This window comes from Gossypium raimondii, chromosome 5 (assembly GCF_025698545.1).
Source record: "Gossypium raimondii isolate GPD5lz chromosome 5, ASM2569854v1, whole genome shotgun sequence".
NCBI lineage: Eukaryota > Viridiplantae > Streptophyta > Magnoliopsida > Malvales > Malvaceae > Gossypium > Gossypium raimondii.
In genome coordinates this window covers 15,624,088-15,765,811 of record NC_068569.1, presented here as the reverse complement: position 1 = coordinate 15,765,811, position 141,724 = coordinate 15,624,088, and the positions used below count along the sequence as shown (strand labels likewise).

Here is a 141,724-nt window from a genome sequence, read left to right as displayed (position 1 = left end):
ACCTTTGTTTCTGATTCTGTTAAAAATTTTAGAAGTTTCCATTTATAAATATTAGATGTTTTTGATGAATAACATGGATTTGGAGCTTTGGTTGTGTCGTGTGATGATTTTGTAAAGTGATTTTTGTTAAATATTGATTTTAGGATTAAATTGTGAAAATGTCAAAATATTAGGGTTTGATAGTGAATTTTAGGTTTATAAGGGGCTATATGAGGGCCTAGAATATTTTGATAGATTATTGATTATTGATTTGAGAAAATTAGTTAATTTGATAGATTAACTAATTAAGGGATTAAATTACAAAATTGTAAAAGTTTGGGGTAATTGCGTAAATTTAAAAAATAAAAGGGTATTAATTGTAAAATGGATTAAAAATGAAATATATGCTAATAAATAGATAATTTTATATTTTAGATCAAGATTCCTTAGATACTCGTGAAAAAGGAAAAATAGCGGAATAGTTATTGAACTTCTACAATTACTACAATTCAGTCCAGGTAAGTTCGTACATTTAAAATTTAACATTTGTATAAATTGATGATTGGTACTATGCATATATTCTATTGTTGTAAATGAATTATTGTTTGAATTATAATATTGAATTGGATATTCGGTTTGAATTGAACGCGGGATTTGAGTACATTCGTGATTTGGTGTATGACGGGGGTTTAGAGTGGAAATGGTATTAGAGGGAGATATCGGCATTTTATGCAAGTAAATCGGGGTTCAGCATTTGTTGCGAACTTTCGTGTTTTACTTTCTGTTTGGTGTGATTGTGTGGATCAATTCTTACGAGCTTCTGTTGATGATGTACTCTTATCTGTAAGTCGTTCTTCGAATGGAAAAATCTCAGCAAGGTGATTTATTTAATGGATTTGAAAGACATGTTATTTATTTTTGTATTGATTTGAATACATATGTATTTATCGATTGAAGTTGTGAATGACAGGGAGTTGTCATGGATGATTTATTATTATTTGATTTATTATAGTTAGTTCGGGAAGATTTTTGTTTATCTCGTCAAACTTACTAAGTTTCATTAAGCTTACTTGTGTTATTTAATGTCATTACAGATTTTTGCAAGATTGGACGATCAGATCGGCACTCAAGTCACACTATCTAGTTTATCTTGGTAGTTTTTGAAATATTAAATTCAGATTGTATGGAATGTATAGGCCCTTGTGCTATTTTGGTTAATGTTTGGTTTATGTAAATGTTATAAATGATATTTTGTGCAAATAACCAATTTGCAAAGGGTGTGAGAATGATGTATAGTTGTTATGCTAGTATGTGTGGCTTATATATATTTGCTTTGTTGTGGTTGTGGTAACTTTATTAAATATTTTGATTTGGTATTGCTTGAATGAGTTGATGAATTGAATTAATGAGTATTTTGAGATTAAATTGTATATAATTGTGGTTATGTTAGGCACATATTAGGTTGGTTTTGATGTGTTTTTTACTCGATTAATGTCATTTTGATTTATATTTTGGTTAGTATTTGAGTTTTTTAAGGTCTAAGTAATTTGATTATGTTTGTATTAATGTATGATTTGAATGATTTACTATTCTGTTGTCCTATAATACTCCGTAATCCTATTTCGGCGACGGATACGAGTTAGAGGCACTACATTTAGTGGTATTAAAGCTACTGTTTAGTCGATTCTTGGACTGAACTTAGCTTGTGAAATGTCTAGAATTACATGTCATATAAATCTACGATAATGTGATGTGTATGATCCGATCTAACCTTCATTTTTCTTATAGACTGTAAAGATGTCAGACGGATCTGATCATGCTGACAATGATGAGGATAACAGTAACGTACAAACTTCTGAACATGGGATGAGTAGTAATGTCTCGATTCTTCCGACTCAAGAACATGAGCTTAAAAATATGTTCTTTGGGTACATGAACCAGTGGTTCAACGAGTTTATGCAAGTGAAAAATTCGGCTCAGCAACACCTCCTATTGTACCACCTGTTGTACCTTTAGTTGCACCTCCACCCCCTCTAGTGATTGTACCTAATAGACGTACTCCGATTGAGAAACTTAGAAAGTGTGGTGCTGAAGAATTTCAGGGCATATTAAAGGATGACCCGCTTAAAGCTGAGTACTGGCTTTAAAATATATTACGAGTTTTTCGAAGAAATGGCTTGCTATCCTGATGACTTTCTTAGATGTGTTGTTTCATTATTAAAAGAGGAAGCGTATAGTTGGTGGTCGACGATAGTAGTTGTGGTACCGAGGGAGAAAATTTATTGGGAATTCTTTCAGACTGAGTTTTAAAAAGAATATGTTAGGAAAATGTATTTGGACAAGAAAAATAGAGAATTTTTTGAGTTACGTCAAGGAAATAGATCGATAGTTGAATATGAGAGAAAATTTGTATATCTCAGTAAATATGCTCAAGAAATTGTACCTATTGAAGAAGAAATGTGTATCTGGTTTGAAGATGGTCTGAATGATAAAATTTGAATGATGATCAGAGGTAATGAAATATGAGAATTTGTTGTCTTGTCTGGTCGTGCACAGAAAATGGAAGAAGTGTACAATCGCAAGATACAACGGGATAGACGGATTCGAGAACTTCACAAGAGAGGTTCTTTCAAATCATTTTTGGCATCATCGGCAAAGAAGACTAAAGATGATTTTAGTCGAGCTACCTCGGTGTCTGAACATCTAAATAAAAACAAGACGATTCAACATGATTTCAGAGTATCTACTAGACTAGCTGATAGTGTGGTAATGTACGAAATGCTATGAAGCCCAATTGTAGATATTGCGGAAAATATCATCTTGGTGAGTGTAGAGGTAAAATAGGATCCTATTATAGATATGGATCAACTGATCATTTTATTCGTAATTGTCCTAAATTGCCAAAAGGGGATGAAGATCAGAAAGAAAAGCAAATGTCTACCTCTTAGAAAAGTAAACATTCAAGCCAAAATAGTGTACTACTGGGACTACTCGTTCGGGAATGAAATACACTATCGTTCAAGAATGAAATACATTGTCGTTCGGTCAAAGGCTAAAGCACCTGCTCACACATATGCCATTTGAGATAGAGAGGAAACTACTGTTCCAGATGTGATTGCTGGTATATTCTATCTCTTTGATGTTACTATGTATCATTGATTGATCCTGGGTCAACTCATTCTTATATTTGCACCGCATTAGTAACCAAAAAAAAGTTACCTGTTGAATCTACTGATTATGATATTCAAGTTACTAATCCACTAGGTCAGAGTGTGATAGTTAATTTAGTTTGTTGTAATTGTCCACTGAAAGTTAGGGGTTGTAAATTCCCTGCTGATTTGATGTTATTACCCTTTCAGGAATTTGATGTTATTCTGGGTATGGATTGATTATCTTTGCATGATGCCGTGGTAAACTGTAGACAGAAACGGATCGATTTGAAATGTCAGGCAGAAGAGATGATTTCAGTTGAGTTTGAGAATATGAAAGATGTCGTTAGAATTATTTCAGCTTTTTCTGCTCAGAGATTAATACGAAAAGGTAGCGAAGCATTTCTAGCATATATCCTTGATACTTGAGATTCAGAATCAAAGTTAGATCAATTACTAGTTATTAGTGAGTTCGTTGATGTATTTCTTGAAGAGTTTTCGAGTTTACCTCCTGATCGTGAAGTTGAGTTTGTGATTGATTTGGTTCCTGGAACTGCTTCGATATCAATATCACCGTACCGTATGGCACCAGCTAAACTAAAAGAATTGAAAGCATAGTTGCAAGAGTTATTAGACCGAGGGTTTATTAGACCGAACATGTCTCCTTTGGGTGCATTGTTTTGTTTGTGAAAAAGAAAGACGACTATTTGAGATTGTATATAGACTACAGACATTTGAACAGAGTCACAATAACCCTTTGCCACGTATCAACGATTTGTTTAATCAATTGAAAGGAGCCACAGTGTTCTTGAAGATAGATCACAAATCCGGGTATTATCAATTGAAGGTTAAAGATTGTGATGTGTCAAAGACTGCTTTCAGAACTCGTTACGAACATTATGAGTTTCTGGTAATGCCATTTGGTTTGACTATGTCCCTGCTATTTTTATGGATGTAATTAATCGGGTTTTTCAACCTCATTTGGATAGACTCGTTGTTGTGTTTATTGACGATTTATTAATCTATTCCAAGGCAGAATCCGAGCAAGCTTAACATCTGAGAATCGTATTACAGATTTTGAGAGAAAAACAATTGTGCACAAAATTTAGTAAATATGAATTCTGGCTTCGTGAGGTTGGATTTTTTGGTCACATAGTATTAGCTAACGGGATTCGAGTTGATCCGAGTAAAGTTTCTGTTGTGATAAATTGGAAAATTCTGAAAAATGTTTTAGAAGTGCGAAGTTTTCTGGGTTTAGCAGGTTACTATCGACATTTTGTTAAAAAAATTTCGATTACTGCTTCGCTGATAACCAGATTATTATAGAAAAATGATGAGTTTCTTTGGTCCGATAAGTGCCAACAGAGTTTTGATCAGCTGAAAGAAATGTCGACGGAAGCCCCAGTTTTGACTCAGCCAGAACCTGGAGTAGCGTATGTTGTTTTATAGTGATGCGTCTCTCAATGGTTTGGGTTGTGTACTGATACAGTCAGGAAAGGTAGTAGCCTATGCTTCTCGACAATTAAAGTCGCATGAGAAGATTTATTCTACATCTGATCTTGAGTTGGCCGCGATTGTATTCGCTTTGAAGATTTGGAGACATTATTTATACGGCGAGAAATGTCACGTGTTTACAGATCACAAAAGCTTAAAGTATTTGATGACTCAGAAAGAATTGAATTTGAGACAGAGACGATGGTTAGAATAACTGAAAGATTACGATCTGATTATTGATTACCATCCAAGAAAAGCTAATGTAGTTGCAGATGCGCTTAGTCGAAAGTCGTCATTGTTTGCATTTCGAGCGTTGAACGCTTATTTAGCTATTAATGAAGATGGTTCTGTATTTACGGAGTTGAGAACGAAACCCCTATTTCTACAACGAATTTTAGAATTGCAAGATGATGATCCGAAGTTGATGTTGAAACGACAGATGGTTTAGAATAATTTAAGTTCAGAGTACAGTGTTGATGATAGTGGTACACTTCGTTATCGTGATAGAATTTGCGTTCTGAGTAATTTAAATTTGAAAAATGAAAAATGAAGCTCACAATAGTACGTACTCTATTCATCTGGGTAGCACGAAGATGTATTGTGATTTAAAACAGATGTATTGGTGGCTAGGTATGAAACGAGAAATTTGTGAATTTGTACCTAAATGTTTGATTTGTCAGCAGGTGAAAGCAGAACATCAGGCATCGTTGAGTTTACTACAACCTGTTATGATTCTTGAATAAAAGTGGGAGCGAGTCACGATGGATTTCGTATCTGGCTTACCTGTAACTCCGAGAAAGAAATGTTCGATCTGGGTGATTGTTGACAGATTGACTAAATCGGCACATTTTATTCCAATTAGAACATGCTTTACACTTGAGAGATTAGCGGAACTATATGTATCTGAGATTTTGAGATTACACGGAGTTCCGACATCCATTATTTCAAATCGAGATCAGAGATCTACATCGAGATTTGGGAGCAAACTTCATGAGGCTCAAAGCGCAAAGCCTAATTTCAGCACAACATTTCATGCTCAGACTGATGGACAATTAGAACGAGTGATTCAGATTCTGAAAGATATGTTGAGATGTTGTATACTCGAATTTGAAGATAACTAGGAAAAGTATCTACCGTTAGCTGAATTCGCATATAATAGCAGTTATCAATCCAGTATAAAAATGGCACCGTTTGAAGCTCTTTATAGGAGGAAGTGTAAAACACCGTTGTATTGGTCTAAATTAAGTGAATCAAAAATGGTGGGAATTGATTTGATCCGAGAAACTGAAGACAAAGTTAGAATTATTCCAGATTGTTTGAAAGCTGCATTTGATCATCATAAATCGTACGCGAATCTAAAAAGAAAAGATATAGATTTTCTGTTGGTGATTGAGTATTCTTAAAAGTCTCTCTGTGGAAGAAAATATTGCGGTTCGATAGAAAAGGAACACTAAGTCTGAGATTTATTGGACTGTATGAAATTGTTAAAAGAATCGACCCTGTAGCTTATAGATTAGCCTTGCCCTCTAAACTCGAGAAAATTCATAATGTGTTTCATGTTTCAATGCTAAGACGGTACAAATCTGATCCTTCGCATGTGATTCCTCATAGTGAGATTGAGCTTCAGCTAAACTTAACGTATTCGGAAGAACCGGTAAGAATTTAAGCTCGAAAAATCAAGGAACTACGAAATAAACGAGTACCATTAGTAAAAGTCTTATGGCATCGTCATGATTCAGAAGAACCTACCTGCGAAACCGAAGAATCAAAGAGATTACAATATCCGAATCTATTTTCAGGTAACAATTTCAAGGACGAAATTTCTTAAGGGGGAGAGTTGTAACAGTCTGATTTTTCAGTGGTATCGGAAACAGTGGTTTTGAGGCCACTAAATCTGGCGAATAAGTTCGTAAATATTATTATTTAATATTTACGAGTCAAATATGGTTTTAAAAATATTTTTGATTCGGTATTTTATAACGATTTATTAGGTTCAAGTGGTAAGAACCTGAGGTCAAGTGGTTTTAGAAAGTGAGGTATTGGGACCTCGTTTCTATAAACTGAGCCATAAATATTTTTATAAATATTTATGGAGTGTCATTAAGGTGGTATTAAAGTTTCATTGAAAAATTTTAACGTTTCGATAGTTAATTAATTAAAAAGGACTAAATTGAAAAATATGCAAAACTAGCTAATTATAGCAATTAGTTGATGAAATGGTGTAATTATTAATTGAGGAATGACTTAAGTGATAATTAAGCCCTAAATAATATAGTGGGATGGAAAATTGATGGATAAGGGCAAAATAATTAAATTATAATGGCAAACTTGTAATTTAGTTAAAATTAAAACAAAATTAAGTAAGAAGAAATAGGTTTTCTTCTTCATTTTCTTATTTTTTCACTGCCGAAACACCATAAAAATAGCTTGGAGAATAGGTTGAGCATAGGAGCTTCCATGTGAGTTCAATTCTTACCCGTTTCTTGTAATTTATATGTTTTTGATATTGTTGCAACTAGGTCCAGCTAACCCGTACCTTCGTTTCTAATTCTGTTAAAATTTTTGGAAGTTTCCATTGATAATTATCAGATGTTTTTGATGAATAACATGGATTTGGATCTTTGATTGTGTTGTGTGATGATTTTGTAAAGTGATTTTTGTTAAATATTGATTTTAGGATTAAATTGTGAAAATGTCAAAATATTAGGGTTTGATAGTGAATTTTAAGTTTATTAGGAGCTGTATGAGGGCCTAGAATATTTTGATAAATTATTAATTTGAGAAAAGTAGTTAATTTGATAGATTAACTAATTAAGGGATTAAATTGCAAAAATTGTAAAAGTTTAGGGTAATTGGATAAATTCAAAAAATAAAAGGGTATTAATTGTAAAATTGATTGGAAATGAAATATATGCTAATAAATGGATAATTTTATATTTTAGATTAAGATCCCGTAGATACTCGTAGAAAAGAAAAAATAGCGGAATAGTCCCTAAACTTCATGCAATTACTATAATTCAGTCCAAGTAAGTTCGTACGGTTAAAATTCAACATTTGTATAAATTGATGATTGGTACTATGCATATATTCTATTGTTGGAAATGAATTATTGTTTGAATTATAATATTGAACTGAATATTTGGTTTGAATTGAACGCGAAATTTGAGTATATTCGTGATTTGGTGTATGACGGGGGTTTGGAGTGGAGATGGTATTGGAGGGAGATATCATCATTTTACCTAAATAAATTGGGGTTTAGCATTTGTTGCGAACTCTCGTGTTTTACTTTCTGTGTTGGCGTGATTGTGTGGATTAGCTCTTACGAGCTTCTGTTTAGCTTTTGAGCTTTTGTTGGCGTATTCGGGAGGACCAGTTCTTATGAGCTTCTGTTGACGATGTACTCTTATCCGTAAGTCGTTCTTTGAATGGAAAAATCTCAATAAAGTGATTTATTTAATGAATTTGAAAAACATGTTATTTATTTTTGTATTGATTTGAATACAAAGGTATTTATCGATTGAAGTTGTGAATGACAGGGAGTTATCATGGATGATTTTTTTATTTGATTTATTATAGTTAGCTCGGTAAGATTTTTGTTTATCTCGTCAAACTTACTAAGTTTCATTAAGCTTACTTGTGTTATTTAATGTCATTGTGGATTTTTGAAAGGTTGGACGATCAGATCGGCACTCAAGTCATACTATCCAATTTATCTCGGTAGTTTTTGAAATGTTAAATTCGGATTGTATGGCATGTATAGGCTCTTGTGCTATTTTGGTTAATGTTTGGCTTATGTAAATGTTATAAATGATATTTTGTGCAAATAACCAATTTGCAAAGGGTATGAGAATGAGGTATAGTTATTATGCTAGTATGTGTGGCTTACATATATTTGATTTGTTGTGGTTGTGGTAACTTTGTTAGGTATTTTGATTTTGTATTGCTTGATTAAGTTGATGAATTGAATTAATGTGTATTTTGAGATTAAATTGTATATAATTGTGGTACCAATGAGGGTACATTGGTTCGGCACATATTAGGTTGGTTTTGATGTGTTTTTGACATTAATGTGTTTTTTGAGATTAAATTGTATATAATTGTGGTACCAATGAGGGTACATTAGTTAGACACATATTTAGGTTAGTTTTGATGTGTTTTTGACTCGATTAATGTCATTTTGATTTTATATTTTGGTTAGTATTTGAGTTTCTTAAGGTCCAAGCAATTTGATTATATTTGTATTAAAGTATGATTTGAATGATTTACTATTCCGTTGTCCTGTAATATTATGTAACCCTGTTCTGACGACAGATACGGGTTAGAGGTGTTACAGTTTACCATAATTTTTTTATGAAATAGTTCGAACGTCACAAATCTGCAAACTAAAATCCAAATAATTTTCTTGTAATATCTTCAACACTAACCATCAGATTGATTTGAATCTATGGTATGTTCTTTGGTTGGTACTAATCCAGAATATCGATTGTCGAATCGTCATTTAAAGCTCGCTAGCCAAACTTTTTTTTTTAAATAAATTTTTTTAATGGTCCAGTAACATAAATGAAAACTTTCGAATAGTTCATGCATTAAATAAAAACTTCTAAAAAGTTTAATAATCATTTTATAAGTTTTTAAAATTGAATCATCAAAACCTAAATTTAATTTACTAGTAATTTAGTGTGTTAGTTTCCAATAATTTATTATTTTAATTAAGTATAGAATTAAGGCTTCCGGGGCCAGTAATCTGGAGAAAAGAAATCTATAATCCACCGTAAAGACATTATCCAAGTTTTGTTTTATAGTGACGCCACGTGTCACTCCATCTTCACTAACTAATTTGTGTGCCTGAATGTTTTCGTACAGTGTTTCGTTTTCTGCGGGGTGGAGTGAGGCTAAGAACTGAAATCAGGCATATTAATTTCCCCTCCCGCATCTTCCCTCGCTATTTTTTACCATATTCCATTCACCATCCACCATGGATGAATAAAAATGAATCCAGTTCTGATGGCAAATTCCATACTAGAATAAATAATCATTCTTTTGTTTTCCTTTCTCTTGAAGCAAACAAAGGAATTAGCTCACTTCAATTGTTTGGCTCGTTGTTTTGTTTCAGTTGCAACTTCCTTTGTCAACTAGTAACTGTACATTCCCCTTTTCTTTTTTTTCTTTTCTTGTTAAAGCATCGAAATTAATTTCACTGTTTTTATCACTTCCACTCGTTCTTGAGATGTCTGTTTAAATCCACCTTGCGAATTCCCAAAATACCAATTGCCTTTTCCCGCTCCCGTGACTTTCCTCCCCCTTTCTTCTTCCCGGTTTCTTCGCTTCTTCTCTGGGTTTCCCGCCAAAGTTAAAAGCTATCAGCGCTGCAGGTTACCAGTTACTGTTTTAATCTTTATTTGTTTGTTTGTTTGTTTTCTCTCACCTGCTATTTGCATGTTGCATTTGGAAGCTAATTTTCCTTTTTTGGTTGTGGTTGAGCTTGGGGAAATTGTTTGTTTCGTGACTTTTGTTAGTTTTGATTGATAAATTGGAGATTTAGGTGTTACTTGGAGCATATGTTCAAAGATTCTTTGTTTCAGAAATTAACGTGGTTCACTACGTGATAATTTTTATTTGGCTTCTGAAGTAAGCTGTCAAGTTTCTGTCTAGTCGTCTATAGGAAACCTCACTGTTTATTTTTATTTATTAGCAACTTCTTTAATTTGATGGAAATAGCAGATGTTCTGAAATTTGCTATAGCTACTTAATGAAATTGAGTTTTCAGAAAGAAAAAAAAAATTGAAGTACCGGATACTTGGAATTTATACTAATTTATTAGGAACAATGCATGATGTCGTGTGGAACAAGTTAATATATGTCATCCATTTGGTTTCTATGTTCTAAAACTTGCAGTCTCACATGAACCTGACCAATCCCGTATGATGTCATCTAAAATGATTTTCAACATAAAGCAGAGCAATGCTCATTCTACTCATAGCACTTGGAGTAAATTTATTCCTCTGGGACATGAGGACTGCTTCATGTTACGGGTTGGACTCTATAATTAACATTAATGCTAATCCGGTTTTCTCCCTGCTAATCTATCCAGGGGCTAAACAGCCGCACTGTTTCTACTCAATGGACCATAGTGACAGGACTATGTTAGGTGACAAAGCATTACAATCTCTTGGTGGTGAGAAACCACATATATGGTCATCTCTTGAAGGTGGACCTCCAATTGATATAGGAAAACAAATTTTCTGCAACAGATCATTGAATATGAGGAATATTGTTGCTATTGGATTTGATATGGATTATACCCTAGCACAATACAAGCCTGAGACGTTTGAGTCCCTTGCATATGAAGGCACAGTAAGAAAATTGGTGTATGATTTGGGCTATCCTCAAGAGGTTTGTCAACTTTCTACATATTTTACATCAGCCAAGAAAAATTTTCCTAAGTTTGAGTGGTATGTGCAAGCATGCTGATAAGGACAAAATTTAATGCAGTTACTAGAGTGGACTTTTGATTGGAAATACATGGTTAGAGGTTTGGTTCTTGACAAAAAGAGAGGCAACATTTTAAAGGTCGATCCATTTATTTCTGCTGTAGTTTCTACATAGCCAAGTTAATGGAATATTTATCTCTCTCTCTCATCTACTTTGCTTGAATATGATTTGTATTCATGGTTGTGCCTTTTATAGATGGATCGACATAAATATGTGAAAGTAGCATACCATGGATTCAGAGAGTTGTCCAAGGAAGATAAAGTTGGCACCTACGGAAATACATTCATACGGGATTCCTTTGATGAGCCAGATTATGCCCTTATTGATACACTATTTTCACTAGCTGAAGCGTACTTGTTTGCTCAACTTGTTGATTTGAGGGACAATAATCCTGGAAAAGTTCCAGAGGGTGCTGAGTAAGAAATTAATTTTCTCTTTTCTTTTTTTCTTTTTTTTTGGTTATGATCAATAGGCCATTTAGTCCCATCAGTGCAATGAGTAGTCCATGCTGGTAGAGGCATTTAAGATCATATCAAGCTTGAAAACAGTACATCGTGGTTGGAAATTAGATGTGATCCAAGTTTACCTATGTAGTTTCTGAACTTGAATTTAATGAACAAAGTCTATTGTGTGCTGAACTATTAAATATACTTGGAATTACTAAGTATTTAGATCTTAATTCCTTTTATCAGGTTCTGTATATTAACCAATGCCTGCTATAAACGGTTCTTTCAGTTACCCTCGCATGTACAAAGATGTACGGGCTGCAGTTGATTTGTGCCATCGGGATGGAACCTTAAAGCAAGTGGTTGCAAAGGATCCTAAAAGGTAAGTTGAAAAGAGGCATTATTTTATTATTTAGATTACCACTAAGTTTAAGAATGGTTCTGAATTTCCATTTAAATTCACATGGGAAAATTTGATCTTTGTGTGAAGATATTCTTATAGTGCATCTTGAAGTGGTTTTCATGTAGTTTTTTTCCTTCTTTTTCAAGGTATATCAATGAGGACACTTCTATAGTACCTATGCTCAAAATGCTGAGGAATTCTGGCCGTTTAACTTTCTTGGTGACAAATAGGTATATTTCCTTGGTGATTTTAGATTCTAATTGTTTAGGCAAAGGTAATATGGGATTCAATTCAATTTTTCTTGTCCTCTTTTTTTTTTTTCCTAATAAAATTTCCGTAAGTTGGAAAAGTAACATTTTATACCTATCCTACCAATGGTTTTGCTTTCACACTTATGATTCTCAAGGCTTTCTTTTTTGCCTCTCTGACTTCCATTTCTAAAAGGTTGTGCAGAACAATCATTTGATACTTGATTGAATCTCTTGCAGTTTATGGGACTACACAAATATTGTAATGAATTTTCTCTGTGCATCGCATAAGTTGGAAGGTGGTATTACATGCAAGTTTGATTGGCTCCAATATTTTGATGTTGTCATCACTGGCAGGCATGCTCTTTTATTTCATATTATTGATTCTAAATGTTGGTGCTTTTTGACCTTTCATCATTTGGTTGTGAATTCATTTCAACCTAGTTTAACATGACCCTAGAGTTACTCTTTGGTTTTATTTAATATCTATGGTACATGTTATCTGTTCTATACTTTGATTTCTCGTGCTGAAAATGAAAGTATTCATGCAGCGCAAAACCTGGCTTCTTCCTTGAAGACAATCGTGCCAATATTTTTGAGGTTGAACCTGAGTCTGGAATGCTCCTCAATACTGACAATGGCACTCCTATGCCTCAGGTTGGGTAAAATATACTTTCCTCATTCTGTCTAATTATCAGTTGATGATTTAAACAGAACTTTGATATTAGGTGGGAAGTACTTCACCAAAAATGCTGCCGAAGGGATTAAACAAAAGATACCGAGTTTTCCAGGTATTTTGAATATTATCTATTATTAAAATTTAAAATAGTGGATTTTATTTCAATTAAAGTTTCTTCAAACTTGTCAGGGAGGCAGTGTTGGTCATCTACATAAGTTGCTTTCTATCGAGTCAAGTACACAGGTGATTCTTGTTAACTTCTTAAGTTGTTCTATTTTGATCATTGTATCTTTGGCTTGTTGAATTCCATAATAATTACTCTGTTGTCTTTTATAATCTAATTAGTTCTATGCTTCTATTAGGTTCTCTATGTTGGGGATCATATCTATGGAGATATTTTGCGCAGCAAGAAGGTTCTCGGTATGAATTTATATCGTTGTTCTCCTTTCCCCTTTTTGATGTAGAAGTTAAATTTCTTGTTTTGTTTAATTTAATCTTGTTAGATTGGACCTTTGAACCTATCTGAATGAGACAATTCTAATATATATTGGTCTATGGATTATAAAGAGGTTTGTAGCATTAATGCAGCACTGTTAGATGGAATTATGACTCTAATTTTTCTTCTTCTTTTTCTTTTGCCTAGACTGCAAGTATTCAGTGAATTATATTCAACGCTTGAAAAGCAATAGAATATAGGAACAATAAAATCCCAAATCAAAGGCAATGTTTATGCCATAAAAAAGTTAGACGATATTAGTTCTTATTTTTGCTGTATAAGTATGCAATACTTTTTCATGATTTCATTGTGCTTTTGGGAACTTAATATTCCTTGTCTCATCGAATTTTCTATATTTCTTCATTAATTCTCATCAATAGTTTCACGATGATCATTTCCCTTAAAATGAGCTAATAATGTATTTTTGCGCAAGATGTTAACAACCTCATTTCTTTTGGTGCATGGGGCGCTTTTAATTCTGTAATTTGTCAATGATTAGGATGGAGAACGATGCTTGTTGTTCCAGAGCTTGAGAGGGAGGTTGAATTGCTTTGGGAATTAAGAGATACGCGAAAGGTGGGTTTACATGTTGAATATGATGTTAAACTGAGATATTGATCATGATATTTCAATTTCATATCATACTGTTTGGATAATTTATTGTACAATTCTAATTTATTAGGAAGAATTTGTTGTAATAACACATTAGTGAAGAACAGTTTGTATGTTGCTTTTTTCTTGATGGTAATTTGATTATCTATATCTATATTTTCTCATGGTCCTTCTAACTGTTTAATAAGTTTTGAGGGGAATTCTGCAAAAAACATTTAGAAGTTGTAAAGCATGAGAGTTCTTACTACCGGTCCTGTTTTATCATAGTATTTTAATTCCTTGCAACTAATACATGTACTTTCATGCAGCAACTAAGGTTGTTGAGGAATGAGCGTGATCTTGTTGAAGACCGAGTTCATCATTTGAAGTGGTCTCTCAAGTATGTACTTATTTTATCATTAAAACTGATGTCATCAGTATTACTACCCTTGAATGATGCATAAGAATCACTACCCTTCTCCGCGTGTCACACATAATGGACATGACAAATTAATATTGAAACCCTGGATTTGATTTCTTATTAATTTCTACTTGATCGCATCAAATCTTAGTACAAGGGAGAATTTTCGTCTTTGCTTTTGTAATTTTTGGTTATTATTATTTGGTTTGGTTCCATTGATTCTCTTTTGAGCAAAGAGAGTTGCATTCTTGTTATTTAGATTTGAAAGTCTTGGTGATGATGAAAAGCAGAATATGATTTCAAGTCTGGGTGAATTGGAGGTTAGACCATTTGACCTTGATCTGTTTTATGTAGTGCCAGATGGATGATTTGAAGCTTTCTAATGATTTTATTTTCATTTCTCTCTTTTTAACAGTCGCGAAGGGATCAAGTGCGTCTCGCTCATCAACAGGCTCAAGGAGATTATCACCAAAAGGTAGAAGAAACTTTTCTACATCCTTAGATTATTTCGAGACGTTAAGGGGGCTATCAGGCTTAAGCAACCTTTGAATAAAGATACTTTCAATGACTATTTTATTACGAAACAGTTCCATAAGATCTGGGGGCAACTCATGAAGACTGGCTATCAGAACTCTCGCTTTGCTCATCAGGTACCACTAGCTTTGGATGGAGTTTCTGAAGGATCTGAAAAAACTGCCTAGATTACTGTATCGTTAGTACTTGTTATTGTCACTGATCATTTGCTTTACGCTTGGCACGACGCAGGTTGAGAGATTTGCATGTCTTTACACTAGCCAGGTCTCTAACTTAAGCTTGTATTCCCCAGACAAATGCTATAGGCCAAGTGAAGATTTCATGCCTCACGAATTTCATATTCTTCCCTCTTGAAAAGTGAAAACTGTTCCCTGACCGACAACTGAACGTAGAAGCAAATAATTTTTGTTCTGTTCTGGTGCCGCAGAAGTAGTAAAGCCGGATCCTCGTATTCATCTTAACCCCTTAATCAACGAGATTCATTGTACTTAAATTTCCCCGTTTACATTCTTACTCAAAAAAATGCTTCTAGTGATCGATACTCGTTTAGTACATGCTGTGTTCTTTCTTTTTTTCTTCTTAAAAATAAAGTTTGACATAAGTATTATATACTATTCTCTAAATATCTGAACAAGAAATTAAAAAAGTGTTTCGGGACACACACACACACATATATATATATATGATACTCATCATTGACGAATGAAAATGACAAATTACACAAGACCTCGGATTGATTATAAAATTTTTATCTTTTTATATTTTTCATGTTAGTTTTATTTTTTATGTTTATATTTAAGATTTGTGATTATTTTTAACAAGTTCATTTTTAAAACTTTAATGTATCTTATCATTATAACCTTGTTAGTTTAAATTGTTGTATTTTGATCGTTGATGGAGAGTACAATTTTTTTTTCAATGGCGTTTTATGCTTCATGTTCTCGGTATTAGTAATGGCCATATTTGTAAATGGACTCAAATTGATGTACCTGTACCAACGTAGCCCATAGACAAATTATACGTGTAGATGACATTGGAGTCTTAGGACTAAGGTGTCGACTCGCCCAAGTCTACATAACTGTGATTACGGTCCACCCATATTACTTTTTTGTTTTATTCTTTTTTCTAAAAAAACCCTTTAGATTAGGACCACATTCATATGATCCTTTATCCACGGCTCAACATTGGCTTTTATATAGCGGTCCTAATTTGTTCAGTCAAATTTGATGGTCATGATTGAACGAAAAAATCCCTCGATAGCTATATCAGCCTATCACCCTAGATTGGGAAATATAAGTGTAAAACCCCCAGAAAAAGATCAAGAAATCGTCTAATTCCAATCTAGGTGAAAGTACTTGTTAAGACTCTCTATTATAGGTATTGAATTAATTTAGTCCCTTTTATTAGATAGATTAATTTAATTTTTGTACTATTAAAAAATCAAATAAATTTAATAATTACTGTTTAAAAGATAATATGAAAATTATTATTTTTATTTACTATGCAACTTTAAACAAAATATTTTATTTACAAAACCATAAAAAGCCTACAAAATATAACTATTTTAAACAATAAATGACATTTTTAAACGGTAAATGTTAACTCTATTAAAATTTAAATTATTTAATTTTTTGGTAGTACAAAACTAAATTGATTTATTTAATAATATAAGGACTAATTTGATCTAATTTGTATAATACAAATACCTACTAGTTGCATTCACTCATCTCTTTAACATTTCTGTAGATGAAAAAAAAACTTCAAAATTACATTATATTTGAGAGAATAGAGTCAAACACAAACACCACGCATAACTCGTGAAATCCTTAATTTAATACATTCAAAGCTTCAAAATATCGTTGAAGACATTTGTTATTCTAAAAATAAAAGATTTCCTTATTAACAACTTCACCTCAATATAGCATAAAAAATAAGATTGTATTGTACTAGTATGTTGTATACTTAACAACTTCATTTGTAAGTAGAATTAAGATGATCCATACTTTGAAGAGTACACGGAAAAAAGATATATTGATACAAATTTATATTTAGAAGATGATAAAAAATATATGTTAAATGTTACAGAGGGATAACCAAACAAATATAGAATGCTAGAGCAATTAGAAAAAAAAATCGTCGATGTTTATTTTATTAATAATTGTATACATATGATTTTATTTCAATTTTTGTTATTCATTTAGAAAATTTTTATTGAACTGATATTTTTATATATGGGAATTGATATTTTAAAAATATATATAAATTATGTAATTGTGTGATTACCTTTAATAATTATAATTTGTACTACTAAATATGATATAATAAATTATGATGTAATCACACAAAATCAATCAAACACATCAAGAGAATTATAATTTTTATAATTATTAAAAAATATAATTACTGCTCTAATAATTGTACTTTCCTCCAATTTATTTGTGTTACACAAATAACGCTGAGTGACTCCGATTTTTGTTTTCTAAATATATTTCCTGTTCCATTCAACTTCTTAATAAATAACTTTCTTTTAAAAATTCTTAATAAATAACTAAATTAAGGCACAAGATGTGATAAAATTAAACAAATTTGGTTACAAGAGTAGAGTTAAAATGATGAAGAATATGATGTTTTAGGGTAAAATTTTATAATCCTACGTATTTTTCAGGTTTATGAAAATATAAAATACATAAATACTTTTAATAATGTTTCATAATTGAGGTGGGATCGGTTGACGAGTAACATTAACTCAATTAAATTTTTAATAATAATTTGATTGTGGTACACTACATGTGTAAAAAAATTATATAGAAAATGTATTTATAAAAATCTGATTGAAGAATAATACAAAGTTTTAATTGAAATGGTAAATTAAGACAATTAAATTTATGATATTTTAATTTAAATTTTATCAAACAGATTTCACGTGATTCAAATATTAAAAATACCTACCCTCACAGTAATATTTATTATTTTATAAAAAAATTTCGGAGTGAATAACAATTTATTTAAAACTAAAGTTTGACATTCGAAAGCATTCTAGCCCAAGGCATAAATTTCTGGATATGGGTCAATTTTCGAAAATGAAATTGCACTAGAGTTGCTCAGAATAATGGTCCACAGATTTTAGTTGCATTTGGATTGGGCATAAGATGTGATCTCCAATGTGATGTGCTAATATCATGGACGAGGTAAGAAAATAATTTGGATTGGAATTAAATTGTAAAATTTTATAATAATTTAAAGGATCCAAAGTTGAATTTCTCCCCTGGCAGAAATGATTATTACACTCCAATTCTGTGTGCTCTTTGCATGGGAAACAAAGGGAGTTGTAATTTTACAGCATTGGGTCAATTGGCTAATGAATGTTTGATTTGAGAAGTGAAAAAGTTGTCATAAGAAACAACAAAACAGAAAAGGCAGGAGAATCTTCATCTCACGCTTCAGCACTGATTATTCAACTCTATGAATCTCAAGATTCGACTCTCATCTTATACAGCCTGGAAAAGTTTGACATTCTTATCTCTCAGCTCAACCCATGCATGCATATCTTTCTCATGATGCTGAACCGGACGATCCAACTTTCATTTGCTTTGTTAGCCCCAAAGTGGGGAGGGAATTCTCAAAGTTGAATATACCTAACTTTGTACTTACTCATATCAGTTTTTACTGATTCCTTTGCTTTCATGAATTTTTTTCCCCTCTTTTTTAAGACATTGGTCGACCCAATGAGATAGTAGTTGTTTCTGACAAATTATTTAATTCAATTTATTAGTTATTTAGAATCATATTTGTATTAATTGCATGCATTAAGTATTGCTATATTGTTTAGGAGTGAAATTCCTAAAATCAAACTAATTTATGCATAACTTTTATGTGTGTAAAAATTACAAATTATTGTAAGAGTAATCTTTTTGTCGTTTTTGAATTGGGTAGAGAGCCCCAATCACATTAAAGTTAAACATGATCTCTTATAAATGTGATTGATAGATATTTTTTCCTGATTAGGTTTTGGTCCAGATAAATATTTCATCATTGTTCTTAGGGATCCACAACTTTTGACTTTTATTTGAAACAGGTTGCTGGCTTGTCCTCGTATAGATTATTCCCCGACGACTTATTTGCTTGTTGGATGTTGCAGCTAGGTTAGGTCCCCCACAATGTAAAGAGGCTATGCGGTGCAGACAGCAGATTCATGGATCCTCATCACTCACCCTAAGCAGGAATAATATTCAGCCCCCTCTCGTCTGGTGAATATCCGACGGACACATCTTGCAATTTCAGACCATAATTTGATAGCCCTAGATGGCTAATCCTAATCTCTCCAACTAGAAAGCAGAATCTAAATTATTCAAGTCCTTAAAAGGCTGTTGATAGCAGGAAAATGGTATACTTTTACTTTTGGAAATGACATGGATAAGAAGGTAGCCTGATATTCCAAGATAAAATAAGCATGTGTTTCTGAACAAGCAGCCCTATCATATACAGCCTATATGGCATTGCATGTTGTTACTCAGCATTTTAAATTTATTTGGAAGTTGTTGATAGAAAACTTGTGCTGAAATTAATAAAAAAGAAGCTAAGTTTGTTTTTAAAATATGAGTAGTTATAAAACAACATGAAAATATAGCATTTTTGAGTATTATATATATAGGCACATTACATTCTTTTCATCAAAGAAAGTGTTACTTAATACATAATTTTATGAAACAAATTACATTTTTCTATAATATAACAACTTTCCAAAAAAACTTATGTTTTTCTCTACAAAATTTTCTGGAAAAACTATTATTTTCAAATAATTTAGGTAAGATGCAAACAAAAATAAAAATAATACTTATGTATAAAAAATATTTGTTCCACCAAATTTAAAACCTCTATCTTTTGATGATATATATATAAAGCTCAATAGGTATGGGTTGGGCACCAGCTCAATTATTCAAGTTATAAAAAATTTATATATTTGTTAGTAAAGTGGAATTAGCAAATTATTAATAGTTGTTTGAAAATTGATATAAGGATTGGTTAAGTAGGCTTAAATTTCTTGTAATAAATTGCGGTTGCAATGTAACGTAATAGTCACGTTGTAAAGGTTTTGCAAGTTACCGTGTTGCAATATCAATATAACGCAATGGAGGTACTATATCACTACTGTTGTGAACAAAATCCGTTACATAACACCACAAAGCGACAATATTCAAACATAACGCCGCAACAATTCACTGCTTAAAAATCTTATTTTTTATGTTAAAAAATTATAGGAAATTGAGCAAATTAGATAAAGAATTATTGCCCAAAAGTTAAAATAACTTGTTACCTTCTTGAAAGAGTTGGACAACATAATTGAATTATGCAATGAATAAAAACATAGCCAATTAATAGTATATGAGGAGTAAAAGGTTTCCTTTGTCAAAAGAAAAATATATAAATAAATCAGAATTTTATTTTTACAAATCAAATAAAACTCATAAAAAAGAATTATTAATATTAGAATATAGTATAAGTATAATGTTCTAAAATATTATGATTTTTTTGAAAAAAATTGAGGTCCACAATAATCATTATGTGATGATATCCGCGATGGCGACCACAATTTAATACTTAGTTTTGTGAGCAAACAGTGTTACTTTTTTGAGAAACAAAAGAAGTTACCTGGTTTGAGCAAGCACCTCAATGCAAAATGCCGACCTGAGTTAAACAGGACCGCTTTTACAAGTTGGGGTGGTCTTCAAACTGATGAGCTTTCTGAAATAAAGTCCTGGATTCCGTAGCCCCATCCTCAACTTGCAGAAAAGTTAGGACAGAAAAGATCTTGAAATATACAGAAAAGAAATGTATCCAATGGGAAAATGAAGTTCTCCTTGCAGTGGACATGGATGATAAGGATTCTAACCATCAAGATAATGTTCTTTCTTTGTAGATATTCCCCCCCAAAAGTTGGAAACGCCATAGCCAACTACATATAATTGGCTTTGCCGTTTCTCCTGTCCTTGTCCAAACTAAAGTTAAACTTAACGCTTTCTAATATATTATGTACTTACTAGTTTACCTCAACAACCTTCTTTTCTATCCAAATTGTTTTGAATAATTGTAAAGTGATGTGATCAAGATTTAATTTTTACTTTCGAAAATAGACTACATTTCATATAATCAAAGAGCAACCGCAACCAATTTCCCATGACCTATTAGAGACGTAATCTAACTTTCACATCTGTAAAGTGAGATCATTTCATTTATGATTGATTGGTTTTTCAAGAATTTCTGCAATACTGTGTTTGACAACCTGTCAGGTCTTAGTGATAGTAATATTCATTAACTACGACCAGATTTCCAGTGCAACAATGTGGACTACTTTAAATTAATAACCAACATTTTCAGTGCGTTTACCATTACTACCATCTAAGACCTGATGAATCATTCTCAGTAGGGGGAGGGGGGACATGAACAAGTACAAAAAAATAGTACGGAAAGATCTAGGCAGCCATCTAAAACAAAACAGTCTTTGGATGCTCCTGAGAAGACATTAACAACTAATAATAAGGGCAGCTTCTGCCAGTTTTAAGATCAATTCACCACACAGAAAACGCCTCGAAAGAAAACAAAATAAAAGAGGTACAGCAATCTCGACGTGAATATTTTACCGGTTAGCTATGGTGAACCCGTGAATATTGTTAAAAGATTATCAGCACACCCACTGGTTGGTCCACCCCTGATGATGAAGCCTGTATCTTACTTCTGCATACACTGGTTGGTACACCCTGATGTTATCCACAGCTACTGGAATAATCCTTGGCCCACCCTGCTCAAGGCTGTATCTTACACACTGCCATTAGAGTACTGAACTGTTGCTACGTGAACTTCACTTGGGAGATTTGTATATATTTATTTATTATCTGTATCCATTACTTGAATATTTAAGCAAGTATCATTTAAACCTGATATTGGAAAGTTGGGAATCTCAGATACAGGAGGATAACAAATGAACTAATAGCACTGCTTTGAATTCTAGTGTGAAGTACAATAATAAATGAGGCATTACTTAGTACCAATCTGGGAAAGGGGTTTTAATGTAGCAGGTTTAAATATATAACACATTGATATCAAATTTATATATAACACCTTAAATACGTTTATTTTGAAATTTTGATTCTTTCTATGAAATGTTGTCCACAAAAAACAATCAGTTCCAGCACATTTATCATGAGGGTGGACAGTACACTTTCGAATCCAGTGCATCACCGCAATCATCACGAGTAAAATTTTCCATCCACTGTAATAAACCAAATCCTATTTGATCCTAAAAAAACCACCTATTTTTCTTACAAGGTCCCGCTGTTTTGCAAGGAAAGCAACGGCAGAGTACCAGACAAAAGCCCACCGGCCCACCATTTCCAACCCCCACTTTCGATTACTTGAGCTCCCCCTTCTATATAAAGAGCACCATTGACAGTTTCCTCATACACAACCTTCCTACAGTTCTTTCTCCACTTTCTTGTGCCTTCGTTGACCCTTGTGGTTATCGTTGCATAGTTTCTGCAACTGCAATGGCCTCAGGTTCGAGCTGGACACCAAAGCAAAACAAGTTGTTCGAGAATGCTTTAGTTATCTACGACAAAGATACCCCAGACCGCTGGCACAATCTAGCCAGGGCAGTTGGAGGGAAAACCGTGGAGGAAGTGAAGCTACATTACCAGAACCTTGTCGAAGACATCCAACAGATTGAGTCTGGCCAAGTGCCCTTACCTCCTTACAAGAAAGCTGGAGGGAACAAAGGATACAATTTCATGGATGGAGAACAAAGGTATACCCATGCTTTTCAGCCCCCCCCCCCCCCCCTTTAATTTTCAATGTTTTTCACTTCCCAGTGTTTATTAAGAACCATTTATCAATGTACTTCATAGAGTAATGCATGGCTAACAGCTTACTAAACACTGCTGTACACTACTTGCAAATTGCAATATTAATTGTGGCATTTAAGTTACCCATGCACAGCGAAGACTGATGTTTCTTGGATCTGTTGTTTTGCAGGATGAAGAATCTGAGGCTTCAGTGAAATATGAGCAGAAACCGGTAGAAACAAAGGCCTTAGCCTTTAATAAAGCAAATGCAGCCAGTTGTCTGGTGCAACAAGCAGCAAATATGTCGCCTATTATTTCTTCTCAAAGTGTATCTTAAATTGAAAGTTGTATGTTCATTCTATATACTTGGTTTACACTAGTTGTGCTTCCTTATATGTACCAATTAATTATCTCATAGCACTGGTACATAAAAAAGTTCCTGTTTTTAATGAATATATATATCGTCCATTAATCATTAATGAATGTCTTTGTCTTCGTTTATATTAGAAATAGATGTTGCAACTTTTATGTATTATTTTATCAGCCGATAAGTCTAGATACAAATGTGTATTTGATATAAAATCTTTTAAATAATAATTATTCGGATCTCAACCAGAAATTATTTTTTATATATTATAAATGTCTCAAATCTCAACTAATTAAATTAATTTTAAAATATTATATGATTAAGTATATTCTTTAAGTTGTTACGATAATAACAATATCACTTAAATTAATACTCAATTGAAAATTTTATTTTAAATTGTACAAATTTATGTGATTAAAGTAATACTCAATAATCATGAAGTCTTGAGAATACTAATATCTTAAGTTTGAGTTTCACGAGGCGTGAATATTTTGTATTTTGTATGAATTTTCTCTTAAATTTATCTTAGTTTTAAGTCTACCATTTATGGGTTGATTTCAAATTCACTTGTTCCGCCAGACTTGGTACTGATTTTATTTTAGTTATAATTATGTGATTGAATTTGTTTTTAAAAAAACAAGTCTTATTTGTTACGGGGTTGGGCTTCAATGTCAGAACAAAGTTTAGTTTAATATAGTAGCTGCATTGGTGGGCCTAATGGCCCTTAAGTTGAACTCTAGAAACGCAATTACGGCTTGGGACCAGATTTTATTTTGGTCGTCTTGCTAAACTCGCGCGCCCTAGCTAGATGAGTCTCGTCGCTCTGTTTTTCTCTACTTGTTCGTTGGCTCCGCCTTTGACAAAATGGAAGACAAAACTTGTCCCTTCAAGATACGCTAAAAATCGTCGTTTGCTCAACAAAAAAATAAATTTGTTTTTATTTTCTCGTAGTTTTCCAAAAAATTCGGAACTATATTTGCCGGCAAACAAGAAATCTTAACACCTGCTTGTATAATTACCAAAGTTTCTTGATCAAGGCCACATAAAGTAAATGTTCTCAGCTGTGTCAAGTACCTAATGAATCATATCAAGAGAAAATATCTTCAAGAGTCCTAACATATGTGAGGAACCTTATTATATAACACATGTTCTCAAGTACGAATACACAACACCCAAAATTGTTTTGGTTTGAACCCCTCTCATTCCAATGTCCTTTCATGATTCCTTGTTTATGTGCGTGTTGGCTACAGTTCTCCAGCTTTCTTGTTCCCATTATTGGTACCTGGACCCACCATGGTAGCCACAGCCGACGGAAATGGCATCAAATGCATATGAAATAGTAATGGAGTGTGTCTTTTGCTCTTACCCACTACTTCATGAATGTTCAATTACCATTTCTATTTACTTTTCTGAAGGGGGTAAAAAGCCATTGTTGATTGAAAGATCTGCACTATCTAAGGTCTTGGAATTATATGGTCATAGGCACTCGATAGATATTGTTAAGGTTACAAAGCTGGAATTATGTGGATTGCAGTTGTTCATACGTCCAGTCTGAAGCAGCATCTTTTTTTGTGGTAGTTGGTGGGTTTTTACTAACTGAAAAATAATATTTTAAATATCAGAGGTAGATAAAATGTCGTTTGTTATCTTTACTTGTAGGGTCAATAGAAAGTGTCATGGATTTGCCGAAAGCTCTCACAGAGACACTAGTAGGAATATCTCTTTCTCCTCTAGGAGCTGCATCGTTTGATTCTATTGTAGGACCTTGAGGGGAAGCGAATTTCGTCGAAAGAAATTTGTGAGCTGGCAAATCCTTCCGTATTGTTCTAGGTGAAAATTGTGTCTCATGACTTTACTGAGAATCCGAGTGCCTAAAAAGGCGATTGGTTCAACCAATCATATAATACTTCATACCGAACTCGATCGTCGGGTCTAAGTTATAAGGTATCACATTCGTTGTCGGAGTAACTACGATCATTTTACACTCAATTTGAACTATAAGTAAAAAAAGTTGTATGAAATGATATGTATTCATTTTTGGGTCTTATACGAGTTTATGAAAGCTCTATTGCTAACCTGAGATCAAGTTAAGACTAATTTGTAAATGTTTAAAAGTTTGAGGTTGATGTCGCGACTTCAGGACTTCCTCATTGCGACATCATATATTGACTTAACCTCGTCTCAACGGCAAACGCTTCACATTGTGACGTAACAAACTAGTTCAAAAAGGTCAAGATGACACCAACCTAAAACAACCAACCTATATTTTTCAACCACATTTCCCAGCCAAATACTCAACATCAACAAGTTTACTTCCAAACCTTTATACCATACCTATACAATCACATTTGTAATTTAAGTATCTAACCAATTCCATTCAACAAATAAACAATATTCATGGTTCTAACTATATTAAACAAGTAACATGGTTTCACACTTCATTTTATCAATGTAATAACATTCCTTACATTTCAAACTGTTAAAAATAGAATGTCAGTAATAACAATTTATCGCAAAGAAAAAGAGAGAGAAAAATAAACAACACACAGATTTTATGTGGAAACCCTTTCGGGAAAAAAACCATAGGCAGAGGAGAAGATAATTCACTATGTCAAATTCGAATAATTACAAGAGGAGTAGACTATGTCTATTTATAAGCTTGTAAAATCATATTCTAATAGGAGTGTAGTAAGATTGAAACACCTTATTCTAATCAATATCAAATAGATGGAGTTTAATAAGGTTTAAAAAACCTTATTCTAAAATAAAATAAAAGAAGTATAGTTCTATATAGATTTTACTTTTATTTTATTCTACCAATGTATTTTATTTAAATAAGGATTCGGGTCACTTAATTCTAACAATCTCCACCTTGACACAAGTTCTTCATCGCGAAATCTCAACGAACAAGTTCTTCATCGCGAACTCTCAACGAACAAGTTCTCTACCTCTTCCATAAAACCCCTTAAGGGTTTAACTTCAACAATGAACACCAACTAAGTCTAAGCAATGCTCAAACTTGGTTATAGGGAGTGACTTAGTCATCATATCTGCAGGATTTTCATGAGTACTAATTTTACTCACAACAATATCACCACGAGCAATAATATCACGAATAAAATGATACCGAACATCAACATGTTTTGTTCTCTCATGAAACATTTGATCTTTTGTAAGGAAGATGACACTCTGATTGTCGCAAAATACTGTACTGATTTAAAGGTCTTCATTGAGTTCACTAAAGAGTCCCTTCAACCAAATGGCTTCTTTACAAGCCTCAATAATCGCCATGTACTCAGCTTCAGTGGTAGACAAAGCAATTGTAGTTTGCAAAGGGGCTTTCCAACTGATTGCACAACCTCCGATTGTAAAGACATAACCTGTGAGAGATATTCTTTTATTAAGGTCTCCAGCAAAATCAACATCAAGATATATGATAAATCTGGATGTGAACAAACCATAACATACATGAGAGATCCCACTGCACCAGAGTATGGAACATGTGACATGTACTCAATCTCATCATCTGATTGTGGAGACAAAACTGATGAAAGTCTAAAATAGGCTGCTAAAGGAGTACTAACATGCTTAGCATTCTGCATATTGAATCTGCAAAGAACTTTCTCAATGTACCCCTTCTGACTTAGATATAGTTTACATGATTTTCTATCTTTGAGAATCTCCATACCAAGTATCTTCTTTGCTAGTCCCAAATCTTTCATCTCAAATTCTTCACTTAGTTGGGCTTTGACCTTTCTTATCTCTCATTTATCTTTCGCTGCTATCAACATGTCATCAACATAAAGGAGTAGATACACAAAAGAACCATCACTATTTTTCTTAAAGTAAACACAACTATGAAAGCTACTTCTTTTGAAATCATAAGAAGTCATAAAAGAATCAAACCTCTTGTACCACCTCTTGGTGACTGTTTCAAACCGTAAAGGGACTTTTTCAACAAGCAAATATAGTCCTCTTTTTCTAAGACTGTAAAACCCTTTGGTTGTTGCATGTAAATATCCTCTTCAAGTTCTCCATGCAAAAATGTAATTTTTTTCATCTAACTGCTCAAGCTCCAAATCATGCATGGCCACAATACCTAGCAAAGCTCGAATCAAACTATACTTCGCAACTGGGAAAAACACATATGTGAAATCCATTCCTGGAATTCGACTGTAACCCTTTGTAACAAGCCTTACTTTATATCTGGGTTCTTTAACTCCTAGAGTCCATTCTTTATTTTTAAACACCCATTTACAACGAACAACCTTTTTACCTTTAAGAAGTTTCACAAAATCCCATGTTTTGTTTTTGTGGCGTGATTCCATCTCTTCTTGCATAGTAAACATCCACTTTTCTGAGTCTTCACAGCTAACTGCATCAGAATAACTAGATGGATCTTGGTTTGCATCTATATCTTCAGCCACATTTAAAATATAAAAAACTAGATCAGCCTCGACATACTTCTTTGAAGATTTAATTTCTCTTCTAGTTCTGTTTTTGGCGATAGAGTATTGTGGTGAAGAAGCAACTCTATTTTGAATTTTTGTACTGGCTTGAGGAGTCGACTCTGTTGTAGATTCTGGATTAATCTGATGCTCAACCTGCTTTTGATTTTCTTTATTGGAAGAGTCTTTAAGAGATAAGTTAGGTAGCATAGCAGTTTCATCAAAAACAACATCTCTGCTAATCACAACTTTTCTATTTTCAAGACATCATAATTTATACCCTTTAACACTAGCTTTATAACCAAGAAAAACACATTTAATGGATCTCGGTTCCAATTTTCCATTATCAACATGAGCATACGCAGGACACCCAAAGATCTTTAAATCAGAATAGTCAACAGGATTACCAAACCATACCTCTTGTGGAGTTTTTTTCTCAATGGTAATGGATGGAGATCGATTGATAAAAAAACATGCAGTAGAGGCTGCTTCGGCCCAAAACAACTTTGGTAAGTTGGCATTTGACAACATACAACAAACCTTTTCCATGATCGTTCTGTTTATTTGTTCTGCAACGCCGTTTTGCTATGGAGTATGACGAACTGTCAAGTGTCTCACGATCCCTTCTGACTTACACAGTTTATTAAACTCATCAGAACAAAACTCTAAGTCATTGTCTATGCGAAGGTATTTTATTTGTTTTCCCGTCTGTTTTTCAATAATAGTTTTCCAAGACTTAAATGCGAAAAACGCATCACTTTTCTACTTCAGGAAGAACACCCAAACTTTTCTAGAAAAATCATCAATAAAAGTATCAATAAAAGTTAGCATATAATTAGCTCTACCTCTCGAAGGCACTCTGGATGGCCCTCATAGATCAGAATAAATATACTCCAACGTTCCTTTCATGTTATGGATTCCTTTGGTGAGTCGAACTCTCTTTTGCTCAATTTTGCTTCCCAAAAATGCAGTGCTCACAAAACTTTAGTTTACAAATTTCTTGCCCATCAAGAAGTTCTCTTTTGCTCAATTTTGTCATGTCATTCTCACTCATATGCCCTAGGCGCATATACCAAAGTTTAATAATATCATCATTTGAAAATGAAAAGGAAGTGACAGCTGCATCACCAGTAAAAGTAAAACCCTACAGAACATATAACTTGGTAGTCTTTCTCTGCCCTTTCATCACAACGAGGGAACCTTTGAAAATCTTGAAAACCCTACTTTCAGTTGTGTATTCGTACCCTTTTGAATCAATAGTACTCAACGAAATTAAATTTCTCTTCAATTCTAGAACATGTCGTACGTCACTAAGTGTTCTGACAACTCCATTAAACATCTTAACTTTAATTATTCCAACACTTGCGATTCTACATGAAGCATTATTTCCCATCAAAACATCTTCAGGCACTGTTTTGTAAGTTGTAAACCAATCCCGATTGCGACCCATGTGGAAGGTGCAGCCCGAATCAAGGATCCACTCCTCGCTTACTTTAGAATTGTGGACATAATAGACTAGAAGTTCACCATCGCTGTAGTCTTCTACAACATCAGCTTTACCGAAATTTTTTGGTTGTTTTTCATTTTAATTCGTAGGCTCCTTTTTTATCTTGTTCTGTAGCTTATAGCACTCAAATTTAATGTGCCCTTTCTTCTTGCAGAAGTTACAAGTTTTACCTCTATTTGAAGACTTTGATTTACCCTTAGATTTACCGTGAGGATTTCGTTCATGTGTCCTTCCACGATCATGATCAGTATTCTGATCTTTTCTCCCATGAACAATGAGACCCTCTCCCTGAGAGTCAGTTTTAACCACAAGATACTTCATCTTATCATACGATGTTAAAGAATCATAAACCTCATCAACTGTGAGAAACTCGCGGCTATATAAAATCGTATCTCTAAAGGTTAAATAAGACAAGGGCAACGAACAAAGTAGAATCAACCCTAGATCTTTCTTACGACCTCCAAGTTTGAGAGAATTTTTTTAAACACTATTAAGTGTTCATGCACAGACGCACCTTGTAATACCCCCTATCCGTATTATTCGCTGAAATAGGGTATGAGGTATTACCAGATTTTACTGAATAAATTTTTTGTTATTACGAGTTAAATACTATTCATTTATCGAAACATGTCATGACGTCCCTTGGATAGGCCTTCGAAGCGCAAAACATACATCGAGACCAAATCGGGATTAAATCGAAACCATAAAAAAAATTTCACAAAATTCCAAAGTTTTTTTTTTGAACTCAATATAACCCCTTTTATAAATATCAATCTTCTCAGCAATTTTAAACCGAGACCAATCCAACACAACCAATCCATTTCAACATATTTTCATGATAGATTTAACATATTCATAAGATAAGCTCATCACATACCAAAACCAAAATTTGTTAGCCATACCAATGGCTAACCATACATTCATTTCATATTAACATTTACTTTACTAGCTTATACATGCCATTGATTTCCAAAATAAAGTTTCTTTATATACCGAGATCTTGAGATTGATAGTGTGATGCGTCTCCGACCAAATTCAACCTCCGAGCTCTTAACACTACAACATAGGGGAAAAGGAAACAGGGTAAGCACTTTGTGCTTAGTAAGCTCATGTAACAAGAATTATACTTACCTAATATTTTCAATACAATGCAATAAACATTCATATATCCATTCAATGCATTATTCCCTTAACATGCACAAACTCAATATTCAAGTTAGTTCAATAATTTTCATGTATCAATAATATATACCATGATTGATGAGCTCATCAATACCATGATTTCCATTTCCTTGTTATTTTTCCATATTTATCCCGTTGAATTTCTCGAAATTTCGATGGATTTTCAGGGGTACACTTTAGTGTACAAATCCGGGTCCGTCAATTCATATTCATGTGCGCACATTTCCATTTCAGATAGCACACTCTCGCGAACCTTATCCTTACAGCGGGATTACCAGTCTAGACTAAATCCCCTGTAATATAAACTCATAGAGTATTGTTGGAATTACTAGTCCAGGCTAAATCCCCTGCAATGACAATTACTCTAATGAGCTTAGATCTGAATTACCTGTCCAAGCTAAATTCAAACCCTAATTCGGATTAACTGTCTGGGCTAAATCCATTTTCCCCTTTTTATCAAATATATCAATGTTTCATCAATTTTCATACAATGAACATTCAAATCATATTCACATCAATAACAAACATTTCAAGCATTTAAGAATATAATTCAAGTTACACGAACTTACCTCGATACTTGTTCGTATGCAAAAATCTACTAATCCCAAACTTTTTCTTTTCCTCGATCTAGCTTCGTATTTGAATTTTTTGGATTTAAATAAATAAATTTAATCATTAATTTAATACATTTCATGTTCATATGTAGCATTCTCTATAATCCCATCATTATTTATAGTTCATTTAGAGCTGTCTCCTTGAGTTATAGTCACTAAATTATTTATATCTTGAGTTACGGAACTTCAAATTAAGATCCGCTAATTTTCCCCGAAACTAGACTCACATATCTTCTTACCATAAAATTTCAGAATTTTTGGTTTAGCAAATAAGTACAGTTTATTCTTTAAAGTCATCCCTATTTTGCTGTCTGACAGTTTTGACCCTTCTTCACTAAAAATTAATTATCTCCTCATACAAAATTTGGATGATGTTCTCATTTATTTCTTTTGAAAATATACTCATTAAGGATTTTAAACATATAAATTTAAGCCTCCAATTATTTTTCTCTAATTTTTTTATAATTTTCCAAAGTCAGAACAGGGGAACCCAAAATCATTCTGACCTTTTCTCACAAAACCTATTATATCTCACGATTTATAATTCCATTGCTTATTCCATTTCTTCTATAAGAAACTAGACTCAATAAGCTTTAATTTCATATTTTATTCATCCTCTAATTCAATTTCCACAATTTATGGTGATCTTTCAAAGTTAACCTACTGCTGCTGTCCAAAATTGTTTTAGTGCATGATGTTAATTACCATTTTTCCCCAAAGCTTTCAAAAAATGATAATTTCGTCCCTGCTCAATTAACCTCTCAATTGAGATGATTTTTCTCAATTAACACTTTACTATATCACTTAAAACTACTTTATAACCTTTGGAAATCAGAATTTTAGCACTAGATTTTGATTCCAAACTTTTTCACAATTAGGTCCTACAAATCTATTTCTATTGAAATTACCTAATAAAATCATCTCATAAACAAATTAAAGCTTCAATTTCATTCTATTTCATCATAAAATTCCAGCACATATTCATAGAAACTTTCAATTTCATTCACAAAATAAAAAACTAATGAATTTAGTAATAGGACCTAGTTGTAAAAGTGTTAAAAACATAAAAATTGCAAGAAAAATACCAGCTTGAATAAACCCTTAGGACGTTTTTGGCTAATTATAATGAAGAAAATATGAAGAGAATTCTAGATATTACAAGTTGGTCCCATTTTTATTTTGGTAAATTTTGTTATTTTCCCATTTTACCCTTATTTCACAAATTCTCCTGATTTTTCTCAGCTTATGCCGCCCAAAATATCTCCTTTTGGGCTTATTTTCAATTTATGTTCCTCCTGATTTAACAATTGAGTTATTTAATCCTTCTAGTAACTTTTACACCCTTTTCAATTTAGTCATTTTCACTTAATTAACTACCCAAACGTAGAAATTTTCTAACGAAATTTTAATACCATATTACTAACACTTCATAAATGTTTATAAAAATATTTCTGACTCAGTTTTACGAGATCGAGGTCTCGATACCTGTTTTTACCAAATTTCTTCAATAATTTCTTTTTCTAACTAACCACTAAATCGGTAAAAATTTTCTATCGATATTTTCATATGATTTTCCTATCATATCAATATTCATGCAAAAATATTAAAATAAAGTTCTCTTTAAATTGAATTTGTGGTTACAAAACCTCTGCTCCGATAACCTTGAATTTAGGCCATTACACACCTTCCTCCAAACGATAAGCATAAAGACGATGCTTCATATGCATCTTGCTAGTTAGAGTTTTTGACATACATATTTGTTCCAACCTCTTCCATAATCCAGCGGCGGTTTTCTCATTTATCACATCCTGCAAAATTTCGTTAGACAAATACAGATGTAACTGTGTTAACACCTTTCGATCATTGCGCTTCTTCTCTTCCTCTGTTAATGTTGAAGGCATCTTATCTACCCCTAGCAGGGCTTCCTCTAAATCCATCTGTGCAAGACTGCCTGCATCTTTATCTGCCACAACGCGAATCTGGTGTTGCGATCCAACAGCGAAATTTCATACTTTAAAGATGTCATTACTGTGATTAAGATGAACAACCCGAAAGCTCAGATACCAATTTGTTAAAAATAGAACGTCGGTAATGAAAATTTATCGCAAAGAAAAATAAAGAACACAAATTTTACATGGAAACCCTTTCGGGAAAAAAATCACAGACAAAGGAGAAGATAATTCACTATGTCGAATTCGAATAATTACAAGATGAGTAGACTATGTCTATTTATAGGCTTGTAAAACCATATTCTAAGAGGAGTGTAGTAAGATTGAAACACCTTATTCTAATCAATATCAAATAGATGGAGTTTAATAAGGTTTTTTAAACCTTATTCTAAAATAAAATAAAAGAAGTTTAGTTCTATATAGATTTTACTTTTATTTTATTTTACCAATGTATTTTATTTAAATAAGGATTCGGTCACTTAATTCTAACACAAACTCTATAGTAAATTCACATTTGCAACATTTAACCACTTGCAAAATATCAATTCAAGTTTCAATCATTTACATTAAAATATATTATACCCAAAAATTGACTCAACCTAGGTATCTGTCACACTTAAAATAAAATGGGATTTATATAAATTTTGTTGAGTCAAGAGATCACTTTCTAGATGTTGGATCTACAACTCGAACTCTTAGGAATCTATTATACTTTGTGCACCAAAAAAACAAATCATACGCTGAGCGAAAACGCTTAGTGGTATTTCCATTATTCAAGATAATATAAAACAAGCTTATACAAATGCACACATTCAAATCATAACCTAATCTCATGCCATTTCATGTCATACATCTTCATTTTCTTATGGTCATGCATATAACCAATCTTACACATCAATTCATAAACATGTTCATGCCAAATCTACCATTATTACATAACTTGCACATATTCATTTTACACTTCAATTCATCATATGGGTATCTAAACATACCATTCATGTTATTCATTTCTTTCATTTGTAACAAGTTAATTAATAACATAATAAAATAACCAATTCATGTAATTAAACTATGCCATCTAAATATATATTTGTTGTATCACCCTTTTACTCATTTCACATTATAATTCACAAGCATACAATAATTAATTTGTATTTATAAATAAATGTATGCACTCAATTCATGTTACCATTTTAATCATTTCCGAGCCTATAAGCTCATTCATATTCAATCGGCCCCCATAACTCGTTCTCAAATTATTTCGGCCGATCTTTCACATGTTATCATATTTTACAAGTCAATATCATTTCATTCCTATATCATTTAACCAATTCATATGTTTATAACCCTAATAACCAGACATAGACTCAGAATGGATATGTGAATCCGTCACCCAGGGCTGCCTAGCAACGATGACGCTATACATATACATATTACCACTTCAGGTTGTTTGGCGACGATGATTTTCTTAATTTGATTAATTTGTCACCTCAGGTTGCCCGACAACGATGATTCTATATGCACAATCTACCACCTCAGGTTGCTTAGCAATGATGGTTTTCAATTAATAATTTGATCCTATGGCATGCTAACTATATTCGACTCGATCCAAACAGCTAATAAGGTAACCAAATTTCCGATTCATTATATAGTTCAATTCATATACCAATATTCTCAATTCATCAACAATTCAAAATTTCATAACATTTATCACATGCGTCAATCCAATTTCATACCAATTATCACATATCAAGTAAGTCATGCAACTTTCTATTCTATTCAATTTAGTCCATATAACGAAATTTAATCTCAATCATAGTAATTCAATTTAAACAACCATTTCCAAACCACTTCAATACCATATAATGCAAAATGTTATGAATATGCAATAAATAAATTGGTCTCGAATCATAGAAATACAAACCAAATTTTTGAGCTACTCGTCAACGACTTTCGATTTTCTTTTCCCTCTCGAAGGTTCTAAGTTAACATTAGCTACATAAAATCACAAAACATATATTACTATCAAATTTTATTTAAATCAAAATCAATTACAGATTCAAGCATATTTTACAATTTATTCAATTTAGTCGCTAAACCTATGACAAAAATAACTTTCAATCTAGTGTTTCAGATTGAAATCCGACTTCACATATATTCATTAGGGAACTTCTATTTTTATTCCTACCAAGTTTCATGACACATTTACATTTTACTCATTTTGGTCCCTAATGTACAAAATCAACAATTAAGTTTTACAATTTAGTTCTTTTTTAATCTAAGCTTAATTTCTAATAATTTCACACCAATTTCATCTAATTATCATCAATTGTAACTTTTAAAACTTTAAAATTTTTACAAATTAGTACACGAGGTAGCTAAATTAAACTCCCATAATTCAATTTTCATAAAAATCAAAGAAAAATTGGTTAGGGACTTACTTGAATTAAGGGAAAAATACCTAAAAACCTAATAATGGTGTTCTCCTCCTTGGTTTTTTTTTTTGGTCGGTTGAAGAAGATGATATTTTATCGCTCCTTCCACTAATTTCCTATAACAGCCCGATTTTAAGCCTGGTCAGAATAGTGGTTTCGGGACCACCAATCTGATGAGGAAAATTTTATTTTTTATTATATTTTTATGGTCTACAATTTCACAGAATGATTTCGTGAAAATATCGTTCAAAAATTTCGACGTTTGGGCACTCAATTTAGCTAAAAGGACTAAATTGTAAAAGTGCAAAAGTTGAGTTCTACATGTTAGAAGTGTCCAATTTTTATGAAATTTTAAATTGGAGGTCCTTAAATGGTAATTAGACCATTGTTTAACTTGTTGGACAAAAATAGACAAGAGATAAGTGAAATAGGAAATTTTTAAGTTGTGGGCATTTTGGTTATTTAGTAATTAAAAAGAATTAAAAAGGCTAAAATAGCCAAAAATTTGATCATCTTTTCCATGGTGAACGAAATCAACAAGGGAGAAGCCATATTTAGGGTTTTCAAGCTTCCAAGCTCCACGGTAAGTGATTCCGAGCCCCGTTTTTAATGTTCTTTACGTTTTTGGAGTCCCGGTAACTTGATTTAGCTTATTCTAGCAATATTTTAACCTAGGGTTCAAATTTGGAAAAATACCCATAGGTGAAATGTGTTTATTTTGATGTTTTATGGCAGAATATGAAGCTTGAAATTATGTTAAATAACTTTTGTTAGCCGATTTTAAGTGAAAACAAGTAAATTGACATAATCGGTAAAAATCCCTAATGTTCATAAGTAAGTGTTAGAGTGAGAATTTGATGTTTCCATAGAAGGGAAAAATGTTCAGCATGTCATAAAACATAAGAAAACGCAATAAAGTTTAATTTCCGGGCCTAGGGGCAAAATCATAATTTTGTGAAACTTTAGGGGCAAAAATATAATTTTTCCAAAATGTGATTTTTGGACTGAATTTAATTATATGAATGTTATATAAGCTAAATATGTTATTATAGATCAAGAAAGAAGTGGAATCAACCTTGATCAGAGAAAAGAAAAGATTGAAGACTAAATTGTTAAATTTCTATATTATTGCACCAAAGTAAGTTTGTATGTAGATAATATATTGTTTTATTTATGCTTAAGTGTTTTATCATTTTATTTAAGATGTGTACTATACGTGGAACAAATATATGATGCAAATTATGAATTAAGATTGGTTAGAGAAGAATTGGTAAAATATTAAAAAGTAAGAATTTCCCGTTTGAAACTCGGAATGGAAAATATATGAATGATTGTAATTGGGTCACGTGTGGTACGGACTAAGTGTAGGCCACTACGTGGACCAGACTGATAGGTCGCATATGTGGCACGAACTGTAACACCCCCTAACCCCAAACCGTCGCCGGAACAAGGTTACGAGGCATTACCAGACATATCAAACAGTTTACGAATAATTCATAATAAAATAACAATTGTAATATAATTGTATAACTAAATCCATATAATAAACTTTTGAAGTTCAAAACATGAATGAAAAAGTGAAATGAAACTCGCTCAAATACTCCGAGATTTTTTTATTACAAAATTTCTAAAGATTTCGACTTATTTTTGCATAATACCTCCTCGCAATTAAAACCATAGTATTTCCAATCTCAACCAATTCAACCAATTCATTTCACATTCTCAATTCCTATTCTAATTACCTTCTAATCAACTTAATCAACATAACATCAATTTAAATTTAACAATGTAATCAATTAAATAAAGATCGATAAACTTCTTTCATTATAATTCATAAACTTATACTACTAACATTTTTAATCATTCATACTAAAACATAATAACCTTTATACACATCCTATGTACATGCCACATTACCAAAATAAAATATACATCACCAAAAGTATGCTGAAGTCGGGTCTGGTTTTGGATGCTGGATCAAGATTGACCTCTACAACTCAGCAAGACGGAAACAACTCTGACGAGTATGCATATACTCAGTGGTATCACTATAATTCAATTTATAATTAAATACATTAAATCACACACATACTTTTCATTACAATTATCACTACTAAGAAATAATTCAATCTTTTAATATTAGCAATTAATTATATATAAATATCATTCTTATTTCTTTATTTAAAATTTCACTATTCACATATAATATATCATTCGAGATTAGTTTTATCAGTAAATTTATTTCATTTATCCCTATTAACTTGACTCGGACTTGACGGATACACGGATTCCAACCAAACACACCAAGAATAAGAATTCAGAAGCGATGAATAAGAATCGTATTCGACACACAAAGTGCCGAATCGGTGATTTGTAATAATAATAAAGATTCGACACGAACGGCGTCGAACCGATAACGAATAAAGAATAAGATAAAGAATCGGCACATAAGTGCCTAATCGAAGTTTCAAGCAAATACCCGCACTCTTCCATATCCTATGGCATGCCAACTATATCCGACTAGCCCGACTAGTTAATAGGGTATTTAATTCACTTTTCAAAGACAATTTCCATCTTAGTTCAAGATCGATTATAAATTCCTTATTTCAATCGGTTTCACAAGATACGAGTAATTTATTACTTCAGTAATTTCACAATTTAATGCAATATACATAACAATATTCAAGATTTTCACAATTCACACAAGACTCAAAACAATATCCAAGATTCCATAATTCAGTTCAGTTTCGGTTTAAATTTCAATACCACATTATAAATTATCATTTATTAAACACTTACCTTATAATACTTACCACACATAATTAGCAAATTAAACACTTAATAATAACAAAATATATATGAATTATAGTGATACAAACCGTGATTCTCGTGTTTATTCCTCGACCACTTTTTCTTTTCCTTTCCTCGTGAATGCCTCGGGTGCGATATTAGCTACGAAAAAAAAATTAAGATAATTTCCATAATCATTAGCATAACACAAATTATTTGCTGAAATTTTCATCTAACTTTTACTTTAACTTCAATTTAATCCTAACTAAACCTATATATTTTCTTTTCTCAATTCATACCTTCTTACTACTCAATTTCTTGCCAAACTCACATTTAACTATCTAATTTTTATCATATTTTCATAATTTCAAATTTATTTCAATTTAATCCTTAGAATTCAAAATTTATAGTTTAGTTTACAATTCAATCCGTTATTCAATTCCAAACAAAATTACTATCAATTAAACCCTTAATTCCATCATTTAATCAACATAAACCCTACTCAAAAAAATCTATTAACTTCCAAAACCTCAACTTATTTTCAACAAAACTTTGTTTTAAACTTCTAAAACATCTAAATTAAAAGAAAAGGACTTGATTGACTTACCAAATTAATTCCAAGCTTTAAAACCCTATTTCCCCTTTTTTCTTTCTTTTCTTCTTTCTTTCCCTGTTTCGTTTGCTTCTCTGTTTCTTTGTTCTTTCTATTCTGTTTCTTTTCTTTTACTTTGTTTTATTTCCTTTTATGTTCAATTAATTATTATTTATAAAATATCTATTTTAATAACAAATATAATTAATACATTTGTACCATATCATAACCTTACAATTGTCACTACTTAATTTGTTTGTCAATAAAATCTCATAATATAATTAATTAATTAATTAATTAATATCTTTTACTTAAATTTTAAGTAAATAATAATTATAATACAAGTGTATATATATTCATTATTACACTTGTACCATCTTATCACCACACATTTGTCTTAATTTTAATTTATTCCATAATAAAATAATACAATTAATATAAATTACAATTTAAATAAATTATTATTATTATTATTTTATATACATATAATATTTATATATAACTTAAATAAGTTTTGAATTTAACGCATATATGCCGCCTCTTTCCATGTAAGTGGCTTAATTGCCATTTTAACCCTTTTTACTTTCTTTTAATCTATAATTAGACTTTCACTCTTTATTCGATTTGATCCTTTTCTCCTAATTATTCTTAATTAGACTAAATTCACCTAATTAAGCACTCAACTAAACTCATAATTACTTCTAATAATTATTTATGACTCAGTTTACTAAGACGGAAGCCCGATAATATACTTTTCCGGTGCTCACAGATTTTGGGTCGTTACACGAACTAAGTGCAGGCTACTATGCGCACCGATATTCTGTTATGGCACAAGGGTGGCACGGACTGTGTGCAGGCCACTGATATTCTGTAATGATACAAGGGTGGCACGGACTGTGTGCAGGCCACCAATAACCGGTTAAGATACAAGGGTGGCACGGACTATGTGCCGGCCACCGAGAATCTGTTATTACACAAAGGTGGTACGGACTGTGTGCAAGCCACCGAGAAATCTGTTTTTATTCCGATAAGTTCAACGGGAAATTTATTAAGTGAAAATACATGATATGACGAAATGACTATGTAATTTATAAGTGCATATATAGTGGGAAAATTTATGAACAATGTACTCGTTATTTGATTGAACTATCGAAAAAATGAAATGAAGTAAGAGAAATTCATGAAAGAGTGAAAACTTGAATTAAAATGGTTTAGACAGTAACAGTGGTGTGACTTTGAAAAATCACCAAAAATAGTTGAAATTGAATTAGAGGGTGATTGAGATAGTAAATGAAAGATTATTGAGTCTATTATTACATTGAGATAGTAAATGAAAGATTATTGAGTCTATTTTTACATAAAAGAAACGGAGCAAGCAAAAGAGTTATATATTTTGAGATATTTGAATTTTAGTGAGGCAGGATCGGATTGATTTCGGAATCCCCTATTCTGAATTTGGAAAATAATTAAAAATTGTAAAAAAATAAGTATGAGTTATAATTTATATGCTTAGAATAGTTAATGAGTCTATTTTCAAAGGAAATAAACAAAAATATCATCCAAATTTTTTACAATGATATAATTTATTTTTAGTGAAGAGAGGTCAGAGATGTTGAGCAGTGAAACAGGGGTGACTTTAAAGAATAAACTGTACTAATTGGCCAAGAAAAAAATTCTGAAAATTTTATGGTAAGAAGATATGTGAGTCTAGTTTCAGGGAAAATTAACAGTGCATAATTTGGAGTTCTTTAGCTCTAGATAAAAATAATTAAGTGATACTGACTCGAATAGACAGCTTTGAATATACTTAAGGGTGAATAATGAAACTTTAGAAAATGTTATTTCTAAGAGTGTTAAGTACATTAAGGATGTGGAATGGAGAGGAGGAGGAGAAAATTTAAATATATATATAAATTATTTGTGTATAATTGGTTATATGATCGATTATAATCGATAAATGTTGAAATAGAGGTGATGCTTATATTGGTGCATTATTGGTCATGATAAGCTCATGAGAGAAAATAAAGTTTCATAGCATATGTGTGTGGTTTATTTGGCATGAAATGATGTCATGAGCGGCTCTTGAATTAACTCATGTTGGTAAGTTGATGCATAATTATAGTATTCAAATATACATATTTGTAATATTTTGCTATGTGATTCGGAAAAAGGGGAATAAATAGCATAATGAAAATTCAGCCATGGTGCTAGTTTATGTTAAAGGAGTGTTTTATGGCATATCTTAAGTAATGGAATGTTATGAATTTTGAGATTAATTTGCTAGTCAAATAAATGACAAATGAATTGATTGCGTATTCGTAATTTTGACATATGCTTGGTATATGAAACATAATAATATATGCTTGAATAAACTTTAAGTATTCGAATGACATGGATTTAATGGTGATAAGATTTGAACATTGAATTCATGAAGCACAGGTGATGTATTATTGTTGTGTGATAGCTTAGTTCGAGAAATTGGTTAGGTAAATGGTAAGTGAAAGCATTTATGAATATAGAAGAAAAAGTTGGAGTGAATATGAAATTTAGCTCAATTAAATGATTTCATCAATTAAACATTGTGTATACCAGAATGTGTTAGTGAATTACATATTCGTAAATTGACATTTGAAGTTCAGTTAGTGATATATGAAAATAACATGAAAACATTTATGATTGTGATTAATATTGATTCTGACTTAAAGTGGATTCTTCAATATTAGATTGATTTAACGGATATATTGAGCATATGAATGGGTATGTATTGGGCCTCGTAAACCCTAATTAGCGACTCGAAGATAATAATTTGAAATTTTTTAATTTGGATGAAATTTTATAACTCGGTTTAATATGTTTATAATTGTATTTATTCTGGTAATGCCTCGTACCCTATTCCAGCGTAGAATACGGGTAAGGGGTGTTACAACGTGACATCACCAGATTCGGCCCTAATGTTTAGGCCGGGTTTGGGGTGTTACATTTCCCTTTTATATTAAGGTTAATTTGTTAATTAACTTAGTTGGTTATGTTTTATTTTAATTAATCATTTTACTTAATTAATCAACATATAACATCACTGTCCACTATCTCATTTTTAATAAGGGTTTAGTTACAATTTTAGACTCTTGGCTAATTGCAATTTAAATTCTAAAGCTATATCCTAATTAAAAATCTATAACAAATGGATTTTTACAATTTAGTCCTAAGCCTTAATTGACCATAATTTCGCTAAATTACTTAACCAAAATTCAATTAATCTATATACAAACTCCATAAATATTTATGGGCTCGGTTTATGAAAATGAGATCTTAAAACCTCATTTTTCAACACTACTAGAAACCGGGTCGTTACAAGTCACTTTTTCAGACACTTGAACTCTCGATAGAGTCGAAAGAAAAAGTTCCCACCAAGAACAATTCTAAAATTTTAAGGGTCCATTTACTTTCGATGAATCAGTCTTCGCAGATTTCTCCCAATAAAGTCGATCCCCTCTTAATAGACATTATTTACATTTATATTAATCACTTCATAACATGTGTTAAACATTTTACTTAGCTTCAAATGTACCTAATGTTCTTAACTTTTAACAAATTACTAAAATTGGCCCAACTTCGTCGAGGATTTTAATGTTTTTTAGTATGGTAAAGAGAACAAGTTCTAACTGCTAAGTATTATAATACAATATTTACTAAAAGTGATCCTTGATGCATCACTAAATACAACATTTTCCAACTCCTTGGGTGGAGTCTCTATTAAATTAAAACTTAATTCTTCAACCATGCATGTATAAGGTGAAACTTAAGTCTACTAAAACTATCATTTTTTTCAACTTGTGTTCAGTCCTAGACATTTTTTTTATCGATGAATATGGTCGCCACGAGATCCACTACTCAATTAGTTTCACGATAGACGTGAGTAACTTGGATTTGCCCATTGCCTCTGAAACAGGTTTCTTTTCTCACTTGCCTTCGTTCAAATCCTAATTCTTCGGTTGCCGGTTTCAGTATAGTATTGGTGAAAAAACATTTTATAGTTTATCACCCTCAACCTTTGGATTGTATGTAGACAAACAACATTCTTTCAAGTGTACATAACAAATACATGTGAAACCCACATCAGCTGGTATAGTTTAAAGTATCATGGAAAGTCATTTATTGTATTCTGTCTCTTCTATTAAAAAAATTTATTTATTTTTTGTAGTTTTAAAACTTTCTAATATATTTTTAGTTTTTATGATTTAAAAAAGTATGTATACTTTTATTTTTTAATTTCTCTTTAAAAATCGAATTATGATGTTAATGTTGTCAATATTGCCACGTGTCATTATCTAAAATTATCACGTGTATCGGACTTAACACCGTTAGAAAAAAATACTAAAACCCTATATGAATGAAAATTCAAGTACCAACTTGAAAAAAATCATAAGTATCAATTTGTGAGAATGTGCCAAATTGGGGTCAAATTTAAGTCAACTTAAAACAACAACAACAACAACAACAACAACAAATTTATATTTTAATATTTTCACTTGTATGGAGAAATGATTAAAACTTTTGTAAGACATTTATTTGACATAAATTCAAACCCTTGTACTCAATCTAATATTATATAAAAATATATTTTAACTTTTTTCCCTTTAACCGGTCAAATATGGATAATACCCATTGTCTTTAGATAAATGGTTTAAAAATTAAGTTTTTTAATTAAATACATGTCTCTGAATTAGAATACTATAAAAATTATTTAATTCTTAACTTAGTTAGTATTGACATTGTTGCTAGTGTAAGAAGACGTTAGTTTGAGTGTATTGAAGTACATTATCCTCTTATTTAAGAAGCGTGAAAGGGTTATAAGTAGTTTTAGGCATTGTATAAAAAATTTAATAATTTTGGTACTTAAAATTATTTTTATATTTTAAGTTTATAAAATTGAAATTAAAATCAAATTATTATAATGAACTATAAATATATGAGATGAGTTGAAATATAAAAGAATAATAATTTTTAATCAAAGAAGAGAATAATAAAACAAAATAATTAAAACATGACAAACATGAAAAGAAAAATAACAAAATAATTAAAACACGAAAAAGGATATAAACAGTGAAATCAAACAAATAAAATTTTATATAAAACAAACAACTACATAAATTTGTAATACTTTGAATGTGAAAGAAAAACAAATCATGAACACGAAGATGTTAAACAACACAAATATTTTAAATAAATTATCGTGACATTTATATAAAAGTTGAGATTAATTTAAGAAAGGATAAATATTAAAATTGTATATGAAATGTTATTTTAATTCAATATGTAATGTTAATATTATATATGAGTTTTAATTTTGTGTAATTTTATATATGAAATTTTGATTTGGTTTAATTTTCACAAATTATCGACAACATTATTGAATTAGCACAATTTTATGTTGATATATTACATACACAAGTAATTATATTAATTCAATATAAAATAAATATATGTATTTATTTCTTTAAATCAATACGGTTGAATTTAAAATCAAAGTTTCATGTATATAATTACACAAAATTAAAATTCATGTATCAAATTATATGTGTTATTATAATTAATTAGCTTTAAACCATGGAATTCATTAAATTAAATTTTAGATTTAAGTTTTTAAATTGATTATATCACATTTTATGGATGAAATGATTAGATTTTTATGGATGCTTATATTTAAAATTTAAAATTATTATTCATTATTGATTCGAAAAATGAAGATGAATATCCTGCATATCTATTATTTGAATTTAATTTATCTTTTCAAATAATTAATTAAAAAATATTTATAATTTTAATTTTATTTATATAAAAAATTTTGCATATTTAAATTCAATTTTTTACAAAATTGGATAAAAATATAAATTAATTTATAGATAACCTTTGACCATATTCCACGCCACCAGCATTTGATGAACCGACTTGCTTTCATCAGCATAAGAGGAATGACTTTGACCACCAATTGGTGAGATTTAAATAAATTTAATGGTAACGCATTTGAATTCAAAGCATAACTCACAAGTTGGTGTATTTTGTAGAATAAATGCTAATTCTGAGTTTGATTATATTTTAAATTTAAGATTGTGTTTGGTTTATAGTTATTAAAATTACTTTTTACATTTTTGTCTGTTTTTTATAGTAAAATATGATTCGTAGATAATGGAAAATACTTTTTTTTTTTTTAAATTGACTTACTTTTTTTTCAAAAGTAACTTGATTTTTAACATAAGAATTAACTTGAATAAAGCTAAATATTATTCTATTTTTAAATTTTAATCTTTAAAAATATTAAAATATTGATCTCAAGTATTATAATTTTAATAATATTAAACATAAATATTTATATTTAATCATATAATAAATTATTAATAAAAAAGCAATTTATTATTTTAATAAAATTTTAATAGTATAATTTATTTTAATAATAAAATTTAAAATTAATGATAATTTTAAATATTATTCTTAATATTATTTGAATTTTTCTCAATATTTTAATAATAAATATATTTTAATTTATACATATTTAGTAATAAATGTTTTATAGTATACAATATAACTATTTTAAAAATGTAGAAATGAGTATTTGTTTAAAAGTTGTTTAGTTTGATTTTTTTCTTTAGTTCTAATATGCAACTATTTACTCTTTTATATATATATATATATAATATTTAAGAAGTAATATTTGGTGCCCTATGGGCGAATCTAGGGAGGGTTGGTAGGGACTTCGCCCTTCTAAAATGAAAAAAATTTCAATTTTAGCCATTTAAAATTAGTAAAAGTAAAATTATACTTTAACCCCTAAAAGATAAAATTTTGATTTAATTTTTTAAAAATTACATTTTTACTAATAATTTAATTTTGGCCCCCCTAAAAATATTTTCTTGCTTCGCCCAGTTGCTAGTGGAGTTTTTAGACACCACAAGTAGTGTCAAGGGTTTGACAAATGTCTTATAGAGACATAGTAAAATATTAAAATAATAAATATTAAAAAAAGAGACATATTAATTTTTTAAGGTTGCTTGTGAAATAAAAAAAGAGAGTATACTACTAGTGTGTCAAATATTAACCCTATATTTAATATATAATTTCAAATTAAGTTTTAATTAAGCATGAATATTATATTTAAAAATGAATTCCAATTATCAAATAAAAACATATCTATAATATTTTGCAATAAATATAATTTATGTTATGCTTATTTTATTGAAAATAATTTTTAAAAAATATTTAAAAGAATTGTAAACTCAAGATAATCTAAACATTAAGTTTGTAATACCTAAAAATGAGTCTTCTAAGAAATGACACACAACCGGAATCTAGATAAAAATAGTAGAAACATCACGGAGTCAACGTGGACCAGTTTTGGTCGTAAAGCTTGACGTCCTTAAATCTTTGGGTAGTGGTGGAGGGATAAATTTTGTTGGGGCTAGAATTAGATTGTATATTTTTATGATAGTAAAAATATAATTTTATTATTTTAAAATATAAATTTTAAAAGATTAAACTAAAATCAGATTTTTATAATAAAGAATAATTTTATTATTATTAATTTAAATTTTTATAAATTATAAAAAATTTAAATAAAAATTTTTCATCGAGCCACCAGCCACCGGCTCAGCCACAGACAGTGGGGCTTCCCAGCTGGCCCCCGATGATCCCATTAGCGTACCTTTTTCCCATGCAGGTTGGCAATTTTGTATTATTGCAATTTAACGACCGGCTGACTCAGTTTTCATAGCTGGCATTTCGATATAAGTATTGAAGAACAGATTTAAAGCCGCGGAAATTCACGAGGTGTATGTTTGCCGAAAAAAAAAAGTGAAAAAAAGGGAAGCAGATACCTATTAGAAAAGCTGAAAGGTAAGGTCTAAACAAATAGTAACAAATAAGGAAAGTACGTCTAACCCACGTCCAATCCAGGGAAAAGAGATTTTTCTCTTGGGGAGGGGGGGGGGGGTTAAAACTTGAGATTATATTCCATCTTTGCCCTTTGTTTTTACCCTTCTTTGGAGCTTCCATATTTCCGGAACAAAGTTGATGCCTTTGGGCAAGGACCTGCTGTAAATCTAACTCTTAGATTTTGCTGGTCCCGAAAACACATACTGGTCTGAGAAAATTAACGATCTTTTTATCCCAACCGTCAAAATCTGACCAGACCCTTGGGCTCATTACTGTTAACAGACCAGGTCGGCACCATGAACCAAGGGGGCGTAGCCACCACGAACGGTGGCTCGGGAAGCGGCTCAGTCGGCGTTCAGATCCATCAATCCCGAAGGCTCCCGGATTTCCTTCAAAGCGTTAATCTCAAGTACGTAAAACTAGGCTATCACTATTTAATTTCCAATCTTTTGACCCTGTGTTTTATTCCTCTCATCGCGGTGATCTCAATCGAAGCTTCTCAAATGAATCTCGATGATTTACGCCAGTTATGGGTTCACCTTCAGTACAACCTGGCTAGCATAATCATTTGTTCTGCTATCTTAGTCTTTGGGTTAACAGTCTACATCATGACTCGACCCAGACCCGTTTACCTTGTTGACTATTCTTGCTACCGTGCTCCCGACCATCTTAAGGCTCCCTATGGTCGTTTCATGGAGCACTCTAAGTTGACCGGTGATTTTGATGAATCGTCTCTGGAGTTCCAGCGCAAGATTTTGGAGCGCTCGGGGCTCGGGGAAGAGACTTATGTGCCTAAAGCTATGCATAACATCCCTCCAACGCCCTCCATGGCGGCGGCGAGGGAAGAAGCTGAGGAGGTTATGTTTGGCGCACTGGATATTCTTTTCCATAACACAAATGTCAAACCCAAAGATATTGGTATTCTTGTTGTGAATTGTAGTTTGTTTAATCCAACACCTTCATTGTCTGCCATGATTGTGAACAAGTACAAGCTAAGGGGAAATATTAGGAGTTTTAATTTAGGTGGGATGGGCTGTAGTGCTGGGGTGATCGCCGTAGATCTTGCTAAGGATATGTTGCAGGTACATAGGAATACGTATGCTGTTGTTGTGAGTACTGAGAACATCACTCAGAACTGGTATTTTGGTAACAAGAAGTCCATGTTGATCCCCAATTGTTTGTTTCGCGTCGGGGGTTCCGCTGTTTTGCTTTCGAATAAGTCTAAGGATAGGAGGCGGGCTAAGTATAAGCTTATTCATGTGGTTCGAACACATCGAGGAGCAGATGATAAGGCATTTAGGTGTGTGTATCAGGAACAGGACGATGCAGGGAAGACAGGTGTTTCACTGTCTAAAGATTTGATGGCCATTGCCGGAGGTGCACTGAAGACCAATATCACTACTTTGGGTCCTCTCGTGCTACCAATCAGCGAGCAGCTTTTGTTTTTCACAACCTTGGTGGTGAAGAAATTGTTCAATGCCGGTATTAAGCCTTATATTCCAGATTTCAAGTTGGCATTTGATCATTTCTGTATACATGCTGGGGGGAGAGCTGTGATTGATGAGCTGGAGAAAAACCTGCAGCTGCTACCAATACACGTGGAGGCTTCTAGAATGACACTCCATCGTTTTGGAAATACTTCTTCAAGTTCCATATGGTATGAATTGGCCTACATTGAGGCCAAGGGGAGGATGCGGAAGCGAAACCGTGTTTGGCAAATCGCATTTGGAAGTGGCTTCAAATGTAATAGTGCAGTTTGGGAAGCTCTTCGGAATGTTAAGTCATCTAGCAATGGTCCTTGGGAAGATTGCATTGATAGGTATCCTGTGAAAATAACCACCTAGCTGAGCAATATTTTGAGTTAGATTCTACATTCAAATAGAGGACTTCATTGGTAGGCAGAACCGCTGTGCCTTGGTTTATCTATAGTTCTTGATGTGTACTGTAGTGTGTCATTCTTATTCTCGGCATGTTGTCAAATGTGCGTGTGTGTGTGTGTGTGTGTGTTTAATCTTTTTTCTTTCATTTACTTGCGTTTGCATGCATATCTGGATTCTGGAGTACCATCGTGTGAGACTTGCTCATTTTGTACTATAATTCTCCATGTACTAGTAATTGACCTGTTTGAGACTAGTAGTTTTTTTTTTTTTGAAAATTTTCATCATTATGGCATCATTGCATTAGATGCTATTTAGATTCTTCATTTCTCAATTTTTTGTTATCAATTTCTCTTAAAAGTATTCATGCCAAACACTTATGTCTGACATAAAATTATCATGTACGTTCATAAATGACATACATTTCAGCTGCGGCTAAACGTGGAAAGTAGGTATAGCATGATCTAAGATTAGTGGTCCTTGCTTTCCTGCTGTTTCTATTTCGGTCAATACATTTATTCCTAAGGTAACTGATTTAGATGAACTTATTTTATCTGACCTGCAATAATAATATTGTCCCAACACATGGTAAAGACCAGTCATTTATGGGTTGTGAATGGAAGACGAGGGAGAAAGAAAGGTTGTAGTGTTTGTTTTGTTTTTGTTCAAGGCAAAGCACTTTCGTATGAATGAGTTAATATCACTAAAATAAGTAAAGATAATACAGATATTTATTTGATGACGAAATTAAGCCTTGTAGAAATACAAGCCAGCAACAAAGGGTGCTCGCTAGAGCGTGTGCCTTTTTCCATGCCAGAAGAAGAAAATAACATAAAAAAATTGTGCATCTACTGAGATCTATGACAAAATGCAAATTGCAGGAACTGGCTTGGCTTCTTTTAAGCCAATGGGAAATTGCAACCGTTGAATCATGAGGGTGAAGGGAGGTCGAGTTCGTCAGGAAGCCAAAACAAAACATTGCTTCAATTATGGTGTCCACGTTGGTTATTTGAGATTTCATAATTTGATAGTCAGGTTTTTGCTTTTTGTTAACACTATCAACCTTGTCTGGCTGTCCGGTCATTGTAAACAAAGGGCCAGTTGGACAGTCAAAGTCCTAGTATAACACAATATCAATGTTTGATGTTGCATTTTAGCAACGAAGGTTGAAAGCAGTTATAGCACAAGTATAATTTCAGAAGAAAAAGGAATATGGAACTCCATTTTTCCTTAAATAAATGTTGATGGGCTAAAACCTGCGCAATAGGTGGTACGTTACGTAACTAGGGCTAGTCCTAGGCCGGCTTTGATGTGAGCAACCCTTTGGTGTAAAGTTGATATGCACGCGCTGTAAATGGGAGTGGAATATGAATAAGCGATAAAACTTTACCTTCTCGGGAGACAACACTTGTTCGGCAACTGAACTGCGATGCAAAATTAAGAACACAGTTCAGAATTAGATTGACAATTTTAAGGATTAAATAATAAAAAAAGGGGTCAGTCACTCCTCCACTAATCCATGTTTGGAGTCATTGGACTTGCTCTCATAACACCTCCACTCGCTCATCTATTTTCCTTCCACTACTCCTCCCCTTAACCCCGCCGCCCATCGTCAACGTCAACGCCAACGCCAACGCCAACGCCGCTTTCATTCTCCAAAGGTTTTTAAATTATATCTCAGATTTTGATCGATTTCACATGGGCGAACAAACCCCGTCGCAGCCTCAGCCGCAGGTTCAATCCCAGCCACCGAATGACTCCTCTACTACGACTCAAGCCCAAGTTCAAACCCAATCTGGAGACCCGAATAATTCCTCCACGGCCCCTGTTTCCACCGTTACCACCGCCTGTACCGCCATTGTAGCATGTGGTCCGACGGAGCTAGTCAATGTTCCTCTCTCAACCTTGTCTCCTCCTTCGAAAATCCCTTCCCGCCCTAGAAAAATCCGGAAACTCTCCCCTGACCTGAGCTTCGACCCCAATGCCTCCCAACAAGCAACGACCTCCTCCTCCACATCCCTGACCGAACAGCGTAAAACCGTCGGCAGAACTTCCAAAACAAAACTCAGTCAACATCGAGCCCTAGCGGTGGTGGCTCCACGAATCATTTCTCGGTCCCTCTCTTGCGAGGGCGAGGTCGAAAACGCCATCCACCACCTTCGCGACGCCGATCCCCTCCTCGCTTCCTTAATCGACCTCCATCCACCTCCAACCTTCGACACTTTCCATGCCCCTTTCCTCGCGCTCACTCGGAGCATCCTCTACCAACAGCTCGCTTTCAAAGCCGGAACCTCCATCTACACCCGCTTCATCTCTCTCTGCGGAGGCGAAAACGGGGTTGTTCCTGAAACTGTTCTTTCTTTAACCTCTCAACAGCTGCGACAAATTGGTGTCTCGGGACGAAAAGCGAGTTACCTTCATGATCTCGCAAGAAAATACCAGACGGGGATATTATCGGACTCGGCGATTGTAAATATGGATGACAAATCACTTTTCACCATGCTTACGATGGTCAATGGGATCGGTTCTTGGTCGGTTCATATGTTCATGATTTTTTCGCTTCATAGACCCGATGTTTTGCCAATTAATGATCTCGGGGTTCGAAAAGGGGTTCAATTGCTCTACAATTTGGAGGAGTTGCCAAGGCCTTCGCAGATGGATCAATTGTGTGAGAAATGGAGGCCATACAGGTCGGTTGCTTCCTGGTATCTTTGGAGGTATGTGGAGGCCAAAGGAGCGCCTTCGAGTGCTGCCGCGGTTGCTGCTGGTGCTAGTCTTCCACCGCTGCAGCAACAAGAGGAGCCGCAACAACATCAGCAACAGCCCCAGCTTATGGACCCCATTAATAGCATTCTCAACCTTGGGTATGATCTCTTTCTTAGAGAAAAGAAAAATGTGTCCTTTGTTGCATGTTTTGCTGTTACTAGTATTAGTTGCCATCTTAAAAAAAATGGATTGTTTTGTCCTCGCCTTATAGTAGCTTGTTGATGCCTATTAAGAGACATTTGACATTTTCTATGACCTTGCCCCGTTTTACCTTTTTGTGCCTATTAGAAGATTCATTTCAACAGTTATATTTTCTATGTAGGATTGATAGTAACCAGGAGCTATTTTTTATATGTATTTCAAGTGCTGTTTGTTAGACTTGAAATTTATTACTTTGTTGTCTTTAGCTCTTAAGAAAGTTATGAAAGTCTTAGAATACAAATCTCCTGTTAGGATTAAATATTTACATGCGTGGATATTATCTATACCCTGCAATGTGTTATCATTATCTGGGGGAAAACAAATCTAGAAAGGGGAACTGTCCTCCTCCTAACTTAAGGCATCTGGCAGGATTTGCGTCAACTCCGAAAAGTGCTCTGAAATGCTATATGAATTTATAGAACACTTTGTTAAAGGATATGATTTTTATCGAAAATTACTAAATAGAGGTGCTAAGGGTATACTTTAACTAACATTTTGTAGAATTTTATACCAGTAAAGCAAATTCAATTTTATGTTTTCATTTCTATATTCTTTCAATTTACATGCTATGGGAATCCAGTTTATCTCTTTATCTTTGACCTTGGCTCTTTAGTGTTATTATATATATTATCTATTAAAAATATCAAATCTTGATAGTAATTACAGAATAGTAATATGGATTTGGGAGAGCATGTTTAGATCTATGTTTATGTTGGCATGAAAACACCTTAATGATAACTTGTTCATGTTTTGCATTTGAAAGAAGACAATGAATTAATGTTTGGTCATCACTGCAGTTAGAGTTAAACAGAAGTAGAAATAGATATTAGTTTGCCCGAAAGTGTAACATTGCAAGCTGCATAAACTTTGGGGACACTTTTTCTGGGAATGAAGTTTGGGACTGTTGTGGATACTCGTGAGGTGTGACACCATGTTCAAACAGATCACTGTTTTATGATTATATGTCATATCTAGCTTGACAATGGTGCAAGTCAAGGTTTGAATTGGAGATAAATAGCAAATAGAACCTGTCCATCATTATATGCTTTTCAGCCTTATAAGTTTTATGTGCCTGAATTCTTATGCTACATTGCTGGGAATTGTGGTAGACTCTTGTTATGGTCATGGATTATGAATCTAGTTACCTGGCGATTCAGGGGAAAGTCCGCTTTAATTTGATGAAGCCTTTCCCTTGTTGTGGTTTCTGTCACATGAATAATTTATGAATAATACATGGAACTTGTCGAAGGGAGCTCCTAACCTTGAAACTGGTCGAAGGGAGCTTCTAATCTCAGATTCGTAAGGAAGAGAGTCTTAACCTCTATAATTTGGAATAGTTTGTCTTTCCATGTTTGGTGCCTTTGACCTGTCTTGTCCACAAAGGCAACGGTAAAAAATTTTGAGGTTTGGATTCCCATTCTATTTAATGAAGTTTTATGCAAAGTTTAGACAATCTTACTGCTGATTGATTGTCTATGCTTCAGCAGCATCTGTTCTTTAGTTATATTCTTTTTTTTTTCTATGACCAGTTTAGTTATATTCTTAGGTTGTTATGAAGTTGCATCTCTTTCACTAGTTTAAGGAAAAAAGCCTGAATAAAAATTAGCCTAAGGAGATATCCTTTATTATTTTTCCCCTGTTTCTTTAATATTGTTCTCCAAGTGCCGTAAAGTTTCTATAATTTTCAAAAGAATGGTTGTTGTCCTCTGTTCAAAGTTCAGTTAGATTACCCTGTGTATCCTAGGTAAAGAAGTAATCTTCGACATAGATCTAAACTATCAAATTGATATTAAGATATCAATAGGGATAGTAATGCATAATTGGCTCCACTTAGAATCCCAATCTACTAACTTATGCTATAGATTTACATGGTAAAGTACAAAATCATCATGAGGTTATATGATCCATGCACCCTTGAAGCTATCTTTTTCTTCTTTATTTCTTGCTTGCTTGGTTCTAAAATTTATGTATAATATTTATGTAATGATTATTCTGTCTGTTATATGATCAGGGCCTGTGCCTGGGGGCAATGATTGTCATTGGAGATGGAATGTTTGGCATTTGTTACAATCCATGGATCTGAAAGGCAGGCACTTGAAAGGAAAAATGTTTGCGTGAAAAATATTGTTCTGAAAGCCATTAAAAAATTATAAGCCTTATGAGTAAAGTCTTTTTAACTTTGGTCTCCTAAATCTGCTTTGAGATTGAATAAACACACTGCCCGGTTCTTTGGTCTTCATATTTTAGCTGTCAGCTGTCTCATATAAGACATTAATGGATTGCAATTCACTGCTGGAGTGGTTTTGTGTCTCTTGAGTTGTCTAATATCTGGCCGCATGTTAATTAATCAGGGCCCACTCCTAATTAATTGAGAGCCGCCAGGGAATACTGGGTTCCTGGTGATATAAACCGGAAATGTTGAAAATCTAGATGGAGAATGGTTTTAGTAGCTAAAATGCAAAGATTAATGTAACAGGATTACCATTAACAAAACAGGGTTTCGTTATCATGCCATTTGATTTGAAGACATGAACTAACCAAAAGATACCTAGACTTAATCATCTATTTGCCGCATATTCCAGATCATTATTGGCATTAAGCCCTTGGAATTCCCGCAAACTGTTTACAGAGGTTTGTGGTAAGATCCAACATTTAATTTGTTATATTCACCTAATATTCTATTGTTAATCCGCTTCGTGAGAAGCTGGGACAGCATCTAATAATCTAGCAAAAGCCGTCTGGGATGTAACGGGGACAATTATGTACAAACATTAGAAGTTGACATTGTTATCTATTTACGGGTAAATCATTCCAGCATCATACTGGGATATTCTCACGAATATTTTGTTGTGCTCTGTTTTACCATATGTTGTCTTCAATCAATGGTGACGACATACGCACCTTATCCCCCAGCGTTGACCGGGCGTTCCTCGCTATAAAAGTGGATTAACAGGTAGATAAAACATCAAAAAGCACAAGACCAAGAAATATGAATTATGAGAACTACGACCCTATTTTCCCTGACCAACCAGTTGTTGACCAATACCTTCCTATTTGGGCTAGCCTGTCAGCCTTTAGGTCCAAGCCAGCTTTCATTTGGTCCGACGATGGCACGACCAATGTAAGCAATGGCTCAACACTTACCTATGCTCAGCTCAATGATTCAGTGCAGTCCATTTCTATCCAGCTGCTGCACTCATTACAAAGAGGCGACACTGTAATCATTTTATGCACGCCTGGGCTAGAGCTGGTTGAGATTATTTTTGGGTGTCAAAGAGCCGGCCTTTTGAGCGTGCCCATATTCCCACCTGACCCTTCTTTTTCCAAACAAAACCATCACCACCTGCTCAGAGCTCTCTCCCAGACAAAGCCTAAAGCTGCCATTGCTCACCATGATTATATCACAAAAGTTCAGCAATATCTCTCTTTGCGCTCCAAAGACAAGAAGCTTGCCCAGATGTTACAAAACCTGAAGTGGGTTCCTACTGAAGATGTCAAACATAAAAATGCAGATTCAAGACTGGATTCTATGTCTTATGACGGTTGCAAACCTGATGAAACTTACTTGATTCAATACACCTCAGGTGCAACAGGGATCCCAAAGCCAGTGCTTGTGACAGCCGGATCAGCAGCTCACAATGTTAGAACAGCAAGGAAAGCTTATGACTTACATCCAAATAATGTAATCGTCTCTTGGTTGCCTCAGTACCATGATTGTGGCCTAATGTTTCTGTTATTGACCATTGTATCTGGTGCAACATGCGTGCTAACGTCACCTGCAGCTTTTGTCAACCGGCCTAGACTATGGATCGAGCTCATTACACAGTTTAAGGCCACTTGTACTCCAGTTCCATCATTCACCTTGCCACTAGTCGTGAAGCGTGGTGGAGTCGAAACAGGAAGCTCACCTATCAATCTATGGAGTTTGAGAAACCTCATTATCATTAATGAGCCCATTTACAAGGCATCAGTTGAAGAATTTCTTCATGTGTTCAAGCCTTTTGGATTAAACCCGTCGTCCATCTCCCCCTCGTATGGCTTAGCAGAGAATTGCACTTTCGTTTCCACAGCATGGAGAAACGATGACAACTCTGGAAACTCCTGTTTCCCCGTTTTCCCTTCCCACAACAAGCTCTTACCTATTGCGAGACTTGCCAGTGAAGAAGAAGAAGAGGACATGGACATCATTGTAGTGAACGAGCACACACACGAACCTGTTGATGATGGAATCGAAGGCGAGATTTGGGTTTCGTCTCCAAGCAACGCCTCAGGTTACTTAGGCCATCCTTTCTTAACTCAAGACATATTCAAAGGTAGGCTTAGTAACAAGGTCAGTCGGTGTTTCGTCCGGACCGGGGATAAAGGGATTGTTAAAGGGGAAGAAAGATTTCTCTTCGTAACAGGTCGTTGCGCAGAGGTGATTAAGCTCCCAAATGGTCAGGACATACACCCTCATTACATAGAGACAGCAGCTTACAATAGTTGCCCACAGTTCATAAGAGGGGGTTGTCTCGCTGCGTTTGATGTTTCAAGAATGATCGTTCTTGTTGCAGAAATGCAGAGGAGTGAAAAAGATAATAAGATTTTGAGGAATATATGTGAAAGAATCAGAGAAAATGTTTTCGAAAACGAAAAAGTTGATGTAGGGATGGTAGTTCTTGTAAAAAGCGGAAGTGTCCCGAAAACAACTTCGGGTAAAATTCAAAGGTGGGCGGCTAAACAGTATTTTCTAGGAGGTAAAATGAATGCTTTAATGGAACTCAAGTTTGATAACAATGGCGGATTCTTGCGGTCAAGTAATGGAAGAGGAAGCTACGGAGAAGGGGAAGAAGGAAGAGCAGTGATAGCCGAAGAGAAAGAAGAGGTTGTTTATTCACTCTCAAGTGCTCCATGGTTGGCTCGATTGTAAGTAAGTGCATTAAGAATCTATATAAGAATAGAATGTTGTGTTTTACTGGTGTCGTGCCCCCAAAGGCCAAATTAGTGTAAAAGCGTAGTTCTTAAACTCCCTTTTGCATCTTTTTCTTTGTGATTATCGACCAAGGGTTGAGAACTAGAGAGTCGACAGTGGTTAATTTGTATGTGGTTGCAAGCCAACTATATGGCTCGTTGCATGACTGAGTTTCATAATATATTACTTACTATTTATGCTTTTTGTCTCTGCATTTAAACTAACAAAACCTGAAAATCTTTTTATCATACCCAAGTAAACTATTGAATTACGAATGATGTTTGGTTTGGATATGAAATTCAGTTTATTGGGCCCAATTTTTAATGACAAAAATATTTATATAAGAACATAAAATGGAATTATTAAAATAATATTTGTTAAATATCATTAAAAATATTTATAAAATAACTAGTTTTCAATCTCCTATTTGCCGTAACATTCATTCAGCATCCTAACTTAAACATTTTGGTTCCTGAAAGTATTCAAAATAATTTGGATAAGAAGTTCCGGTGTCGAAGATGAAATTATTTCAGAGTTCAAATGGTAAGTTTTCGGACATTCTCAACAGTGTTGAAGAGATGCATGAGGGATATAATCCCATTACTCTACCTGAATGATGGGAGGACTTAAAAGGGAATTTGACTATATATTTTGGAAAGCCCTTGGATTAAATGAATTAGTGTTGGTTAAATGGACATTTTGTTAGCTAAAATACATGCCTTATGATTAATGGAAGGATAAATATCATCCTTTGGATCACCATTAGTTTAGCTAAATATATTAATGATCTTTGGATTATCATGAATAGAAGAAGTTTGTTTATAATTTCCGGGATGAATGAAATAGGCAATGGACGCCTTCCTAACCCACTTGCCTAGTGCGTGTGAGATGGTAAAGAGAGATAAGAAAGGAAATTTCAGCTGATGAGAAAGCGAGAAGTGATGAATAAGTTTATATTTTTATGTTTAATGTCCTGTATTTGGTATGAATAAGATTAGAAGTGTTTTTGTGTGTATTTTAAAGAGGGAGAGGAAGAAGGGTTTGGTAGGAATGAAGGGAAAGAGTAGGAGTTTGAATAAAGGAAAGGGTGGAAGGTTGGGATATTGTATTTCAACTCCATGAGATTGAAAGTTTTGAAATGTGTGAAGATGGTAAATGAATGTTTAAGCTCCAATTGGAATGTGGTTATAATGAAAATGACTTATGAATGATTTCACCTATCAACATTGCATCTATTAAAAAGATTGTGATTAAAGAGATATTGAGAATTTCTTTAATTAAAGAAGTGGAAGATGATTTATTGCAATTATATATTTTCCATTTTTGAATTAAATTTTATTTAATTTGCAGCTTATTTATTTTTATCTAAAACTAAACCGTTTAAATTTATTTAAAATTAAATAAGAAAATTAATTAGACAAATATCCGTTTTATTTATATATTATCTATTTTAAATTTTGATTTTAACTTAAAATTTTAAAAATAATAATGATCAAATTTGGATATAATTTGGATAATTTAAGTAAAATTAAAATGTTAAGTAAAATTTGCATTTCAAAATTTTCATGTATTGTAAAAATAAATATTTAAATTAAATATAATAATGTGGATAATTATTATATTTAATATTTAAATTTTAATTAGATAATCAGAATTTAAAATTTAGATACATCTTTAATTAAAAATAAAATTAATTAGATAGTTATCCATTTGATTTAAATTAAATGTTTATTTATATATTACCAATAACATTATATTTTAAAATTTTAATTTAATTTTAATATGAAAATCTTAAAATTAATTATATAATTTGGATAACTTAAGTAATATTAAAATATAAGTAAATTTTACATTAATTTTTTTATATATTATCCATTTTATTATAAAAATATTTACTTAATAATTATCCAAATTGTTATATTTAATAATTAAATTTTAATTACATAACCAGAATTTTAAAATCCCTCATTTAAAATCTTTAACTACCGTGTCTTTATTCAGGGTTATAAATAGGTTGATTGGTAACAATAATTTTCATCACCATCTGTTTAGCTTTTCTTTTTTGTAGTTTTTTGAATGAGAAGAAAAGGGAAGCCCGAGGCAGTTGCTCTAAGTTGGGAATAGAAAAGTCGGCGGGTGGCATGAATATGTGGTCAAAGATAAAAGACATCACACTCAAACCATTTCCATTTATCGGATTCATAAAATGTTAAAATATTAAATACCACATTTTCAATCTCAGTAGTATAAATTTCACAACACCTATATTTAAATTTAATATGTTTGATTAAAAGTGTTCCTAATTACATGCCCCGTCAATTTGGTGGAGTCATGAGTTTATGGTGTTTTACAAGTTCACGTTATAATTAGGTGTATGGGTTCAAACGATCAAATAATTTGAAACTCGAAAAATGGGTGAAACTGATAGATCTAAAGACAAACAATATTGTCGAATAAGAATCAAATTGAACAGCTCAAAATAGTTTAGGAGTACGAAATCGAATTTCAAAAAAATAAAAAAAAAAAAGGAACTTTTTGTGATCTTCAACCTCTTGCCGACCGAAAAATATATGTTCTTTTTTTATATATATATAATTGATGGTGACGTTGGGGTTGTTTTAGAAAAACAAATGAAATAAATGAGTCCGACATAATTTTTATAGGATGGGGTAATTACATTTTAGTCCTTTATAATTTGCGGCCTATGCCACTAAGCTTTTGATTTCAGTTTTTATTCATTCAATTCATCTGGTTATTTGTTTTAATCATTTATCAGCATTATTATTGTAGGTACATGTATGACTTACTTTGAATATTATTATTAGTATTTCTATGATTGGTTTATTTTAATTATTGGAAGCTATTAAAATTGTACCATAATTAAAATTTTGAGTATCAAGGTAGAAAATCGGGTTAAAATTTTAGAAACTAAAAAAATGTATTACATACTAAGTTGTCTCGATGAAAATGATTCAAACCTTCCTTAAATTAATATATTTTATCATAATTAAAATTTTATTGACTTCAACCTATTAAATCAAAATATGTTAAATTCTAAAATTGAAAGAACACCTTAATTTTAGGCATGAAATTATTATATTAATATATTATTATAGTTGTAACCAATTGTAATAAATTCAAAATATTTTAAAAATAAACTCTTCTTCTTCAAGTTGAACTGAACAAAAGCATCATTAGCCTTATATTATCGAAGGAGCTCTAGGACTTCAATCGGGGCACTATGAAAAACATGAAGACTTAACTTCCCCACTAGATTTGGCTTCATAATTAAAACGTAAATGTAAAGCAGTAATAATTTCAAAATATTTTAAAAATAAATTCTTCTATTTTTGTAATCTTATTTATTGCAAAATTATATGCCCTCATTTTTTAGGAAACTATAATTAATAAATATAACTATTTTCAAAGTAAAAAAAAAAAAAAAGAAGAAAAAAAGCATAACTTGAATTCATTAAGTGAAGATGGTAATGTTTAAAAATGATGTAATAATTGAATTAAGTCCCTAATGGTTGATAAGAATGATATTATGTTTTAGTTGATACTTGCATAAAGGTAAGGTAATCTGGAATTTAATTTGAGCATCACTAGCATGCTTGAATGCTTAGCATGTTGGATTGTTCTTCATGCATAGATTGGATGTCGATCACGTAAAGAGATTTGTTGAGGATTGGTTATGGCATGTACCTAGGATAAACAAAACTTTAGTTGTTAAATTTGTATATATGTGAATTGAGACTATGGTGTTATGATGTTTGGTGATTTTGGTTGCACATATATATTGTGTTTATTGGTTGATCAATTTTCATAAAGTCTTGAAATGTTTGGGAATGATTTAGATTGTTTTGATGAAGTTTTGAAAATGTTTTGCGTTACTTCACATGCAAAGTTAGTGTTTAAATGGAGTATTTAAAAGTTATGATATCAATGCCTTAGGTATGAATATCTTCCTTTGAAGCATAGGTACCTCAATTTCAAAATGTAGTAATTGAAATTTTATGATACATGATGAGCTGGGATGATAATTACAGAGTTATATTTGAGTTATTGATATTAATTTGAGTTTAGTTAAGATTAAATAATTGATTACAATATCAGAAAATGTCTAGCATAAATTATCGAGGATTGTCATCAGTCTGGGTAAGGGTGTTACGTAAACTATCAATTTATCCCATTTTCCCAAAAGATGTATACGGTGTCTAATGAAAACGTGTCACATATCACATTCTTGTCGGTTGTTATCATTTTTTAGGTAAATCAAGATCAAATTGATTAGCTTAAGTACTACTTTTGACAAAGATCTTTAAGTACTAATTTGAAAATTAAGATATAGTTTAAGGGCCAATTTATTAATAAAACCTATCTAATAATGTAAATTTATTTTAATAAAAAATAAAATTTATTCAATTTATTCATATCACATGAGAATTCTTTTATTAAAATGAGTACTTTGTGCATCAATTATGGTATTAATCATTCATCATCAATGAAGGGGCTTGAATTTATGTTTGAATGTTTAGTAAGTTACAATTCACACTGATAATCTTGAAGTAGTTCAGGCATTGACTGAATTTGGATTGGAGGATCCATGTATTATTGTGCTTAGAAGGATCAACGGATGATGAGAGCTAAAGGGCAATAGAATATCAAACATATGATGAGAGAACAGAACTTGGTTGCGAATAAGCTGGCTTAACTTAGTCTGATGTGAAAAGCAAGTTTACAAGTTTTTGATAAGGCCCTCAAAGAAATTTTAGAATTATTACAAAAAGGGCTTTTATGTATTTGATTTGATGTAATTTATATTTTCTTTTTCAAAAAAAAAAACAAACTTTTAAATTAAAAATCTTAAAAAAATTTACTAGACTCTTATTCATAATCTCCTAGTACAACAATACTAGAGTAAATATTTTAAGATTTTTTAAAGCACTAGAATTAAAAAAGTTACAAACAAATTGAGAATCTCCTAAATAAAAAAAGAAGCTAGAGTAAGTGGTTTAGGAATTTTTAAAGAGAATGAATTTAAAAAGCTGAAGTAAAAACACTCTTTTAAGGCACTAAATTTAGAAAGTGAAGTAAATTGATACGAAGAAGAGTAGACTAAGAGTGTAAATTTATTCAAATCACAAATTTGATTTAGGGGCGCTTTAGAGGAATGAAAAAAACTTGAGTTTGATACAACCTGAACGCAAACAATTCCAAGTCAAATCTAAGAATTAAAGGTAACAATTAAAATAAATAATAAAGATAGAAAAAAGGAACAATATTTAAATAAATCAAACATTTTGAACGGTTAAACAAGAATAAAATAGAATAAAGAAGATAGATGAAAAAGATAAAAGTGACGTGTAGAAGGCTTTGGAAACAAAATGAATCCACAACCCCCCTTCAAACGGTTTTAATTTTCCCTCCAAGAAAGAAAACTTGATAAGAAAAAGCTTAAAAATGAAAAGATTGTTAGAACTCTTCTAAAAAAAACTCAAAGTGGATTTTATTAACTCAAAGTGAATAATGAATGAATTGATTAAATTGTGTACAATGAAGAGGACTTTATACATGCTAGCTAAGTACATCTAAATAGAATTCTAAAGTATATCTGAAACTCTAGTTAATCTAAACAATAAGTAGTTTTAAACTAAACTTTTTCATTATCGAACACTTAAGTAACTTGAAATACTTAGAAATTATCCAAAATTGAAATAATAAAAATAATAAAACTTAATAAATACAATATTGGACTCATATATAATAAAAATAATCCTAAAACTCGAACCCAATATGATTTAAACTTGAATAAAAATTTGAAACTCGTAATTTTCGTAATAATTTCGTTCAGAAATCCTACTTGCACAATCTTCACTAAAACGATTATAACTTAAGTTTCTGAACTTGAAATTAAGTGATTCAAAGTTCATTGTGAAGCTAAGAGACAAATTTTTGTTCGACAAGAAGACATATTGACCCAAAAATACTTAGATCCCTTTCAAAAATGCACTGCAAGTCAATTGATTATAACATGGCTAGGCGTGTGGGATTGATTAGGGTTTTTGAAGTGTAATTCCTAAGTTTGTTAACATCTTCTACATGGGCTTGTTATCATGAACTGAGATTTTAAGTCCACACACAAAATTGATCCCTTCTAATTCATCCTCGCTCCGTATTGAACTCGAAAGTCTATTCTCTTAGATTTTCAACTTCTTTTCTCAGAATTTCTTCGTGATAAAGTCTTGAACCAAGAAGTTGAATTTTGACTTCAATTGCTTGGATTTAGATTTTGCAATTCAGCCTTGAAAGAAACTAAGCTCATCATGTCCATGGACTTGAAATTAGGCCTTGAGACTCGCATCGTAAATGCTCTCAATGTATTTGATTATTGAATGATTAATTGCGAAAAAGGTAAGAAAAATAAAATACTTAAAGAGAGCTAGAATAAATACTTTATGCGTAGTTAATGAATGAATGATGAAGAATGCAAATGTGACCGGAAGATCTTTACTTCAAACTTATAGTATAGATAAATCACATTATTGACTAAGAATAAAAAGATAAATCATACAAAAGAATTTAAATTTTATTAAAATCTCTATCTCTTAGTATTTAAATTAATCTAATAAATTATAAATTATTGCCATGTTTATTGACCCTTGACTTTCTATAGATGGACATTTTAGAATGTTCTAAGAATTCGACCACTTTTAGTGAGTCAAGTAAATCTAATTTACTCATATGAACATTGTACGTGCCGCTAGCAACATTGGCTATGGCCCTTTATTGTGCCTTTTGTTGTGTCCCACCAATCATCTTTAAACATGTATCTTTCCTCATTAAACGAGCAGGCATTTTAAAACACCAAGGAGATAGGAAAAATTAGATCCAAAGCACTTTTTTATTGGTAAAAATATAAAATTTATTAATTCGACAAAACTCAGTACAAAATCAAAAGCATAACATAATCGAGTGCTTATGAAAAAAACAATAATATGCTAAAATAAGAGCATACCTGAGTAGCAAAGGTCGAGGACTGAAGTAAAAAAGGTTAACATTTTCTATTGGCCCCTAGTTTGGTGAGATTATTAGCAGTGCGGGATATCTGAAACCCGGATGATCCTTCCTAATGAAGCTACTAACGAAATTCTCAATGACACCCTATGCTAGACAAGGATCAATGCACCAATTGACAGCAATATCACAATCAAATCCAAAGCAATTTTAATGATATTTTGAACTTCAAAAAAATAGAGAAATAAATTTAATCACAAAAATAACAAACACATCATTTATACTTCTCATCAAATAAGAGTTAGCAAGATTATTTTTTAAAATTTTAGTACAATATCCAAAGTAAAAGAAAGAAAATTACATTGGCTATAAAAAACGAACTGAGATAATTTTATTACAAAATTTCTTAGTATTTTTTTTTTAAGTTTTGTTAAGTAATATTTTTTCGTGTTGTATTATGAGAAATACATGGGGTATTTATACACATTCCTACTGCTACTATTACAGTTCACAATAGGGCCCACTGTTTTGTCTCTGTCTTTGGGTCGAGAGTACTGACATTTTCTGTCCCTGGTGCTGACATTCTCTAGGCCTCCTTCAGCTTTTTGGACGCTTGCCTGCGGAGCACACGGTCCTTTCTGACCCTAGGGTTGACTCTCCCAACGGACCTCACACCTGCCAGTCACGAGCGAGGGTCCTCTTCGCGGACATGGCTCATGACCTTACCCCTGTGAGGCTTACACGAGCTATCCTCTTGCGACCTCATTCCTATGAGGCTTACGCGAGCTCCCTCCCGCGGGCTTCCCGTGCGAGCTATCTTTGCGCACATCTTGCATTCCCACGAGGTCCTTAGCTAACTGGGCCTGTAGGCGGACATTCTTCTTCCGGGGCGAGGGTCCAGATCCTATCGACCACTTAGACTATTAGTTCTCAAATCCTAACAACTTTAAATTATTTGCAATAAAAATCTGATAAAATAAATCTAAAGGAGGGATATAATTTTAAGGTTAGGTATTTTGAATTTACAAAGTAAAAGGAGAAATGAAAACGCGAATGTTGATTTTCTAGAAAATCAGACGTTTTTTACAAGAAAAAGGAAAGTGTTAATGGCAATATGCTACAAGGCGTTAGTGAAAGAAATGTTAACTTTAACGGCAATAAGAAGAGAAAAATAAGGAAATAGATATGTTAAAAGATCATTGATTGGGCGCAATGAAAGGCAAAAATTATTTTGTTCGTCGGCTGTTTAGGCCTAGAGGAGCTTTACCTTGCTTTCTATATTGGTGTAAGAAATTCTATATATAAACTTAAAATCATAATTAAAATATTAAACAATAACATAGTGCTTCTTTTTCTCTAAAAAGACATAAATTCTAAATATTTAAAATATAAATTAAATAAATCTCAAAATATATGATTCAATGTGTAAATTTATACATAAATTTTGATTTGATGTAATTATAGATATGAAACTTTAATTATGGTTCAAATGTATATATAAAACTTTAATTTTGATTAACCATATACATTTAAAGAAATAATACATCGCTTTATGCTCATATTAGATAAGTATAGCATTTTTTGTAAAAAATAAGAATTAGAATAATGTTATATCAATAATTATGTTAATGATTTGTGAAGATTGAATTAAATTAAATTTTTACGTATAAAATTGCACAAGATCAAAATCCATGTATATATAGTTTTAAAACTTATCCCATTAATTTTTTAATCCAATTCTTATTTGATTAAAAATAATATATAAATTCACTAATTATTACAATTTATTAAATAAAATTCATATTAAAATCGATTCGTAGAATAGAAATTTCAAATTCTTTATTTTTATAAATAAAATGAGATTCTGTCCAAACAAAATTTAAAACCATTTTTAATAAACGAATTTAAAAACACAAGTTGAAAATTGATATGGTGTAAAATTATATACCAAATCATCTCGAATAATAAAATTAATATATATTTGGTCAAGTTATGGATTTAGGTATTGTATTCTAATTTCAACCTAAATTTTGTAGTTAATTTCATGCGGTCAAATTCTACTATTAGTCCCATATTATGTGTAAGTAGTAAATTTGGTTCATGTTCTATAATTTGATATTTTTAGTTTATATATTTTTAAATTTTGAAATTTTATCGTTACTCAATCATGATTTATTTATTTTTATGAATATTTGGTGAAAACAACAAGTTAACATTGCATTATACATTTGGTAATATGTATACAATATATATTTTAAAAACAGAATTTAATGGTTATTATTTAAGTAATGATTGAAAATTTTAAACTAAAAAAATACTGACTAAAAATAACTAACTTAAAGTATCTATACTATCATTTATGCCCCTAGGTGACACGAGTCAACTAGGCACCAACTCAGTTAGAGAAATTACGGAAATGTTCTTATGTAATTAAAATAAGTTATATTATTTGAGGATAATGTAGTCATTTTATTTTTAAAAAAGACCAATAAAAAGTTTACATGTGGTCAAGTAAGGAGCTAAAATTTGGTCCTTTTATAATTTATAAAAATTTTAAATTAGTAATGGTGAGATTGCATTTGGTCCTCAAAATGATAAAAAATTGACTTAATCTTTAAAAATTATAAAAGTATAGGCTATCAAAATGATGAAATTATATTTTACTATAATAATATATAATTTAATTATGATCTCCTCAAAAAATTTCTGGCTTCATCCATACATATGATTGGGTTCAACTCTTTTTTACATCAATAAAACACCAAGCAAACATTATTTTAATATGATATTTACATATTTAAATTTCGTTTTATTCATATTTTAATCTATTTTTATTTTAATTATATGTTATAGTCAAACTTACATCTATATTTTTTATATAAATAAAAGAAGGTTACACTGCCTTAAATCAAATTATTGTATCATTTAATTTATCTTTTATAAGTAATTTCAGGTTTAAGAATATCAACATAAACTAAGTTAACATTATTAAAACATCTGTATACGTGATAGATATATAAGGAAAAATTAAAGTCGAAACATAGTAAAAAAAAACTACAACATAATTTGATATTTTGTATTGATTGTCTCATCCTGAGCTGACGTGATAAGCGTCCTGGGTGAGTGAGGATTCTTTGAATTCGAGGTGCCATTGGTTGAAACTGTACTGCAGCCAAACAAAACATGAAATCAATACAACGTGGACAAGTGACAAATGAAGCCATCGATTGCAGCACGGAAAGGTAAAGACATTGCTTGGGGCAAGCGTGGTTATTGCCAGAGTCTGAGAGTTACAGAAATGCGCACATTAGGGTTTGAATTTTGATGTTTCAGATCCCATTCACTCAGCAACAGGACCACAACTCCACTGTGGACCATCCCCAAAGTTTTTTTATTTTTTCATTTTTGCTTTGAATCTGCAGCTACTGTTAAAAAATCTATCTTTTTAGCCTGTAATGGAGTGGTTATTAGTTTATGGAAAGCAGTTTTTATGAAGAAAAATTGAGGTTTATGCTGGGTAGTGGGAGAAGATTATGGAAGAAGCAAAGCTGCGTCGCATCAGGGGCCGAGTCTATAAGACTATAACTATCTGCTTGGTCATTTCGGGAAGGGGAAGGGGGGGAATCAAGTGGGCTAAAGATAAGAACTAGGAAAGAGGGGAAGGGAGGGAGGGGGGAAGGCAATAATGGAGGGTAAGAGTGGGACCCAAATGTGGCAGGGCGTGGAAGAGGGTTGAACATGACGTTGTCGGTTGTTTTGTACATAGAAAAAAGAAAAACCCCTTAATCTCATCATAAATCTCCCTCATTTAAAGAATCACTCTGATCTTTTCCCGGCCTCACCGCAAGCAACCAACCTGTCTCTTGTTGGGATATATATCTGTAGTTGGCTTATTGGGAGCACAAACCCAAACACTGTATCCTTAACCCTAAACTCCAACCCCCCAACCCCAAATTCCTTTCCCTCGTTTCTCTTTGCTTCTCCCTTGCTAATTACAGATGTTTACACCCTGCTTAGATGGTGTGGTAATGGCGTAAAAGCGGTGGCCTGACTCTGCCGTTTCCTCATCTCTTTCTTAAAAGTCTGTGAGTTTTTGGTCCCATTTCACTTTAATGTCTTTGTTTGTTGTTTGAGGGTTAATGCTCTTTCATCATATCCATTTTTATTTCCGTAACAAATCTCTTTCATCTCTCTCTTTTATCTCAGCTCTCGTTGAAATTTGGGGTATGGGTCGAGGGATTTTGGCACCATAATGCTGAATACATGAATATCTGAGGAGGAGGAGGAGGAAGAGATAAGGGAAACCAACCATATATCCTAGATAAGCTACGTACTTGCATCTTCTCTTTTATGAAATGCTTCAAGTTGCACACAAAAGCACGGGAAAACAAATCTATTATTAGTTGAACTTTGAGCTTGTTTAGCTTGGATAAAATATCATAAAAAAGTTTGCTTCTTTTTTTTGTTTTTCAACCAACTACTCCTTAAATTATGGAAGTGAGAGGCCAAGAACATGATATTAAAACGCCAGGGTCTTCAGCCTTTGGTCTTCACTCGCCTGGAGTAGAGAGAAGAAAAGATGGGAACCATAATGGTACGGCCGTTCTCACTTGCACTCAAACCCTAGATCATGTTCATCATCTCCAGAGGCAGCAATCACTCGGTCAAGGGAGATCCCCACATCCGGATCGAGTCGCTGCCGCCACTGGTGCTGCAGCTGTTGCTCCCATTTCAGTTGGTTCAAACGCAAAGCCGTCCAACTTCGTCAGATACCGAGAGTGTCTCAAGAACCATGCCGCCAGCATCGGCGGGAATGTGTACGATGGCTGCGGCGAGTTCATGCCTAGTGGTGAAGAAGGAACACTCGAGGCCTTGAAATGTGCTGCCTGTGACTGTCATCGCAACTTTCATCGCAAGGAGGTTGATGGGGAGACCCAATTCGGGGCTAATCCCAGTAGAACTTTGATGCTTAACCCACTTCAGTTGCCTCCTCCGTTGCCATCCCCAACCATGCTGCACCCTCATCATAAGTATTCAATTCATACAAGTCCGTCCAGTGCAATAGTTGCATCGATGAATAACATGGCGTTCGGAAGCGGCGGTGGCGGTGGGAACGAGTCTTCAAGCGAGGATCTTAACGTGTTCCAATCTAACGCCGACGGAGTGCCCCCGCCTCCGCCTTATGTGTTGTCAAAGAAGAGGTTCCGCACCAAATTTACGCAGGAGCAGAAGGATAAGATGTTGGAGTTAGCCGAGAAAGTGGGTTGGAGGATCAATAAACAAGACGAGGAGGAAGTACAGAAGTTTTGTGCTGAGTATGGGGTGAAAAGGCAGGTATTCAAGGTTTGGATGCATAATAACAAGAACGTGAAGAAGCCGCCACCGGAGTAAGAGTTGTTAATTTTCATGGTTGCTAAACGAGTAGAATGACATGTGAGACATGTATATACAAGAGGCAGCCTGGATTCATGAGACAACTTGTTAGTGTGAGGAGGGAGCTGGCCTTGAGCTTGAATGGTTTTGTATGATTCTTCACTGTAAACCACGGTTATATCTTTGCATTGAGCACTTATCTCTTGTATTAATTGTTTTCTCTTTAAATTATGCTAGTTTCTTTCTCATTATTTCTGAAAACAAGGAAATTTGAAATGGGGAAATGATGGTGTCTCGTTCTTCGTATTTAATGCTATGATTGAAATGGTGAATTTCATTGCATGCAAGCTGTTGTTGAGCTACTGTTCCATCGGGTCAACCGGATTTAAGTTCTTGCTAGTTAAATCTGGCCCTTTTTCTTCCCAGAAGTTGAATCTGGCCTTAAGTCCAACCAAAAAGAAAGAAAGAAAAAAAAAACCTTTAGTAGGGTCATGGCTTGCTCAAAGATTTGACCCTTTTGTTGGGGTCCAATTTCAACGTACCTTTTGATCTATTGTGTTTGACATGAGCCTGCCAGATTATATAACAACAATCTCTTTGGTATTCGTATTTGGATACTTTGGAACTATCTCATGGCTCTTAACTCTCAACAGGAAAAATGCATACCAATTCCACCCCAAAACAAAAAAGACTGCTGTGGAATTGGACAATACGTACGCTCTCTGAGATTGTGACACAAAACTTTGGTTGCATGTTTAAACAGCAAACCAAGAATAAAAACAATTTGTTCCTACCGTTTCCACTATCTGGTTTTATTTCGATACTTTTACATAATTCAGACTGTTAGAATTTTAAATCGATAGTTACATTAGCCAAATTCTGATACCCTCTCAAGTAATTAGGCCCTCAGCTTAAACCCCATAATTAGCCAATGCATGCGCCCCGCGTTTCCATTCAGAGTCTATTTGTTTGTATTCATGAGCACCTGCAGGAAAAAGCGCTCTTCCGAATTGGTAAGCAAATGATGATTTTACAGGCTTTTGTGTGCTTTTGAGTTCCATGAACATGATGACACAGGAAGAGTCACTACACCAAAATAGGCTTTTAGCGGCACATTTTGCGGCGTTTAAATAGAAAACGCCGCTAAAAATCGAGAAATAACGGCGCTTCATATGAAACGCCACAAAAAATATAATTAGTGGCGTTTTAAAAAAAAAAGCCGCAAAAATCGAAACCCAACAACGCCGTTTTCTGACTTTTCGGGGGCTTTAGCGGCGTTTTTATGTAAGCGCCGCTAATGTTCTGAGCTTTAGCGGTGTTTTTATGTAAGCGCCGCTAATGTTCTAGGCTTTAGCGGCATTTTTATCTAAACGCCGCTAATGTTCTGGGCTTTAGCGGCGTTTTTATGTAAGCGCCGCTAATGTTCTGGGCTTTAGCGGCGTTTTTATTCAAGCGCCGCTAATGTTCTGGGCTTTAGCGGCGTTTTTATGTAAGCGCCGCTAATGTTCTGGGATTTAGCGGCGTTTTTTAGTAAGCGCCGCTAATGTTCTGGACTTTAGCGGCGTTTTTATTGATGCGCCGCTATTTCTCAGGCCTTTAGCGGCGCTTTTTTAAAAAACGCCACTAATGCTCTTCATTTAGTGGCATTTTTAGAAAGCGCCGCAAAAAAATTATTTACCTATTTATTATTTAATTGATTTATTTATATTAATTAAAATTAGAAGTTTTCATTTAAGTTACCATTAATTTGTTAAAATCGGCCTTGACCATATGACTTTCTCAAAACCCTTTAACCCTAAATTCATAATTCTTAAACCCTAAACCCTAAAAATTTCAAAAAATATATTAATGTAAAACTTATATATGTTTATAAACATGATGTACATGTATATACATAGATATATATATATATTAATGTAAAAGCTTATATATGTTTATAAAAATTGTGGAAGCAGATACTTAATATTGATTATAAATTTTGGGGTTTAGGGTTTAATTGGTGGTTTAAGGGCTATAGTATGTAGTTTAAGGGTTTTATAGTTTAAGGTTTAATGTTTACTATAGTATGTAGTTTAAGGGTTTTATAGTTTATGGTTTAGGGTTTGTTATATTGGGTTTGTGATTTAGTGTTTTAAAGTTTGTTGTTTGGAGTTTAGTTTTTATAGTCAGAGTCTTAGTGTTTAATTATGGTTTTAAGGGTCGGTTAGGGTATTAGGGTTTAAGGGTTAGGGATTTTGATAAAAAATATAAAGTTATTTTAGGGTTCAAACAAGCAATAAGATTCTTTTTGATTACTTTTAATTGTAACTTATAATATATATTTATGATTTAAAGTTTAGGGTGTTAGGGTACATTTTGTGTTTAGTATTTTAGGTTCAGTGGTTAATGTTTGTTATTTGGATTTAGGGTTTACGATTTAGGGTCTGGTTTATGGTATAGTTTTTAATTGTTAGTGTCTTATTGTTTATGGCTGTAACGGTTTAAGGTTTATAAAAAATGACAAAAATTAATTTAATTTTAGTGTTTATGCATTAGTGGCGTTTTAGTTCAGAGGTTAAAAGACCAGATGGCTCAGATGCAATACATGCCTTCGGGGAGTCAGGCTCAAGCTGAAGTTCAGAGGTTAAAAGACCAGATGGCTCAGATGCAAGCGACCACAGTTGAGGTTCAAAGGAAATATGAAGAACTCCAGCTACAACTTAAAGCAGAGGCGGCAGCGAGGGAAACAGAGGTTGCAGCGAGAGAAGCAGAGGCTGCAGCGAGAGAAGCAAAGTAGAGCAGAAAGTACGACGAACTCCAACAGCAGCTTCAGAGTATGATGAAGATGTTTCAGCAGTCCCAACCTCCGTCGTCATAGTGTATTGTATAAATATTTTTATCATTTTAACATTTTTGTGAAAATAATAGAATATTGATATTAATATTATATTATTCGTTTAATTTGAAATATTATATAAATTTATTGCTATTGGCTGGTATAGATTTAGTTGCTTTTGATTTGTTGCTACAGGAGGGTTGAAAAAAAAATTGGTATTTTTCAAAAACCCCAAAATTAGTGGCGTTTTTTAAAAAAGCGCCACTAAAAACAACCAAATAAATAGTGGCGTTTGTGTAAAAAGCGCCGCTAAAGAACATGAGCTTTAGCGGCGTTTGTGTTAGAAGCGCCGCTAAAGAACATGAACTTTAGCGGCTTTAATGTTAAAAGCGCCGCCAAAAAATATGACCTTTAGCGGCGTTTGTGTTAAAAGCGCCGCTAAAGGTCGGAACACGACCTTTAGCGGCGTTTGTGTATAAAGCGCCACTAAAGAATATGACTTTTAGCGGCGTTTTTAAAAATAAGCGCCGCAAATGTTTGTGGAGTTGTCATTAGCGGCAATTTTAGCGGCACTTTAGGAAGCGCCGCAAATACTTTTAGTGGCGCTAAAAAGCGCCGCTAAAGGCTTAAAAAAACGCCGCTAAAAACCTGTTTTTGTGTAGTGAGTGGAAAAAACTACTTCATCCACATCTAATAATATTATTACTATTCGAACTAGACATGGTTGTTTTCCAGAAAAAAAAAGATCTAAAACGAAAATGTATCTTTTGCAGTCCAAAATTTATTGGACGAGAAACCAAGGGAATATAAATAAATAAGTAGTATACAGGATACTACTCTAATTTGGTGCCTCAATCCCATATTGTATTTAATGGGTGCAGCCTCATATCCGGGTCCAAAAGCCCTCGAGGATGGTGGTGACCGCTGTGGCACAGTCCTGAACGTTAATTTACCAACAAGGCAATTACCAAATGCAGTGTAAACTGGGATATTTATCAAGTAGTAAAAATCACAATTAACTTGTCCCTGGCCCAGTGGCAGTCAGTCAATGGCGAGACGCGGTCTCTTCACATGGTCCGGGGCATTTCCTGCGGTACTTGACACGCTCTTGGTGGCTTCTTTAAACCCTGATGTAGTAGCCTTGTCTATTTATTCTGGGGAAAGTACGTCATCGGCTACCACAGACCGGAGTGAACGAGCCGCCATCAATGAGAAAACAAGTACTACTAAAGCCATCTTTGCCATCTTTAATTTGTTCGTTCGTTCGTTCTTTCTATAAGTAGTTGGATTTTATATCCAAATAAAACAAACAAAAAAAAATTTCCAAATTAGAACACCCCACAAGATGTTACAAAATACAACAAAGTGAAAATCAGTTTCCCAAATCTATTTTAAGGTTTCCCAATAAATTCTCTAATCCGAATTTTTTAAAGTCAAGTCAAGTATCAATTAACGTCAAGCCATTGTAGAAATCAAATCAAATGATGCACGGGTCAAATATTTATAAGAAAATTGATTTCGGATAGTCCAATTTTCAAGTCTGTAATTTTTTTAAATTTAAAATTTAGCCAATATACTTTAAATAAGACTTAAAATTTTAAAACTTCTATTTTCATATCTTCAATAAAAAAATAAAAATATAATTTTTAAAAATAAAAAAATATGAAAAAAACTCTTTAAAATTTTAAAAATAATTTTAAAAATATAGGAAAAACCTTTAAAATTCAATGTTATCTAAATAAGACCAGATGGCTATTCGAATAGAGAATCGATTATGGTATCAATTCGGTGAGAGGTAAAATATCGATGATTTGTGAACCATTGGCATAATAATAACTACAATAAAAATAGCAGTAATACTTTTAGCACCACCAAAAGTGAAACATACAAAACAAAAAGAGTTCTAAAGATAGCCTTTGAAAATTAGAGATAAATTATATTATCAATGTGGTAATAAAACAAGTCAATATTAATATAATATTTTATAGTGCAAAATTAATTTGAAGCTCCATAAGAGCTGATATATAAATATTCGAAAGAATATAATTTTGATAGTCAATGCATTATGTTCTAGTCATCTTAAGTAAATTGATAAGTTTTAAAAGATATTTGTTGTAATGAATATTATATTAAGACTATGGGTGAGGAGAAAATTAATTTCTATATATTAAATATATTATATTCGGTAAGAATTTTGTATTGAAAAACTAGCGTCTTTTCCTCTAGTTCGTACTATACAAATATTAGTATGGTTAAAACACATGCAATAGCGAATTAGAAGTTTATATTAGTCTTGTTGAATCATATGAGATGGTAAACCGAATTTTATTAGTACAAATATATTAATTAGTTAGCATGATCGGATAGACCATCGACCAATAATAATGCAACAAATGAGAATTTACATGGATATTTATTAAAGAACATGAAGATTATTCATTTTAAATATTTCTCAATTGCTTCATGTTCTCAAAGTAGATGATTTATTAGAATCTCGAGGCAAAAATTGAGATTAACTCTCTTACATTTCGAAAGAAATATAGACCCATTTATTCAACAAGTAGGTGCCTTGATATGATTTTAGTAGATGCATATACAAGATAATCACATTACGTTATCAAATTGTAACTGGTTGTTTTTGAGATTATTTTTTAATGATTAGTTTAAGAATAAAATTTTCAAATTATGTAATCGACACAGTTCTTGATATTGTTGATGAGTTTATTTCTCAAGCTTTCAATGATTATTGTATGTTAGATTGTTCGTGCGAATAACTATCACAAAAGTTTGTTGTTTATACTCATAAAATGGTTTAGCAGAATGAATAACTAAATGCCTCTAGTTAGTAGTTAAATCGTATCCTTTGAGAATAAAACTTTTTATATATGTATAACGACATGATACTTTATATGAATCTGCCCTTGTATGCATCATACTGATAAGTTATGATAAATACTCTCTGTTACATATGCCTTTAGGTTATGAGCCAAATGCAACTTATTTTAGAATTTTTGAATGTACGACATATATTCAAGTTGCCCCACTACAATGGACAAAATGAGTATTCAAAAAAAGTTAGAAATGCATATTAGTTATGAGTCTCCTTTTATTATTAAATATTTTAAACAGATTGAAAATTCAATTATGAAATGATTTGCTTATTACTATTTTAATTTGACTGTTTTTCCAATATTAAGGAGAGAAACAATGGTCAGATGAAACAATTACTTAAATGAATTATCATTATCCAGATCCTTGTAAAAAGTAAATTGAAATAGAAGTTCAAAAGATAAATTTTATTGCAAGTTAACTGCTAGATGTATTTACTGACATAATTAAAATAATCAAGTGTTACATACCAACTAATATTTTGATTTAAATTGAAGTCGTAGCAGGACAAATTGTTAAAGTAAATGAAAGTAATGTGTAACACCCCCTAACCCCGAACCGTCGCCAGAACAGGGTTATGAGGCATTACCGAACATATCAGACAACTTACGAATAATTCATAAATAAAATGGCATTCATAGTAATAACTAAGTTCTTATATAATGAACTCTCGAAGTCTAAAACATGTATTAAAAGTGAAATGGGACTCGTTTAAGTACTCCGGAAATTTTTTTTTTCAACAGCACCTCTGCTTATTTTCACATAAAACCCCCTGCAAACAAACCGTATCCATTTCCAAAAATAACCAATTCAACCAATTCAATATTATATCAATTTAAATTTATCAATGTACTAATTAAATTGAAACGGATAAACTTCTTTCATTATAATTCTTAGACTTGTACTACTAACATTTTTAACCATTTATATTCAAAACATAACAACCTTTATATACATCCTATGTACATGTCACATTACTAAAAGAAAATATACATCACCAAAAGTTTGCTGAAGTCGGGTCTAGCTTTGGATGCTGGTTCAGTACTTGACTTCTACAACTTGCGCACGGAAACAACTGTACGCTGAGTATGCATATACTCAGTGGTATCACTATAATTTAATTTATATTTAAATACATTAAATCACACATACACACATACTTTTACATTACAATTATCATCACTTAATGAACAATTCAATCTTTTATATTATCATTTGATTATATATATATATATATACAATTCTTATTTCTTTATTTCAATTCTCACCTTTCACATATGTCATATCATTCAAATTTAGTTTTATCAGTAAATTTATTTCATTTGCCCCTATTAACTTGACTCGGACTCGGCGGATACACGGATTCCAACCAACACACCAGTACTATACATTGTACCTTAACGGTACACAGCACCTAAACAGTAATTAGTAACGGTAGCAGTAACAGTAATAGTATTCAACACACAAAGTGCTGAATCTGTAACAGTAACGGTAACAGTATTCGACACACAAAGTGTCGAATCAGTAACAGTAATAGTAGTCGGCATATAAATGCCTGATCAGTAAGCCGGCAAAAACCCGTACTCTTCTATATCCTATGGCATGCCAACTATATCCGACTTGCCCGACTAGTTAATAGTTATTTAATTCACTTTTCAATACAATTACCATCTTAGTTCAGTATCAATTATAATTCCTTATTTCAATCAGTTTCACAATATTGCAGTAATTCATTACTTCAGTAATTTCACAGTTCAATGCAGTACACATAACAATATTCAGTAACTTCACAATTCAATTCAGTACTCAAAAACAATATTCAATATTTCATAATGCAATTCAGTATCAGTCTCAATTTCAATACCCAATCATAAATTTTCATTTTACTAAACACTTACCTTAAAATACTTACCACACATAATTAGTAAATTAAACACATAATAATGATAAAGTTTGAATTGTAGTGATACAAACCAAAATTTTCTTCGGATTTAATCATCGACGATCTTTTCTTTTTCTTTTTGGGCCGATGCTTCAGGCTCGATATTAGCAATTTAGAATTAAACCTTGAAAACCCTAAACTTCTTCTTTTCTTTTCTCTTTTTCTTTGCTTTCTGTTTCATCCCCTATTCTGTTTCTATTAACCTTTTTTTTTCTTTCGTTACTTTACTATAATAATAATATAATAATAATATAATATATAATATATAATATGAAATAAAACATAATAAATATTTTTATTATTTAATAGTATAATATATTCATTAAACTTAAAGATTAACCGTTTCAACTTATGCTTTTGGTTTAATTGCCCTTTTAGTCCTTTTACTTTTTGTATTATATTTGTTTATTAATTTAACAATAATATAATATATATAATTATAAAATATCTATTACTTAAATAATCAGTAAATTTAATACATATATTACAAATATCGTATTTTAATGAACACACTTGTATTTTATCATCACCTTACACTTGTCTTTATTTATTTTGTTTTATAATATAATAATAACTAATAAATATCTTTTGCTTATTATTTAAAAATATACAAGTATATTACAAGTGTATTTTCATGTATTTTACACATGTTTATTATCACTACCATACATTTATCACTATTTTAATATAAAACCATAATAATATTTATGTATAATACATAATAAAAAAAAGTCTTCCCATTTGCCGCCTCATCTAATGAAATAGGCATAATGTCCTACTTAATCCCCTTTATTTTATTTTAATCTATAATTAAACTTTTACACTTAATTCTATTTAGTCATTTTTCCTAATTATTCTTAATTAGACTAAATTCACCCAATTAATACTTAATTAAACACTCAACCGAACTCATAATTACTCCTAATAATTATTTACGGGCTCGGTTTACTAAGACGAAGGCCTGATAACACACTTTTTCGGTGCTCACGGATTTTGGGTCGTTACATAATGCATGCTTGAAACATGGTAGATTGGTTGGTTCCAAAAATAAAAATCATTGTAAAAATAGAGAAGCAAGTATCCAAGATGGTCATATTTTGGAGGCAAGTGTCCAAGAAGAAGCCACTGACATAATTGATTAGAAAACCCAAGAAGAGGTTTGAGTACCTGAAAATAGTGATAATGAAGAAGTCTCGATAAGTTATGTCACTTCAAGAAAAAGATGTAACTAAAAAATATAGTTGTAGACAACATTTTTACTTATAATGTTGTTATTATTGAAGTATAAAAAAAATGAGGATTCTGAGCCTAAATCTGTTGAGGAATACAACAATAGAAAAATTGATCAAATTAAAAAGATGCAATTCAAGCAAAATTGAATTCACTCGCTAAATATGAGGTTTTTGAACCTATTATCCAAGCATCTAAATATGTAAAACCTGTAGGATATAAAAGGTATTTGTGTGAAAATGAAATGAGAAAAATAAAGCAGTAAAATATAAAGCATGACCTGCAATACAATGATTTTCTCAAAGGCTTGACATTGATTATGAAGAGACATATTCCCCTATGGTAGATGCAATCACGTTTAGATATCTTATTAGTCTTGTAGTACGTGAAAAACTTGATATATGCCTAATGAATGTTGTTACAACCTATTTGTATGGCTCGCTTGATAGTGAAATTTATATAAAAATCTTGGAAGATTTAAAATCACAGAATGATATAGAGTTTCTTGGGAAAAGTGTTTGATCGGATTAAAGAAATCTTAGTGAATACTTATTGAAAGAAGGTTATAAAAATGATCCAATTTGTCCACATGTTTTTACAAAAAGGTTTGGATCTAATTTTATGATAATTTTTATTTATGTTGACGATTTGAATATTCTTGGAACTCCTGAAGAGCTTCAAAATACAATAAATTGTTTAAAGAAAGAATTTGAGATGAAAGATCTTGAAAAAAACAAAATTTTGTCTCAACCTACAGATCGAACGTTTAAATGATAGAATTAATGCCTATTAGTCAACTTATACAAAAAAGATCTTAAAGAGATTTTACAAGAATAAAACATATCCCTTGAGTACCCCCGATGGTTGCATGATCACTAGATGTGAATAAAGACTCATTTCATCGTTGCAAAAATGTTGCAGAGTTTCTTGATCTTAAAGTACCATATCTAAATGCCATAAGGACATATCTTGCAAGCAATATATGACCTAATATAGCATTTGTTGTATGCTTGTTAGTAAGATTTAGTTCTTTACCAACACGTAATCATTAGAATGAAATTAAACATGTATTTAAATATATCAGAGGAACCGTTGGTATGAGGTTATCTTATTCAAATGATTTAATACCTCTATTAGTTGGCTATACCGATGTTTGATGTAAAACCCCTATCCAGTATCCGTTGCTGGATTAGGGTTATGAGGCGTTACCGGACAAAAAAAAACATTTTCGAACAAGCACTTATTACAATTCATGTATAAAATTTTATCAACTTCTTTATCAAAGTTCTCAAGCTCAAATAACATCTCACCAATCATTCATAAATGTCAAGTCATTACATATATATATATATATCACATATCTAATTAAATAAATCATAATTATTCACGAACCAAGTAGCCATAATTCACTCAATCACATAAACCAAATTCGCATTACAAACCATGCTCTGAAACTCAACCAAGTCATTACCATTTACTTATTCAAATATTCGTACCAACTAATATATATCCATATCCTGTTTCTTATGCTTCATAAGTTCAACGTTCGAAGCATATGTCCATCTATTCATGGCATTCGAATACCTAAAATATAATTAAATATATTTTATTCCATATAACAATCACATATTTCATCTCATTCTTTTGTATACATCTAATTCAATGGCTAATTATTAAACGTATCATTTCATAAACCTAAGTGCGTTAGCAAATCAAGCTAAACCAATCCATATTATACGACCTATTAATTATCCAAATATAGGTCATTATCAAATATCACCAGATGGTCAAATATAGTTTTAATACATTACAATTTCATGCGCAATATGCTACAGTAACAATAGCTATTCCTAAACTCAGTTGCCGAATCAAGTATACCAAATTTATAAGCTTTACACATTTGTATATTATACCAATTTGACCATTTCCCACAGCTTAATTTCCACTAACAAAATAGATAATAACTAGCATTATCACATTACCAAAATATACCTATTTTCACATTACAAAATTATGCGCATATTACATATCAATTTGAACCATTTTCGAACACTAATAAATAGACATATCATGCCTAGTTCACATGCTAAAATCATGTCTAGACATCACCCTTTTCAACCATCCAATGAGTCATTTAAAAATCGAACCTAAATGAACAACCATTCAAGCATAAAACATGTGCATACTTTGCCATCACCAACCGTACCTAAACAACCAATATACAAGCCATCAATTATACCAACTTATTTTATAGAAACTCATGCATTTTAGCAAAACACAACCATCAACTAACTCATTATTCAAACAAAATCATATAACCAAATACCACACATATATACACCATGAAACATACTTCCATAATAATCTTGAGATATGACCGAATACACACAAGCATTAACATCATGATTAAGCCATTTTCGCATGTCTATATATATACACAACTTCCAAAACCAGTATATCAAAACTAGCCTATACATGCCACATAACCAAAACTCAAAGCATTTATTTACTGAAGCAAAAACTGGATAGTGTGATGTGGTCTCCTACGACTTCCAATCCGAGCAAGCATCCGAAACTCTATAAACATAGGGAAAATACACAAAGTAAGCTTTGAAAGCTTAGTAAGCCATAAGCAAATAATTCATCACAGTAACATATATAATTCAATTCGAATAGACTGAATTTAGTTAATCTCATACACATATAAAATCACTTTTCTCATATAATCCATATTATCACATTACACAACTTCACTTACCTTATTTATCAATGAACATATAAACCATGCTTTAAAATTCAATCATTTCAATCTTATTTATCAATTCAAAATTCAAATTAACTACCATACATCAAAGTCATATTACACATGCTTCATAATTCCACTGTTCGAACCATATATACTCCTCATTCAAATATATCACATTCGGTCATACAAACGCATAACCAACAAATCAAAACATGTTTCTTTAACTCTTTCACATATACATAACATATGTAATAATTTAACCTTATCAATAACATTTATCTAATCATTTTTCAAACCAAACTAGCATACCTCAAAACCATGTTTCATGTTTCATAAATCCCATGTTCGAAACATAGGACCACAATTTCATGGTATTCGAACTCTTGAATATAATTAAGCTTATTTCATTACAATTTCATATAACGAGCATATGTATCACAAAGTTCATTTATATACATTCATTTCATTCATTTTCATGTATTTCACATATCGTCATTTGAAACATACTCACCTTTCATTCTTGAATATCGTATACACTTCGTACGTACCTGAATCGGATATACTTTCACATAGTTATTTGAAACATACTCACCTTTCATTCTTGAATATCATATACACTTCGTACGTACCTGAATCAGATATACTTTCACATAGTCATTCATTTCTCGATATTGCCCGTTGAACCATTCGGAATCAATAAGGATACTCAGATAGCTCGGAAGATCTTACAATGCCAACATCCCAGATGTGGTCTTACATGTAATCAAATATCGATGCCACTGCCCTAGACAGGGTCTTATACGAAATCGTATACGATGTCGATGTCCAAGATATGGTCTTAGACAAAAATCTCAAATCGACACCAACGTCCCAGACGTGGTCTTACAAGATAAATCATATCGGAATCTTATGTCATGACATATGTATCCTATACTATTCCTATGGTTCGTACAGCGCTTTTGGACGTTATAATTCGATCGATTCAAGCTCTTAACGAGTATTTATTTACTCATATACTTATTATAATTCAATTCAGCACATATAACACACATACTTTTGAATTTAACAGTATTTATTTACTTATGAACTTACCTCGTACGGACATGAACGAACCGGATGACGATTAAAAAATTTTCGATTTTTCCCCGATCCAAATCTGATCTCCTCTTTTCTTGATCTAATTCAATTCAAATTTGGCTTGTTTAATAACATATTCATTCAATTTTATCCAAAAATACGTAATTTTGGCATTTTTCATTTTAGCCCCTAATATTTCACATTTTTACAATTTAGTCCCTATTTCAAAATAACACAAATTACTCAAAATTTCAACAAACCCATGTTAGGCCGAATTTACCCTAGGTCCTTAGCAGCCCATTTATTCAATTTATTTCATAATTTGACCCTTCAATTTACAAATTTCACAATTTAATCCTTAATAGACATTTTTATCAAAAATCATTTAATTAAACATATTAATCTATCAACAAATATTTATTTTTCATCATCAAACAAAAAAAACATCAAGATATCATCAATGGAAAATCACAAATTCAGCATAAATTCTGAAAATTAGGGCATGGGCTAGCTAGAATACAAAGCAACGATCTCAAAAACATAAAAATCATCAAAAACCGAGCAAAGAACATACCTAAATCAAGATTTAAAGGTGCCGAAATTCACCAAGCTTCAAACCTTATTTATTTTCTCTATATTCGGTTGAACATGCCAGAATATAAGCATATTTTAACTTTATTTTATTTAATAATAACGTTATTCCTAAAATTACTTATTAAACCTTAATTAATATAATTCATAAACACTTAGTGGATGGTCATTATTGTCCATTAACCATATCAATGGTCCATTTGCATAATAAGGACTTAGCAATATAGCACATTAACAAATAGCATACAACTTTTGCATTTTGTGCGATTAAGTCCTTTTATCAAATTAACCAACCAATCGGTAAAATTACTTCTCGAAATTTTCACACATATCAAATAATATGTTGTAAATACCAAAAATAATATTAAAATAATTTTACGACCTCGAATTTGTGGTTCCGAAACCACTGTTCTGTCTAGGGTCTAAACCGGACTGTTACATTTGATATTCATCGGATTCACATAAAGATCGATTTCAAACAGGATATTTATTTACATATGGAGGTATTGTCTCTTAGGGTTAGACACATAAAAATTATAATGTACGTAAGGGAAAAGGTCAAGAGGAAGAAATCAATTTATGGGGATATTTTATCCGTCAAATCTAACTAATTCTTAAACTCGTGGAAATTATACTATTGTAAATGTTGTAAAATCATTGTTGGGTTTTGATTTGCAAAATACTCACCACCCAACGCAAGAGTCCAAAATTTTATTTGAGATTGTTTATATTTTTTTAAACGAAATCATTAGTTTAATTGAATACAAGTTGACAAGATTTTTGGAGATGCGTGCCTTTCACACTTCTATAACTCTATATAGCAAATTAGCTTATTGCATTGGAATAAGTCAAGAATCCAAATATTGCCAAGGAAAGTGGTTCCAAATTACTCTTATCTTGATTAAGTACTCTTGTAATTTAGAATTATGAAAGTTTATTCGAGCTTTAACGATTATGTTGGATTCTTGCAAGCATACGTCAAACATGAGTTTTAATAAAGATAGAAGATAACAACTTCTTTGAAATTCGTATGATATAAATATGTTTATTTTGAAAAGTTAATATAACCTCAATTAAAATATTTGATGATATAAATCAAACAGTACAGATTTCTAATGGGGGTGTAGCTCAGATGGTGATGCGCTCGCTTCGCATGTGAGAGGTACGGGGATCGATGCCCTGCATCTCCAATTTTCACCCTTTTTCTGTTTTTGTTTTCGAATTCCAATTTTCTTTTATTGGAAAGAAAAAAATCCCCCCGCCTTTCCATCTTTCTTAAAAACACGGCAATCCCTTCTGTATTTCGTTCTTTTGATTTTTAACCTCTCTCTCGTTGATTGCTTCGGAAAATCAATATCTCCTCTCTCTCATTTTTTTTCCACATCCAATCTTTTCAGTCAATTGCCTGACTGGTTCTCTATTCAGACTCAGTACAATTTTGGAGGCTGAATTTCAACAGGTAAGATGTTATGCATATTTTGATTGCTCTCATTTTATTCAACAATTATTAAAAATTTGTGTTTTATTCTTTAAATTCCATGCCATTGCGATACAAGAGAATCAAAACCAAATCTGTGCTTACTGAATGAACTTTACCCTGTTCTTAATGACGAAAAGGCAAAGGTTGTCTGTTCCTTTAGTGTTCGCCATTAATCGGCTTGATTGTTTTTTTTCCCTTTATTTCCAGAAAATAAGCATATTTTTTTCTTCGTTTTCCATTAATCATCTTGATTATTTTTTTATTCTTATTTCTAGAACAATCTTTTTTTTTCTCTGTTGATTAGTGGATTCCTTAATTTATTGCACTTATTTGAAAACAAACAAGGTAAACACTGATTCAGTAGACAAAGGATATACAGCATTTAGTAGTAATACTTTTTTTTAATTTAAAACTGGTAACTTCAGTACAATACTCACAAGCTTAATAATTGTAGAGTTCAACTTTTGTTGTCATATTAACAAACTGACACACACACACAAAAAGAAAAAACCAAACTGACTCGATCACTCAATGTAAAATAAGACAGGGAGAATCACGATGCAAATTCTCCAGTTCTTTATAATTTATTCTTTTTATTTTAGTTTTTACAGATTCTCTGACAGTGCAGCTGAAACTTGTGCTTCATTGGAGCCTTAGATTCTTCATAAACCTGTGGAGTATTTAAAGGTACAAGAGCATTAGAGTAATATACATATATAAAATATATAATGATTATCTTGCCTTTTAGGAAAGTAGTTTAATATATAAGAGGAGGAGCATGTGCAAATGGCTATATGTATGTTAGATTATTGCAATTATTTGTTTTTAGCTGAAGCATTGGATGGCTTCATAACTATGAATATTTTAATAAAAGGTTACAGAAGAATCCGAAATTTATGGTTTAAAAAATGGGTTACGTCAGATATGAATACGAGAAGCACCGGCTAACTTATTTATTTTGTTATTGAGTTTCAAGCCCTTTGAATTATATATAGGACCAGGTGCATGTGATCTAAACAAAAGGGGATTAGATTTCATGTGGGGTTTTTCTTAGTACGTTGAAGTAGGGTATGGACTATAGTTAGCGTATTATAAAAAAAATAAACATAAAGTAATGGAAAATATCTTCAGGGGAGATAGAGATCGGTGTTTGGTTTGAACTTTATTAACCAGAAATGGAAAGGTGAGTACATGACATGTTAGAGGAAACATGGATATGATTACAACCCATTTCAAAGTTTTTTTTTTTTTTAACGTCTTACCATGAATGCTAGCTTGGGAAGAATAGTGGATAACATTCTTTAAACGATTTCCAATGTAGTCAAAAAGGGGAGGAAAGGGTCACGTAATTAATTAGAAAGGAAAAGGAAAGATATCCCTTATATAGTTACTATTATTTGCTGTGTTTTAGAGCTCGAGTAACGTCCATGTTTCATGTTAAGGGTGCCCTCTTGAAACTACAGTCGTTGACTGCTCTTAACATAGTGAACCATATTCTTTAATAGGAGTTTTCTCAGATTGTTCATATTCCTATTGGTTTTGTTAAAACTTTCATTCCCTGCCCTGCCACAGCACTGTTATAAGTTGATAGTGTCTGGCATTGCAGAGGATGTCTAGAGAAAGATGGCTTCGTTTATTGAATAAGTATGTTGAGCCAGAAAATAGAGATGCATGACTGATAGTTTTCAAGTAGAAAAGACTAAAAGAAGTAGGAAATAAGTATTAAATTTGTAAATGGGAGATGGTTACTAATACAGTACCTTTGCACCCCAGCAATTCATCTTCTGTTACTCCCAGTGCTTTTGTAATTGGGTATAGGGATTTGACCAGATTCTATATACATGAGATCCCTCACTAGAATCTCATAATGCCTTCTTACTTCCTCGACTGATTTCTCGCCCACAGCTGCAGCCACCTTTTGCCAGCGGTCTGGGGTGTCCTTGTCATATACTGCAAGTGCCCTTTCAAATAGCTTGTTTTGCTTTGGAGTCCAGTAGGAGTTAGAATCACGTGAAAGCGTAATAGAGGATGCCATTTTTTACGTTGGGGGTGAATAAAAAAGGGAATGTAAGGCTTTCAAGATGAGATCTTAAAGGAAGAGTAACCGACAAAAGAGAAAGTAGCTAGGAAGAAGAAGAAGAAGAAGAAGAAGAAGAAGAAGAAGAAGAAGAAGAAGAAGAGATTGCCGCCCCAGTCAAGGGAGAAGACTGAAGTCAAGGGGATGATGGTATGGGTAAGAAATTGTAATGGTGGCTGCTTATAAAGAGAAAAACTGGTGGGGGTTGTGCAAGTTGGCGAATTTTTTTTGGTTGGGCCAATACGAAGATGTTATTCGCTTGCTGAAGCAAGGCTTTAATGGACAAGAATCCATTGTAAAAGAACTAACACTTTATAAAAATCTTTGCTTTGTCTTCTATTATGTCATTAACAAGTTGTTTTATTTTTTTTATTTTTTTTTGAGAATTTATCAGATTGGTGGGGATTAGATCCCCAAACAGAGTCTACCCATTAGCGTAGATGCTTCAACAATAAAATCTCAGATCATCCTTTTGAAACCCAGCAAAATATACAGTAAGATATTCTTCCAATTTTTGAGTGGGAGGATTGGATTTTCTTCCCTTCATTATTTTGGCAACTTGGTAAAATATACTCTATTTAAATAAAATTATTTATGTTTATTCTTCTTTTCTCAAAGTAGTACTATCGAGAAGATTAGGGCTTGAAGCAGAGACCCTGCGATCAAATGTGACCTGATACCACCTCAGGATGCTATTAGATGGAAGGGGCTGTGGTTCAGTTTTACTGCCTAATATATGGTGACTAACTTGTGAGGTCCTGGAACGGTTAAGAAAAGCTGTATCAAACTTGAGGAACATTTATCCATCTTTTTATACTTAACTACCGGCTAGTTACGTGTTCTAAAGCCGGCGGGAAATTTAGATTTATGGACTTTCTCGACTGTGCGGTCATCATCGGGAATATTTTTCCCTTTTTTTGGGGTTAAACTTTGAGCATAGAATTTAGTACGTCATAGATGCGGGAACTTGGAAATTGGAGATTTGGCTTCTGAACAACATTCCAAGCCCCCCTTCTTTTTCCTGCCAGGCAGAACTGTTTGGTGAGACGTGCGGTGATACTCTTTATCTTTGGGTTGCTAAATGTCAACATATGTAGCTCTATCACAGGATCCTGTGTCAGTTTTTGAGGAGTGGCACTTTACTTCATCCACTGTTATGTCTCTAAAATTTGGATCTTAGAACATAGTTCAAGAATATGGTTTACTAGCACGTCTCCAACTCTTTCCAAGAAATTCGTTCATAGCTGTGGCGGCGGTCATGGCCATACATGAATGGTAAGACCTGATTTCCCCCCACAGTCATTATTTCTTCTTGTTTCTTTTTAATGCAAAACAACATTTTCTTTAATGTCAAATTCAAACATGTAATTATAGTGTGAGAAGATAAATCCTGCTACTACGAAACTGCAAACAAAGCTAATGCACAAGATGTAGCAGCAGTCATATTTCTTCCTAATGCTGTCATTAATAGAATAATTATGATGGCGCTTTTCTCACATATTTAATATTTTGTTAAGAGTACATGATATGAACAAAATGGATGCGCAGGGAATCCACAGTAAAGTACTCTTTAGGTCTTTCTATATTTAGAATCCTCATCATCCAATTCCAGGTTCCCTTATGTCAGTGGGTTCCTTATTCCATTTTCCTGGTGGAGACCGTTGCTCCGTAGTCCCTTCATATGATTGGAACTGTTAAATTGCGCGGTATCGTATGATTAATCATGTATATTGCCAAAGCCTATTCCAAAATTTTGGAAGATATAAAAGTTTGGACTTTTTGGCTTTTCTATTTTGAAATTTTGTGCACCTGTTGGAGGAGTCTACGATGTCTACTTCACTGATGGTAGCTTAGGGTAAAGGCATGAGGACCACTCATCCAGGGAGGCAAAAACGTGAGTTTCTTATGTTAAACCTAGTAGACAACTTGATAAATTAAAGCTCATTTCGATTCATCTTATTTTCAATGGGATCAAATATATTGACCCTCTCCTATCTTTAATCGGAAGGGCTTCGGTTGAGAGGAAATTTGAATTTCGGAGAACATTTCCATTTATCTTCCATTCAATAACTTTTATTTTGACTGACATAATAATTAATTCTATAATTATTATTTATTGGTTTCATCTGCATAAAAATATTTTACATGTATTAAATAAAGAATGAAGTTTCCACCAAGTGTTTTGGATGTCTGTGGGAGAAATTATCACTTTTCTTCAACTTTTGCTATTTCAATTGCATTTTCATTGAGAGCCCAAATGTTGTATATATTATTTAAAGAAAGGCTTATAAGTCCAAAACTTCTCTACAAAAGAAAAAAAATCTATTTAATTCGCAGTCAATTCAACTCTTCTTATAAATCCAAAAGAATAATTAAACCCATTTTATTAGAAAATATCAGGTTAACTGTTGGTGTGATTAACAAAACTCCTGAATGAAATTGATACTAGTAGAACATATTGCTACATCAGCAAATTCTTTAAAAAATTATTAAAGGTTCTACAAATTTTGAAAAAGTATAAATATATATATATATATAATATTGCTTCTCTTAAACAAAATGTACAAGCGAGTCTATTACAAAATATACTACTGACCATGCTCTTCATTTCCTTTTGTATTTCCATGTTATATTACTATGGTAAAACAAAAGCAGTTTTGGTGCGATTTTATACGAAGCATGCAGGGTGCGAATGCTGCTGCCGACGAAAATGGCAAAGCGTAAAGTGCTTCCAAACAAAATATTTACAACCAGACTGTAGTGAATGAACACTACCATGATTATGCCAACAGAGGGAACACGAGAATTGCTATTCACAAACAGGTTTTGTGTCAAAGCTGCTTAAGCTGATTGCAAATGCTTGTAAAGCTGAGAGTGGGTAACGATAATCCATGGTGAAAATGTCCTTACCGATCTTGCCGAATTGCAGAATCACTTTCTCTTGTTCCGGTACTGCAACATTTTGGCTTGGCTCTGCTGCGGCCACCAGCTGGAAATTCTTTACGGAAGCTACTGTAACTCGTCCTTTAAAATTTAGGCACCAACACTGCAACTGTTCATGCCATCTAGGAGCTTTATTTCTCAATACTAGGGGTACATTTTGTGCCGATTTCAGAGTTTTGAACCCAAGTTGTGCCTCATCATTGCAATTTGTGAACGCCGTTGGAGTAGGAGCGGTCCCTCCTTGTCCGATTGCAGAGGCAGGGATCGAGTACATATCACACTTCATTCTCCTCGGACCTCTGGTCCGAAGAACATTGAGCTCATAAGAGATTTTGGCTGTGATAAACATAGGTTTCCTTGGAGACACCTGTCTCGAATGAGTTTTCTGAAGGGATCGATTAGTGGATTGGACCAGAGAGTCTTTCGGAGGTTGACTGTCAAAAATGTTGAACTTGGTTCCCATGAAATTAGATCTGTTGATTTAACTTTTCATTCTTAAACTGCACGACAACCAATCCTTAAAGCAAAAATAACACATTTAAAATCTTACTTGAGTTTTCCAACATAGTTGTTGCTTGATCTAGAGAAATCATTGCCAACTAATGATATCACAAAATCAGTACAGGTAGCCCTTCTAACTTTTTTAGCAACCAGTAACAGCTTATTCAAATTACCCGAGAGAGCTGTAAAATTCGTAAATACACTAATAAATATCAGTTAGATCGACATATCACTAAGTTGAAACACCATAAGAAGAAAAAAATTACCAGGACTGAGACCCATATATAATCGATATGTTGAAGTTGCCTTTTCCCTCTGAATAAAGCATTCAATCGGAGTATCCCTTGATCCAGGCTATACCCAGAAAAATAACCTATTTATTTTTACCCTTTTTTCTACAACAAGGGGAAATTAATAGTAATAAATGAAGTTTACCTGCTTTAAAGAGATGGGGAAAGTTAAGAAGCCACATTGTTCAGGGGTTTTAACAACCTCTTTAGTGATTTGTCTCCAGGATCTGCAAACAGAAGCACAAGCAACCACATCTCCCCTTCCAGGCCAACATGTTTCCCTTGCTTCCACTCTTTGAATTATATCTAAAAGTAATTCAGGAGGTAAATTAGCCCATCGTCCGTGTTCCGTTAATGCAGTTGAAGAACCAGCTGTTGATGATAATGGTGAAGAATCGGGAGCAATATAGGCTCCTCCCCTCCTACATTCATGTTTTTCCTTCTTGGTAAATTTCTTTGACATATTTCCTATCTCCCGAACAAAGCTTTTCAACGGCATTTCTCTTGACTTTTGCCTAAATACAGCTAAAGAAAGAGGATAAAGCATAATGATAAATTAATAATCACTAAAAATGCTAGAAAATATATATGAAATCTTAAAGGGCTTGTTTTTGTTTTTCCCTTTTTGGTTTTTGATATTTACCTGAAACAAACAAACAAACAAAAAAAGAAAAGCCTTCAAAATTTAAAACTTTTAGGGGAGGACATAGAAAAATGTAAGAATTTTCAGAAGGGAGAGACAAATTCATTGGAAAACAGGAAACGGAAAGCAGAGAACTTACACAATCTCCAATCAAACCTTGAAATTTGTAACCTTTATTTTGTTTATAAAACATAAACACAGGCTGTTTGATTGTTTTCTTTATTTTCTTTTTCTCTTTCTCTGTCCACCTATCTCCGTCGCTGCCACCGCCTCAGACTTCTCTGCGTTAGCGAGTACCGCACCGGCTTTCTCTCTGATTCTAATTTGAAAGACTGGTGATTTTCTAAAAAACCGTTTTCCTTTTTCTTTTTAAATATTTTTCAATTGTCCGTTAATTTTAATTGGCGGGTTTTTGTGTTGTGAGGTGGAAACTGCATTGGGGACGCGTGGCAGACAAACAAAGAATAAAGTGAATAATAAAACCAAATTAATTACAGGATTTTCATACTTCATCGTAAAATAAAAATGGAGGTTTTCCTATAGCTATTGTTAATTACGTTTGATGAAGCCTTTGCCTCAGGAATGTAATTAATTTAAATATATTATATGAAATGTGGACTCCCTTTTCTTTTTCTTTATTTCCTTTCATGCATCCATTCATTTTTATGGCAACTTGCAATTTCGATTTGGGAATGGAAGGATATGGCCATATTGGATATGTATAATTTTTTTTTTTTTGTCATGGATCGAGTCATGAAAGTTTGTCTGAAAAGTAGAAGAATCCGGATAAAAATTTATAGGTTCAAAAAATAGGATTGATTATTTCCTAAACGGGTCAAGTTTTAGGGTTTAGGGTTTTTTAACTTGAGCTCGGCCTGGCTTGGCTCGAATTTGCCTAAATTTTTTTGTTGTTATTTGTTGTTGTTTGCTGTTATTTTGATATTATATTGCTACTATTCTAGAGACATTTGCTTACTAAATTGCAACTATCTTAGTTTTATTTAAATATAAAGACTTTTTTTAAATTATTTTCAAATTATTGAGAAATATTTATTTTATTATTTTTAGTGTATTTGATGTATTATATTTTTAAAATTTATTTTTATATAAAAAAATTTAATATGGACAGACCAAATCGGGCTCGAATTTAATATTCTTTTTACTTAAGCCAGGCTTGGACAAAAATTTAGGAACTTAAAAAATGGGGCTAAATTTTTATATTGACCCGATACAAGATTAGTTTTAGTTCTAATGGGAGAAGTTGAAGGGTTGCTCCACCAAAAGAGGAGAACAATGTAAGCACGTCATCAAGCCTGACCTTGGGGTTGTCTGGAGGTGCGGCCGCCTAGTGCCCAAGGTTGAAAGAGGTCAAAAATATTATTTTTTTAATTTTTAAGAGGCCCAAAAAATTTAACTTTTAAAAGTTAAAAAAAAAAACAGATACCAACTTTTAAGGGGTAAAAAAAATAGCTTTTAAGGGTCCAAGATTTTTTTTTACCAACTTTTAAGGAACCAAGAACTCTATTTTATTGTTTTGCCTAATGCCCAAAATGTCAAGAACGGGTTTACACGTCATAACCTTATAAGGAATTGTTATTATCCACCAGGAAGTAAAAATAATAAGATCAAAGTCTCAAAACATCAAAGAAAAGTTAAGAACGAGAGAGGTCAAATTACTAAGTGTAATCAATTTTCTCTCTTTAAAAGGAATGTTGAAAGCAAGAACTCGTAAAATTTTCTATCGAAACAATAAGAGAGATCAAACTAGTACCAAAAAAACATAACTCCAATGATCAAATGCAAAGCAACATAAATGTATAATAAAAACGGCTCCAAAGACTGGAAAAAACCCATGAGTAAGTCGACTAAGTTGCATGGACAACAATAGAAGTGATCTAGATGTCTTCAATTAGAAAAGGAACCGCCAGGCTCCATGAAGCAACAAAAGCCCAAATTTTTCTCTCTCAACATCAATCTTAAGATGACCAGAATCATGGTTATTAGAATCGAACCGAATTGATTGATTGAATCAATTAAATCGAAAATTTATTAATATATTGGTTCAGATAAAAAAACTGAACCAACTCTAAATTAACTTTTGAGTGAACTAAGTTAAAAAATGTAGAGTCTGTGTTTGAATTTACTGGTTCAATTGCATTTCTTTATTCTTTAATAATTCTAATTTTTATGAAAATTTTAATAACTTATTTAGCTAAATTCTAATCCAATAATTGTATCTATCAAATCTAAAATTAATAGTCTGATTGGTTAAACTAATTGTCTAGTTTTAAAAGTTTTGGCAAAAATCCAACCTGGGAAAGAATTGGTAAAAAGAGAAGCAACCGAATGGCTAGACCTGAACATGGATTGGGTCGGCTTGGCTTGGTGCAAAATTTTAGGTCTGCTTTCTATGCTCGAACCCGACCCAAAAAATGAGTCTAAAATATTACCCAAGCTCTGCCCATTTTTAAAATGCTAAACTCGAGCTCGACCCGGCCTGACCATAATAAATTTTTTTATATAAAAATAAATTTTAAAAATATAATACAATAAATATATTACAAATATTAAAATAAATATTTTTCAACAAATTAAAAATACAAAAAAAGATATAGAGATGTAATTTAGGCCGGGCCCAAGCCATAAATTCTGCCGATGCTTGACCCGTTTAGAAAATAAGTATAATTTTTTATTGAAAGCCTTCCACTTTTTGGTCTAACGTTGGAACAGAAAAGAAAAGAGAAGCCGTGGAGGATAAAAGAGAGGAGCGGAGGAACAAGCAGGCGACTGGGATAAGATTTGGAGTTCAGAAAACTGTAGGCTCCAATAGAAAAAAAAAGAAAGTCGACAAGTTGTGTTATTTGATATCGTGATGACTTATTTTTTCCTAACCATCTTATCATATCACTCTTTTACATTCCTTTTTTAGATTCTGATTAATGGTTAATTTTTTGTTGTTTCCAAGTCATCCACTGAGGCATGTGTTTGAGATTGGGCTTGAGCAAATTCTTCTTTTGACTGTGGGTGGACTCTCTTGCAGCCCGTTTCTCACATTTGTAACCAGAATTAATCCCTTAACAACTGACCTGACCAACTTAAACCTTAGCCCATTCCTGTAAAAAGGACAGTGGAGACAATTAGACAGCCACCAACTTAGAGGTAAAGGAACCGGCGAAGCCATGGTCAACTCACCCATTCAAACAAAGATTACATTACATATCCGCCATTATATCTTAAACTGAAAGTAACAAAGAATTTGAACCAGAAAGTTGCATTCTTTGTGTAGGTTTCAAGCTATACCCAAGACTTGCGCAACATGAAATTAATAATATTCCCAAATTGTTAGAACACTGGATTTATAACATTATCCAAAGCAGCTGGAGCTCAAATAAAAAATAAATAAATTGATGGTTGAAGTTCTCAAGTACAAGCCTAGCTAGCTAGAGGAAAAATCAAATGGCGGCCATGGTCTGTCCAGTTCCTCCAAAAATTTGTACTCGCCGGCTACTTCTGTTAGGGGCTACCGTTGGCATTTTTTAATATTAATGCATACACGGTTGCTTGAAATTCGTTGTATACGTCACACTTTCATGGCAAGAAAATGACCCCTGATATGTATATAAAACACCACATCCACCATACTCTATGCATAAACCAGAGATCATAGTATACTTCATTTCTTCATTTACTGCAACACCTTGATCATATCAACAATGGCTCCAGCATATTCTAGCTACCTTTGCATGTTTGTAATGGCTTTATTCATGTTCGTGTTGGCAAGTTCTCGTGTAGATGCTTTGGTAACTTCTACCGCCATACTTGTAAGAGTCGACCAATCGGGAAAAGGAGACTACAAGAAGATACAAGACGCCATTGATGCAGTGCCATCCGATAACAAAGAGCCTGTTTTCATATTAGTTAAGCCTGGCATCTATCAAGAAAAGATTGTTGTCCCTGCTGACAAGCCCTTCATTACCATAAGTGGCTTAAAAGCAAATGGCACGATAATAACTTGGAATGATGGTGGGGAGATATTTGAATCTCCTACCTTCACTGTGTTGGCTTCAGATTTTGTTGCCCGATATCTTACTATTCAGGTATATATAACAATAAATGATATGATGCTTAATAGAATAAACTAAAATTTTCAATAATTCAAGAAACAGTCTAACTTGAAATATTTATATTTAATCTTTTTGAATTTGTTTTTTGATAAATAGAATACATTCGGGGCCAGAACTAAAGCAGTTGCTTTAAGGGTATCAGGAGATAGAGCAGCTTTCTTTGGATGTAAAATTTTAGCTTATCAAGATACTTTGCTAGATGACAATGGAAGACATTATTACAAAAATTGTTACATTGAAGGAGCAGTTGACTTCATTTGTGGGAATGCCGCTTCCCTTTTTGAGGTAATAAAACTCAGGAATATAAGTAATATATAATGATTTTGCCACTTGTCAATATTCCTATACATATTGTTCGCTTGTCTAGTAGGCTAAACCATTGACATACATATGCATTTTTTTTTCAGAAGTGCCATTTACATTCACTCTCAGAAGGAGATGCATCTATAACAGCCCAACGGAGGGAGTCTCCTTCAGAGGATACAGGCTTCACTTTCTTGGGTTGCAAGATAACTGGCGTAAGGAGTGCTCTACTAGGAAGGCCATGGGGTGCATATTCCAGGGTGGTTTTTGCCCTATCTTATATGTCTGGTGCGATACTGCCCCAAGGGTGGGATGACTGGGGTGACACATCCAAGCAAAGGTACAAGCAAAAACCAGACAAAGATCAACCTGTTCTTTTCTTTTCTTACATGATTACCGAAAGGTTTTGAAACTGAACTAATGGTGTTCTGGTTTCTTGATTCTACAGCACGACGTTCTATAGAGAATATAAATGTTATGGACCTGGAGCTAATGCAAGGAAAAGGGTTGAATGGTCGGGAAAACTAACGACAGAAGAGGCAGAAGTTTTCATGACAAAAAATATGATTGGTGGCAGGAGTTGGATCAGGTCTACACCTACCCATTTCAAGAAAGCTTCCACTGCCATTTCTAACAACCCAGCTACACATGCTTGATCATAAAAAAACATCAATTTTAAATGTTAGCTGATATGGTAATGTGGATGACCAATGTTGTTACGCATATGCTTTTCTACCTTATTATTTGGTTTTTATTACTATACTGTATTTATTCGATTATTTATTTGTAATTATTTCAAAATAATAATAATAAGTGAATTTCCTCATGTGTGAGCATGATAAACATTAATAAAGCAGTGCAAGATATTTTGAAACATATGCATTATGTCTTATCAGTTAAGGTTTTGAGGTTAATTTGAAGGCTTTAGAAATTAATTAATTTATCGTAAAAACCTGAGATGCTAATTAAATTCATTTGTGGCAGGCCAATGACTAAAAAAGAAAAGGAAAAAAATACACGTGTATCAATAGACTTTTTCCTACGACTCCATGGATTTCTGCTTAGAAACTGGTATGTTAATGGATGTTGAATGTCAAGTTTGGAGTAGTGGAATTAGGAGATAAGACCAAAACGCGTGCCCTCTGGGAGACTATACAAATCAAAGTAATTAATCTTATTTATCAGTACCTTAATAAATAGCCCTTCTGTATTCATTTTCTTGTGAAAAGAAACATGGTTTTGAGGGTAAGAACGAGTCAAAAGGTTAACTTCCCGACAGAAAATAAAGGAAAAGTTAAGATCCCACTCACCTATATCAAACACTTTTTCTCAAGATATTGGCTACGAGACAGTACCTAGTTTTGGTCCAAGCAATTGAAACATCATCATCAGTGAAATGGGTTCTCTAATGGCAGGATGGGATTCTCCTGTATCGGCTTCTAAATCAGGTTGTCAGCTTAATGTTTTCCGTGGTGTTTTTATTTATGCTTAGTCTAATTTCTGGCTATTTGAAATTCTTCCAGCAACAATCCAAAGGAATCGATCACTTACCAAGGAAGAGATTGAAGCTTACTGGAAATCAAAGAAGAAAACTGAGGAAGATCATCTTAAGGCTATTTATAGTCCATCAGATAGCTCCAACCAGCTGGTGCCAATTTCTTTTTTTTTTTTTTAATTAAAGATTTAGACATGAATAAAGTTTTTAATCAAGTAGTTCACATTTAAAACAGGAAATTCCATCTCAGGGCTATGGAAGGAGCATTATGAGATCAAGCTCCATGCCTTCACCTCATACAGAACAGGGTTTCCTTCACATGGACGCCGAAACAAGCCTGGAGGATATCGTAAAGAAAAATGGGTGGTAAGTAGCTATAAATCTTAGTCGACTCATCAAGACAAAAAAATGGTGACAATTTTTTGTTAACGTGGGTGACTGTATGTAGGTGGACACGAAGCAATTGGGCATTCTTGAATGAACCTTCCGTTCTTGATGGCCCTACTAATAGTTACACATCGCAGTTCCACATTGCCAACCTTGCTGCTTCCAAGCTTAACAAAGATAGAGGAATCAGTGCTTAATCTTTACCTCCTAAACCTATATTTTTTTCAGCGTATTTGTCTACCTAATCCGCATGTAGTTATGTTCTACAAAGTTGTAAGAACATTTATGTGTTGGGTGTGTCACCTGGTCAGGAGTCATATGTGATCCAGGCTTTCAATTCTTTAATGTATGTATACATCCCACACATATTCAGGCATATGTATGAAAATAAAATCTTTCAAAAAAAATAAAAATAATAGAACATAACTATTCCATACATTATAGATTTTCATATTTGACGCTCAACTTTGATAAGATAATTGTACTCTTTGGCTCCAATTCCATTTCTTGTGTAATCAACCGGCAGAATTGTAAGTTAATCTTCCCTCCCCTCGGCTCTATGCAAAGTCCAGCTTAAGGGCTTAGCTTTCTGTAAAGAATTTGCGTAGCTAATACTTGCTGAATTGGTGTTGAAAAATCCATCCATAAGCTTCCCTTTAATAAACACTAGGTTGAGGTGAAAAAATTGTGTAACCAATATATTTATTAAAAAATTAATTGATATACATTGGTTACAATTGCAAAGTGAATTATTTTTTTATTCATGGTGTTACAAGTTCAAATCTTAATATTATCAAATTTTATTGATCTATTATATACAAAAGAAAAAATACTCATAAAATATAACTTAATTTAATATGCAAGGGTAATTTAGTAATTTTATAACGAGTTGATGACCGGTTGACTGTGACATCAAACTCAATATAAGTATAAATATTGATATCTTATTCTGACAAAATGAACTTTGTTGTATGGCTTCTAAAATTATTTGATAGATTTTTACAAGTAAAAAGATAATTAATTAATAATTCTTGTAAAATATTTTTGAAAGTTATATATTTTTACATCATAAGAAATATAAATTCAATAAAAATATAATTTGATTAGGTTCGACTAGTTGCAAATTTTAAGTTAGTATCATAAAACCATTCAAATATTACGGTTTAAATTGATTTTTCAAAAAATTAATTAAGTCTTTACGAAAAATTTACACCCAATCAATGAAGCCTTCATCTAACTGGCATGCCACGCTAACAAAACTAAGTGGATTGAATTAACTAAAAATAATTTGAAAATAGTTCAGTGGCTAAATATAGGTGTTAGTAGTTAAGTAACTAGAACCTTATTAATCTAATAAACTATAATAGCGAATTTACTTTCTTTTGAATTTTTTCAATAAGAGTTTCTCTTTATTTGTTCTCACCTTCTCCACAACTACATAAATGGCAATACAATGCGATAGTCTCTGGGCCACATCTATCCTAACAATCAAGTTGTAAAATAATAATCCATGAGACAAGATTTATAAGTACAACTTTCAAACTTAATCCGAGATTAGCTCTCAATTACTAACAAGATCGTCCATCGTTAAACATCGAAAAGGTGTTATCCATTAGTTGAAACAAAATCGTCATAATACACGAATTATACACACTTCGTGTTAAGTAACTTATGATTAGCATTAAACATACTAAATTGAGAACTTAAAGTGCGAATGGAGACATTTGTTCTTCCAACTCTAAGAGTGGCAATGACAAAGAAGAGACAGCTTAAAAGGTTATTTTCATTAGTTTTGTGCATTCAACTTCTTGAGATTCCTGTCTGTTAGTTATTTGCTTAAGGAACGTTAGTTTGATTTCTTGTTTATTTGAAATTCAATAAATTTGTTTCACAGTTAGCATATCCCTATTTTGAAGGGAATTGTTAGTATTCTGATTCTCAGAATTGATATTTTTGGAAACAACCTACGTTGTAACTCAGCTATTTAAAGGGCTGAATACTGAATAACTTAAATACATATATACAAATAAAAACTATTCTCTGCAGTTTCTTGTAACACCCCTTACCCGAGACCGTTGCCGGAGTCGAGCACGAGGCATTACTTAACTTATCTTACTAATTCGGAGCATAAAAATTTACTTTTGCAAATTATTTTCACTATTTACAGCAAAGCTGTCCAATTGCGCAACAGTCACTAAATTAATTATAACTTGAGCTACGGAACTCAAAATTTAACTCCGTAAAATTTCCTTGAAACTAGACTCATATATCTTCCTACCATAAAATTTTTAGAATTTTTGGTTCAGCCAATTAGTACAGTTTATTAGTTAAAGTCTCCCCTGTTTCACCATTCGACTATTCTGACCTCTTGTTACTAAAAATAACTTTTCTCATTATAGGATTTTCATATGCTATTCCCACTTGTTCCTAAAGAAAATAGACTCATTAAGGAATCTAAGAATGTAAATTTCAACTCATAACCATTTTTGTACAATTTTTAATTATTTTCTAAACTCAGAACAGGGGACTCCAAAAACAGTTCTGACCCTATCTTACTGAAATTCACATATCTTAAAATATAAATTTCTTTTTTCTACACTGTTATTTTTACATGAAAATAGACTCAACAAGCTTTAATTCCATATATCATTCATCCTCTAATTCATTTTATACCATCCTAGGTGATTTTTCAAAGTCACGTCACAGTGCTGTCTGAATTCTGTTTCTTTGCAGAATTTTACCCTTTTATGATTTCTATGCATAGTTTATCACCTAAACTTTTATAACAACAAACACTTCCATACTTAACCATTTTAGCAACCATGCATCATCAAATACTTACACATCATTCTTTAGCAAGATCATAAATACAAACATTTAGAATAACTAAATCCCTATACATGCCATACTCAACATGGTTCAACATAAAAATACCGAGTTGCTGTGGTTGATAGTGTGGACGATCTCCGACTTCTTTAGGATCCTTGAAGTAGCCTTGTAATACTATAAGAGAAAGAGAAATAAAAGATGTAAGCATAAAGCTTAGTAAGTTTACTAGCAAATAAATAACAATATTTAACTCAAATAGTTAAACTCAAATGTCTATATCTCTAGTTTATTCTTTAGTTAATCTCATACTAGTTCTCTTGCTTGTTTACTTAATATACTTGTATGCATAACTTACTCTTCTCTTGTTGCATCGTTGAATATCAATTGTTAATATAATAAATTTTTTAACTCTTATAACTCACCTGAGCTTGCCATTTCTTATCTTTAACTGAACTTTCATGTACCTGATTCGTTTACTAGCCCGTTGAACCACATTGGAATAATAAGGATACTCGGGTCTCTTCTGATAATAACATGCCAAAGCCATGTCCCAGACATGGTCTTACATGGGATGTTCTCATGTTAGTGCCCATGCCATGTCCTGACATGGTCTTATAGGGACCTCTCATCTCGGTATAACGCCATGTCCTGACATGGTCTTACATGGGACCTCTCATCTCGGTGCCCATGCCATGTCCCGCACATGGTCTTCTGAGGACCTCTCATGATCTTAAGGATGCCAATGCCATGTCCCGACATGGTCTTACATGGGATCTCTTTACCCAAATGTCATGACATTCGTATCCAATTACCATTCTTATGTATCAATCGGGCTTTTTAATTTTAATTCTCTATCATTTCATGCTTGGATCATCATCAAATAAATTCATAAAATAAATTCATAATTGCTGGAAAATAACAGCATTAATAATAAATATTGAAATATTGCATTTATTTACCGTAAACTTACCTCGGTATCAAATATAGTCCAATTCAACAACTTAGTCTTCAACTTTATTCTTCCCTTTGTCTAACCTCGAGTTTCGTTCTTCTTGATCTAAAATAGCAAATTTAACTTATTTAATACTCACATTCATCAAAACAGCCCTCGACTCTAACTTTTTCAAAATTACAATTTTACCCCTAAACTTTTGCATAATTACATTTTTGCCCCAAGGCTCGGAAATTAAACTTCACCTCTTATTCTTATGTTTTATAACATTCTGAACATTTTTCCCTTCTATGGAAACATCAAATTCCCACTCAAACATGTACTTATGAACATTAGGTATTTTTACCGATTATGTCGTTTTACTCGTTTTCACTTAAAATCGCTTAGCAAAAGTTATTTAACATAATTTCTAGCTTCATATTCTATCATAAAACATCAAAATAAACACTTCTCACCTATGGGTATTTTTCCAAATATAAACCCTAGGTTAAATTATTGCTAGAATAAGCTAAATTAAGCTAGGGACTCCAAAACGTAAAAACATTAAAACGGGACTTGGGATCACTTACTATGGAGCTTGGAAGCTTGAAAACCCTAACTATGGCTTCCCCTTGCTGATTTCGTCCTAATGAAGAAGATGATGATTTTTGCCATCTTTTTCCTTTTAATTCATTTTAATTACTAGATTACCAAATTGCCCCTAACTTAAAAATTTTCTATTTCACTTATCTCATGTCCGTTTTTGTCTACCAAGTTACCAATGGTATAATTACCATATAAGGACCTCCAATTTAAAGTTTCATAACAATTGGACACCTCTAACATGTAGAACTCAACTTTTGCACTTTTTACAATTTAGTCCTTTTGACTAAATTGAGTTCCCAAACGTCGAAATTTTCGAACGAAATTTTCACAAAATCATTCCGTGAAATCATAGACCATAAAAATATAAGAAAAATAAATTTTTCCTCATCGGATTTGTGGTCCCGAAACCACTGTTCCGATAACCTTGAATTTAGGCTATTACATTTCTTCTCTGTTAAAGCTTTAAACTCTTTCTTGTATTGCTGCAACTGCATTTTTATTATTTTTTATTCCATTTTCTTCATTTGAATCTTACAATTGGTATCCGAGCTATTTTCTTAAGGGATCTGTGTGTGAAATGGAGACCGAAACCAGCTTTTCTCAAATTGCTCCTCCTGTTTTTGATGGTCAGAATTATCATCTGTGGGCAGTAAAGATGGAGACTTACCTTGAGGCTTTGGATCTTTGGGAGGCCGTGGAAGAGGATTACGAAATACCTCCGCTGCCGAACAATCCTACCATGGTCCAAATCAAAACTCACAAGGAAAAGAAGACCCGAAAAGCTAAGGCAAAATCAACTCTGTTTGCTGCTATTTCAACAAACGTTTTCACAAAAGTTCTCACTCTCCGATCAGCAAAAGAAGTGTGGGACTATCTCAAAGAAGAATATGAAGGAAATGACCGGATACGAGGAATGCAGGTGCTAAATTTAATACGGGAGTTTGAATTGCAAAGGATGAAAGAGTCAGAAACAATCAAAGAGTACCAAGACAGATTGTATGAAATTGCCAACAAGGTAAGGTTACTTGGCACTAAATTTCCAGATTCTAGAATTGTTGAAAAAATTATTGTAACAGTGCCTGAAAGATATGAAGCTTCAATAACCACCTTGGAAAATACAAAAGATATGTCTAAACTCAGTTTGGCAGAATTGATGAATTCTTTGCAAGCTCAAGAACAGCGAAGACTCATGAGGCAAGAACAAATAGTAGAAGGAGCTTTGCTAGCTAGGCACCAGGAAGGAGGAAAGCATAAGAAGAATACTGAGAGAAAAACACAAGTAACATCTGCAGCAAATTCTTCGAACACTCACACTCGAGGTAAGGGTAGAAAATCAAAGAAAGGCTATCCGCCTTGTTAGCACTGCGAAAAGAAAGGCCATCCACCGTTCAGATGTTGGTGGAGACCAGATGCTAAATGTACCAAATGCAATCAACTTGGACATGAAGCCGTGGTTTGCAGAAGCAATAAGTTGAAGCTTGAAGAAGTCCATGTGGCTGATCAAGACGAGGAAGATCAGATATTTGTCGCAGCATGTTTTTCAACTAAAAGTTCTTCAGAAAGCTGGTTGATTGACAGTGGTTGTACAAACCATATGACTCCGGACAAAACTCTCTTCAAGGATTTGAAGCCGAGAGTCATGAAGGTCAGAATTGGAAATGGTGGCTATATTTTCGCAAAAGGGTCGGGAACCGTGGCATTTACAACAAGTTCAGGTACAAAAATAATCTCAGATGTACTTTATGTTCCTGAAATTGATAAAAATTTGTTGAGTGTTGGCCAGCTTATAGAAAAAGGATTTAAAGTATCCTTTGAAAATTCCTACTGCTGCATTTATGATGTTTCTGGAAAAGAGATTTTACGGGTTAAAATGAGGGGTAAAAGTTTCTCATTTGATCCAACGGAGGAGGAGCAAATAGCCTACGTCAACAAAGTTTGCACTACGGAAATTTGGCACAAAAGGCTTGGTCACTGTCATCTTCAAAGAATGCTGAAAATAAAGAAGAAAGACATGATAAAAGGAATGCCAGAACTTGATGATCATCTTCCAAATTGTGCCGCCTGTCAATTCGGTAAACAAAATAGGCTGCCGTTTCCGAAATCAACTTGGAGAGGTTCTCAAAAGTTGCAACTAATTCATACTGATGTTGCCAGACCACAAAGAAGACCATCTTTACAAGGTAGCATTTATTGTATTATTTTCATTGATGATTTTACAAGAATGTGCTGGATTTTTTTCTTGAAATTCAAATCAGAAGTGGCTAGTGTGTTTTGGAAGTTCAAGAAAATGGTAGAAAATCAAAGTGGCTGCAAAATTCAGGTGTTGAGATCCGATAACGGGAAGGAGTATACTTCGGCAGAATTCAATTTATTTTGCGAAGAAGCTGGCATTAAACATCAGCTTACTGCTTCATACACTCCGGAACAAAATGGGGTCAGCGAGAGAAGGAACAGGTCCGTAATGGAGATGGCTAGATGTATGTTGCATGAAAAGGAGTTGCCAAAGACATTTTGGGCAGAGGCAGCCAACACGGTAGTTTTTTTACAGAACCGACTTCCAACCAAAGCTTTGGAAGACAAGACTCCATTCGAAGCTTGGTACGGTTATAAACCTTCACTTAGCTTTCTTAAAGTATTTGGCTGCATATGTTTTGTTCATGTTCCAAAGGTTAAACGTGACAAACTTGATAAGAAGACAATTCCTGGCATCTTCGTGGGATATAGTTCAGTTTCAAAAGCCTACAAGGTTTATCATCCTCAAACCGGAAAATTGACAATTAGCCGAGATGTACATTTCAACGAGGACGAGCTGATGGATTGGATGATTTCACAGAAAAAAGAGATGTCTCAAGAACCGAAATGTGCTTTCGAAACAACCGACGAATGGATGAATGAGTTAGAAGATGATCCTCCAGTTAGAGGTAAAAGGCTACTTTCAGATATCTATCAAAGATGCAATGTGGCAGTTTGCGAACCAGCCAGCCATGATAATGCATTAAAAGATCCAAAATGGAGGAAAGCAATGGAGGAAGAGATGACAATGATTAACAAAAATGAGACATGGGAGCTGGTAGAAAAGCCTGAAGGGAGAAAAGTTATTGGAGTCAAATGGGTGTTCCGAACAAAGCTTAATGCCGACAGCTCCGTCAACAAATACAAAGCAAGGCTCGCCGTTAAAGGGTATGCTCAAATTTATGGTGTTGATTATTCTGATACGTTTGCTCCTGTTGCAAGATTAGATACGATCAAATTGTTGCTTGCAATATCGGCACAAAAAGGCTGGAAAATGTTCCAATTAGATGTCAAATCAGCGTTTTTGAATGACGAATTACAAGAAGAAATATACGTGGAGCAACCTGAGGGATTTGTGAAGCAAGGCGAAGAAGAAAAAGTTTACCTGCTCAAAAAGGCTCTCTATGGCCTAAAACAAGCTCCAAGAGTTTGGTACAGCAAGATCGATGCTCATTTGTTAAGTCTTGGCTTTGTTAAAAGCTTCTCAGAATCCACTCTTTATGTGAAACATAAAGAAGTAGATACTCTCATTGTGTCACTATATGTTGATGATCTTTTGGTGACAGGAAATAATACAAGGCTGGTTGAGAAATTTAAACAAGAAATGATGCAAGTGTTTGAAATGACAGATCTTGGTCTTATGACTTTTTTCCTTGGAATGGAGATCAAGCAATGTAAGAACAAGGTGCTGATATGTCAGGAAAAATATGCAAAAGAAATTTTGAAGAAATTTCAGATGGATGAATGTAAAGCCATGAGCACACCAATGAATCAAAAGGAGAAGCTGATGAAAGAAGATGGAGCGATAAAGTTGATGAAGGATACTATAGAAGCTTGATTGGATGTCTAATGTATCTCACTGCAACAAGGCCTGACATCATGTTTGCTGTAAGTATTTTATCTCGTTTTATGCATTGTGCTAGTGAAATGCATTTGAGAGCAGCAAAAAGAATATTGAGGTATATCAAAGGTACTGTTGATTACGGTGTCAAGTTTGAGATGTGCCAAAACTTCAAGTTGTATGGGTTCTCGGATAGTGACTGGGCTGGATCTTTTGATGATATGAAAAGTACGTCAGGATATTGTTTCAGCCTAGGTTCTGGAATTTTCTCATGGTCTTCAAAAAAACAAGAGATTGTTGTGATAGCCCGAAATAGGGCCTAATCGGAATAGTAGTTTCGTAACCACAAATCCGAAGTGAAATAGTTTAATTTTATAAATTTTTATTAGTTACTGATTGATTGAAATATTGTGTGAAAATATGGATAGAAAATTTTAATGCTTTAGTGCTTAATTGAATTTTTAGGACTAAATTGAGAAAATGCAAAGTGTGTCTAATTAGTGATTAAATGACTTAATTGAATTATTGCATGAAATTGGAAGTGTTTATGTGGCAATTAGACCATGAATTAGTGTTATGGACACAAAAGGGTATTTCTAGAAAAATATCTAAGTAATGGGTCAAGGGCATTTTGTCCAAATTGAATAAAGACAAAATAAAGATGAAAACAAGTGTTCATCTTCTTAAAATCAGACGTTTGCTGCCAAAAAATTCATGTCACCATAGCTAGGGTTCTTGAACTTCCTAAGCTCAATTGTAAGTGATTTCTTGCCCGCTTTTGATTATTTTCGTATTTTTATGCTTATTGAAGCTTGAATTTCATGTTTCTACCATTTAATTTAAATGAAATTAAAGTTTAAAATTGACCCATTCATGATATAATTGTAAATTGATTAGTGATGTTAGATAATGAATGTTTGAAGTGTTAATTACAAGTTTTACTAGATGAATTTTGATGAAAATGTTGAAAAACGGCTAAATTGTGAAAGATGGTAAAGTGTGCATAAAGTTGTGATTTTGTGAAATTGAGGGCTGTTATGAGCATGAAATATGATTTAGTGAAGTTTGAAATTTAAAAATTTAGTGAATTTTATTTTTACGAGCTTAGGGACAAAAGTGGAATTTTGAAAAGTTTGGGAAAAATGTAAATTTGCCAAAATGTTGTGTATGAATTGTATTTGAATGAAATGTTGATAAAATGTATTAAATTGTGTTAATATAGATCAAGAAAGAAGAAATAGTGGAAGTGATCGGGAAAAGAGAAAGTTATCGACTAAATTACAAAAATAGTCGTTTTGCATCCGAGGTAAGTTATATGTAAATAATAGTTATATTTGTATAAATTGTGAATTATATTTGATATTTGAATTAATATTGAATGTGGAAGGAAAATTGTTCATGAATTATTCAAGTAATAAAGTGTTAAGTGTAAATTCGGTTGAACTTATGAATAGAATTGGATACAAGTGACATGTCACTAGAGACCGATGTTACTGATGTTACATGTTGTTACTGATGAGTCCCGGTCTTGGGTGATCTAGCATGTGTTGCAGACACTGACGGCTTGTGTGAGCAGCCCGTGGACATTCCAGTGTTATTGATCGATGGTAGCCGGCTACATTTCGGTAGTAACCGGCTACATATCGATGGTAGCCGGCTACATATCGATGTGGCACTTATGTGCTAAATCTCTACGTATCCGTGTATATTCCAACTGCTCAACGGGATTAATAATGAATTAAAGTGAATATGAAATGTTAAGTGTGAAAATGTATATGCAAGTGAATTGGTAAGATTGTGCATGTGTAAGTGATTGAAATTGCTAAGAAATGTTTTGATTAGTTATATGTTAAAAGTGTTAATTATTAAATGAGTAATTATTGTTTACATGTAACTTACTAAGCTATTTATAGCTTACACATCTCTTTCTTTCCTTTGTTTTATAGTGATTTGAACTTGATCGAATAGTGGACCGTCGGAGCTCAGTATCACACTATCATAGCCATCTCGGTATTATGTGCTTTTCAAAATGTTTGAACTATGGCATGTATAGAGTCTTAATCATTTTGAGCATGTTCAAATGATATGGCTAAGATTAGCTATTGAAATGGTTAGTAAAGATTATGTTTTGGTATTATGTATGTGTAAATGGTAACTAATTCAAAGAAGCAGTTTCTTTGACAGCAGCAGTGACGTGAATGTAAAATTCACCATAAATAGTAGAAATGGAATTAGAGAGTGAATTATATATGGAATTAAAGCTTATCAAGTCTATTTTTATATGAAAGAAACGATGTAGGAAAAGGAATTCTGTATTTTGAGATATTTGAATTTTAGTGAGACAGGGTCAGAATGGTTTTTGAAGTCCCCTGTTCTGACTTTAGAAAATCATTATAAATTGTACAGAAAGAATTATGGGTCATAATTTATATGTGTAGATTTCTTAGTGAGTCTATTTTCAAAAGAAACAAACGATAACCTTATATGTATTCTGTACAAAGAGATAATTGATTTTTAGTGCTGAGAGGTCAGATCTGTCGAGCTGTGAAACAGGGGATACTTTAATGAATAAACTGTACTAATTGGCCAAGTCAAAAATTCTGAAAATTTTATGGTAAGTAGTAATATGAGTCTAGTTTCAGGGAAAATTTACGGATTTAAATTTTGAGTTCTGTAACTCGAGTTACAATTAAATTAGTGAAAGTCACGCAGGTAGACAGTTTTGTTGTGAACAGTGAATTTAATTTTAAAGGCAAATTTTTATGCTCCGAATCGGTAAGTTAAATTGGATAACATCTCGTACTCGATTCCGGCGACGGTCTCGGGTAAGGGGTGTTACAATTGTAGCTCAATCCACTGCAGAAGCAGAGTTCATTGCAGCAACTGCAGCAGCAAATCAAGTGTTATGGCTGAAAAAGATAATGTGTGACTTGCATATGGAGCAGAAAAACGATACTGAGATTTTTGTTGACAATCAAGCAGCTATTGCAATCTCAAACAATCTAGTGTTCCATGGGAAGACCAAGCATTTCAACATCAAACTTTACTTCTTGAGGGAAGTACAACAGAATGGTGAAGTTACTTTGGTTTACTGCAAGTCTGAAGAACAACTAGCAGACTTATTTACAAAGTCGCTTCCAGCCAACATGTTCGAGTATCTAAGGCAGAGAATTGGAGTTTGCAGTTCCTTAACCAAGGAGGAGTGTTAGTTATTTGCTTAAGGAACGTTAGTTTGATTTCTTGTTTATTTGAAATCCAATAAATTTGTTTCACAGTTAGAGCATATTCTGATTCTCAGAATTGATATTTTTAGAAACAACCTACATTGTAACTCAGCTATTTAAAGGGCTGAATACTGAATAACTTAAATACATATATACAAATAAAAACTATTCTCTGCAGTTTCTTCTCTGTTAAAGCTTTAAACTCTTTCTTGTATTGCTGCAACTGCATTTTTATTATTTTTTATTCCATTTTCTTCATTTGAATCTTACACTGTCGTATACACATATGCACTCTTCATTCTATAATATTTCAGAAGACTATAGTATTTCTTTTTAACCTTGTTGTTTGTTAGCAATGTCAAGCTTAAAAACGGAAACTAAGGAAGACAAAAAGAGATTGGGATGAAGATTATTGAAAATGAATTCTCGAAACCCCAATCAATTATTTTACCAGAAAGCAAATGATCTTTCCACTTTGTGTTATACTGAAATTCCTTTTATTTGCTTCTCATCTGACAGGTAACCCATTTTCATTTAGTCACCCCACTATTTATCAATTTGTTGTTGTTTGCTAGGCTCGTCATTGTTGGGAGCCCTAATGACAAACATGATCATGTTCATGTAGAGCCAACCAACTTCAAGTCTATGGTTTGTTATAGCATTGCTGAGCCTTGCCTGCTTAGGGATAGGGCTATTTTAGTTTTAGTTATTATGTACACTAGTGTCAAATTATTCAGTTTAAAAAAAATTGGTGATTAATAAAAGTACTGTTGCATCCTTTTATTGGTTCAAATATAATTTTACTTTTTTGCTAAGTAAACATTTGAGGTTAAGCTCGTTAATTTTCTTATATTAATAACTTGATCAAGTTTCATTTCATATATGAATATATTTTTACTGTCAATATACTATCAATGATAAAATTAAAATTTTTATAAGAGATGAAATTGAATTATAAAATTTTTGGAGGTGTTATTATGGATTAATTTATTTGATATGGATGTGTACAATTTAAAGTTTTCATTTGATGGTAAAATTTTTTCATTCTAACTAAAATATTTCAAGAAAGGATGGTAAGCAAAACATTTTCTATGGAGAGCTTGTCATAATGCTCTAGCAACTAAGGAAAACTTATGTTTTCTTTTTCGACATGGAAATTCATGTTGTCTAAGATGCGGAGAGGAAGTCGAGACCGTGGAACACACCTTATTCTTTTGTCCCTTTGCTCAGGCAGTGTGGGGTGCTTCCGGATTCAATTATATACAGACCAAGACGTGAAGGCTTTTCAAGCTTTGAAGATTGGTGGATAAGTATCTCCGTTTTTTTCCCTTCATTCAGATCCTTTTGTTCTAAAAGTTTGATGGCCCATCTTTGCTCATGACCATCCCCATTTTATCTTGGAAAAAGGAGATGTCAACAGCATTCATGGTGGAAAGTAGTACCAACTTTCATCGGGGACAATGTTACTGTTGGTAAGTCGAATGGCATTGACCATAAATATTATGTGAATTAAGTTGATAAAAGTTCCTGCTATTCATAGGCTATGGTTGAAACAGTGAAACGAGTAGGTCATAGTGCTGTTTTACATGGTTGTACTGGTGAGGATGAAGCACTTGTTGGTACTTTTATATATAGTATAAATGTAAAGCCCTATTCTTCGTATGGTTAGTGATTCATTTCAATTCATAACCAAAACAAAAAGAAAAGAGAGAGAGAGAGAGAGAGAGAGTAATTTGGATGGCTAATGCTCCTTGTACCTAAGATGCTTGAAATCTCGATGGTTGTGGCTTTGTAATTATTAAAGTCACTCTTGGCCTTATATGAGTATTGCAAATACCTAAATCTGTGGGCAAGTTGCATTACTGAGCAATTGGGTGCTGTAATATATTTTATGAGCAAACTCTAAGGCAACTGCACGACTATGCTTTTTTGGGCCTCATGGGCAAAATTAAAAAAAACTACTTATTTCTTTGAACCCAACCATTGTCAGTTTTAACTTTGAATATTTGGAGCAAAAACCAATCAAGCTTGTGAGCCGTAGCTCCTACAACATCTTTGTTGGAACCTAACCCATGTGCGAAATTTCTTAAGAAAATTTTAATGTATTTCTGTGTTTATTAATGCCAAAGATCCCATCTCTTTTTGCAATAATTAATGAAAAACATTGATTGATCCGAGAATCTAAATAAGCCAATGACACAACCTCCCGTCCCCGTAATTTCGGCTGGCTTCTGATTGGCCACCATTAAAGAAGGGTTGCTAATTTATTTGCACTTTGGTGCTCTTGTCATCTATTTCTCCTTTTCTAACATTTTGGTGTTAAGTGCTGTTTTCTTTCTTTATTGGGTTGTACGAATGGTTTGTAATTATGCATTAGGATGTCAGTGAAGAGGGTGAAGCTTAACCGCTGGTCAGGTAGTGGGTGTGTATTTTATATTATATTAAGTTTTTGGAAATCTACAGCACTAGGGAGATGCATAGGGAAGCCAATGATTAACCAAAGCAGCCCCCGGACGGAAATCAGACAAAACCATTCAAGCAAGCTTAACATGGTAAATAGGTCATGGCTCATTCAATATTAGAAAAAAACATTATCATTATAATTAATTAAATTTAAAAATATAAGTGGGAATATTTATATTTGAAATGGTTATTATCTTTCGGCTGGTGCTGGGGTGTGTAATTTTATTCGTTTCATGGATATCTGAAGCCTGCAATGGAAGTATACGGCCATTATTGTCTTATCTTTCAGTCTTTAGCCTCTACCTTTTGTTTCTGTCCATTGCATTTTTTCCCCTTTTTTTCTGAAATCATGATAATTAAGTATAATTTTAAGGAAGGGCAAGGGCTACGACAATGCCCCACCATCCACTAACAAATTTCAAGGCTCTCTGCACCTTTTGATCTCTTCCATTGATCCAGTCTTGGCAAATAAACAAGAACGTTTCTCTGCTAATTAAAAAGCTTGTGATGTCATTAACTAAGTCCTTGTTGTTTTAAGAAAGGGTCGGGAATATGCATGTGCATGAGTTTCTATGAAAATGCACTACCGTAATTGATGTTCCCAAAGTCATAAAGACTCCCTTTGGAACCAAAACACAAGTTATAGAATCTCACTCAAATTGGAAATTATTGGAATCGACACCTTTTTACAAGTTAGAATACAAGGTGAAGACAAGCCAGAATATCATTATTCATTAGTACTAACCGACAAACCCCAAATAAACTTAGCTGTCAGAATCATAATTCAGAATCCACACCGTTGTTGGGGCCAAAAGGCTTTCTTTTTTTTTTTTTATAAATAAATAGAAATAAAGTGGTTATTTTTTTATGGAGAGAAATGAAGGGAATTGAATAGGCCGAAAGTGGGAGCAGAAGAGTGCCATATCGTGGACCTTCAACATCTGCTTGCAGTGCGGGGTACGCATGTTCCGCCCCCTGCCTATATAATACCATATGTTCTTTGCAATTTCATAGGGAGTCTTCGAGGCAGACACTACCTAAAGTTATGGGAGCAGAAACATTGTTAAAGAATGGGGAGGCTAGGGTTCAGCTTGACCCTAAGGTTCCTCTCATACTGGGACTCCAACCAGCTGCCCTCATCGATCACGTGGCTCGTGTCGACGGGTCCTTGTTCGATCAAATTCCCGGTGAACGTGGTGGCTCTATTCCGGTATTTTCCTTTCTTTTTTTAACCCCTTTAACTATACTTTTTAATAAATCCTTAATCGTTAATTTTTTCTCAAGATTTGTTTGCTTGGAACTACTCATATTCTTCTGAACATTTCGAGTCCCAATGTGACGGGCTTTTTCTATCAATTCTTTTTTATCTTTGTTTTTCATTCCAAGTTTTTTGGATTTCTTTTTTTTTTGGTTGATATGAGAACAAATCATAGATATAGTTGGAATGAGGTTCTGTTGTTATTGAAGACTATCATTATGTAGGTGGCGATGGAGGAGCTTGAGCATATATTAAGCGAGTTGAAAAGGCACGTCCTTGCTTCAGCTGATGATTCATCTCCTATGAAAACTATGGCTGGGGGAAGTGTTGCAAATACTATTCGAGGGCTTAGCTCAGGCTTTGGGGTTAACTGTGGTATGATTGGGGCCTATGGGGATGATGAACAAGGTCAATTGTTTGCATGTAACATGAACACTAGTGGGGTTAATGTTTCAAGGTTGAGAAAGAAGAAAGGGCCTACAGCTCAGGTAACCTTCATGAATACAGTTTCTATGAAATTGAATTGTACTTTAAATGGTAAGTGCTAAAACTTTCCTGGCAACTGTCATGGTCCAGTGTGTATGCCTAGTTGATGCATTTGGCAATCGTACAATGCGACCTTGCCTAGCAACCGCTGTAAAAGTTCAGGTGAACGTCACGGTCCCCCTTTTTTTCATAATTAGTTTTCTTTCTTGATTTTAAGGATTTTTGTGTGCAGCTTACTGAATGCAAATTTACAATCAATTTTTCTTTTCCACTTTTCTTTTCAGGGGGATGAACTGACCAAAGGGGATTTTAGTGGTTCCAAGGTGAGTCCTATTTTATAGAATTGAAACAACAAATCTGCATTAGATGTTTGTGGATTCCCCCCCCCCCCATTATTTATAACAGAGGAGCCCTGATTATCATACTCTTTTGATCATGGTTTGCCAATGGCATAAGAATGTAGATGGGTAGAATTGGTACTTTTGAACAGATTATATATCATTCAGCTCTTTGGAGCTGTTTTGATTGAGGAGCATTCAGCTTAATGATGTATCTATCGTTGCAGTGGCTGGTGATGAGATTTGGGGCATTCAATTTGGAAGTTATTCAAGCAGCTATAAGAATTGCCAAACAACAGGGTGTCTCTGTTTCGTTGGATTTGGCAAGTTTTGAGGTAATTGTTACGGGTTCATGTTTTGCTGAAGGTTGAATCTAATGTTTAACATGTAAGACAAGTGGTTTACTTGCATATTTTGAAAGTGACAATAAATTATTTAGATTTACGGTTGCTATTCTACTTAATGGAGTGCTGGTATTTCATCTCTGAATGGCATCTAACTGTTCTTCAATTCACAATTCTCCATTATAAAGTGTGTGACTTTCGTCAGATGGTGCGGAATTTTAGAGTACCTCTTCAACAGTTACTGGAGTCAGGGGATATTGATCTCTGCTTTGCCAATGAGGATGAGGCAACAGAATTGCTAAGGTGGCTGTCAATTGTTTTTCTAATAATGAAAGGAGTCCTTTAATGTTCATTCAGAATTTCGGAAATTGCTGCAGTAACTACATGTGTTAGCTGCTGATACTAAGTTCTCTGTTTTACTTCTTTAGGGGTGAAGGGAATGCACATCCCGAAGCTGCAGTTGAATATCTGTCCAAATATTGCAGGTGGGCTGTGGTTACATTAGGGTCCAATGGATGCATTGCGAAACTTGGGAAAGAGGTTGGTCAATTTCAACTTAGCAATTCCTCCATTTAGGGATATGCCTTTTGACCTAGTTACCATTCTGAACTTGGATATGGCCAAATTGTGCCCATTTTCATGGAAGCCTTGGTTGATTTCGTTGTATGACAGATTGTCCAAGTTCCGGCAATAGGGGAGGCAAAAGCAGTTGATGCCACAGGAGCTGGAGACCTATTCGCTAGTGGTTTCTTATATGGATTGGTGAAGGGATTATCTCTTGAGGAATGTTGCAAAGTGGGGTCATGTAGTGGTGGATCAGTTATTCGTTCACTTGGGGGTGAGGTAACCCCTGAGAATTGGCAATGGATGTACAAGCAGATGCAGAGGAAGGGCCTCTCACTTCCTGATATTCGGAACTGAATGTCTCCATAACAAAATAACTATTCATTTTCACAGACATCACCGTGGCTTTTGTTTTTCCGAACGAAAAGGGCAGCCTTAGTTGCATTTTGGGGCTCAATTGATTTGATCACACGACTCCTTATCCGCAGAAGCATCAACATATATGCAATGTTGAGTCATCATCGGGTAATTTCTGTAGAAAACTTATTTGCAAGGACCTCAAATCCTTATTCCGAGTATTATCAAGAGGCAAAAGCCTTATGTTACCTTATTCCTTGCTTCGAAATTGTCATTTCGCGCAAAAATCATCTACCAAACTAGAGCTGAAATCTCTTAAAACGTGCAATTCAAAGGCAGGGTGAATTTCAATTGCAGCATCCTCGTCCATATTCTACTAAATCAAACAAATATACGCATCAAAATTTATTGATAACACGCTGACAGTAGCAATGTACATATACTGGAGTTGGATTGTAATCGCCGATATAGATACTAGAATTCGTTAAGTTTAAAACCCTTACACCCATCAAAGTTACTCAAAAAGTCACAGAAGTTCGATTTTGCATCTAAGATGAAAATGGAGCTCTAGAAATAACATGCCTGCCTTCTAAAATTGCAGCACTTCCATGCAATTATAACCCAAGAGCATGAAGCATTATAGCATTCTGTGCATGCATACGATTTTCTGCCTGTGGAAAGACGATGGAATTTGGAGCCTCTATAACACCGTTAGTCACTTCTACTCCTCTTTCAGCAGGCAAACAGTGCATGAAATAAGCTTTTGGGCCTGCTATCTTCATAAGAGCTTCATCAACCTGCATCCGAATATGCAAATCAATCAAGACATACACTTGATTGAGATTGATAAGCAAAATAAATAATGATGGAAATTAGGTTAGAAAAAGTAATACAGCTGATCAGGTTTCAACACAGAAGCTCGCCCCATTCTGGAACTAAATTATGCATGCATTAACCCTATGTTTGGATACAATAAAAACAAGGGAAAGGAAGGGAAAGCAATATGTACTTAATGAGTTTCCTTAACACCCATGGTTTATACGATTATGTCAATATCTTGAACGAAGAATCTTAGCCAAACACACCTGAAATCCTTGAAACACTTGGCGACGATGGGCAGCTTCTTCCTTCTGCCCCATACTAGCCCAGACATCTGAATACACAACATCAGCACCTTTAACAGCTTCCTTTGGATTATTTGTGATCTCGATCTTGCTGATCCCAGCTTTTTGTGCCTTCTCAACAGTCTCCTTATCAGGCTCAAAACCTTTAGGGCAGGCACAGACAAAGTGGAAAGGAACAACAGAAGCCAGCAACAACCAAGAGTGAACAATGTTGTTTCCATCCCCGACATAGACAACCTGAAATTCGCATTCAGGTCAAACCAAAGTTAAATCACACAACCAGATGAGATCCACAATATAGAAGATAGCAAAGAAGGTGCAATGGTAAGAAAAGACACCTTCGTTCCTTCCAACTGACCGATATGTTCAATAATAGTGAGTGCATCTGCCATTATTTGACAAGGGTGGTTGTAATCTGTCAAGCCATTAATGACAGGTACACTGGAAAATTTAGCCAAATCAAGAATGTCCTGAAACGGAACAGATAATAAACTGCATCTTTAAGCATAAAAGCTTTTCAAACTAAAAAATGCATCAAACACAAAGTATGTGAACCTTTTAAAGCAATCCTCAGCTCTCAATTTGGCATTTGAGTAACAAAAACCTTGCATATAATTACATAAAAAAAAATAACTCACTACTATACCTGATGACCAAAAACACGTGCCATGATAATGTCATTATATCGAGACAAAACACGAGCAACATCACGAGTTTCCTCTCGTTTACCCATCTGGATATCATCTGGTCCCAAATATATAGCATGACCTCCGAGTAAGAAAAACCCAGTCTCAAATGAAACCCGTGTCCTCATTGATGGCTTTGCAAAAATCATAGCCATAGTCTTCCCCTTAAATGGAGCAAACGACCTATCTCCTGATTTTAGCTGTGCCTTGACCTCTGCGGCCCTGTCTAATATCTTCATTATGGTGGCTTTATCAAAGTCGCTAATATGCAAAAAATCCTTCATCCCCCCTTTTGCTATAAAAGAACAAACAAAAATGAGGAAAAGTACAATAAACTATGTGAAGGTAAGCAATTTGTCCATTAAACATTAGCTTTTGATACATTTAGTATTGATTAATTCCATATTCTAAATGCTGCGTAAACCTTAGAACAACTAATAATCAACGAGAAAAAAAACCTAAAAAATTTTAAACATTAATTATAGATAAGCATATAAAACCTACATTATTTAAAATGCAGAAAAAAAATACTTCTTTCTATGAACATTTCGATTATTAGGCAATAACTAAGTAACATTCAAACCCTAATTCCAAGCACGATCTCGAAATTAACTTCCCTACGGAAATGTGAGATTCTGCTCATCCCAATATCAAAACAAAGAGAAGTTATCTAAGAGACAAAAGGATAAAAAAAAACGAACCTGTCCCATTGACGGAGGAAGAAGGTGGTGACGCGGCGGAGGAGGCCTGACAAGATATAAGGGATCGGTGGACAGACGGAGGAGAAGCGAGGGAAACGCTGGAAGATCGGAGAGCTTCGCCGTAGAAAGAGGAAGAGGAGGCGACGGGGACGGTGAAAGAGAGAGGGAATTGGTGTGACCGGAATGTGCAGTGGCCAGAAATCGCCGCCATTGTTGGTAGTGAGAAAGCGAAAATGCTAATTGCTAAGTAAGTGAAGTACCGGTTCTCAAGGGGATTAAGAAGGGTTTTATTATAAGGAGACGAATTGACTCAATTACCCAATGCAAGCATTCATTGTTTGTTTTGTCTGTTTTTTTTTCTCATCAATCAAGTAATTTCAAATACCCATACCCATATTTGATCAATTTATTTGAACAAGTTCTCAAGTTATTTTAACATTTTTTATTGAATGATAAGTGAGATAATAAATTATTTTATTTTATTTTTATTAATATTATATTATTGTTTGAAAGGAAATCATATATAACTAAAATCAAGAAAAAAAAGTAAAGCAAGGAGCAACAAACAAAACTCATACACTCAGCCCTAAATCCTTCATTCTCTATTGGTCCAATAGAAAGATGCGTTAAAACATGAGAAATGCAATCACAAATAGTCTCCCACTCACAATGATTTGCATGTAATAAGATTATCCGAGCAAACGCATGACTGTTTTATTAGAGCACCAACGAGTCTAAAGAAAAGACAGATTAAAATGAGAACAAAGTTAAAGGCAATTTATAAGTGACAATCCAAATTTCAAGTGGTCCTCACTACGAGATGTTAAAGCTCTCCAAATTTGTAAAAAGTCTATCTCTAAAAAAAGGTTATTCAAATGCAGGGAATCAATCCAAACTAACGCCTCCCTAATGGCATAAATTTCAAGAGGCAAAGTGACTATACTACGCCCAACAATGCCCTTAACAAAATATCCCCAAAGTCTCAAATAATAACTACCGAACTAGTGGCTTGATCGGTTCCAAAACACGTTGTGTCTATATGAAGTTGAAGTAGCAGCAGAATTATCATGAACTAGTGTCACGGGCCGTAGTTCAAAGCCCGTGACCATCGCACCAAATGCATCCGATTGAGGCCTATTGTGTAGATGGGGATTATTTGGCCCACCAGGGCTAGCTCGATTTGATAACATCTTGGGGAAGCCTGTCAGATTGAAGCCTGGTTGGCCCGATAATAAAGATATGGCAACTTAGGCTATTTTGGTATAGAATCATATCTTGTAAAGATTAGATTTAATTTGACATATATTGTAAATCCCATGATTTAAGGGATAGGATGAAGCTCGTCCATCAATGTATTGTAATCTTAACCGTCGGTTTTGGAGGAGCTCAACTATAAATAGAGAGCCTCTCCCTCATTTGTACTCACTCCATTCATTGTTTCATTATTCTTTGTGAATAAGAGAATAGAGAGCATTTACTCAAACACTTTGTGTGCGCTCTTTTTGTTGTTCTTTTGTTGCTTCTTTTGGTATAAATCGCTTACGCTATGCAAATTGGTGTCTTGGAGGACTTCTAAAGGAATCATCACTTGAGTAAAGACTGACTTAGGCGAGTTTAGACGAAAAGATCGCTTAAGGCTGCACAGATCGCGAGACCAAAGATCTAGCCCCGTGACACTAGAATATAGTCAAAAGTTTGCTAAGTGACCTCTCCCCAGTGTGCTGCAACTCAAATATAATCGATAATAATGCGGTATGTTGCAAGTGTGACAAGTCGAGTTGTAGTATTAAATAGTTCAGTGACTTAAACGAAAATGTTTGGATAGTTTGGTGATCAAATTATAATTTTTTATAGTTAAATGACCAAAACGAAAAACTAACCCATAGTACTAGTGGTGCAGTTTACCTTTTATATTTTGAATTTAGCCTATTTGCTTTTCAAATTTGTTGGTGTTCGACCAAAAAGAATTGTTTGTGTGATATTTTGAAGAAAAAAAGTATTTACTTAATGGTTATATAACCAATAAAATGATATTGTAAACATAAATTTAACAAAAAAAATTTAACAATGTTGTAATAAACCGCTAAATTTCAAAGGTAGGAAAGACAACATATATTTGATAGTATCTAATGAAGTATGTTTTAACTCCTTTTTATTTTTTGATTAAATATAAAATTAGTACCTAAGCTTGCTCACTTCTCCCAGATTGATACTTACGGATTTTTTTTTATACTAAAACTTTTTCTCCGTCAACTAGTTTGGTAGTTTTTTTAATGCCATTAACTTTGAAATAAATGGTAGAATAGGGTTGTGACACGTGGCATAATAGCATCATGATATGTCATAATTTAAAATATATATTAAAAATCAATAAAAATTTAAAAATTATTTCCATTTTTTCTTATTTCCTTCTTTTTCTCTATATTCATTTATTCTTCTTTCTTCCTCTTGCCACTTTGCCTTTTTCTTCTAGGTTCGTGTAACATTTCTTAGTTCCTTTGAAAAGAAATTTAAAAACATTTCTACCTTTTAACAACATTACCCTGCGCTATTAACTCTCAAGTCTCAAAACTAATTTCTTTAACCATTGACAACCTCCAATTATAGGATAACTAAACTTATGTGCCGAAATAAAAGTAAGAAAAATTACAAAACTCATCAACCCATTAAAACACAAAACTCATAAAAAATTAATGTAACAAACAAAACCCATCAATCCGTAAGAACGCAAAACCAAACAAAAAGAAAATTATGAGAAGCAAATCAAAACCAAGACCCATTTTGGGTTTTTGAGATTCAGGTCACGGTCGGTAAACCAAATGGTCAAGACGTTGGAGGTGGTGAGGAGAAGCCACGGTCAAGTTTCATAATGATTCAACGGTGGTGGCTCAGTTTGACGTCGAAGAGTAGCGACAGTGAAGTGACGACCGAGGGCTTTGAAAACAAAAAATAAAGTAGAAAAGAAGAGGAGCAGAAGCAGGAGAGAGAAAGGAAACTCGTTTGGTGCTTCTTCAATCAGTGATGACATTGAAACAGGCGGTGACAACATCGGAGCAAAGTGACCGGCGGAGGAGAATCCCAATGGGATTTAAAGGAGTTCTCTATGAAAACAAATCATAGGAAATGAAGGAGCAAGAGGAAAAAGTTTACTTGTGCCATTATTTGGACTGGAGAACAAACGTCGATGACAACACCGGAGTGCAACTGTGATGCATGCTAGCAGCGGCTAGGGTTGGGAAAGAGAGGAGGAGAATAAGAAGAAAAGAAAAAAAATGGAAATGGGGAAGAATAAAAGAAAAGGGGAAAGGAAAAAAAAAAGAGAGAAAATGAAATAGAAAAATAAACTATGACATCATCATGATGTCATTATGCCATGTGTCATAATCTTATTCTGCCACATGTCCCAAACTTAACGATGTTAAAAAAATTATCAAACTAGTTGAGGAGAAAAAGTTCAAGTACTAATCTGGAATAAAAAAACCCTTAAGTACCAATTTAGGAGAAGTAGACAAATTCGTGTACCAATTTTATGTTTAACCCTTTTTTTTTTTTTTTGCCAGTAACAAACTCATTGGAAGCAAGCAAAAATAAAAGGATAGAGAGGACTAACAATTAGGCACAAGTGTCACGAGCCACAGACCAAAGCCCGTGATGAATGCATACAGAGCGTCTCACGGAGGTCAATTGATTAAATGTGGTTCATTTAAATCATTTAGGACTCTCATTTTGTAGATAGACACTAATCTCAATCGTTGATGTAATTTAATTTGCACCGTTAAATTTAAGGAATTCGACTATAAATAGAGATATTTTCCCTCATTTGTAATCACCCCATCTCTTGTATTCCATTCGAAGTAAAAAAAAAAAATTTTTAGAGTATTTACTCAAACACCTAATGTGCTATTGCTTTCTTGTAAATTTTCCAATCAGTTTAAGTCTCTTTGTTTTAGTGGTGCTGAGCTTTGATCGTGCCCACCGCCAAACCTTAGGACAGACTTGTTAGAAATCATTAGTAACGCTTTATTTGATTATTGTTGTTGGGCAAATAGGGTTGAGCTCGGTAGTAAAAAATGAGCCTTTGATTATCAGGAATGCTGAAAATATCAGATAAATCACAAAGTTCCCAAAATAGACTCCAAATTACATTACCAATGTTTGCAATTAAAAATTTTTCAATACCAGGAAACAGATAATAGATTTAAATCTTTATTGTTTTCACCACTAGAAATGAAAGACGGGTAGGCACTCAATTGTTGAAAGTTCATATTTTTCAGTCTATGTTGTTGGTCTTCTTCTCATTAGAAAGAGGCAGCAGTCCCTTTTCTCGGCATGTCTCGACAGCTCCTACGAACATGTCTTCCAAGCTATATTTAAACTCAAATCCCAAGTCCAAGAGCTTCTTTGAGGAGAACTCCACACTCTTCAGGTTCTCATCCACATCTTTGAACCTGACCAAGAAATGGTATCGTTAGGACATGAATCAAAATGATGGCTATCCTGTAGAAACTTTGAATCGTGTGAAGGGAATTAATTACTTGGTGGGAACATTATATTCAGGGTATTTGTCACTGAGCATTTTCGCAAGATCGATAATGGTAGCATGGTGAGAGGCGCAAATGTAGCGACCTTCCGCTTTTGGATTCTCGAATAGAAAGATATGAGCTCTGCACAAGTCATCCAAATGAATGAATTGGCCTTGTTTTATGATCGAATAATGAGCTTCGTTCCCTACATTTTAAGACATCTCGTCAGAAAGTGGGGTGAAAATATATGTGGATAATTGATTCAAGCTGTGAAATTACAGAAGACTGTACCGGTGATAGGAGAAAGTGCAGTTATGAGGCTTGGCGGCATTGATTGCATAATAAATGGACCGACCACCAAAGGCGGTATTATGCTGACAAAATCAATGTTATTTTCTTTAGCGAATTTCCAGGCTGCTTGCTCTGCCATCGTCTTGGAGACAAAATACATCTATACGACAAAGAAAACAAGGGTTAGAATTTGGCAAAATTTTAACCCTGATTGTGTTTTGGGGCGGGAATTTGGAATACTAACCCAACCAGTCATTTTTTTGGCCTGGATGAATTCAAGATCGCTCCAACAGGTTTCATCATAACAGGGCTTTTGTTGTTCTGCAACATCAATAGTTCCAGCTGATGATGTGAACACTAACCTTCTAACAGTTTTGGCTTTGGCGCAAGCTTTCATGATGCTTAGCACTCCATTTATTGTTGGTTTTATGACTTCATTCTGCAACTCAGCAAACAGTCATTTCAATGTTCTTATGTAAAAGTAAATCTATGGTACTACTGGGTAAACTATACCCATGGTCACTTTTGTTTACCTTAGGTTACATTTCAGTCACTTATGTTTGAAATGTTACGTTTTAGTCACTTACGTTATTGTGTTGTAACATTTTAGTCACTGAGCCGTTAATTGTCGTTAATGGTGTAATGGTAAACTGACGTGGCATGTTAAATTATCATTTCAAACAAAAACTTCAGGTTAAATTGTACAATTAGTCCCCATAATTTTTCGTTTTGAGCAATTTAATTCTTTTATATTCTTTTAATTTTCTTTCTTTATTTTCCATTCTCTTCTGCTTCTCACTCTATTTTCCTACCTTCTTTATTTCTTTTAACATACTAGGAAGTCGAATTGGTAGTGAAGAAAGAAGCATGGTATGAGTTTATGGGTTTTGGTTATAGGGTTTTGGTTATAGGCAAATGATGATAGTCGACTTCCTACTTCTTTTTTTACTGCCAATTCGACTTCTTAATATGTTAAAAGAAATGAGAAAGATATGAAAACAGAGGGAGAAACAAAAGAGAATGGAAAAAAAAGAAGAAAGTTTAAAGAACATAAAAGAAAAAAATTTAAATTACTTAAAACGAAAAAAATATGGGGATCAATTGTATAATTTAACCTAAAATTTTGTTTGAAATGATGATTTAACGTACCACTACAGCTTACCGTTACACCATTAACGACGATTAACGGCTCAGTGACTAAAATGTTACAGCATGATAACGTAAATGACTAAAACGTAACATTTCAAACATAAGTGACTAAAACTTAACCTAAGGTAAACAAAAGTGACTATGGGTGTACTATTATATTGGCTTTTAATTACATTTCTTAAACCATATTCCATATTAATATAATACCTCAGGGTCCTCGGACTCGAAGTCCATAGGCGTGGCCACGTGGAACACACCCGTACAACCTTGAATTGCATCATCAAAGCTTCCCTCTTCAGCTAAATCTGCTTTCCAAAGAGTCAAGTGCGTCTCTGCTTTAGGTAGCTCCAGTAAATGCTTCACCTTCTTCGAGTTGTCTGCTCCATTAATAAAACAAGCAAATATGAACGACAACAATTAAAACTTTACTATTTTTCAAGTAAAAAAGATGCTTAAATCATCCAATCATGAGGGACAAGAAAGTGTTTAGAAAACAATAATAAAGGGACAAACCAGGGTCGCGCACAGTGGCTCGGACGACATAACCGCGCTCCAAGAGCAGCTTGATGAGCCATGAACCAATGAACCCAGAGCCGCCTGTTACGCACACGATCTCGCCTTCGGTGACTGACGACCCCATTATGGAATTCTGTTTCATGTCTTTCATTTGATTTTCAGTTGGCATAAAGAAAGACCAAAAAATGGGGAATAACTTGAACACTCTGCTCTGTTCTGGTTTTCTTTCGGTTTCGGCTGATGATGATTTTATACATATGGCGCAGTCCTTCAATATCTAACCCAGGCTTCTAATCACGTGGAAAGCGATCGGTTTGCACACGACCAGTAGTTGGTTGAGCCGTTAGGCGTTAACTACTTTTTCCCTCCAAAGAAACCCATGATTTTATTTTATAGCTTTGAGGTGCTGCTTCTTCAACGTCGGTTTGAATTTTATTGAGTAAAATCCGATTCGATTCAAAAAATTCGATAAAAATTTAAATTTTAAATTAAATAGTTCGAGTTATTTGGATCAACTCGAATAAAAAATTAAATTTTTCAATTTAACTCGAATATGAATTACACAATTCGAGTTTTCCGAAAATCTGAATAAGAAAAAATAAAATTACGTTATTTTGATTAATATTTACCTTTTCTAAAATTAGAAGTCAGAACTATTAAGTTAAAAGGCGAAACTACGTCGTTTTAATAAATATTTACCCATTAAGTTAAAAGGAAAAATTATTATATTGTTTATGTAGTTAAATAATCTTGTACTTCGTCTACTGGTTAAATAATCGGTTCATGTAAACGTAACATTGAGTATAAATAATAGAAATTGTTAACTCGACTCTACTCGAACTTTTTTAACTCGATTCAATGCAATTCGAAAAAAATTCAAATTGAATTCGATTGCTAAAATAAGATTCGTCAACTCGACTAATTCAAAATTTTTTACTCCGTTAAGCTCTATTCGATCAAATACTCACCCACTGCCTGTTAGAAAGAAATTCAGTTGGCTAAAGAAACTTGATGAAGTGGGCTGGCATAGCTCGTAGCTTTTTAGGATTTTGGGCTCCGTTATGATATGAAATCCAGTTCAAGCATCCCTATTTCCTTCTTGGGCCCAAATAAACACTTTCCCCTCCCACTCAACATTAATTTAAGTAGTCTAGAACTTGTTAACGTCTGTAAAAACATTTTATAAGATAATGATAGTTGGAGGAAGCATTGTAGTTTTTCGTAGGATGAAAGGTTATATGAGAGTCGATGGTCTTAGAGGAATTGTCAAAAAATTTAAATCACATAATTACTTGTATAATTTTTGTATTTCTGTTCATTTACAATCACATCGTAATATCAAATTAAATCAAACTTTTTATATAGTAAACGTATCCAAAGTACAGTCTCGATGTGAACATTAAAAAAGAAAAAGATGCAAGCTAGTTAAGTAAAAAAATATTTGGGGATTGGGCGTCGGTCATGTCCCTGTATGAACAATCTTTAGCATAGTCCAATATCAATGCATTTTGGGTTAGTTAGGGTGCAAAGTTCCCCATATGAATCCCCCAAAGACGAGTAGGCAGTAGGCAACATCCACAAATGGGTACTCCACTCGGTCTGTCACATCAAAGAATTGGATCCCATTGTTCAATATCAACTGAACATCGACAGGCTCCAATCCTGTGCTAATTAACCTATGCAGTAAGCACCGACTTGAATAATGGCAAAACAAAAAACTTTTGCTGTTAAAAACATTGGGCGAGAATGACACCGGCTGTAAAGGAATATAAAAGTTTGTGGACCGAAAGAAAAGCAGACAAAGAGCACGAGGCGCCGGCACCTCCATCCCGTCACTGTGAGCCATTAATCCACTATTCACCACATTACGCCGCTATGTTCGTAATACGAAATCGCGCTGCGTGCCGCGTCGGTGCTTGCCTGCTCGATACCTTCAACGATCAAACTATTCTTTCATTATTTTAAGGATTCCAAGTTCCTAGGACTGAATGCTTATAGATTAATGGGTAAATCCTTTAATTAGCTACTCGATTATTAAAAAGTTATCATTTTAATTATTTTTATTTGTTAAAATCAAATAAGGTACATAGTGCACTCACTTTAATTTTTATGTATAAGTTTCAACATTTCAAATAAAATAGTCATCTAGAATCTACACTTTTCGAGCTCAAATATAATTTGAGTAACTAAATTACTTTGAAAACGACTAAAATTAATGAATAAAACGTTGGTGAAGTCAAAATCTAAAGAAAAATTTCCATCAATCAAACAATACTTATGAATATATAAGGCGGACCGCGTAAGGAGTGGTTTTATCATGGAAATTGACGTCCTAAGGATTTTTTAAAAAAATTACATAAATAAAAATTATCGTCAATAATATGCAATAATCTCTCTGTAATATGAGATCAATCGGCTTAATCCAGACATATACATAATTACAACATTGTTGGAATTCACATCCACATTCTTTTTTCTTTTTTTTTTGGTATAAAAGTAATTAAAATTAGAGCGGAGCAAAAGCCGAAAATATCATTCATCATCTTTAGAAAAAAGTAGTATTTGGGTTGAGAACAGCATACATATCAAAGAAAGTAGACTAACGTAAGAAGAAGAAAAAAAGATTCATTTTTCAGGAAGCGTGACATCGTGAATCTGTGATAAAGGCTCTAACACCAAACAATTTTAAAGGAGCGTTGAGTGGGGAAATGAAAAAACAGAAAAGAGGACCCACAAAAGTGAACGCATCCCTGTTCCTTTACCTTTATTTTTTCAACAATGGAAGATATTGCTTTTCCCCTCTATTCTTTGCCTTCGGCTTTGGGTCCTCATAGTGACTTTGAATCTTTTCATTTTTGTCTCCATTTACATGTTTAAGAAAATAGAAGTTAATTCCACCTCTTGATGCCGAATCCAAATGCCGCCGTGATGTACGCTAAATTAGGTGATGCTGATATTTAGGCACTTTGAAGTTCCCGAATTGGGGGAGTATGGGTAAGCCAACAAGGTCTCACCATACCCCATTATCATTACATTTTTATTATAACATTGAGGAAATTAATCATATGGTTTGATTTTGTGTCATTTGAATACCATATGTAAGGTTTTTTTGATGAATTATAACAGGGTAAAATCCGAATAAGCACGACTCGAACTCAGATCACATTTGGAGTGATGAACACCCTTAATCATCAGGCCATCATATGAAATTCAATATCATATATAAGTTTTAGTCATTGTTAAAAATTATATATTTATCATTATGTTTATTTAGATAAAATTTGACCTGATTAATAGTAATTGATTTTAATCATCACCAATGTTGATCAAGCATTGATTAGATATTAACTAGCATTTATCGTCAATCAATCAATATTCGTCAATGCTTGATTAGAGTTTATCAAAGGTAAATCAAGTTTTAATTTAATTTTTAATTTTTTATAATATTTGGTTTATTTGAATTTTTCTAAAAGTTTTAATTTTGTAAAAAATTAATTTTTGTAATTGTGTAAAATGTATAACTACTTTTTTTATACTTCTGAATTTTTTATGTGCATTTTGGATTTTACGTTTAGCAAAAATATATATATTATTAATTTTAAAAATGTTAAATATATTATAAAAGTTTAAAATTCTTAGAATGTATTGATAATTTTTTATGGCTTTTTATGGGTTTTTTACTCGAATAATATAAAATAATTCAATAAATACTAAAATAGGATAAAGGCAGTAATATTTATGAATCTAGGTAGGAGCTATAGTAAAAAAATCGGTGCTGCCTGACCAATTGGCAGCACCCCTCTCCGCAGCCACCGGTCACATTAAGGTTTAAAAGTTAATAAATTTTAGATGATTTAAAATATTTAGGGACTTGATATATAAATTTTCCATTTTGATTGAAAAGCTTTAAAAGTGCGGCTTGATAGCTTGACAGCACCAAACTTCAAAAGCGTAAATTTCTTAATAACCCCTTCTTATTAATTTATTTTTATTTCCCTACAACACAAAAAATAGAGAGGTCTATTACCAATTAGTCCAAAAAGGTTTTTTTCTACTAAAAAGTATTTTTGTAAAAAAATCGATTTCAATTGAAATAAATTTTATTTATTTTTAAAAAATATTTTTTCAAATTATTTTATTCCCGTTCAAATAATTTTTGAAAAATAATTTTACAAAAAGATTATTTGAACAAATATTTTTTGAAAAATAAATTTTAGTTGGAATACACTTTTTACAAAAATACTTTTTAATAAAAAATTTAAACTAATTGGTAAGAGGTTTTTTTTTTTGTATTGAAGGAAATAAATAATAATAATAAACAAGAGGATTTATGAAACAATTTACACTATTTGAAGTTTGATACCACCAAGCTGCTAGGTCACACTTTTAAGGCTTATCAACCAAAATGGCAAATTTATCTCTAAATATTTTAAGTTATCACATTTTAGTCTAATGCCGTCAATTGATCAGCCTATACTTATAATTTTTTTTTTAAAAATTTGATGTGACCAGTGGCTAGAGAGAGTAGTGCCGCCGATTAGTCAGACAATTCTAAATTTTTTACTATATTACATTTATCCCATTTCAATATTTATTTAATTATTTTATATTATTTGAGTGAAAAAAAACCCCTTTTAATGCATGTGAATACCCACGATCGTTGTTTCAAAAAAAAAAAAAAATACCCACGATCGCTTATAGATCTCATTAAAAAAACTAACATGCTGAGAAGATGAACAATACAGTACACGGTTTCCTTGTTGAGAACAAGTGACGTGGGCCGTGGGTGATGTGTCAGGATGCAGGGGAAGACAAATTTGTTCAGTCCCAGAGAACACTGAAACAGAGGTAAAAGAATTTCACGGATGTTCCGTTTCCATGTGGGTTGAATTACTACAGTAGTATATTTACCTGCATAGGTAAATCAGCAGTGGAATCTAGAAAGTGATGAGGACTATTAAAATGGACCGCCATGTTTAACATTTGGGTTTGTCCCCCCCCTCTCCCTGTCAAGTATCAATAAGACATTCAAATCCCATCTTTATTGTTGTGAGGAACCGCCCCAGAAAAGGGCATTAAAGGGTTTTCAGTTCTTGTAAGAAACCATTGCATCGGTTTCCTTTTTTAGATGAAGCAAACCACTACTTCCGCTGCTATATAAACCACCAAAGTCTGTTTTTTGAGTTTATTTGTTTTTTTCTTATTTGATCCTTTGCTGCTTTTGGAGAGATACTAAGGGGGAGAAAGAGAAATGAAGCATTGGGGTCTGATTTTGCTCCTTTTTTTGTTATTTCAACAAGGAAATTTTCTCCTGCGTGTCAAAGCTGATGACGAGTTTATCAAAACTAAAGGACTGCAGCTAATGTTGCATGGAAGTCCTTTCTATGCAAATGGGTTCAATGCTTATTGGCTCATGTACATGGCCGCTGATTCATCTCAGAGAAGCAAAGTCTCATCTGCGTTTCAACAAGCTAAAGAGCACGGTCTCACCATAGCCAGAACTTGGGCTTTCAGTGATGGTGGAGACAGGCCTCTTCAGTACTCGCCTGGCTCCTACAATGAACAAATGTTCCAGGTTCGAATCAAAATACTTGTCAGGTTAAAAATCTGGTCCGTGATCTGGTTCTCATCATTTGTTTTTTTGATTTCCTTGAAGGGATTGGATTTTGTAGTATCTGAGGCCAAGAGATATGGGATTAAGCTGGTTTTAAGCTTCGCGAATAACTATGATCAATTTGGAGGGAAGAAACAGTATGTGAACTGGGCAAGAAATGAAGGACAATCCATTGGCTCTGATGATGATTTCTTTACCAACTCTGTTGTTAAAGAATACTACAAGAACCACATCAAGGTCAGTCTCTGTTTTCTCCCCCCTTCTCTCTCTTTCTCTAATAGTTTAATTTAACATTTTAAACGCTTGCCCTTCCATCTTTTCTGACACTTATAGAAATGACAGCGATAAGATTTTATATTGAATAATTAATTTATTGTACTAATTTAGACATAGGTTGATGAACATTTCCGGGGCATAATATAACTGGTAATAGTAGATATGTAATTAATACAAGAGTAAACTCTCTTATTTATTTTGGGCGTACCAGGCTGTTCTTACAAGACGTAACACCCTGACTGGAGTGGCTTACAAAGATGAACCAACAATAATGGCGTGGGAGCTTATGAATGAGCCTAGGTGCCTCTCGGATCCATCGGGAAAGACCATGCAGGTCAGTCAGCAACATCTCATCTTCAAGCTCTTTTGCTTCATTGCTTCACTGCTACTCTGTTCTGGTTTCACTTTTATGAAACGTATTTTTACACACTGTGGAATTTAATGCCAATGGTTTGAGTTGGTGCTTTTTGCCGACCCATGCATGATTAGTGGCGTTGGAAGTTGTAACTGCACACAACTTTAGTATTAATTTTTTTTGAGTGGATTTAACCTTTACCTGCCTCCAATATTCAAAGATGCGGTGGTGGTCTAATGGGACTGGGAACCTACATAACCTAGTCCATTGTTTGTGTTAGGTTCCACAAATTAGGTGAAGATTAGATATGTTTGCATTATCAACAAAAACATTACTTTTTTTATCCACCCTACACATTTTACTTTGATTGTGTTTGCTGAACAGGCCTGGATTACAGAGATGGCCTCTCATGTAAAGTCCATTGATGGAAATCACTTACTAGAAGCTGGTTTAGAAGGGTTTTATGGACCATCATCATCTCAAAAACAGCAATATAACCCTAACTTTCAAGTAGGAACTGATTTCATTGCAAATAATCAGATCCCTGGCATTGACTTTGCGACAGTTCATTCATATCCTGATCAATGGTAATTATATATATGTTCAGTAGAAACTATCCCCTTTTTAAGTAAAAATTGTAAAAGCCAATGTATCCAAAATTTTGCTGGTTGAGCAGGTTACAAAGCTCAAGTGATGAAAGCCAAATTGCCTTTTTGAATAATTGGCTGTACAATCACATCCAAGATGCTCAGAACATCCTTCAGAAACCATTGCTCTTTGCCGAGTTCGGAAAATCTTTGAAAATTGCGGGTCCTAACCAAAGAGACGAGCTGTACAACACTGTTTATACAGCGATTTACTCATCAGCCAGGGGTGGAGGTGCAGCCATCGGTGGGCTATTCTGGCAACTGTTAGCCGAAGGAATGGACTCTTACGGAGATGGGTATGAGGTAATCATGAGCCAAGGCACCTCAATTGTCGACCTCATCACTCGAGAATCTCAGAAACTTAATCGGATTCGAAAGATGTACGTAAGGTTGAGAGACATCGAGAAATGGAACAAAGCAAGGGAAATCAGAAGAGCACAATGGTGGTCTGGAAATGGTGTCAGCAACACGGGAAATTGAGAAAATATACATGATGGTCTTATAGTAATATAGAAGTGTTGAAGATAAAGTTTCAAGATGATGTCCTAGTTTTTTTATTTTTTTTATTTAGGGTTTACAACGAGATGAACTCTTCTAAAAATGAGTTGTTCTTAACTAAAGAGTGATACATTCTGTGATTGTGTACTAATCTGATGAACCAGCTTATTTTCTGCTGTAAGCTTGTGTTTGTGCTACTAAGAGATGAATAAAACAAATGGTGTTTGAACTTATTTGAAAAGTACTTAGGAACTTCAGAATTTTACATATGCAAAGCATTAGTCCTAGATATATTTTTCACTTGCAAAGGGCAACAGACTATGGGCGCTCGGCTTTCCATCACCCGTTCAGCACAGAACAGAATCAGCCTCTGGAAGGATTCAAAGTTAAAATGTTTTATATGACAGTTCCATCTCGGATGGTTGCATTCTTCATTATCACTGTGATCCCAGACCTAATGTAAAACCCATCTTCTGGTCTCTCAGCTTCTTCAACAGCCTGGGCGGATTAAAGTAAATTAAAGTTATCAAGGGAACATTCCACATTTATAGAAGCAAGCAAGGTAACACTCACATCAGTGTTTGATATGATTACATCTTTTCCTATCTTGGCATTCTTGTCAATTATGCAATTCCTTCAAAATCAGAATGCAAAAAGTGTTTAGTTGACGATGTAAGGAGCTGTTTTAAAGACAAATATTTTCTTATATGTGGAGATTTATCAGGTACAATGTTATAGATTAAAAAAAGTTCAGTTGGTCTAGAGACGGTTTTTTCGATCTAAAATCTTACTTGATCTTGGTATTCTGTCCGACACCGATAGGAACCTTCCCTTCTGCTAGCAGAGATGCTATTTCGGACTCGGTTTGGTAGTAGTCTGCTCCCATCATCATGGTATCCTGCAAAAGAAAACATGTATGAAGATAATTTCTCACACCAGATACAGTTTAATATCGAAAACAACTACTTCTAATCCTTGTCAGATGCTTTTCTAAGGGAAAGAGAAGATGTTGAATCACCTGAAGATCAACGCTGGACTCCAAACGTGAGCGCACACCGACTATAGAGTGTTGAACACTACATTCTCGCAAGAAACAACCATGTGAAATTATGGAGTCAACAATCTGCAGTAAGCAATTAGCCATGAGATAAGACGATCAAATTATTATTCACAGCATAGATTAAAGCTTTATGGCATACCTTGCATTCATCAACTTTGGTAGGAGGCAAGAATCTTGGAGATGTATAGAAAGGTGTCTTTGGATCATAAAATTCAAACTTTGGTGGCTGCATGGGGAACGTGGAAAATCAGTTTTCACGAGATAAACACCAAATATTATGCTTAGGCTTATGAAAGGTACACTAGTGGAATGAGTGAGGTGTCTCGTAGTGCAACATTCTGAATGATAAGGCAAATGATTTCTTTGTCTATATACAAACATGATGACATGACAGAATCTTAATCAGAGGATCTATACACAAAAATGCACAAGTGTTTGTTACCGCAGCCAGTTCTTTAAGATCATATACTTGGTAGGTTATTGCAAGCAGATAATTCATAAAAGGAGATTTAGTATCATTGTTGATCGGTAAATCACATAAAAGATTAGAACTTATACAGAAAAGTGCGTGTAACCTGTTCCGTGAGGGCTAAATTAGCATCAAAGAAAGATTTTATTGTTCCAATGTCTTCCCAATAGTCATTGAACAAATATGCCTGCAAAACATCCGAACAGCCAGAAATTCAGCAGTTTGATCACTAGATTTGAAGTCCACATTATTGCAAATAGTAACAGATTACTACTGAAAAATACACAGCAAAAACTACAGGTAATAATTCATGTGAAAGTCAACGTGCCTGGACATTGTGTTCCTTCACAGCAGACGGAATAATCTCAGAGCCAAAATCATTGCATGAGGGATAGCTTCGAGTTAGAAGCTTTAACAAGACACTAGTTTTAAACACATACACACCCATTGATGCAATGTACGGATATCTTGCAGCATCTTGAGCTGATAGTCCTAATATGGAGGTATCAACTTGCTGTAGTACACGTGAAACAAACAAGATCACTAATTAGAGGAAATTATATTTGAAATTACAAAAATGCGGGGTACGAGTACAAGCACATACCATTGCTTTAAGATTAGGGCCCTTTGGTTTCTCGGCAAACTGGACAATTCGTCCTGTTCCATCTATCTTCATCAATCCATAATCCGATGCACGGCTGCAGAAAGAGTGAAGTTAATTCCCGAATTCCAAGCAACCATTAGTACATACTCATATATAAAAACTTGATACACTAAGAGAATCATATATAAAAAGATATAGCCATTATACTCATCTTATAATATTCAAAATGATATAACATAACATGATAATTAATAAGTACCTGTCATCCATTGGTAAACATGAGACTGTGATATCAGCATTTGAGTCAATGTGCTTCTGCAAGAAAGATATATCTGATGTTTAGCCAGATGATTTTTCAAGGAACAATCTTCCTTCATGAGGAAGTAGAAAAGAAGAGTCTCCGAATGATATTTTCCACTCTTAGAAATCTAGCCACGTGCCTGAACAAAATCCATATAGTCTGCTCGGTAAAGATGATCTCCGGACAATATCAATACATGCTCCACATCCTTGGCTTTGGCATCCTGGTGGTAGTGAAACAAATCATTTTTGGTCAACTTTCATGATGAAGGCGGATGATTTCAGCTCAAGTACAAAACCTATTAACTAACCTCAAAAACCCACACAAATTGCCTCACAGCATCAGCAGTTCCTTGGAACCACTTCTTCCCAGCTTCTCCTGGTGTTTGAGTGGCCGCCAGAACCTATGCAAAGCAAACGTAGCTTCATCAAAACTTTCAGAAAAGATAATTACATTTCATGAGAATGGAAATTGTAAAACATAATGATCCACGCATTAACATGGATTTCTAAATAATATGCATAGTAAGGCTAAATCAGTATGGCCTTACCTCAACAAAACCATCTCCAAAATTTACACCATTCCCAAAGTTGTAAGTACGAGCTAAGTGACGATTGAGGGAGAAGGAGTTAAACTGAGTTAAGATAAATATCTTCTTTATCCCACTGTTGATACAGTTGCTCATTGGAATATCAATCAGCCTGTAACACCCTCCAATTGGAACCTGCAAACCAAATAATATCATGGAAAAAGTTAAAATCCTACCAATCTGAGACTTGAAATTTAATAATTGGGTTTCATCTTCAAAATGAAAAATGTTTACTTTCAAAACATAAAATTAGTTTTTCTACTCTCTTAGGAAAATGATTTCTTACGGCTGGCTTGGCTCTTTGGCTAGTAAGAGGGAAGAGGCGCGTCCCAGCACCGCCGCCGAGTATGATGGAAGCCACATTCTTTGGGTCTGCTTGTGGAGCCTCAAACTTTGGTGTCTCAAATTTCTGACAATCAAAAGTTTCAAAAGCCCACTTTAAAAAGATCTGAACAGCTCTTACTAGAAGAAATCTTGTACTAGTTGTTTAATCCTTGGATGAAACATAACATTAGAAATACTTTTTCTTATTTTCCTACTTACCATAGTCTCCTTGTTAATTTCTGGGGTGATAACAGAGTAAGCAACGCCCGGTTTAGCTTTTTTGACACCATTTTCAGCTCTCAAACTCTTCCATAACTGTGTTCCAAAATCCCGACCTCCTCTGATAGTCTCACCCCAGAAAACAGTGCCTCCATTACTACGACCTTGGCTGATATTAACCGGACTGGCGGTTGCAGTAGCCTTTAGCGATATGCAGATGGATTCCATTGCTGAATTTATTAACCAATAGACCAAAATATCAGGAAAAACTAAAGAAAAGCAATAAATTAAAAAATATTAAAAGACCATACCTCGGCTAAAAAATACTCTTAGTCTACAATGAAATAAAATCAGACAAAAAGCAAATTACTTTGTTAGTGGTCCAAAGATTTCATGGCCACAATATGCAACTAGTATTAAGAACAATGATCAAAGACAGATTAAAAGGCTGCGACGGCTTTAAACTCTGCCTAAGTCAAAAAAAAAAAAAACTGGAAACTGGCAGAGATCCAAGAAAAACTGGAACAACCCATATGCAAAATATACCTTTTAAAAAGAAGTTGATTTTAGTGCTTGGATCACTCAAATCTGTGGGGAACTGAGAAATGAGCAACTAAGAAGTGTGATAAAAGTTTAAAAAAAAGAAATCTTTGATGGTTGGAATGCAAGGGGGAAGAGCTCAACCAGCAGTGATATCTAAGTTCAAATAGTAAATGAGTAAATTGTGATCCATCCGTCACGAGAAGCCTCAAAATTGGGTCTTTGTCTTCTCTTTTCTAATACAGCATTTAATTAAAGTATAATTAGCTTTGATATTTCCAGAGTCGCTAGCTGCGCAAACTTCCAGGACACTTGGCAGAAATATGATTTCCTTTTCATTTGTAACCTTTCTGTATTTCTTTTTACTAGACAATCATTCATCGCATGAGACTAGGGTGGGGGGTTGGACTATTTTTCTTATTCCATTAGTATATATTAACTATTTTTACCTTCCATCTCAATATTTTACTCCCAAAATGTAAGAATAGTTTAATTTTTGTTAATTGCAATTAATTACAATGTCAATATTTTTAGTCAATTTTATTTTTTTGTATAATCATAAATTTAGCTTGTAAAGCTTACAAATTATTGTCAATTTGATATTGATTTAACAAATTTATACAAAAAAAGTGAGCATTGTTATCTTCAAATACCAAAATATATCAAAATAATAATATAGATACGATATTAGAAAAAATGATATAATATTTATTATTTTTAAATAATTAAATGTAAAATGTATCAACAGATATAGTATAAATAGATAAATATTTATCTATATTTTAATAAAAAAGAGTAAATATCATTTTATCTAAAATCACTTTCAACTGAAATTGATTTTTTAAAGAAACTCAAATGGTTTTGCTGTAAATCGGCTGGGCTCAAATGTTAACAAGCACATGCAATTTATTAAATCATCCATGAATGAATATCAAAGATCGATAATTACAGAACAAATCGATACGAATCAATCTTAAACCAAACAAAACATGTTTAATCCACTCAAAGCAGTTAAGAATAAAGGCTAAAGTTTATAGACAGTAGATAACATGTTTCGAATCTGCTTACATGCAGAAAAAACAAACAGAGAGTTAGAAACCTACCTTTTTGTTGCACTAAATCGGAAATCGGCAGAAAAGAAAATGAGAAGAAACAAAGGGAGCAAATCGGTAGAAAAGAAAAGAAAATAAAAGAAATGGAAGGGAGCAAATCGGCAGAGGCAACAAGGAACAGAAGAGAAACAAAGGGGAAGCAGATGGGAGGGTATAACAGGGATGGTAAACCTATGCGGCGCTTAATCTGGGCAAAATGGAAGGATTACAAATCGGTGAAATCCACCGATTAAGTCAGTAACCGATTACAATGGTATTAGCAATACCATGAACCAAACATAGGAATGAGGGGGAATTGGGTGAGGCCACCGATTAGGGGTGCATTGGCAACCAAACAAGGCGTTACTGTGTTTAATAACCTACTCATAATTTACCTCATTTATTTTTGATTGGGTTAACTGATTTTTTTTTTTTTGGTCATTTTGGAGAAATATATATTAATTATGCTTAAAAATTTAAAGGTAAAATTAGAGATTGTAAAATTTAAATGGAGCAAATAATAGATGTAAGGTGAGGTAGATTTTTTTCTTCTGCATAGTTGGAATACAGCGGTTATATTAATCTTTTGCCCCTTTTATGTTTATGTATCTAGATTATTAAAAGGGCAAAATGTAATAACATGTTTAAAAATAATTGTAACTGAAGATGAATATATCTAATATTCATAAAAATGATATATAAATTTAGATTTAATACTATCCACCCATCCCATTGACTATTTCCAACTTTGTTCTATTCCTAGTCATAGTAAATGATGATGACATTTTTAAAGATTTTCCTTTTAAAGTAAACATCTCACGTCACTCCTGCCAAACATCTTGCCTCAACTTGAAATTTTTCCTTATATTAAATAAGTGGCCGAGAATTTTTATTAAATACATCAAATTACTTTTGTATTAAATAAATAAAATTATTTGTATATGTAATATAAATATAAAATGATATTATATCAATAATTGTGTTAATAATTTGTGAAAAAATAAAAAAGTTAATATATAAAATTACACATTATACCAAAATTCATTATCCTTCATTTATTTCACATCATTCAATTCTAATGTTATCAAATACTAAAATATAAAAATATTCATAGTGACAAATTTGTACAATAATTAATTTATTGTTTAAATTTTAAAATAATTGGATTAAATTAGGTGATTTATATTAATTTAAATTTGTGTTGACTAATATTTAAAGGTTTCCAGGGCAAAAGTTATCAACTACTTTAAACAATTAATATGTATTTAATTTTAATAATTAACAATATATCATTTATATCAAAATTAAAATTTTGCATCAACAACTATTGCTTAATGAATTTTAATTTAATTTTAATTTTAAAAGTATTTTAATTAATTAAAAAAATTATTTATACCAATAAATAAAAGTTGTCTCCTATATAATTGATCAATCTGTGAACTGAGAAGACTTGATTTTGAGTTTTAGGTACTCAAGTAATCCGCCATCTACAATTATTTTCTAGATCAATTATTCAATTAAAAGGGTAAACTATACAGATAGCCACTTAATTATAAAATTTTTATTTTAGATATTCAAAATAAAATATTTACTACTTAAACATCTGCATTACATAGTTCGATAATTTTGGTTAGTCTCGTTAAAAAACACAAATGATGAGATAATGCGACAATTAAAAATCGATATAATAATAAATTTAACCATCAACTTTTACATATTATATCAATTTGGTCATAATTTTAAAATTAACCTTCAAAATTTACAAATGATACTAATTCCAAGAAATTCAAATAAATATATAAAACGTAGAGGATTAAAATTGATATTTGACCATTAACTTCTCATGTCCAAAGGAAAAGAAAAAGGAAAACAATTATATTGGACAGGTCTTAGGGCCTTCATTTTATATATAGAAGCATAGATATCGGGGTCAAATTCTAAAAAGTCCTTTCAACATATACTTTTTGCAGGTTTAGTCTATCTATTATAATTGGATCATATTTAATCTTTCTATTCTTTTAAAAGAATCTTTTAGTTTTAACATTTTTTATTAATTCTATAAAATTATTTTTCATATTTACAAAAGCAGAAAATATATGATAATTGTCTAACTATATAAAAACTAGTCATATATATGTATATGCCACATTACAAAATGTCTACAAATATAAATCACGTTAAATGATTTAATAAAGTTAAAAGGAAAAATAATAAAGAAACTCAAATTATCATCTTGAACTGTGTTTAGTGTTTCAGTCTTATGTTGCAATTTGCTTTGTTTTATTGCATTTTAATTTAAAAAATTAAATAAATTCGGTAAAAATATATAATACAAATTAACTTACGAGCTCAGCTTATAATATATCTATTAGTAGCACAGACTTAATTTTGTGAAACTGATATGAAGCCCAATAAGTTTGGGCATTGAGGTAGGCCCATCAAAGAAAAACAACCCTTGGGGCTCTCTTGTAAATTCAAAAACTTGGGAAAGCCAATCCCAAAATCACCACCACGAGACTCCCATCCATCTCCTCATTTCATCCCCTTTGGAAACAACCCCCCCAGTACTGCCAGAGCAGAAATGGCGCTAACTCTCCCCAACACATTTCTCCAAATCAAGCCTTCTCCTCCCGCTTCACTCCCTCCCAGAAAGGTAAATTCAACAAAACCCCAAAACCATTTACCCCATCTTATATCCTTAATCATCCTACTTAACCGGTTCCTTTTTTTTTTCTTCTTCGTTAATAGGTGGTGACTGCAAGGGGAGGGGGCTATAGGCCGCAAGTTACTTGCCGGAAGAAGGACATCCACCCGGAATTCCACGAGGATGCTAAAGTCTACTGCAATGGAGAATTGGTGATGACAACAGGTGGGACGCAGAAGGAGTACGTGGTGGATGTTTGGTCGGGGAACCATCCTTTTTACCTCGGGAACAGGTCGGCCGTCCTTGTGGACGCTGACCAGGTCGAGAAGTTCCGTAAGAAGTTCGGGCAGTTGTCTGAGATTATGGAGATTCCGGTGCTTAAGGGTGAGATTATTTTGCCCACTAAGCGTAAGGCTGGTAAAGGCGGCAAGAAGAAGTAGATTAATCCCTAGTAATTTAATTTTGTTCCATTTTTCAAATTTGTTCAAGATACGGTGTTGAAATGCTTGGTTTGTGTTTGATATTATGCTTAATCGTGGATGTGAATGGACTTGGCTAACGACAACTGGGTATATATAAAAAAAAAAATTGGTATTTAAAATCTGTCGAAGAGAACGGCCAAATCGCTAATCATGGCTTTAATTTGCTTATTTTAACTTTTGATTCTGGAAGTGTCAAACTGTCAAATGTGTCGTGAAGGTTCCATCTTTGCTAATATTCTTGTTCTTGGTGGTCATTGTTATTTGGGATGTAATGATAGCGTTTGCTTGTCTGCTTCAGTGATGCCATTGTTCTCTTTGGTTCCCTTGTTTCTTGAGACATGTAGAGTTTGTGTTGATTGATATGTCCGAACGAGGGGACATACGGGTTGCATTTGGACAGCATTATACTAATTGTTAGTTTAGTTAATACTCTTCTTTGGTTGAATTGAATCTCTATTATCAAATCATTTGGGTGCTCAGGGAAATGCATGGTGAAGTCAATTTTGTTGGTAAACAATCATCTCGTTTCTTGCTTGTCATCCAACTTGGATATTTTTCAATGCATTTTGATGTTTGGCCCCCTCCATGGCCAGGTCCAGTTACTCTTTTATCACAAATTGATATTTTCATTTCTCGCTTCAAATCTTGCCGGTTTCATCTTTGCCAAAAAGACCGAGTTTTTAGGCTGAGTTGTAGGTTTAGCATTGACTTAAGGGTGAAGAGTATTCACTTAAGCATCCTTATGCATATGGTGTGGTTGGATGGGATCACACTGCAACCAGGAGTAGTATAACTATATCTAAATACTATGAAGGTTTTGGTGCAATACAAGTAACTATTATCTTCATGCAAAAACATGCAAATCCTAAGAACACAGAGGCTCCATGAACTTCCTGCATTGACGGCTGCAATGGCCGAGTGTTCCCACGAAAGCCTTACCAAGTTGAACTCCTCTGGCAAAGATTTGCTTCCACCAGTTGCATCTCTGCATCATCACTGTATTCATACAAGCGTTACATATTTAGACTCTTGAAATGAGTAACCGATTATAAATTAAGATGCACATAATGTAGTGCCAGAGTAAAGCAGGAGGAGGAAAAAGGAGGGTATACATTGGTAGACGACCAAATAACTTAGCCATATCGACCGATCTGATATCTGTAAATGTGAGTACAGCAACAGAGCGTGTAAATTATAGTGCAATGACAGTTGCTTCAATTTCCAGCTCCACCGAACAGGAGATGCTTCTTTTAGAAACAAAACAAACAAACAAACACGAAGCATGGATGTATTTTAGCAAGTTTGGGTGCAAATCCAACTTTTGGAGCCGCTTGAAATACTTTAGGTTACTCGAAAATAGTGTAAATTGAGTAAAAAATTATTTAAAAATATAACATTCATGATTTTTAGAAGTGTATTTAGTAATGAATTTAAAATTCTAAAAATATTTTTGAATTTAATAAATTCCTGCTTTTGTACTTTTCTAATATATGTTATGTTACATTAAATCTGTTGATCCAAATTCAACTCATGAAGAAAAACAGTTAGGCTCAAATATAAAGAATTCCTTCTTTAAAAGATACAATCCCAAAGCTTTTTTCCCATCTGAAATTGCCAGGACGTGAAGAATTCTAAAAGGCCACAAACCAGTAAAAGTACTAGGAAGCCACTGTATTCATGAGGAAAATTATTTTTTATAGGTAAATTATAAAAATGGTCATTCTATTTTGGTCACTCAACTATTAATTTTTTTCGATTTAGTCATTAAAATTTTCTAGATTAAATATTTTAGTCACTCTGAGCTGATTTGGATTTTTTTTATCGGTCTAGTAACAAAATTAGCCCTCTAATGTTTGCACATTCTATCAATTTAATCCTAAATATTAAAAAAATCAATAAATTTAGCCCTCAATATTTATAAAATTTGTCAAGTTAGTCCTAATTCTAAAAATTTTATTATTTTTTAAATTCACTTTTAGCTCTTTATAACTCATCGGCTAACCCATGTGAGATATTAAAATACGAAAAAAAATCCTCTTTCAAGTCACTTGCAAAATAACTCTAAAAAGTTGGGATAAAACACAATAAAATTTAAAATCCAAAAGAAAATAGAAAGGCATTAAAAACATTATCTGTTCAAGTAGTAATGCAACCAGTTATTCCAGATATGTTCCAAATCAATTGGTTTGGTCCAGTGTAAAGCCTAAATTATAGTAAAAGAAATTATTGTAAGTGACTTGAAAGAGAGTACTCTTTTTCTTATGTTAATATCTCACACGGTTAGCCGGTGGGTTATAAAGGGCTAAAAATATTTTTTTAATTTTTAGAGTTCGGACTATTTTGATAGTTTTTGTAAATATTGAGGGCAAGATTTATTGAATTTTTAGACTTAAAACTAAATGACAAAATTTGTAAATCTTGAGGGCTAAATTTGTTGAATTTTTATATTTAGGATCAAATTGATAGAATGTGTAAACATTAGAGGCTAATTTTATTACTAGACCAATAAAAAACCTACAGACAACTTAGAGTGACTAAAATATTTAATTTTGAAAAGTTTAGTGGCTAAATAAAAAATTAATAGTTGGATGATCAAAATATAACAAAAGCCATAGTTGGGTGACCAATTTTATAGTTCACCCATAAAAAATAATTCCCAATCATCATTTAACATATAAAATTTAACAGAGGGGCTAATTTATGCGTTTTGAAATGGATAAAAGCTAATTTACCTATTTTTCGGTAAAGGGGTTGAAATATAATTCTCCCTATCTACAAGAGTGCATAAAATTATCATTATGCCTTAACTAAGGAAAAGTACTATAGAAGCCTTTGTAATAATAGTTGGGTTGCATTTTATTCTCTTTAAACAAAATATGGGTAAATTAGTCTCTATATATTAGATTAAAGAGGAAACATGTCTTGTTAAAAATTACACATATTTCACTATTAAAATTTGATCTTTATCGTGAATTTTAATGAGGATAAGAAATGGAATCAAAAAATTTCTTTAATTTAATGCTTTAATAAAAGGATGTGGATAATATTTGTAGCGTTAACTAATTCTTTTGGGATGCATTAATTATACCGTAATTGAACTTAGCATTGTCTGCTATATATAATATGTTATCTCTTTTATAAGTCGGTGTGAGTTTGGTGTATTACTCTAAAGTTAGAAAAGATGTAAAACTATTGGTTAGCGTGGATTGGATGATTCAGTTTTTAAAGACTCAGTTAGGCTTTATTCCCCATTTTTCAACTAGCACACTCACCTCTATTTCGCCCTTTCAAGCTTACATTTCTTTTTACAACATTAGGAGATAATTTATGATTCTAGTTGAAAATCAGAAAATCAGTATTTCCACCGCTAGAGTCGTTGCGTTCTTTCAAGCCATGCTTTAAGGATAAGCTTACATATATTTACACTGAAAGGGTGATTCAATTTTATTTGCTTTTGGAAATGAAATTGTAAT

At 33.2% G+C, this 141,724-nt stretch overlaps 16 protein-coding genes and 2 long non-coding RNA genes across 22 annotated transcripts; 11 read left to right on the top strand and 7 right to left on the bottom strand.

The window, feature by feature from the left end:
- Positions 1 to 9,479: 9,479 nt before the first annotated feature.
- On the top strand, positions 9,480 to 15,541 carry LOC105770816 (uncharacterized). 2 transcript variants are annotated; one of them, XM_012592171.2, is made up of 17 exons: positions 9,480 to 9,994; positions 10,714 to 11,015; positions 11,115 to 11,192; positions 11,310 to 11,530; positions 11,850 to 11,942; positions 12,110 to 12,193; positions 12,452 to 12,568; positions 12,763 to 12,868; positions 12,940 to 13,002; positions 13,080 to 13,133; positions 13,253 to 13,310; positions 13,886 to 13,962; positions 14,307 to 14,377; positions 14,658 to 14,718; positions 14,814 to 14,873; positions 14,986 to 15,048; positions 15,164 to 15,541. In XM_012592171.2, exons 2-17 carry the CDS (start codon positions 10,743 to 10,745, stop codon positions 15,284 to 15,286), a joined length of 1,602 nt encoding a protein of 533 aa, XP_012447625.1. In that variant the 5' UTR covers positions 9,480 to 9,994; positions 10,714 to 10,742; the 3' UTR covers positions 15,287 to 15,541. The 2 variants fall into 2 exon arrangements, with proteins under 2 accessions (XP_012447625.1, XP_052487664.1); XM_052631704.1 differs by having other exon boundaries at positions 9,480 to 10,001.
- A 6,830-nt stretch (positions 15,542 to 22,371) lies between these two features.
- On the top strand, positions 22,372 to 23,246 carry LOC105771377 (protein RADIALIS-like 3). The gene is made up of 2 exons (XM_012592821.2): positions 22,372 to 22,730; positions 22,958 to 23,246. Exons 1-2 carry the CDS (start codon positions 22,474 to 22,476, stop codon positions 22,980 to 22,982), a joined length of 282 nt encoding a protein of 93 aa, XP_012448275.1. The 5' UTR covers positions 22,372 to 22,473; the 3' UTR covers positions 22,983 to 23,246.
- A 23,376-nt stretch (positions 23,247 to 46,622) lies between these two features.
- On the top strand, positions 46,623 to 48,710 carry LOC105769069 (3-ketoacyl-CoA synthase 4). The gene has a single exon (XM_012589465.2). It carries the CDS (start codon positions 46,874 to 46,876, stop codon positions 48,419 to 48,421), a length of 1,548 nt encoding a protein of 515 aa, XP_012444919.1. The 5' UTR covers positions 46,623 to 46,873; the 3' UTR covers positions 48,422 to 48,710.
- A 1,106-nt stretch (positions 48,711 to 49,816) lies between these two features.
- LOC105769068 (DNA-3-methyladenine glycosylase) lies at positions 49,817 to 53,731 on the top strand. The gene is made up of 2 exons (XM_012589464.2): positions 49,817 to 51,318; positions 53,433 to 53,731. The coding sequence occupies exons 1-2, from the start codon at positions 50,153 to 50,155 to the stop codon at positions 53,452 to 53,454; spliced, it is 1,188 nt and encodes a 395-aa protein (XP_012444918.1). The 5' UTR covers positions 49,817 to 50,152; the 3' UTR covers positions 53,455 to 53,731.
- A 141-nt stretch (positions 53,732 to 53,872) lies between these two features.
- Positions 53,873 to 56,573, top strand: LOC128031888 (uncharacterized). The gene has a single exon (XM_052631114.1). The coding sequence runs from the start codon at positions 54,411 to 54,413 to the stop codon at positions 56,328 to 56,330; it is 1,920 nt and encodes a 639-aa protein (XP_052487074.1). The 5' UTR covers positions 53,873 to 54,410; the 3' UTR covers positions 56,331 to 56,573.
- A 10,568-nt stretch (positions 56,574 to 67,141) lies between these two features.
- Positions 67,142 to 69,073, top strand: LOC105769601 (zinc-finger homeodomain protein 5). 2 transcript variants are annotated; one of them, XM_012590342.2, is made up of 2 exons: positions 67,142 to 67,470; positions 67,596 to 69,073. In XM_012590342.2, exon 2 carries the CDS (start codon positions 67,881 to 67,883, stop codon positions 68,778 to 68,780), a length of 900 nt encoding a protein of 299 aa, XP_012445796.1. In that variant the 5' UTR covers positions 67,142 to 67,470; positions 67,596 to 67,880; the 3' UTR covers positions 68,781 to 69,073. The 2 variants fall into 2 exon arrangements, with proteins under 2 accessions (XP_012445796.1, XP_012445797.1); XM_012590343.2 differs by having other exon boundaries at positions 67,142 to 67,474.
- Positions 69,074 to 79,974: 10,901 nt separating this feature from the next.
- Positions 79,975 to 82,114, bottom strand: LOC105769602 (uncharacterized). Its single transcript, XR_008196337.1, has 2 exons — positions 82,036 to 82,114; positions 79,975 to 81,561 (listed from the first exon to the last, which is right to left on the bottom strand). It is a non-coding gene; the product is annotated as an uncharacterized LOC105769602 (long non-coding RNA).
- Positions 82,115 to 83,913: 1,799 nt separating this feature from the next.
- LOC105765893 (protein RADIALIS-like 6) lies at positions 83,914 to 85,787 on the bottom strand. Its single transcript, XM_012585168.2, has 2 exons — positions 85,293 to 85,787; positions 83,914 to 84,202 (listed from the first exon to the last, which is right to left on the bottom strand). Exon 1 carries the CDS (start codon positions 85,565 to 85,567, stop codon positions 85,310 to 85,312), a length of 258 nt encoding a protein of 85 aa, XP_012440622.1. The 5' UTR covers positions 85,568 to 85,787; the 3' UTR covers positions 83,914 to 84,202; positions 85,293 to 85,309.
- A 2,270-nt stretch (positions 85,788 to 88,057) lies between these two features.
- On the bottom strand, positions 88,058 to 90,346 carry LOC105771218 (tubby-like F-box protein 5). The gene is made up of 5 exons (XM_012592630.2): positions 90,126 to 90,346; positions 89,489 to 89,986; positions 89,320 to 89,407; positions 89,103 to 89,235; positions 88,058 to 89,025 (listed from the first exon to the last, which is right to left on the bottom strand). Exons 2-5 carry the CDS (start codon positions 89,888 to 89,890, stop codon positions 88,419 to 88,421), a joined length of 1,230 nt encoding a protein of 409 aa, XP_012448084.1. The 5' UTR covers positions 89,891 to 89,986; positions 90,126 to 90,346; the 3' UTR covers positions 88,058 to 88,418.
- Positions 90,347 to 93,658: 3,312 nt separating this feature from the next.
- Positions 93,659 to 95,239, top strand: LOC105767574 (putative pectinesterase 11). Its single transcript, XM_012587141.2, has 4 exons — positions 93,659 to 94,083; positions 94,207 to 94,395; positions 94,518 to 94,753; positions 94,862 to 95,239. Exons 1-4 carry the CDS (start codon positions 93,700 to 93,702, stop codon positions 95,067 to 95,069), a joined length of 1,017 nt encoding a protein of 338 aa, XP_012442595.1. The 5' UTR covers positions 93,659 to 93,699; the 3' UTR covers positions 95,070 to 95,239.
- Positions 95,240 to 95,588: 349 nt separating this feature from the next.
- Positions 95,589 to 96,731, top strand: LOC105767563 (uncharacterized). 2 transcript variants are annotated; one of them, XM_012587131.2, is made up of 4 exons: positions 95,589 to 95,861; positions 95,937 to 96,061; positions 96,159 to 96,274; positions 96,357 to 96,731. In XM_012587131.2, exons 1-4 carry the CDS (start codon positions 95,810 to 95,812, stop codon positions 96,490 to 96,492), a joined length of 429 nt encoding a protein of 142 aa, XP_012442585.1. In that variant the 5' UTR covers positions 95,589 to 95,809; the 3' UTR covers positions 96,493 to 96,731. The 2 variants fall into 2 exon arrangements, with proteins under 2 accessions (XP_012442585.1, XP_012442584.1); XM_012587130.2 differs by having other exon boundaries at positions 95,606 to 95,861; positions 96,144 to 96,274.
- Positions 96,732 to 99,091: 2,360 nt separating this feature from the next.
- LOC128041207 (uncharacterized) lies at positions 99,092 to 100,688 on the bottom strand. The gene is made up of 3 exons (XR_008195892.1): positions 100,646 to 100,688; positions 100,095 to 100,181; positions 99,092 to 99,298 (listed from the first exon to the last, which is right to left on the bottom strand). It is a non-coding gene; the product is annotated as an uncharacterized LOC128041207 (long non-coding RNA).
- A 10,389-nt stretch (positions 100,689 to 111,077) lies between these two features.
- On the top strand, positions 111,078 to 113,801 carry LOC105769057 (uncharacterized). The gene is made up of 8 exons (XM_012589442.2): positions 111,078 to 111,411; positions 111,684 to 111,947; positions 112,036 to 112,107; positions 112,230 to 112,268; positions 112,511 to 112,618; positions 112,833 to 112,930; positions 113,056 to 113,167; positions 113,300 to 113,801. Exons 1-8 carry the CDS (start codon positions 111,247 to 111,249, stop codon positions 113,546 to 113,548), a joined length of 1,107 nt encoding a protein of 368 aa, XP_012444896.1. The 5' UTR covers positions 111,078 to 111,246; the 3' UTR covers positions 113,549 to 113,801.
- Positions 113,802 to 113,929: 128 nt separating this feature from the next.
- Positions 113,930 to 116,410, bottom strand: LOC105769056 (ornithine transcarbamylase, chloroplastic). The gene is made up of 5 exons (XM_012589440.2): positions 116,060 to 116,410; positions 115,319 to 115,653; positions 115,011 to 115,142; positions 114,634 to 114,909; positions 113,930 to 114,345 (listed from the first exon to the last, which is right to left on the bottom strand). The coding sequence occupies exons 1-5, from the start codon at positions 116,268 to 116,270 to the stop codon at positions 114,163 to 114,165; spliced, it is 1,137 nt and encodes a 378-aa protein (XP_012444894.1). The 5' UTR covers positions 116,271 to 116,410; the 3' UTR covers positions 113,930 to 114,162.
- Positions 116,411 to 120,123: 3,713 nt separating this feature from the next.
- On the bottom strand, positions 120,124 to 122,768 carry LOC105769058 (dihydroflavonol 4-reductase). The gene is made up of 6 exons (XM_012589443.2): positions 122,536 to 122,768; positions 122,230 to 122,399; positions 121,118 to 121,312; positions 120,874 to 121,033; positions 120,595 to 120,787; positions 120,124 to 120,507 (listed from the first exon to the last, which is right to left on the bottom strand). Exons 1-6 carry the CDS (start codon positions 122,705 to 122,707, stop codon positions 120,330 to 120,332), a joined length of 1,068 nt encoding a protein of 355 aa, XP_012444897.1. The 5' UTR covers positions 122,708 to 122,768; the 3' UTR covers positions 120,124 to 120,329.
- A 4,782-nt stretch (positions 122,769 to 127,550) lies between these two features.
- On the top strand, positions 127,551 to 130,161 carry LOC105769055 (mannan endo-1,4-beta-mannosidase 7). Its single transcript, XM_012589439.2, has 5 exons — positions 127,551 to 128,113; positions 128,195 to 128,389; positions 128,640 to 128,762; positions 129,168 to 129,370; positions 129,460 to 130,161. The coding sequence occupies exons 1-5, from the start codon at positions 127,790 to 127,792 to the stop codon at positions 129,908 to 129,910; spliced, it is 1,296 nt and encodes a 431-aa protein (XP_012444893.1). The 5' UTR covers positions 127,551 to 127,789; the 3' UTR covers positions 129,911 to 130,161.
- LOC105769054 (glucose-1-phosphate adenylyltransferase large subunit, chloroplastic/amyloplastic) lies at positions 129,949 to 134,353 on the bottom strand. Of its 2 annotated transcripts, none has more exons than XM_012589437.2 (15): positions 134,041 to 134,353; positions 133,495 to 133,724; positions 133,238 to 133,360; positions 132,913 to 133,086; positions 132,673 to 132,765; positions 132,502 to 132,585; positions 132,321 to 132,376; positions 132,062 to 132,155; positions 131,786 to 131,971; positions 131,564 to 131,644; positions 131,128 to 131,214; positions 130,947 to 131,051; positions 130,720 to 130,826; positions 130,502 to 130,562; positions 129,949 to 130,426 (listed from the first exon to the last, which is right to left on the bottom strand). In XM_012589437.2, exons 2-15 carry the CDS (start codon positions 133,720 to 133,722, stop codon positions 130,325 to 130,327), a joined length of 1,581 nt encoding a protein of 526 aa, XP_012444891.1. In that variant the 5' UTR covers positions 133,723 to 133,724; positions 134,041 to 134,353; the 3' UTR covers positions 129,949 to 130,324. The 2 variants fall into 2 exon arrangements, with proteins under 2 accessions (XP_012444891.1, XP_012444892.1); XM_012589438.2 differs by lacking the exon at positions 134,041 to 134,353 and adding an exon at positions 133,806 to 133,967.
- A 3,257-nt stretch (positions 134,354 to 137,610) lies between these two features.
- LOC105770637 (50S ribosomal protein L31, chloroplastic) lies at positions 137,611 to 138,328 on the top strand. Its single transcript, XM_012591919.2, has 2 exons — positions 137,611 to 137,778; positions 137,874 to 138,328. Exons 1-2 carry the CDS (start codon positions 137,707 to 137,709, stop codon positions 138,207 to 138,209), a joined length of 408 nt encoding a protein of 135 aa, XP_012447373.1. The 5' UTR covers positions 137,611 to 137,706; the 3' UTR covers positions 138,210 to 138,328.
- The last annotated feature ends 3,396 nt before the right edge of the window (positions 138,329 to 141,724 follow it).

Excerpts from the sequence above, each read along its gene's own strand:
- LOC105770816 (XM_012592171.2), top strand. The coding sequence starts at position 10,743 with ATGGACCATAGTGACAGGACTATGTTAGGTGACAAAGCATTACAATCT. Across the intron at positions 14,378-14,657 it reads CATTTGAAGTGGTCTCTCAA|ATTTGAAAGTCTTGGTGATG; the intron begins GTATGTACTTAT and ends CTTGTTATTTAG. Across the intron at positions 15,049-15,163 it reads ACTCTCGCTTTGCTCATCAG|GTTGAGAGATTTGCATGTCT; the intron begins GTACCACTAGCT and ends GGCACGACGCAG.
- LOC105769054 (XM_012589437.2), bottom strand. The coding sequence starts at position 133,722 with ATGGAATCCATCTGCATATCGCTAAAGGCTACTGCAACCGCCAGTCCG. Across the intron at positions 131,052-131,127 it reads CCAAAGTTGATGAATGCAAG|ATTGTTGACTCCATAATTTC; the intron begins GTATGCCATAAA and ends TGCTTACTGCAG. Across the intron at positions 130,427-130,501 it reads TAATCATATCAAACACTGAT|GCTGTTGAAGAAGCTGAGAG; the intron begins GTGAGTGTTACC and ends TAATCCGCCCAG.
- LOC105769601 (XM_012590342.2), top strand. The coding sequence starts at position 67,881 with ATGGAAGTGAGAGGCCAAGAACATGATATTAAAACGCCAGGGTCTTCA.
- LOC105771377 (XM_012592821.2), top strand. The coding sequence starts at position 22,474 with ATGGCCTCAGGTTCGAGCTGGACACCAAAGCAAAACAAGTTGTTCGAG. Across the intron at positions 22,731-22,957 it reads TTCATGGATGGAGAACAAAG|GATGAAGAATCTGAGGCTTC; the intron begins GTATACCCATGC and ends GTTGTTTTGCAG.
- LOC105769056 (XM_012589440.2), bottom strand. The coding sequence starts at position 116,270 with ATGGCGGCGATTTCTGGCCACTGCACATTCCGGTCACACCAATTCCCT. Across the intron at positions 114,910-115,010 it reads GTCAGTTGGAAGGAACGAAG|GTTGTCTATGTCGGGGATGG; the intron begins GTGTCTTTTCTT and ends TGCGAATTTCAG. Across the intron at positions 114,346-114,633 it reads AAGTGTTTCAAGGATTTCAG|GTTGATGAAGCTCTTATGAA; the intron begins GTGTGTTTGGCT and ends ATTCGGATGCAG.
- LOC105770637 (XM_012591919.2), top strand. The coding sequence starts at position 137,707 with ATGGCGCTAACTCTCCCCAACACATTTCTCCAAATCAAGCCTTCTCCT. Across the intron at positions 137,779-137,873 it reads CTTCACTCCCTCCCAGAAAG|GTGGTGACTGCAAGGGGAGG; the intron begins GTAAATTCAACA and ends CTTCGTTAATAG.
- LOC105767574 (XM_012587141.2), top strand. The coding sequence starts at position 93,700 with ATGGCTCCAGCATATTCTAGCTACCTTTGCATGTTTGTAATGGCTTTA. Across the intron at positions 94,396-94,517 it reads ATGCCGCTTCCCTTTTTGAG|AAGTGCCATTTACATTCACT; the intron begins GTAATAAAACTC and ends TTTTTTTTTCAG. Across the intron at positions 94,754-94,861 it reads GGTGACACATCCAAGCAAAG|CACGACGTTCTATAGAGAAT; the intron begins GTACAAGCAAAA and ends TTGATTCTACAG.
- LOC105771218 (XM_012592630.2), bottom strand. The coding sequence starts at position 89,890 with ATGCTTTATCCTCTTTCTTTAGCTGTATTTAGGCAAAAGTCAAGAGAA. Across the intron at positions 89,236-89,319 it reads ATATATGGGTCTCAGTCCTG|CTCTCTCGGGTAATTTGAAT; the intron begins GTAATTTTTTTC and ends CGAATTTTACAG. Across the intron at positions 89,026-89,102 it reads AACTATGTTGGAAAACTCAA|ATCTAATTTCATGGGAACCA; the intron begins GTAAGATTTTAA and ends TTAAATCAACAG.
- LOC105765893 (XM_012585168.2), bottom strand. The coding sequence starts at position 85,567 with ATGGCATCCTCTATTACGCTTTCACGTGATTCTAACTCCTACTGGACT.
- LOC105767563 (XM_012587130.2), top strand. The coding sequence starts at position 95,810 with ATGGGTTCTCTAATGGCAGGATGGGATTCTCCTGTATCGGCTTCTAAA. Across the intron at positions 95,862-95,936 it reads TGTATCGGCTTCTAAATCAG|CAACAATCCAAAGGAATCGA; the intron begins GTTGTCAGCTTA and ends AAATTCTTCCAG. Across the intron at positions 96,275-96,356 it reads ATCGTAAAGAAAAATGGGTG|GTGGACACGAAGCAATTGGG; the intron begins GTAAGTAGCTAT and ends GACTGTATGTAG.
- LOC105769069 (XM_012589465.2), top strand. The coding sequence starts at position 46,874 with ATGAACCAAGGGGGCGTAGCCACCACGAACGGTGGCTCGGGAAGCGGC.
- LOC105769057 (XM_012589442.2), top strand. The coding sequence starts at position 111,247 with ATGGGAGCAGAAACATTGTTAAAGAATGGGGAGGCTAGGGTTCAGCTT. Across the intron at positions 111,412-111,683 it reads AACGTGGTGGCTCTATTCCG|GTGGCGATGGAGGAGCTTGA; the intron begins GTATTTTCCTTT and ends ATCATTATGTAG. Across the intron at positions 113,168-113,299 it reads TTGCGAAACTTGGGAAAGAG|ATTGTCCAAGTTCCGGCAAT; the intron begins GTTGGTCAATTT and ends GTTGTATGACAG.
- LOC105769055 (XM_012589439.2), top strand. The coding sequence starts at position 127,790 with ATGAAGCATTGGGGTCTGATTTTGCTCCTTTTTTTGTTATTTCAACAA. Across the intron at positions 128,114-128,194 it reads ACAATGAACAAATGTTCCAG|GGATTGGATTTTGTAGTATC; the intron begins GTTCGAATCAAA and ends ATTTCCTTGAAG. Across the intron at positions 128,390-128,639 it reads ACTACAAGAACCACATCAAG|GCTGTTCTTACAAGACGTAA; the intron begins GTCAGTCTCTGT and ends TGGGCGTACCAG.
- LOC128031888 (XM_052631114.1), top strand. The coding sequence starts at position 54,411 with ATGAATTATGAGAACTACGACCCTATTTTCCCTGACCAACCAGTTGTT.
- LOC105769068 (XM_012589464.2), top strand. The coding sequence starts at position 50,153 with ATGGGCGAACAAACCCCGTCGCAGCCTCAGCCGCAGGTTCAATCCCAG. Across the intron at positions 51,319-53,432 it reads AATAGCATTCTCAACCTTGG|GGCCTGTGCCTGGGGGCAAT; the intron begins GTATGATCTCTT and ends TTATATGATCAG.
- LOC105769058 (XM_012589443.2), bottom strand. The coding sequence starts at position 122,707 with ATGCCAACTGAAAATCAAATGAAAGACATGAAACAGAATTCCATAATG. Across the intron at positions 121,313-122,229 it reads TCGAGTCCGAGGACCCTGAG|AATGAAGTCATAAAACCAAC; the intron begins GTATTATATTAA and ends GCTGAGTTGCAG. Across the intron at positions 120,508-120,594 it reads GAATATAATGTTCCCACCAA|GTTCAAAGATGTGGATGAGA; the intron begins GTAATTAATTCC and ends TTTCTTGGTCAG.